Genomic DNA, 134862 nt, shown 5'->3' on the forward strand with positions numbered 1-134862 from the left:
TAACTAGTGGAAGGACACAAAGATGTGTAAATAAAGTTTTAAGATTCCTTCTCCAGTGTTGGGGAGGAAATTTTTTCCTTAATCTTTCAAAGGTTCTTCTGGCTGTCCTAAGAATTAAATTGACATGAGACAAATTAATAGGAGAAAACCTAATTTAATTTTGTATTTACAGGAACCCCACGTCCATGAGCAGTTCAAAGACAGGTAAATGAGGTCTATAGGCCCTCCTGGGCTAAGGTATGGGATAGGGGCATTGGGCTTTCAAGGGGAGGAGGGCAAGTCATAGGGCAATAAGAAGAAGGGCAGATGTTTGGCAATTAGATGTTTGCCCCACCCCACAGAAGAGTGAGTCAGATAAAGTTTTTCTCTGGCAATAACTCTTACCCTAGGAGAGATCCTCAATTTAGATTCTTCTAGGTAGTTAAGGAAGGTGTAAAAATATCTCTTGAGCCCACAGGGTCTCAGCTGCCTTTAGCTTGAAATAGACCACATATCAAAGTGGCACATTTTGAGAAGACTTGTTCGGAACCCCTTCACTGGTAGGTGTTTGTTGTTTCCAGCACCTCCAAATAATTCTCTGTTTCTCAGCACATACCGACTGGGTGTCCTACCATTTAACTTAACTCTGACTGGAAATAGTGGCAGCTCCCACTGCTCAGTAAAGGCTCCGTCCTATAAAACTGCATACCTACCCCCCTCACTTCAGATGCCAATTGCAGGTCCAGATTGTTACCTGTGCTTCTTACCAACTGGTTATAGATTAGACGTTCCCATGACCCCTCCTCGGATTCTATTAATTTACTAGAGGCTCAGAGAAACATTTTACTTACTAGCTTACTGGTTTATTATAAAAGGATATAACTCAGGAATAGCCGGATGGAGGAGATGCATGGGGGCAAGGTATGGGGAAAGGGTGCAGAGCATCCATGCTCTCTCCAAGGGTGCCACTCTCCCAAATCTTCATGTGTTCACCAACCCTGAAGCTCTCAGAACCCCAAAACCCCTTAGGGGTTTTGAAGAACTCTCAGCAAAGTGGCATGATTGATAAAATCATTGGCCATGGTTGATTAAACCAATCTCCGGCCCCTCTCCCCTCCTGGAAGGCAGGGGACGGGGCTGAAATTTCCAACCCTTAAATCACACGGTTGGTTCCCCTGGCAACAAATCCCTCTCCTTTGGTTACTTAGGAGCTTTCCAAAAGTAACATCATTGAGGTTAGATGGACACCTTTATGGTTAGAAAGACACCTTTATGGCTCTCATCATTTGGGGAATGCCAAGGGTTTTAGGAGCTTTGTGCCAGGAAAGGGAGGAAGATCAAGTATATATTTCTTATTATAAATTACAACGCCACATCCCCTCAGTATCTCATTATTCCCAGCCCCTTGGGGCAGCCATGGTTAACACACTGCTACATTTGCTTCCGTGTCTTTCTTCATTACAGCAGGATTCTTTAAAACATTTTTTGAAAATAGTATAAGCTTTCAAGCATACATAAAAATACAGCGAATAGTGTAATAAATCCCCATGTACCCATCATCCAGCTTCAGCAATTATCAACACATGGAGAATATTATTTATGTCTGTCATTTTTTTTCTAGAGTTTTTTTTTTTTTGAAGCTAATCTGAGGCATCCTGCCAGTTAACCCATAAATACTTCATTAATTATATACCTTTTTTTTTTTTTTACATTATCACTATGTCATTGTGACACGTAACAAAATCAAGAGTAACGCCCCAGAAAGCAGGCCACCAAATGGAGGTTGCGCACCTCATGCTCCCCACCCCCTACCACTGTCTGGAGGCATGTGGGCTGTTTCAGTTGTGCACTGTGCAGACTGAGTTGTGCTGACACCTCATAAGTGACCCAGAGCCCCCTCGCACCCCAGTAGCCTGCAGCTGGCCTTCTGCCCGGAGCTCCCTTACCCGGGTTGCTGCAGGGTCCTGAAGATCAGTGGTTCTTCAACGCCGACGCTGGGCACTGCCAGACTTTCTCATATGGTGGCTGCAGAGGGAAAGAGGACTGCTTCTGGGGTGGGCAGGCGTGCATCCACACCTGCATTGGTGGGAAAGAGCCCAAAACAGGTGGGTGAGGTGGGGGGCAAGGCAGGGAGGGGAAGGGGCAGGGAAGAGGTGGGGTCCAGGAGCCCGGTGCCCCTCACCACTTCCTGAGGAGAGAGTGGCCGTAGTGTCTTGTGAAAACACACACTGAGCACACTCTCCAGGGACCGGCTCCACAGAACGTCCCCGCTAGTGGTGGCCCCGAGATAATCCGAGCCAGCCCCCCTGCACCCCCTTTTCAGATGGAAACACTGAGGCAGCCTCCCTGCTGAGTGGTCTGTCGTGCTCCTGAGCAGCCACCACGGAGGCTTGGTAAGCTCCCTTTCTTCTTGCCGGCCATCCCAATAGTGGGGAGGATCCAGGGTGCTCATTCCTGGGACGGTCCAGGACCTGTCAGGGCCTAAGCTATGTGGGTCAGGGACTTCAGTGATGACAGCCAACACATTCTTTTCTCCCGAACTCCCCTGAGATGCTGAAGTTGGAGGAAGCCTCAGCCGGGCTGGGCTGTGGCTGCCTCCTGAAATATCTCAGCCTCCTCAACCCTACCCTCCCTAGCACAGCCCTGCCTCCTTCCTTCTCCGCATGGGCCTACTTGGTTTAGCCCTGTCTCTGCCTTACCCAGTAGACCCCAAAACCACAGGAGCAGGAACTAAGCACCTTTGTTCTTTCCCACCGCTTTATCCTTAGCACTTAGCGTGGTTCCCAGCACGAAGGAGACGGTCCATACATATCTGTGGAATGAACGAATCAATGCGTGAGCACATCTCCTCGCTAGCAGAGTGAGCCTAGGGGGAGAGGTTGGAAGCCAGGACTCCTCCCCGACCTCATCCTCACTGCATCCTCACCTTCATCCCCCAATATCACTGGGCTTTGAGGGTAGACGGCGGTAGAATTCTGGCACCCAGTTCCGAGCATCGTGGCGGCAGGAGTGCTTTCACCAAAGAAGCCCCTTTCTCCCCTCAGTGATGCTGTACATTTTCCGGTCTAGGACTTCAAACTCTTTGGCCTTGAGTTTAAATAAATTCGTTTTCCCATTAAGCTAACCTGAGTGGATTCTGTTGTGGGCAGCTAAGAACCTTCGCTGATACAGTCTGCCACAGTGGTGGTACGTCACATTCTCCTGCAGACCTGTGGCGTCTCTTCTTTTCCTGCCTTCAGACTGGGCCGAACCAGTAAGGGAAGCGAAGCCATCAGAGGGTCATCTACCTCTTCGCGACTACCCCAAGCCACACAAAACCCCTGGGTGACTTTAAGGCTCCTTTCCATTCAGACTTTTGTTCTTTAGCTTTTGGGGCCAGGTCAGTTGTGTGGGCAGGCTGTTGTGGGCTCGGAGGGAGAAAAGAAGGAGTATGGGGCTCAATTGTCCACTTGTCCAAGGAACCCCTTTCCTATAGATGTGTGTGCATGCAGGGGAGGGCTCTTGCAACATGAGCAATTACCCATCTGGGGAGCACTTTCCATGTATGGGCTCTGTGCTTAGCATGTGATTTAATCACCCTAAGGATCCTGTGGGGGAGGAAACGGGGGCTTGGTAATGTCTCGTAGCTGGCAAATTCATTTCCTGGGGCCACTGTAACAAAATACTACAAACTCGGTGGTTTAAGCAACAGCTATTTATTCTATCACAGTTCTGGAGGTCAGAAACCTGAGACCAGGGTGTCTGCAGGGCCATGATCCCCCTGAAAGCACTGAGAAGGATCTGCTTCGGGCCTCTCTCCTAGTTCATGGAAGTTCGTTGGCTTGGGGCAGCAAAAATCCAATCTCCTCATGGCATTCCTTCCATATTCTGATTTCCCCTTTTTATAGGACACCAGTCATAGGGAAGGCCCATCCTAATGACCTTATCTTCACTCTGATCTCTGTAAAGACCCTATCTCCAAATAAGGCCCCATTCTGAGGTATTTGGGATAAGGACTTCAACATACTCTTCTTGAGGGGGACACAATTCAACCCATAATAGCAAAGAAATGGCAAAATGTGGACCTGATCGACCTCAGCCTTTGTCCTTTGGATGGAGGAAGACTGCAGAAGGTGAGAGCCCAGCCTCTCCAGCCAGGCTGCAAGGGTCCAAATGCCTGAGTCTGTCTGCATTTGGGGCTCTTAAGAAGCAGAGGCAAGTAGCTTATTACGTAAGATGGAGGCAGGTGAGAAAGGGAAGGAGAGGCAGGCAATAAACATTGAGTTCTCAAGCCCACTACCTCTGTTCGTGACTGGTGTTTAATCACATGGGGATTCAGGGAAGTGGGTAGAACACTGTCCCTGCAGTTACCTCCCCCAAGAGGAGACGGAAAAGTGTTTACACACCAACTCCCTGTTATTCATTGGCTGAGGACTTCTGGCTTGTTCTGTTCACAGGCTTTCCTTGCGTGGCTTCCAAGAAAGCCCTCAGGCAAAGACGTGCAGGTAGTGGCTGTTGGAAGTCAGCCAGCAGCACTGAACGTGGCAGCTCCCAGAGGTAAGGGTAGGGCACATATCTTGTGCCACGCTGTTTATGTGGCTTTGAACAAGTTATTTAACCTCTCTGTTCCTATCTTCTTCCTACGTGGGGTTGTTGTGAGGATAAATGACTTCATCCATGCTGATCCCTTAGACCAGAGAGCCTGGCATATAATTAGTGCAATTGAAACATTTGCTAGGATTATAATTGACTAAATTGTACTGTCCTTTTCTGGAGAAGGAGAGACTCAGACACTACTCTTTAGAATACTCCCTTTTTCTCTTTGAACCAATAAGTCTCTCCCTCGCCCCTGCCCGGGCTTGCCACATTGGTCTTGACTCTACTCCCGAGAAACCCACCCACCGACAATTATACACAGACTGGGAGATGGCCATCAAGAAAGTCCTCCCATCTCCCATCAAGTGTCTTTTAGGTTCTTGTGCAACATTTTGCTAAGTCCCCTCTATCAGCTTTCAGATTCTTGGGACTTCAAGTGGGAGGAATCCCTCTTTTTCAGTTCCCTGCAATTTATGCAGAGGCTGCTAGAATGCCACCTCACCGTGTTGGGGGAGAGAGGTTCATGTAAGAACAGGATGGTCGGTAGGGTAAGAGCTTTCGAACCACCCTCCTGACTTGCTTCCCCTAGTTAGGCAAGAGAGTGGCAATCAGATAATGTGAAAATATGGACAACTGAAAGAAGATCTCGAGGGGGGCAGGGAGGAGGTGGGGTGTAAGCTCATGGAGATATTTCTCAGGATGTACCACTCTTCGGTTCATCATTAAACCTTCCCAGCTGCAAGGCCTTGTGGGACTTCTTCAAAATCCAGGGGGTGCTCAGCCAAAGGGAGGCGCCCTAGCCAGAGTTCCCAGCTCTTGCAAGCAGATGCCCTTGACAGTGCTTTCTGGGAAGACGTGAGCTGAAGCGGCTTCGGGAGAGCAGTCTAACTGTCTCACTACAGATGAGGAAAGTGAGCCATAGAGTGTTCACATAGCAGGGATTGTTAAACAGAAGAGAGACATAGACAGAACTGGTTCTGTCCCACATTACCTTGTAGTCTTGGGCAAATTTCTCAACCTTTCCAAGTTTCACTTTCCTTATTTCTAAAACAAGGGTAATGAGAATATCTTTGGATGTCTCCATCCAAAGATCACTAGAAACATTCCTGTTTCTGCTGGAACGAGTTGGGTTTATTACTCGTTGCGGCAAGGGAGAGCGCACACACACATCTCGTGAAGAGGATGTTAGAAAGGACTTACGGGATTTGGGCTTATGTCAGGTGATTTGGGGACAGGTTCAAGGAAGCTGGCTCTGCTCTGGATCGGATGTTGTCAGGAAGTGGGGTGGTTCTCTGTCTGGGTATCTTAACCCCAACAATAAGAAGGGACTGCTAGGTAGAGGTTACAGCCATGGTTGGTAAAGAAGGAACCGTCCTCCAGATTGGCTAGGATAGGGGATGCTTGCTTATTTTCGTGGCTTGTGCAGCGCTCACTCTTTGCTCAACCAAGATCACAGAGGGCCTTGTTTTTGTCTTGGTCCACCACAGGCACAGAAGGGCCTTGTCTGATGCTGATGTTCTGTGAAATTGTTTGTGTTCAGCAGGAGAACATCAAAGGTCAGCTGTGAGTGCCAGGTCAGCTCTCAGAAGTAAGCCAGGGGCTGCTTTGTTCTGTCTTGTATCAATCTCATAGAATTATGGGGAGGATTAAAATGATATGACGTTTGTCAAATGCTTTGTACAAGTGGCTGGCAGAGTACGAGAGCTCTGATAACAGCAATAATTAATACTGCTATTAATAAATGCATTCTTTAATTGCTAATTTAAAACTGTGTAATAAAAAACAGATTTGATACTAACGAGGAGTAGCTCTGGATGTTGCTGTGTGATCTTGGGCAAGTTGCTTCACCTCTCTGAGCCACAGTTACTTTCTTTGTCAAACAGGGTGGTGGTGTCTGCTTTCAGACATTCATGAGTTTGGTTATTTTTTTTTTTAAATAAAAACAAATTTTAACGTTTATTAATTTTTTCAGAGAGAGAGAGAGCACGAGCAGGGGAGGGGCAGAGAGAGGGAGACACAGAATCTGAAGCAGGTTCTAGGCTCTGAGTTTTCAGCACAGAGCCTGGCTCCAGGGGCTTGAATTCATGAGCCGTGAGATCATGACCTGAGCCAAAGTGGAACGCTTAACCGACTGAGCCACCCAGGCGCCCGGCAAGTTTGGTTATTTTTCAGGACTATGATGATTATGGTGCTGAAGTGCTCTGAACAGCACACACCAAAACAACTTACCCAAAAGCACATATGTGTTTAGTTTCTTTGGTTCTTGACTGCTTTTTAAATGTGCCATTGGTGGCATTTAAGGAACAAATAAACTTTTTTTTTTTCGTAGTGTCACCTCCCGGAAGTCTGCCCTTGGAAAGTCCCTCCAGTGCCCAAGGAATGTCACAATCTCTCTTCCAAATGGGTCCCAGGCTTCCTCAGGGGTAACTGAAGCCCTCTTGCTTCAGTGATAGGCCTCACCCAGGTCCATTCTCGCGCTCACCCCACCTTGCCTTTAATTTGACTTTCCGGGTCTCTCAAAAGTGTGAGCAGGAGGTGGAAGATACCTCTGATTTTCTTTGGGATCAAGGACACCTCATCTTCAGCGGGTAGGAACCTCTCTTTGAGGAAAGCTCTGCCTGCCCCCTGGTGGCAACAGGAGGAAGTGCCACCCCTCCCCTGTGACAGGGAAGATTTAGCTCTTTTGGTATCTGCTTTAAAAAAAAAATGTGTTTTTTTGTAGAGAAAGTGAGTTCATAAATCATAAATTAGTAGGAATAATTAATATACAATACTTGTGCATCTGCATGCAGGACAATCTCTACTCTCACGGTCTTCACCTTCCCGTGAGACATTGAACAAGTGATTAACAATGAATGTGGTGACCATTTGCGAAGGGGAAGGGCAAGGTGTGACGGAAAAGTTAGCAAGGGACCTGGTCAAGTGTGGAGGCCGTAGTGGTGGATGGGAGAGATTCCCTGGGGACGTGAACTTGCAGCTGAGACCCAAGGGGTGGGCAAGAGTTACTTGGAGGAAGGTGTGTGTGTTGGGGGAGAGTGTTCTAAGCAGATGGGAAAGCAAGAGGCGGCTTGCAGAAGAGAAGACACTGTGAGAATAAGTGGGAGGCCAGGATGAGGTGGTAATGGGAGTAAAAGTAGGGACCCAACGAGTCTTGCAAAACAAACTAAGAGTTTGGGGCTTTATCCAAAGGCCAGAGAAAGAGCCTGGGCATCTCAGAACCTGTTGGCTGGATGGGAGGAAGGGTGGGACCTGTGGTGTGGGGGCATGACAGTTGTCTAGACAGCAGAGGAGAGTGGCCTGCACTCAGCAGAGAGCAATGGCCTGGGGAGGAGATGGTGAGAAGTACAGTCAACAGGCTTTACTGATGGATTTCTCACAGGGGAGGTTAGGAAAAGGAAGAATCAAGGACAAGAGTCTGCTTTCTGGGAGAATGGGGAAGCAGGTCTTTGGGGGAAGGATGTGAGTTCAGTCTTGTAAATGTTGAGTCCATGGTGCCTGTAGAGCATTGAGGCGAAGATGTTGAGCTGACGCTGATTCAGCCATTCACTCGTTCAGCAAATGTTTATTAGGGAGAGTATATGTGGTGATTGAAAGCCAAGACCAGACTCCATGGCCTCAAACTCTGGCTCTGCCAACTCACTAGCTGTGCGAGCAAATAAACCACTTCACTTCTCTGTCATCGTCTGACTCACCTGCAAAGCAGGACGGGTAGTAAGATTACCTACCTCTTTGGTTCTTAGTGAGGACCCAGGGAGTTAATTCATGTAAAGACGTCAGTGTCTGCACTCAGGAAGGACTCAATAACCGTGTCCTAACTGAGTGCCCACTGTGTGTGCCAGGCACTGTTCTAGGCTCTGGGTCATAGCCATGGAGCTGACCTTCTAGGTGGGGCTGGGGGATGGTACACAAGTAAATGATAATGAGCACGATATGTTTCAGATAGTGATAGCTGCTAGGAAGAAAGGGACACAGAGTACAGGGCCAAGAGGGCTACATTAGTCCAGGTGGTTCTGGATGGAGTGAGGGAGTAACCATGTGAGTATTGGGGGGATGCGGGTGGAAGAAGGAATGCAAAGATCCAGGATGGTCGAAGAACACAAAGGCCTGCATAGAGAAAATACAGAAGTAGGCAGGGGCTCGCCCACAGGCTGTGGCACCACGTTAGATTGTGATTCCAGGTGTGGTGGGCAACCACTGAAGGGCTTGGAGCATGGGAGTATCATGGCCTGATTTAATTTTTTCCAAGTCACCCACTGGCCACCAGGAAGAGAATATAATGCACCAAGAATGGAGAGAGGTCCGGGTTAGAGGTGAATATTGGAGATTCTTCTAGATGGAAGACGGTGTAACAGGGGCCGACGATACGGCCTGGGGACTGAGTTGAACAACAGCAACAACAGGGAGAAGGCAGCCCTGTTCTTGCCTTGTCAGGTGACCCTGGAGACGGGTCTATTTACTTTGGAGGGTGGTGCTAGGTGCCCCCATGAAATAACATGAAGAACAACCACCATGAAAATATGCTGTACATGTCTGCTCCTTCCTTAGACGATTCTGTGAAGCCTTCCACACTGATTCCTGGACTAGTGGCTGTGTATGTAGGCTGCCCTCAGGACCTGTGTGGTGCTGCCTGACCTCGAGATGCCAATTCCTTCTTAGTTCTCTCCTCTATGAAGTGGGTGTGATAAAACCTGCCCTGCCCACCGCCCAGGAATACATGGAGGATATGATTAGATAAACCCTGGGGAAAGATGTCGAGGGGAGGAAGGGAGGGTTTCTTTCTTCCTCTCTTTCTACTTCACATCATGGATGTTGCAAAGGCAAACAATTTTTAGGTGTCGTGACCTAGTGCGGAGTGTGTGCACAGAGTATCTTGGTCCAGAACTTGAGGCTGTCTGAGTGTGACGGAAACATTGGAGCCCGAGGGGATGAAGCAGAGCCAGCTATAAAGAGCCCAGGGCACCTACATGGCATTTTGACAAGAGCTATTGCTCACATGTTGACACTATCTTGGTTGCTTTGCAAAAAACTATCCCTTAATCCATGTTGACCTTATGAGGCTAGAACTATTATCTTCACCTTAAAATGAAGGAACTGAGGCCCAGAGAGGTTAAAGAACTTGCCCAAGGTCACAGAGCGAGGAAGTGGTAGATCTGGACTTCAAACCAGATCTTCTTGACTCCAAATGGCCGGCTCTTAACTATTCTCAAGGGATGGGGAGTAGATGGCCATTTGCCGATGATGAGCCTACTTGCTGGGTGTCTCTTCTTCACTTCTGCTGCAGAATGATTTCTGTGGGTTAACTTCAGTAACTGAAAGAGAGCCTATTCTAATTCTACATAGTTCACTGACAAGGCCAATAGGATTATAAAAAACCCTACCAACATTTTTCACCTGCTCAGTTACCTATTGGCATGGTAAACAATCCTAAAGCTAGTGTAAAATAACAATCATTTTACTACGTTCACGGATTCCATGGGTCAGGATTTTGGACAGGGCACAGCGGGAATGGTGTCTCTGTTCCATAATGCTTCGGGCCTCAGCTGGGAAAACTCAAACAGCTGGAGGTGACTCCATACTGGGGCTGGAATCATCTGGTAGAGGCTTCTTCACTCGTGTGTCTGGGCTCAGATTACAGTAAGGCTGGGCTAGCTGGGATGGTGACCCAGAGTGCTTACACGTGGTCTCTCCATGTGCCTTAGGGTTCCTTACAACATGGCAGCCTCAGGATAGTCAGACCTCCTCCACGGCAGCTCAGAGCTCCATGAGCTAGTATTCCGATAGAAACTTCCAGGAGAAAAAGTAGAAACTGCATGACATTTTATGACCTAGCCCCAGAAGTCCATAGTATCACTTCTATTAGACTATTGACTGAAGCAATCACAAGCCTGCCAAGATTCAAGGGAAGGGGACATAGACCCTCACTTCTCAAAACAAGGAGTTACAAGGAGTGTCAAAAATGTTGCAGTCGTGTCTAAACATTGCCACGTTACTCTTAGTCTCGAGGTAGGAATATTTCATGGTTCTCCAACATGCTTCCATTTGGGATGCCCATGACATGCATGACAATTATGTGGATCTCCATCCTTTCTGTCCCAGGAGGGCCCAGAAAGAGCAATAGATTGATTGTTTATGCCTCCCCCAAATTCATATGTTGGCAGTCTGATCCCAGTGTGATGAAATTGGAGGTTGGGCTTTTGGGGGGTAACTTGGTCATGACGGTGGGAGCTTTCATGAACGGGATTAGTGCCCTTCTAAGGAGAGGCCAGAGAGCTAGCTAGCTCTTTCTACCACACGAGGCTAGAATGAGAAGTTGGCGGTCTACAACCTGGAAGAGTGTCCTCACCAGAACCTGGTTGTGCTGGTGTCCTGATCTTGGGCTTCCAGCCTCCAGAACAGTGAGAAATAAATTTTTTTGCTTGTGGTACTTTGTGATAGCAGCTTGGAGGGGCTCAGACAAATAACGGGCATCCCAGCAGATGAATCGGTCACCACACAGCACCTCTCTGTGGCTTTATCTTCCTTTAGGGTGACAAGTCTAATAAATCAGCCCTGTGTTCTGGATGTTCTGGATGGACTGACCACCACCAAGTGATCCAGGATCCTTTGTCTAGTATAAGGAACCATTACCGCTGATACTTGGCTCAGTCGACTGCAAACAAAACAAAACAAAACAAAACAAAATGGACAAAAAACCTCACACTGTATCTCCAGTTTCCACAGCTGCCCTCTGACAATCCATTTGTTGAGAGCAGCTGGAGTGATTTTCCTGAATTATAAATCAGATGATCTCATCCCCCTACCTCCTAGCTGAAGCCAGCCCATGACTTCCCATTGTGCTGAGAAGACATCCCGGATCACAGGGCCCTGCACAATTTTGTCTCTGCTCCAGCTACACGGGTTTTCTTACTGCTCTTGGCATTCATCAGGCATGTTCCCGCCTTAGGGCTTTTGGATTTACTTTAGACTTTTTTTTTTAAACAATGGAATTTTATCTTGTTGAAAAACTCAAGTTTACAATCCCTCAGGAAATGGTGAACAAACACTTCGTTTCTTATCCCATGACTCTTTTAAAAATCGTTGGTAGATAAATATCCATGAACTGATGAAGGGTAAGGCGGACCGATGAACGGCTCTGGTGTTCACACTCCCTGCACGTGACTCACTCCACAAGGGTGAAAACAGCACTGGTGAGAAGTGATATGGCCCAATATGGGCATTGGATCGCATGCGAATCATTCAGATCAAGCCGGTGATAAACACTCATGTTTTGCTCATCCTGGGCAGCCAACTATACGTGTTTTACTGAAGAAGTATTTTGAGAGAGTCCTTATTTCAGTTACATTGTGAAGCACAACGATAAACATGGCTTGAACCGTTCCATTTAACCATCATTTGTAAAGAACAACTATATAACATTCTGCATTAGATCTGAGGTGTGATGAATATCAGTCTAGACCGAAAGTACCCCAGCTGCCGATTTCCACCATTTCTGAAAAGATCTAGATGTGTGAAAAAGGACTGTCCCCCACTCAAAGAGGACTGTGTCAGGAATTTAAGCTTTTTTTTCCTTTCTGTTCATAGTGCCCATTCGAGGGAGGAAAAGAAAATTTCACACTGTCCCTTCTTGCCAAATCCAGACCCATCGGCTATTGATTTTTTGTCTCCAAGAGATAGCTACTGTCTTCTTGCCTCGTTGTCACTGGGCTTGGCTTTCTGCCTGCCTGTCTGGGACGGACAGGTGCCTGGTTCTTTCTTTTGGCTCTCATTGGGACTGACTCTGGATTTCAGAAAGGTAATACTCTCTGCATTCTCCTTGGAGACGCTTCTGACGCTAAAGGGGGGGCTATTCAACATTGCCAGAAATATTTAAAATGACAACTATGTTCTCAAAGGGAAAGAAGCAAGGTGAGGAGATTGGAGCTGGAAGAGGCAGATCAACTTACGACGGCATTTAAGTTACGAACCAGTTCTTTGAGGAGTTGAAAGCAATTTTCCACATTTTACAAATTTTACAAAACTGGAAATACAGGTCTGAAGGCAATTTAGGGTTCCCCTTTTCCTTTCCCAATCCCTGAACTTGCCCCATTTGTCTTGAATTTACAGCTTGTAAGTTACAGGCTTTAGAAAACCAAAGTCCTTAGAAAAACTTGCATTCTTTCTCCGTCCCTTAAAATGACACATCTTATCATGTTTTTTGAAATGTGAACACAGCTCACAATCACTGAAGACTGGAGGAAAAGAAAGGGAGGGGAGGGGAAGAGGCCTTTTTAAAACAGGAACTGCTAAAAGGTGTCTTGTGCCCAAATTCTCCTATATATATCTCTTTAAGAAGAATTTTAGGGACAAGTACAAATTTTAAAAATCTTCTTCACAAATATTAGTAACTACAAGGACTTTAAATCAGTGTGTTCATGTGCATGTTGTACATGTGAGATACTGTTCTACTTTGGGACGGTATTGCTAAAATTAATTTGTAAAAGAGCCCTATTTAGTATGTTCGAAAGTAAGCACTTGTAAGGATTGGACGTTCTAAAACTCTCAGAAAAATAGAAACTAACCCCTATTTTTTTTTTTTTTTCAAGTTCACCTGATCTGGGAAAACATTTTGATTGTTTGTTAAGTTAAAGTAGACATGGCTCAGGGCTCCTGGGTGGTTCAGTTGGTTGGGCAACCAACTTCAGCTCAGGTCATGATCTCACGGTTCGTGGGTTCAAGCCCCATGTCGGGCTCTGGCTGACAGCTCAGAGCCTGGAGCCTGCTTCAGATTCTGTGTCTCCCTCTCTCTGCCCCTCCCCTGCTCATGCTTTACGTCTCTCTGTCTCTCAATAATAAATAAACATTAAAAAATTAAAAAATAAAATAAAATAAAATAGACATGGCTTAAGCCTGGCTGGCTCAGTCAGGGGAGCATATAGACTCTTGATCTTGGGGTTGTGAGTTCGAGCCCCATGTTAGATGTAGAGATTACTAAAAAAGAATAAAGTTAAAAAATAGACATGTCTTCAGAGTCATCAGCATCAAAATTAAAACTTTTATTCTGCCTGGGTTTACTTAAGTTAAATAAGTTGATATGATCTCTGTTACCAAAAAAAAAAAAAAAATTTTTTTTTAATAGCTTGGGAAAATGACGGACTTTGATGTCTTATAAAGTTTCTATGGGTAATCTAAGCACAACTGTTAGTAACAAGTATGTAGGGGTAAATCAAATAAAACAATTTTTAAGTAAACTTTAAATAATCTCCCAAATCTTTTTGGTAACCTAACACCTTCAAGTTTTGCTGAGTTAGGTTAAGTGATAAGTTAAGTTAAATTCACTAAATATCTAGATCATTTCCAAATAAGATTAAATGCTCCAACATTAATTACTGAACCTAAGTTTATCTACTTTTGGCTTCCTTATTACAGGGAAACTAAAGATAAACTTGGGTCTGTTAGTAAACATGTTTTGTGCTTTATTAAAAGACTATATGGGGCACCTGGGTGGCTCAGTAGGTTGAGCGTCTGACTCTCGACTTCAGTTCAGGTCATGATCTCACGGTTTGTGAGATTGAGCCCCACATCAGGCTCTGTGCTAACAGCATGGAGACTGCTTGGGATTCTCTCTCTCTCTTCTCTCTCTCTCTCTGCTTCTCCCCTGTGCACACTTTCTCTCTCTCTTGCAAAATAAATAAATAAACTTAAAAATAAAATAAGACTATACTATGAAAAAGTACATGTCTAAAAATTATGAAATGTATTCATCAATTTGCCAATCTTGAGAATGCTGGTATACAGGTCACAGATGCTTACTTATTAGCTTTCACTAGAAATGAAAGTTTCTAAGAGTTAAAAATTCTAATAAGGGAAACAGCTCTCTATGCAAGAAAGTAAGATGTGTGTTTTTGGTAAAAAAGAAAGTATGAGGAATAGAAATTCATTTTTGTTGAGGAAAAAGAAAGTAATTTTGTCCTGAAGTGAGGCTCTTATTTAAAAAGAGAAAGCTGAAGACAACATCTGGATGTGAAAAAAGAAAGTTGTAGAAGTTTCATGAAAAAAAAAATCATTGGGAAGGAATTGTATGTATGGTCAGAACTGAGGAAGATTGGAATGAATAAGGTGGGGGTTTTCAGGGTTTTGTTTGGCTGGTTTTTTTTGTTTTTTGTGTGTTTTTTTACATTACTTACTGGTAAATTGCTTATTTGTATCCTTTGCACAATTTATTTTGGAATGACCTGAGTTTTAATATCAAAAGTAATTTGGTGCAACATTAGAATTTGGTTTTCTCTCTGTTAAAAGGCCAGTGTTTTTTGTTTTTGGTTGTTTTTTTTCAGACTTGTGGTCTGCGTAAGTCTTTTCGACCTCAAACATTCCAGAAGATTTGCTAAACTCATTAGGCTTACTTGTCGTGTTCAATTGCTTGGGGAGCTTTGTCCGATAAGAAGTGACACTAAGTTTTCTTTACGTTGTATTTGTAAGATTGTGGCACCTCCATTCTGCTTCTATAGTGATGGTCCCTCATTGCCAGACCTTTGCCATCCTGATGTCCTGGTAACATGGCAATAGTCAGCAACCCAAGCAGAGAAATTGAGGTGGGGAAACAATGGCTGTAAAATTAAGCAGACAGACAGGGCTATGGGAAAACCCAGACAACTGCTTGGTTCTTCCTAGCTTTCTGACAAACTTCTTTTTTTGGTGTTTGCATTCCTTCACCCATCAGAGGCCCTTTAAGATGACTCAAATTATAAATGGACGTTGGTGCAGAGACTTACCAGCAATGTCTGACTTGTCGGGTCCATAATCCTGGAAAAACTCTCTTTGTCTCCAGAGACCTCAGACCTCCTTCTTCCAAACACTTTGAATACCTACAGCTGGATTTCTTTTTAACTGCTGCCAAGTATGGGTTACCGATGCGTTTTTGTCATTGTTTGTATGTGTTCTGGATGGGTTGAAACTTTTCCCTCTTGCAAGGCTGATGCCCTCACTGTGTAGGGAGAAAACTGTTAAAAATGTGTTTCCCACTTGGGATATACCTTCTATAATCTCCAGTGATTGGAGCACCTACTTCATTGGACAAATCATACAACCCTTAATGAAAATCTTGCAGAGTTCTTGGAATCCCATCAGTGTATAACCTTCTGCCAATCCCTTGTCTCATGCTAGTGTGCCCAGCTGCTGTAAACTTCTAAAGTCTTATGCTCAAGCCTATCATCAACAGGTTAAGGGAGACTTCCCAGATCCCAATGCAAAGGAAATTGCTGGTCACATTCTAAAGCCTGGTAACTGGGTATTTTAGAAATGTCATCAGAGGAAGACAGCCCTCGAGCCCTGTTGGAAAAGACCCTACCAAGTGTTCCTGATGACTAACACTATTGCAAAACTAGAAGGCATTGACCCTTGAGTCCACATTACACAGCTAAATGAGGCTCCACCTGTCACCTGATCCTGTGCAGACACTGGAGATCTCCAAACCAGGTTGGCAGAGGAAGAGAAGTAACTGACTTCTAGGTAGACTACTTCCTCCCAAGATGACTGATCGACTTCATACTTTAATTAAACGCGACACTCTTTCTCCTTCTTTTCCTTTCCTTTGCTCTGGCATTGGCCTGGAAAGTAATGCCCTCATCTGTATCTCCCAGGTCACTGCTAAGGGGATTAGCACCTAGTTTTTATCTCAGGATAGCAGAAAATCTAACTGTGCTCCTAGTGTTTCATAAGCAAAATAAGACATTCCCTAAATTTACATCATGAGTTACAAGGACCTACCAAGAGGCTTTCATGATTCAGGACTCACTCCTTTTGGCAGGTTCCTACCTCCCTGGTTAAGGATAAATGTAAATGAGGCTGTGATCAAGAACGTATTAATTCTTGAAATTGTTGCAAAATCTGCTGCTAAAGCAACAGCTGCCCAATGAAGATCCCTTAGACTCTCTGGCCAAAGTTGTTCTTGATAATAAAATAGCCCTTGATTATGTTTTATCTTAACCAGGGGATGTCTGCTGTGGCCGACACCACCTGCTATACCTGGATTAACACTACTGGGGAAGTTGAAATTCAATTACATAAGATCACTTAGTAAGCTACTTGGCTTGAAAGAGCGATTCCTTCAGTGGGGTCTTTCTTTCAGTTATTTAATTTTGATTGGCTTGAGTCTTGGGGACCACGGCTTCGAAGGGCAGACCAAATATTGGGAATTATCCCGTTTATAGTAATCATAATCATACTCTCTCAAAAGCTTTTAAATGTGTGTTCATAGCCACTAACCACCAAGCAAATGACCTCTCTGAGACTGAAATGTCAAAAAAGGAACAAAGATGACCAATTGAAAGCATGTGAACCTGAAGTCATAACCTGTGACTATCATAGCGATCGACCAAAACCATCATGACCTGTGAATGCCACCCAAGGGATCAGCAGAAGCTGCAAGAACTATAGAGTAGCCGAGAGTAGAGCTAATGCCTTAAATTTTGAGCCCATCTCTCAGTTAAGCTGAGATTCTGGTCAAAAGGGAGTAATTTTAAAAAGAAAACCACAGGCCCCAAATGGCTTCACCTAGGTTCAGGCCCCAAGTCAGTAAACCAAGACTTAACACCCAACCTGACTGCAGTCTCAACCCCCTAGAAATGTAACTTTTCACTAGTCAACATGGGAATTTCCTGCTCAGCCCTAGGAAACTGACCATTCACCCCTTCTATTTCTCTTAGGAGGGTGACCCTTGCCCAAGACAATAAATAGATACTTTGTTAATGATTTCCTTTTTTCTGCTCCTTCTTTACCTTTAAAAACCTTTCCTTTTCTGTAGCCCCCTTTGGAGCTCCCCTCTACTTGCTGGATGGAATGCTGCCCCATTCATGAATCAATTAGCAAAGCTAATTAGGTCTTTAAAATTTACTCCATTTAACTTGTGTTATTTAACACCAGGAAGTGGCCAATCCCTGACTCAGACCCAAATGTATTGGTTCTAAAGCCTCTGCCCTTATTTCCTTTTATGGAGAAGGGAAATATATATATGCATGTTCTTAGCACAGAGCCTAGGATCACAAAAGTGAAACATCTTTTCATGCTGTCGGCCATTGGCAGAGGAAACTCTTCTCCATCTTCTGGCCTACCCAACCCCCCTCAGCTTCAGACTAAGTGGCATTCCTGCAAGAAGCCGGAGCCAACCAGTAGGGAAGGTGGGGCGGGGTTGGGAGGTGGGGGGTGTAAAGGCAGGGGAGGAGCATGGCTGGGCAGTTTCCCTGCCTGGGTAGCTGTGTAAGAAAGAAGCTGTGCCCAAGGCTGAATACAGCCCAGTAGCCAACTGGGTCCAAAGGCTTTTAGCCTTTTGTATGCCCTAGACTGAGTTTCAGGAGTGTGCCTAGTGCTGTCCCCCACCTGGCTCCTGCCTCATTGCTGCTGACTGTTCTCCCACCTCAGTAAACAGCCCTGGCCCCTTGCAACCATGGCACATCTCTCTTCCCCAGGACGGGCATGGGAAGTTGGGGGAGGGATTCTCGACCTCTTTTAGCAGGAGCCATCTGTGGGGACAGTGGCCTGATATATTCATGTCACCAAAGCCCTACTCACCGGTCATCCCAATGGTCGGTGCCCCAGATACCCTCTAGCCTCCAGCAGCAAAGACCTCCTGGGGCTTACAGAACCTCAGATTGTTGGTTCAGGAAGGGTCTTGTCTAATGCCCTGGGTAACCCTAACCTTTGCCAGCCTGGATTCTAAAGCTTGGGTATATACTTACCAGGCTCGTTGGTTACAGGAGACACCATTTATCAAGCTCTCACACTCGCTGATCTACAACGTGCTGTGTGTCCAGGCTGGAGTTCCTATGTCAATCAAGTGGACCCAGCCCTCAGTGAGTACACAGCGGGTCCATGGCAGTAACATTACATTCATGTTCTCCCTGAATTCTTATACGGTCACCATCTTTGTGGATGACAGAGTGGAAGCTCAGAACAGGGAGGTGATTCATTCAAGTTTCCTCAGCTGGGACATAATGAAGATGAAATCATACCCAGACCCCACCACCGCGCAGTCAACGCCAGATGGCTCTTTCCATTTCTCTGCACCAACTGTCTTGCCCGATATGTGTCACGTGGTAGGCACCTGGTGAATATTTATGATGGAATGGGAAAAAACACAAGGGCTTGAAGGGAAGGAGATGTGGGTCCAGAACCTTGTCTCTAGAGCTTTGCATGGGACCTTGAGGGAAAGGTCGAAATCTCTGACTGGCATATACAGCTGATGATAATGGTAATTCTCGATTCATAGCTCTGCTGGGAAGATGGATGAGACTCCATGAGACCATGAGTACTGAGCCTGGCACACAGTCAGCCCTGACAGAGTGTTGGTGTGGAAAAGAGATGGAGAAAAGAAAGAAAGAAAGAAAGAAAGAAAGAAAGAAAGAAAGAGAAAAGAACAGACAGGACAAGACAAGGTGAGGGAGAGAGAAACATGTCCAAAATGGTTTGAGGCTCTTAAAAGGGGTTTCACCTTCATGGGCCTCAGTTTCTGTGCCAAATGGGTTCATTTATTTAAAACAAGTGCTTTTTCCGTAGCCCCTACCGTGTGCTCTGTATCACTACACTAGCCCTCCATCACTAACCCTTCAACCCTTCAACACGCTGATCTAGCTGCCCCAAATCTAACCACTTAATCCCCAGGCTGTACAGCTTTTTCCCGTGGGCCCTGCCCTTCCCTCTCCAGGCATTACAGGGAGACTCAGGAGTCAGGGGCCCGGCCCTCGCCACCGCAGCCGGGTGCTCAGGCCCCAGGGGGTAGGAGGGAAGGGAGGAGCGGGACAAGGGTCTGGCCGCTGCTGGTCTATAGCTGCGCCAGGCCTGGAAGCTAATCAGGTTCCTGGTTCCCACCGGGGCCAAGAGCGACATCTGATCCTGGGGGATTGTGAAACGGAGTGAGGTGGCAGCCCGCCCGCGGTGGCCGCTGAGCCCTCTCCCCCCCGCCGGCGTCGCCCCACCCCTGCCCCACTCCTCCCCGCGCGCTTCGTTAAATCCCCGCATCCGGGCGGCGGCTCACACCAGCACCCCGCCCGGCGCAGCACCATGCCTGTCTGCCGCCCCGGCCTTCACGCCGTCCCCCTCCTCCTCGGCCTGCTGCTGCTCGGCCTCTCCCCTGTCCCAGGTGAGCCGGGCGGGGGAACCCCGGCGCCCAGAGGGGCCGCTCCCGGAGCGCCAGGACAGGCCCGGGGCTAGCTGCACGTAGCCTCTCTGAGAGCTGGAGGAATGGGGATTCCTGGGGGCGGAAGTGGGGACGCCCATGAAGACCAAAATTTGAGGATTCCCTGGTGCCTGAAGGTGGTGACCCTTGGAGCTGAAGGTGTGGGGTCCAATGTGCTGGAGGTGGGGGAGACCAACGAAGACTGAAATTTGGGGCAGAGGCTCTGTGCTGAAGGTGGAGACTTAGTGGCGGGTGGGGGGACCCTCTGCCGACACATCGGAAGCTTCTAGATGCTCAGCTGTGCGGGGGGGGGGGGGCGAGGATTGAGGGCTCTGAGGACAAGGGTTAGGTAAACCCTGTACTCACAAGTGTCGGGGACCCCGGGCCTGGAGGTGGGGCCCTCTGAAGGCTGTAAGGGGGGCGCCTAGGGCCAGAGACTTAATTCCTAGGAGCTGACGATCTGGGGCCCCAGGTGGGCGTCTTCCGGGACTAGGTCTCCTGGCCCCACTGACCGTCGGCCTCCCAGGCAGAGAAGCGGAGAAAACGGGCGTGTGCCCCCAGCTGCAGGCGGACCAGAACTGTACGCAGGAGTGCCAATCGGACGCCCAATGCGCCGACAACCTCAAGTGCTGCCAGGCCGGCTGCGCCACCATCTGCCACCTGCCCGACGGTAACCCCGGGGCGCCCCGAGCGGGGCGGGGAAGGGCGCTGTGCGCTGGAGGAGGCAGAGCGCCGGGATCGGGGCAGGGGGACGCTCCCGCCGCACCCAGGGACCCCTGCAGAGTGGAGACGGATGGAACCCGATCCGCCGTGCGCTCCCTCTCGGGGCCCCGGGCCGGGAGGGGGGTGGGGGGGGGGACAAAGGCGTCGCTGAAGCGCAGCGGGGGAGCGGGGGGAAGGGAGGTCCCCCACCCCTGGCCGGATTCCATTCCCCGGTGCGTGACGGATTTCCGGGCAAGCACAGGCTGGAAGGTGTTTCCGGAGGTCAGGGCACCCGGTTCGCAGTTTCCTCCGCGGCTGGTTGGAGCCGCAGGGAAGCCCGGGGCAGGCGAGTGGGCTGGGTCCCAACACCTGGGGCGCTCAGGCCTCTCGGAGTCCCTCCCCTGGGGCGTCCCCCAGCTCTGGCGGAAGGACTTGGAGCGCCTGGCCTGGCAAGACTCCCCTGGCTTCCCCTGTCCAGACGGAAAGACACCTTACAGAATTAGCGGAGCGCCGAGCCCATCTTAAAGATGTGGTTGTGAGCGTCAGAGAAAGGCTGTTGCCCAGGCCGCACCGTCACTCCGTAGCTCTGCAAGAGTCATAGCGAAGTTCAACTTTTGCCCCTTCTTGGAAGGCTGGTTTGAAGGAAGTTGGGACTCCTCCCAGAGCACCCCTTCCCCCTTCCTCCTCTTTAACACAATCTCTTCCACTGTAAGGAGAGAGAGGGAACTATGTGAAGACGTGGGGGGTCCACAAAAGGTCCTTGCTAGAGCTTACCCTCCCACCAGGCTATGGGGACGGTCATCAGAGCAGGGAATGGGCTTAGACAAGGTGGAATCCAAGCTTCTCACTTCTCAGAGGGAAAACTGAGGGCTAGAAGCAGGGATATGACCTGGGGTACCCAGGTATTGTGATTACTGGTCTTTATCCAGGATACAGCCCTTGTATCTTCATGCTCTGTTATTTCTCCCAAGATACCAGTAGTGGCTGGGACTGTTTATAATTAGAGACCTCAGATTTATGAGCAAGGAAGCGGAGAGGTGGAGGGACGACTGGCCCATCAGCTGGCTGATCAGCTGCCCATCAGCAGCTCCCGGGTCTGGAGGCCTCTAACCTGGAGCACAGAGAGGAGGACCAGCAGGAGATGTGGAGCTTGAGAGAGAGGAAGCACGAGGCAGACACACAGACAGACAGACGAGAGAGGTCCTTGGGGACAGAAGGAGTGCCTGACTGTTAGGTGCCGTCTTCTCTGGTCCCTTGTCTCAGATGGACAGACTGAGGCAGGAAGAGGGACGGAGCCAGATGGCTTCCTCGACTAGGATCTTAGTTCTGCCATCTGCTAGTCATGTGATCCTGAGAAAGTCGCTTTACCTCTCCAAGCCTCTGCTTTCTCTTCGGCAAACTGGGGATAATAATCCCAAACCCTGTAGGATTAACATGAGGGCTAAATGAAATAACACACTGAAGATGTGTTTGTGGAGAATAGACACTCTATACACAGTGGCGCGATTTGTCGGTAACCCTTTCCCGACTCCCTTTTGTCCCAGAGAAGCCCAGTATCCAGATCTCCTGCCCTTTGCAAGGGAATGGATTTCTTTGTGCTAGGAAATCAGCCACTCCTGTCCTCCGCAAACTAATCAGCCACTTCTGTGCCTGTGTTTGACTTTTGGCTGGGCTTGCTCCTGGGGCTTCTGGGAATTGAGCCCAGCTCCCTTCTCCTTGACCCAGGAAGTTGAGCATAGGGTGAGTGTGTGTGTGTGTGTGTGTGTGTGTGTGTGTGTGTGTGTGTGTGTAAATGGGTGGTGACAGGCTGGGCTCAGGTGTTGGTTTTGCTTCTTACCAGCGGTGTGGTGTTGGTGGCACCTGTCTGTGCCTCACTTTCCTGGTCTGAGATAGGAGCAGGGTTAGAAACAGCCCCGACAGAGGAAATACTTGATGTGAGGATTAGAGGAGGTAATGGATCTACACCAAGAACACTGTAAGCAGCACTTCTCTGCGGTGTTGTCTGTGAGTGAGCCATGGATGAGTGAGTGTATGGGGGGGGGGGCATGGAGTGAGTGAAGAGACCGTGGGTGTGCAAACCCTCACATGTGCACAGCTTACGAAGCAGCAGGGTGTCTGGTGCGCAGACTCTGAAGCCCGATTCCTGGGTTTCCAGTCCTGCCTCCATGGGTGGCGTAATAGACAAATTACTTAACCTCTTGGTGCCTCAGTTTCCTCATCTGTAACATGAGGAAATATTAACAGTACCTCTCCCTCTTGTAGAATTATTGTGGGGATTAGAGGGGTTAATATATGTCGAGTGCAGAGAATAATGGTAGCACCCGGAGGCACAGCGGCTCTGGGACATTTCTGCTCTCCACGTTAGGCCGCAGAGATAGGAAAAGGCAGACCTGGGCCTCGACCTGACGTCCTGTGATTTCAAAATCGAGGATGGAGGGAGCAAGAGGAGGAGAGGTCTGCAGACGGTCTTGCTAGGCGACTCTGGGATCAACTCAGACAGGCGGGCAGCTCTACTGTTTGTGACACGGGGGCGGGGTGGGGGGGGTGCCGGGAGGAGTGTTCATCTCCCGGCATCCCCTCTGCCCACTTCCCGTTGCTCCTTTTTCTCCCCAGAAAAGCAAGGTTCCTGCCCCCACGTGAACACTGACTTCCCCCAGCTCGGCCTCTGCCAGGACCAGTGCAAGGTGGACAGCCAGTGTCCTGGCCTGTTGAAATGCTGCTACAATGGTTGCGGGAAGGTGTCCTGCATCACTCCCGTCTTCTGAGGTAGGTGGGGGGGGGGGGGGGTGGGAAGGAAGTGCACCGAAGCCTATGGGTAAAGATGGTTGAAAAGGAGGACCTGGCGAACACAGCTCTGTTCATGTCTGTCCATTTACTTGCTTTCATCCAGTCAGCAAGTATCTGTTATCTGTCACGTGCCATGCACGGCTCTGGGTACTGAGGGCGGCCCATGAGCGAGCAAATCAGACAAAAACTCTGACGGGTTTTATGTGCTAATGGGCAACAAAGAAAAATAAATAAGGAAGTAGATTCTGTAGAATGTTCGAGGGAGAAAAGTACCCCGGAGAAAAAAACGAAACAGAAGGGGAGTAGGGGTGGGGCAGGGTGGGCAGGAAGTGGGGTTGCCGTTTTTTTTTTTTTTCCCCCACAGGAATGCTCAGGGAAGGTCCTACCCAGAAGGCAGCCCTTGAACAAAGACTTGCCAGAACTTGAGGGGGGGAGCGTGAGGATATCTGGGGGGAGTGTCACAGGCAAGGGGCAGCAGGTGCAAAAGCAGGAGCATCCCTGGTGTTTCATGAAAAGCCAGGAGGCTGGGTGAGAGCGAGGAGGGCACAGGAAGAGGAAGGTCGGCCAGGGGTAAGTGGAGCATGTCTTAGGGGCCTGATAGGTCATTACAGGACTTTAGTCTTGACCCAGAGATGTGGCCGCCATGGAAATGGACGTGCTCCGACTCAGATTTGGAAATGATTGTTCCGACTGCCGGGTGGAGAAGAGGCTGTAGAGGGGCAGTGGCAGAAGCAGGAGACCAGCTAGGAGGCTCCTGCGAGAGTCAGCTGGGAGGTGATAGACCAGGGGAGGCAGGTGGCTATGTTTGGGACGTATGTGAAGGCAGAGGGGACAGCTGATGAATTGGGCTGTGAGGGAAAGAGATTTCTTCTGTTGCCTTAGCATGCACTTAGAAAGTCAGCAGTTGGGGGAGCAGCTGTGCCCTGGGAGAGAGGACAGTGGACAGTGTCAGGAGCAGGTGGGGAGGTGAGAGGCTCTTTGCATGTGGCCAGTGGGAGGCCAAAGGCTGATCCTTAGTTTCGCCCAAAGCGTGGCTTTTCAGGACACACACGGCAGACATCAGATGTATATTTGAAGTGTGAGGGGCACTTGCTCTGTAGCAGGCCGGGGCCACATCTGGCCACCTCTGGTGGCTCTGCCCATGTAAGGAAAGGATTGTGGAGCCTCTCTTCCTCTAGTAACAACTAAAAATAAAACAATATCAAGTCCTAGAGTAAGTGTGAGGAAGTAAATACAAGACCCCAAGCTCGTGTTTGGTTGGCCCTTGGGGACGTCGGGCACTGTGACCAGGTCTCTGTGCCAGGTGCTGGGGCAGAAGGTGTCCACTGCTCTTCGTCACAGGGCTTGCAGCCCCGTGGCTGAGGCAGACGGATGGACGGACACTCCGAGAGCCTGTCATCAGTGCTGCACTGAGGGAAGGGTTGAGCGCTGGGGGAACAGGAGAAAGCCTCATGGGGTGGGAGGTGGCGTGGTGGTGGGAGGGAGCAGGCTTGGCAGAGGGATGATCCTGGCCAGTCCTCAGGGACGACTGGAAGGTCGGTTGTGGGGTGAGGTGCAGGGGGAGCAAGAACCTGGAAGTGCCCTTTGGTTGACATATCAGTATTGATGGTGGGGCTGCCTTGATAAGCCCTCACCCCGGGGGATTGACAGGTCACTGGTGGGGCCCGGTATTGCCCAGGTGAGAGGACTGAGGCTACAGAGAGGGGAGGGTGTGCCCGAGGCCCTGTGGGTGCTATTTCAAGGTGTCCCTTCAGTGCCTGGGAGGGAACCACGGTCTCCAGGGACCCAGAGCTCTCCAGTGATGCCAGTCATCTCCTGCCTCCCTGACTGCCAGTAGGTGGCTGGACTTGGTGGCCAGGAAGACCCGGGTGTGGATTTCACTTCACTAGCCTTTTTACCTCCCGGGGCTGCAATTATTTTGCTTGTAAAATGAGATCAATAAGATCTCCTTGACCAGCGAATCCCAGCTTAACCCAAGGAATGGAGACATTCTAACTTCCTGGTGGCAGAAGGGCTTTGAGGGAGATAAATGATGGCTGTCCCTCAGGAAGGCCCCAGCGGTCAATTGGGCCACGGTTACCCAGGTATGTCCCGGGCAGGTGTGAAGCAGAAGAGGTGAGTCCAGGACCTGCAGAGAAGTGCAGGCAGAGCCCCAGGGCCTCAGGAAGGTGAGGCTTTGCTGTGCGTGTGTGTTGCAAGGGGGGAGTCGGGGGGGTTTTGGTCCAGAATTTAAGCTGTCTTCTTGACTAGTATTTTGCGTATTGCTGTTGATGTATTATTATGGTTTTCTTCCTCCAGCTCTAGCCACCACCACCCGAGGAGTGGGGGAGTGGAAGTTTCTGCCCGGCCCTGCCTGGCTCCAGCCCAGCTGGGCTCCCCTCTTTCTGGCTTCTGCACTCCCTCCAGAGCTGAGCACAGCTTCTGTCTTTTCCAACCAATAAAGTGACCGTTTCCAGCACTGGGAGAAGGGCCATGGCCTCCATTCTTAACCTTTCTGTCCCTGTCTCTCCTGACTCTGGATTGATGGGGGGTGGGGTGGGGTGGGGTGGGGGAGGGGGTGGTGGCGACCAAGTCATCCTGGCATGAAGTCCAGGGAGGGATCAACTCTGAGACAGTGAACATACACTCAGGGCTTGGCTCGTGTACTACTCGTATAATAGCGTTTTCTTTGGGGAGGTTGGTGGTTGTGCTTTCGGCGGGAGGGACGTGGAAGAGAGAACAGGCTCAGAGATGGGATGGAACGCTTCCAAAGTCACTCCCATTCATTGCCGGGGCCTGCAACACTTCTCTGTGCCCCGGACCCAGGGCTGGGAGACTTGTTTGCGAGATCTCCTGGAGCCACAAAACAACCCTCGATGTAGCTGATGACAGTCCCGTGTTCTAGCCCAGGAGTCTAGCAAGTGACTTGCTTGCGGCCACATGGACAGAAGTTGGCAAAACTGGGGTCCTTTGATTGGTCCTTTGATTGTTTTTCATTATCTGTTTGTTTGTTTATTTATTTATTTATTTATTTATTTTAATGTTTATTTATTTTGAGAGGGGGGAGGGGCAGAGAGGAGAGGGAGAGAATCCCAAGCAGGCTCCATGCCGCCAGCGCAGAGCCTGACATTGGGCTTGAACTCACGAAACGTGAGATCACGATCTGAGCCGAAATCAAGAGTCAGATGCCTAACTGACTGAGCCACCCAGGCGCCCCTTAACTGGTTTTTTAAATCAAACCATTATTTCGTACAAGTAATGCAGTCACATGGACCAAAATCCAAAAGGTGAAAACGACAACAACAAAAAGGGTCTTTCACCCTTGACCTCCTCCCCCTGCCCCGTGCCCTACGGAGGCACCAATTCTACCAGTTTCTTCTGTGTTCTTTCAGAGACCTAGCCCTGTCTCAGTCCTCACCCTCTATACCCCTTTTCTTTCCCTCTCTCTCTCTCTTTCCCTGTTTTCCCCACCATCCCTTTCTCTTTTCTCTCTCTTCCCCTTGCTCTCTCTCTGCCCCTTTCTGTTTCCTCATTGACTTTTTTTTTTTCTGTTCTCCCTCCATGCCCCTCTCTCTTTATCCCCTTCTCTCAATGTTCCTCTGCCCACCCCAGGACAGCTTTTATCTCCTTCTCTGCTCTACCCACCATTGGATGTGAGAGGTCAGGGCAGCTTGAGGGCAATGGTCTGGAGACAGAAGATCTTGGTGGTTTGGTGTTTGGCCAGTCTTATCCTTCTCATCCTCTTGTGAGTCCCTGCCCCAGGCCATGAACCAGGAAAGACCCAGGGCTTCTCCATCCACCCTGTTAGGGATGCAAGGTGAACATGGACCTGTGGGTGCTCAGTGCATAAGGCTGTCCCTTGGCGATAGATGGCAGTGTAGCCTTCTCTTTTCTGATTTCTGTCCCTGCCCAGGCTTGAGTCGCCTGAGCCCTTGCGGGCAGCAGCAAAGGCATCCAGAGATGGGCTCAGTAGAAGCCCCATGATGGGACCAAATGTGTGGCTGCCACCCCCGCCACTCTCTCCTCACTTTCCCCAGGTTTGTACGGGGAGAGAGCCCTAGGCAGGGTCCCGTCTAACCCAGGGATGGCAGAGGTATGCCTTTTGTATGCATGCCATCTTCCCCTCCGGCACCCACTCTGCAAACCTGCATCGCTCATGCTCCTCCTTTCCCTAACCCAGGGCTCCAGGCAGCTGCTACCAGCTCCCCACTGACCAGGGCCAGCGGGCAAATTTGCTGCTCCCAATTTAACTCAAATGAAGTGCCACCAACAGCATATCAGACCTGGTGGCTGAAATTTTACTGCATGAGAAGGCTGCCCGGGGCCACCCTGAGTTGGGGTCTGAGGGAGATGGACCCTCAGGGCCTCCACCAGAAACTTAAGTGGGGGTGGGACTTTTTTAAGGGGGTCCCGGCCCACGGGCCTCCTGGGGAAGATGAGGTGGGGAGAACCAGGGTTCCTGGAGTTACCAAGGATCCCAGTGATGAACAGGAAGAACTCTGCTGGAAAAAGAGGGTTAAGGGGTAGAGTGGGTCACGTGAGAAAATGGGTGGGTTTGGAGGAGCCCCCAGCCTAGGACATTCCTCTGATCAACTTTTGCTGCCGAGTGGCTGCTGCAGGCCAGGGACTCTGAGGGTCTTTGGTTGAGGGGTGTGAAGAGGAAAGAAGGGGGGACTGCTCTGAACTGGCCCCTTCCTCCCCTCTTCCAGGTCTCGATGAGCTATTTATTATGTAGCCAGACCACAGCCATGCTTAGTTTTGGCTGGGGGGTGGGGGGGGTGGGCACGGGGTGGTGGTGGCTCCCAGGGCCAGGAGTCCTGATAAATTGCTGGCTCCAGATGGGACTGTCACTCTCGTGGAACCTCCCAGAACCCCTCAGTCCTGTTGACCCCCCCCCCCCCCCAGAGTTCAGGGCAGAGTTTCTTCCCGCCTTTACTTTCTCTTACTTCCAACAGCAAACTGCTTTGCTGATGCCTCTGCGCCCCATCTCCAGTCCCAAGGGCTGTTCTGTGGAACAAGCATCTGCGGAAACAAGCATCCGTTCGGCAGGAAAGTGCAGGCTTCGGGTTGGATGGATGATAGGAGGTTATACACAAAAAACTGAAGTTCTAAAAACAGGCCAGTAGAGGATAGCCCTGACTGAGGAACAACATAAGCAGAGGCATTTGCTCACCCAGGAAATATTTATTGAGTGCCTACTATGTATAGATGGTGGGAGGTTGGTACCAAGGAGGTTGTGTGCGTGTGTGTGTGTATCTGTGTCTGTGTGTACGTGTGTGTGCATGTGTATGTGTGTTCATGTGTGTGTGCGTGAATGAACTCATGTTTACCATGTATATCATGTCAAGTGATAACTCAAAGATGGGTAACCCCATGGTGAACCCCAAGGTGGGGGTTGAGGTGGGTGTGGTTTCTTTGCAGAGGGTGTTCAGGGAAGGTCTTTCATTAAACATCATTCAAGTACTGAGTTGAGTGAAGGAGGGTATGAGCCATGTGACAGTCCATGGGAAGAGCGGTCCAGACCCAGGAAACTTCCAGGACTAAGGACCTGAAGTCAGAGTGTGCTCTGAGTGTTTGAGGATGGTCCAGGAGGCTAACGTGGTTGGAGTAAATGAGGGGTCAGGGGCACGAGGGGAGATGAGCTCAGGGAGATAGCGCGGGCACAGATTATGGAAGGCGCTGTGGTCACTGCAAAGACTTTGCCTTTTATTCTAGGGAATTTAGGAGCCACGGGAGGGGTCTGAGCAGAGATGTGCCCTGATCTGACTTGTGTTTGAAACGATCTTTCAGGTTGTTACGTTAAGAATAGACTCTAGAGGGCGATGTGGGAGCAGGGAGAGAGCGTTACACTACCGCCACAGGGCAGGGAAGAAATGCCTTTTCGTTCCTGCGTCTTCATCTAGTGTCTTGAGTTCCCCCCACCCCCGCACCCCCCCCCCCCCCCCCCCCCGCTCCGTGCAACTGCCGACCGATGCTTCAACAGCTGGGGATGTACCAACTGTGCTGTCTTCTGTGGCTGCTGCCTGGATCCCTTTGCCTTCTGCAGGTGGATGCATCTTGGGGAAACTAACTCGTGAAATAATCATATTGCAAACACAACAAATACCCACCTCCTGCCCCAGCTGATAATTCTACCACAGAGTCATGGCAAAAGTGAGAGGGTGAGGAAGCTTAAGAACAGAATGACAGCTGACAGAATGCCAACCCTCCGTTCAGTGCCACAGCGTGTTGGTGAGGGTCTTGGTTTGCTCAGCTCTGAAAGGTGGTACTTAGGCGAACTGCTGCGACCCCCTTAGCCACAGAGCAACTTGGCATTGGTAGGTCCTGCCTGCAGAGAGAAGAGGTCCTAAACTCAGAAGTCTCTGTATTTCCCCCGCAGCAGAGACATCAACCCCCAGGCCCAGCCAGACCAGACCTATTGGGGTGAGCTCATTACACACAAAGATGGGACCCCTTGAGCTGCTCTGTCCCCAGTGTTTGTGCCCCTCATACCTTAAACACCCCTCTGGAAATTGTTCATCAGATGAGCAATCCAAAGCCTGCGGTTTCTTATGGGTTAGGGTTAGTTTTAGTTTCTTCTTTAACTTCTTGGTTAGCCCATTCATTCTTTAGTAGGATGTTCTATAATCTCCAAGTATTTGTTACCTTGCCAAATTTCTTCTTGTGGTTGTTTTCGAGTTCCACAGCATTGTGGTCTGAAAATATGCACGGTATGATCTCAATCTTTTTGTACTTACTTAGGGCTGATTTGTGTCCCAGTATGTGGTGTATTCTGGAGAACGTTCCATGTGCATTGGAGAAGAATGTATATTCCGCTGCTTTAGGATGAAATGTTCTGAATGTATCTGTTAAGTCCATCTGGTCCAGTGTGTCATTCAAAGCCATTGTTTCCTTGTTGATTTTTTCATTAGATGATCTGTCCTTTGCTGTGAATGGGGTGTTGAAGTCTTCTACTATGATGGTATTACTATCAATGAGTTTCTTTATGTTTGTGATTAATTGCTTTATATTACATATTTGGGTGCTTCCACATTTGGCACATAAATGTTTACAATTGTTAGGTCTTCTTGGTGGATAGACCCCTTGATTATGATATAATGCCCTTCTGCATCTCTTGATACAGTCTTTATTTTAAAGTCTAGATTGTCTGATATAAGTATGGCTACTCTGGCTTTTGTTTGTTGACCATTAGCATGATAGATGGATTTCCATCCCCTCATTTTCAATCTGAAGGTGTCTTTAGGTCTAAAGTGGGTCTCTTGTAAATAGCATATAGATGGATCCTGTTTTCTTATCCATTCTGTTACCCTATGTCTTTTGATTGGAGCATTGAGTCCATTGACGTTTAGCGTGAGTACTGAAAGATATGAATTTATTGCCGTTATGATGCTTGTAGAGTTGGAATTTCTGGTGGTGTCCTCTGGTCTTTTCTAATCTTTGTTGCTTTTGGCATTTATTTATTTATTTATTTATTTATTTATTTTTATCTTTTCTCACCTCAGAGAGTCCCCCTTAACATTTCTTACAGGGCTGGTTTAGTGGTCACAAACTCCTTTAATTTTTGTTTGTCTGGGAAACTTTTTATCTCTCCTTCTATTTTGAATGACAGCCTTGCTGGATAAAGAATTCTTGACTGCATATTTTTCTGATTCGGCACGTTGAATATATCCTGCCACTGCTTTCTGGCCTGCCAAGTTTCTGTGGATAGGTCTGCTGCAGACCTGATCTGTCTTCCCTTGTAGGTTAGGGACTTTTTTTCCCTTGCTGCTTTCATGATTCTTTCCTTGCCTGAGTATTTTGTGAGTTTGATTATGATATGCCTTGTTGATGGTCAGTTTTTGTTGAATCTAATGGGGGTCCTCTGTGCTTCCTGGATTTTGATGTATGTGTCTTTCCTCAGTTTAGGAAATTTTTCCACTATGATTTGCTCACATAACCCTTCTATCCCTATTTCTCTCTCTTCCTCTTCTGGGACCCTATGATTCTGATGTTCTTCCTTTTTAATGAGTCACTGATTTCTCTAATTCTTAAATCGTGCTCTTTTGCCTTAGTCTCCCTCTTTTTTTCTGCCTCATTATTCTCCATAAGTTTGTCCTCTATGTTACTGATTCTCTGCTCTGCCTCATCCATCCTTGCCACCGCGGCACCCATCCGTGATTGCAGCTCAGTTATAGCATTTTTTATTTCATCCTGACTAGCTTTTACTTCTTTTATCTCCACAGAAAGGGATTCTAGTCTATTTTCGACTCCAGCTAGTATTCTTATTATCGTGATTCTAAATTCTGGTTCAGACATCTTGCTTGTATCTGCGTTGGTTAAGTCCCTGGCTGTCGTTTTTCTGTGCTCTTTCTTTTGGGGTGAATTCCTTCGTTTTGTCATTTTGAAGGGAGAAAAGGAATTAATGAGGTAGAAAAAATGAAATTAAAAAAATTAAAATTAAAAATTAAACACACACATACACACACAAAAATCAAATAGATGATGCTAGATCCTAGGTGTGTTTTGGTCTGGGTGTTGAAAGTGGTTTGACAGATTAGAGAAAAAAAAGGGGGGGGGGAAGGAAAAAAAGGAAATTGTTTGAGAATTTTAAAAAATGGATATACTGAAGTAGTCTAAAATGAGATGATGGGGTAAAATAGAATTTGAAAAAATATACACAAAAATAAAGAATATAGTAGAAAAAAAATTAAAGAAAAATATTTTTAATAAAAATTAAAAATAAATATGAATTTTTGCTTTTTCTGTATTTAAGAAAAAAGAAAAGAAACAAAAAAGAGAAAAGATAAAAAAAGAAAAAAAAGAAAAAGAAGAAATCGTTTGAAAATTTGAAAAAGTGAATACACTGTACTAGACTAAAATAAAATGATGGAAGTAAAATAGAATTTGAAAAAAATCTACATAAAAGCAAAACTATAGTTAAAAAATTAAATAAAAATATTTCAAATAGAAATTGAAAGTAAAAATGAAGTTTTTCTCTTTCTGCATTCAAGAAAAAGAAAAGAAACAAAAAAGAGAAAAAAGAAAAAGAAAGGAAAAAAAGGAAATTGTTTGAAAATTTGAAAAGGTGAATACAATGAAGTAGACTAAAATAAAATGATGGAAGTAAAATAGAATTTGAAAAAATTTACATAAAAGCAAAAATATAGTAAAAAATTAAATAAAAATATTTTAAATAGAAATTGAAAGTAAAAATGAATTTTTTCTCTTTCTGCATTCAAGAAAAAGAAACGAAAAAGAGAAAAAAAGAAAAAGAAAGAAAAAAGGAAATTGTTTGAAAATTTGAAAAGGTGAGTACAATGAAGTAGACTAAAATAGTGATGGAAGTAAAATAGGATTTGAAAAAATTTGCACAAAAGTAAAAAATATAGTAATAAAAATTAAAGAAAAATATTCTAATAAAAGTTGAAAATAAAAATGAATTTTTTCTCTTTCTGTATTCAAGAAAGAGAAGTGTAAAAGAGAAAAAGAAAAAAAAAAAGAAAGAAATTGAATAGATGGACCTGCTAACAGATTGAAGTAGGACTGAAATTGCTTCGTTTTCCCCTAGAAGTCAGTCTATGTAGCGCTTTTTAGTCCATAAACTAAGCCGGCAGTGAGACTTGTGTTCTTGAAGAGCGAAGTTGGCCCAGTTGGGCGGGGCTCAGTGTAACAGCTCCGCTCTCCACTAGATGGTGCTGCTAGCCTACTGGGGTGGATTGTTGCCGCGCTTGGAGGTGCGTATGCGCATGCGTGGAAGTGGTGAAATGGCGCCACCCAGCAATTTCTGTTCTCCCGGATCAGCAATCGCGCACCCGTCCTCTGTCTCCAGCTCTCATCCACTCCCCGCTTTTTCACTGTCCGTGACCAGGCCCCAGGCAGTACCTCTCTCCCGAGTTTTGTCTCAGATGCAGCTGTTTTCTCTGGTCCCTTACTTCTGAAGAACTGCGGCTTTCACCCGTTCTGCCCCTCTGTGGGAGGGACTTACCGAGCAATGGCCGAATGAGCAATGGCCGAATGTCGGCTGCACCCAGGAATGCTTGCTGGACCCTGCTGCTGCCGGTGCCCCGAGACTGCGGCCAGGTGCCAGCCCGGCCCAGAAAAAGTTCGCAAGACAGTGTAGCAGCAGCGTTTCAGGGATTATGGAAAATCACAACACAAATCTGGCACCAGGCTTCACCCTTAACGACCTTGCCCCAGCACCAGAGAATGTGGCTGCCTTCCGGGGTCTGCTGGGACCAAGTGGCTTCAACGGTCTCTACCAAATGTCCTTCCAGCCGTGGAACCACTTTTCCCCGTGTGGCCCGAGAACCTCCCGGACCCGACTCTCTTCCTGGGAATTCGCCCTTCCCACCAGAACACCGCCAGGTATCGAGCTGTGGAGTTGCAGCCTTTGCGCTCCCCTTGTTTACAGTCTTAATGGAATTTAAACCCTCTCCTTTCTCCCTTTTTTAGTTTAGTCCCTGCGGCTGTTTCTAATTTTCCACTTTCTCTCCAGCTGCTTTTGGGGAGGGGTGCTTTGCTTTTCCCATAGTCTCTCCCCACCCCCTGACTGCCCCCAGTCTCTGTCCTCTCTCTGCCTGCAAAAGAGGCTCCCTGCCCACCGCCGGCTTCTCTCTCCCCAATTTCACCTCTCCATGCCGTGTACCTGCTGAATTCTGTGGTTCAGGTTGTGCAGATTGTTGTGTTAATCCGCCAATCAGTTTTCTAGGTGTGTAGGATGGTTTAGTGTTGGTCTGGCTGTATTTCAGGAACACGAGACACACAAAAAACTTCCATGCTGTTCTGCCATCTTGGCTCCTCTCCTGGAAGATAATATTTTGACATTGAATTTTTAATGTTCTCCCTTAGAGTTTTGTATGTTTGACTTTTCTATAAAATGTAGGCATTACTTTTATAATGATTTATTATAATAAGATTTTTTTATTTTTCTTATTTTTTAAAATTTACATCCAAGTTAGTTAGCATATAGTGCAACAATGATTTCAGGAGTAGATTCCTTAGTGCCCCTGACCCATTTAGCCCTTCCCCCCTCCCACAACCCCTCCAATTACCCTCAGTTTGTTCTCCATATTTATGAGTCTCTTCTGTTTTGTCCCCCTCCCTGTTTTTATATTATTTTTATTTCCCTTCCCTGTGTTCATCTGTTTTGTCTCTTAAAGTCCTCATATGAGTGAAGTCATAGGATTTTTGTCTTTCTCTGACTAATTTACTTAGCATAATACCCTCCAGTTCCATCCATGTAATTGCAAATGGCAAGATTTCATTCTTTTTGATTGCCGAGCAATATTCCATTGTATATATATACCACATCTTCTTTATCCATTCATCCATCGATGGACATTTGGGCTCTTTCCATACTTTGGCTACTGTTGATAGTGCTGCTGTAAACATTATAAGAGTTTTTAAAGGGAATCTTACTGGCTGCTCAAAAATCTTGGAAGCTACTGCTAACTGTCCTCATTTCCAGTAATCTTGGATAGAGTGCATTTCATCTCCCTCAGTTCCATTTGCAGATTTTAAGATTCAGCAAAGAAGCATTCTGAAAGTCCAGAAAGGAGCATTCTGCTACAAGTAGGTCTGACTTGGCTAAGCCCCTCACCTTCAAATTTTGACTCCTATCTCCCCCTTCTTCATCTCATCTTGCTTGCCACCAACCCCATTCCGGACTTGAATACCCCTCACCCTATTCTACTTGTTCTTTTCTCTATAGCACATTTACCATCTATTATGTGTATTATGTATTGTCTGTTTCTCTCCCACTGAAATAGGAATTCCACAAAGGCAGGGTCTTTGTTTTGCTCATTGCTTTAGCCTCAGCACCTAGGACAGTGCCTGGCATAGTGTACACATATATTTGATGAACATATATTTGATGAAGTGAATTGAATTGACTCCCTATCCTATAAGTTAAGAAATGGACTCTCTCTGTGATGCTGGATCCCTGCCCTATTCCCAGGCTATTCTTTTTTTTTTTTTTTTTTTTTTGCCTCAAGTTCGCTGACATACAGTGTAGTCTTGGCTTCGGGAGTAGATTCCAGTGATTCGTCACTTACATATAACACCCAGTGCTCATCCCAACACATGCCCTCTAATGCCCATCACTCATTTTCCCCAACCCCCTTCTGAGGCTATTCTTGAAGCTCTAACATTCCATACCAACTTTGTCCTAATGCTGATGGAGGTTCTTGGCAGAGGGTGAGAAGCAGGAGGAATGGGAGAGAGACCTGGAGCTGCAAGCTGCCACCCAGCCTGTGGCCCTACCTGGCATTTTAAGGGGAAAGGGGACCAAATGGGAGTAGCCTAGCTCCATGTTCAGCTAATTTACCCCTAACTTCTGCTATTTACAAGGTTGGGCCACCCCTAGAACATAGTGTCCAGCCAAAGCACAGCTCTGCCTTTCTCCTTAGGCCTTATCTGATCCGATTTTATCTAAGGTCACTTTACTACACTTCAGGGTGGAAGCCCCTTTAACAACAATAAAACAACTGCTACCATTTGTTGAGTGCCTTATCTTTCCAGGGACCATATAGAATACTTTTCACACGTTACCTCTCTTTTTTTTTTTTAATTTTTTTTTTCAACATTTTTAATTTATTTTTGGGACAGAGAGAGACAGAGCATGAACGGGGGAGGGGCAGAGAGAGAGGGAGACACAGAATCGGAAACAGGCTCCAGGCTCCGAGCCATCAGCCCAGAGCCTGACGCGGGGCTCGAACTCACGGACCGCGAGATCGTGACCTGGCTGAAGTCGGACGCTTAACCGACTGCGCCACCCAGGCGCCCCAACACGTTACCTCTCTTGAATCAACATAGGATTCCCACAAAGCTTAAAACCCATCTTATACACAAGGAGAGGTTAAACTACTTTGTTGTCACATGGATAGCAGGTTTCACAGTCAGGACTGGGACCCTGGCCTGTCCAGCTCCAATGTTCTTGTATCATTCATTCAACAGACACCTATTGAGCTCCCATAATGTGCCAGGCATAGTCTTAGGTGCTCTCTCCCTTCCCTCTGGGGATGTCAAGGAATTGTTGGAACAACACATACATTGTCCAGAGGTCAGAAACAATCACTTACTTGGAGAAGATGCAGACTCAGTATATCTAAACAGAAATATCAAAAGCACAGTGTGCAAAGAGGGCCCAACTTTGGGTTAGAGAATCATTTGTCTAACCACATGTCCAATCACCAGAGTCCAGCACATTCCCCACCCAACTCCTTTCCTGGATCCTCCAGAGATTTGATTTTTCACAAGACAAAGCTGGCATGCTTTAGTGGGATTTAATGAGCCTTGGATTTGAAGTCTGAGGTTGTGCTTTTGAGTCCAGAGGCTCTTGAACTTGGGCAAACTATTTAACCTCTCTGACCCTCAGTTTTCTCACATATAAATTGAAGTGGATTATGCTGGTTTGGCTTGCTTCCCAGAATCTGGCACAAGTGTTCAATGAACATGCAAATGTAATTGCATCATTCATTGTAAGTGCACACAAAGGCACATGCCATTTGCAGGTGTGTGTGTGGGGTCATGAAGCTTTCTGGAAATGAGGTGCTAACCAGATCAGGACCATGCTTGGTCCCTAAAGACAAGTGTTACACATTTTTCTTATCACTAGTAGCTCTTCCTTCTCTTGAAACGCGCTGAAGCTATGATACTCATCCTTTGGACACTGCTTCTCCCAACTGTAGTTTACAAAATGGTTGGTAAACTCCCTCCACCTGATGATTTTCACTGCTTCCTCTACCTTTATTTCCTATTTATCTCCTCTTCAGAGGAGACGCATATCTACATATCAACATCTCTGGGATTCATCTTCTTTTGTACTTTGGTGGTTCGCCAGCATTCTTCCTGGGATCTCTTTCCTTCGCTCTCTCAGGTGGTTAAATCAGTTCATCAGAAACCAAAATAATGGCAGAAGGAGGCGCCCAGGGAGTGCACAGACTGGCATTCGCCATTCAGGCAGAGGAAAGGCAGGATTGCTCCTTTGTGAGAACTTACGAGGGTGCTCCCGCTTCTAGAGTAGCTGGCCTAGAAGTAAGAATTGGTCTTTTAACATACTATATAGAAGAGCAGTTTTCATCTGGGGAGGGGCAATTCTGCTCCCTCCAGGGACACTTGGCGATGTCTAGAGACTTTTGATTGACACAACTCCGGGGTGGGAAGGGACCTACTGGTAAAGGCCAGGCATGCTACTAAACATCATCCAATGTACAGAACAGCCCTACCACACAGAATTGTCTGTGCCCCAATATCAGTACTGCCAAGGTTAGGAAACTTGCAGAAGAATTATGGACGTAAGTACTTTTTAAATTAAAAAACATTTCTAACATTAGCAGCATGATAAGAATTGCATGCAGTGAGGGCAGTACTTGACAAGGTGTACCTGTAATTTTTTTTGCTGTACAGCCTTTGTGGGTGGGTGTGGGAGGCACTGGACTTTGAAAACCAGGCACACTGTACCTGCTTGTCCTGGGGGATCTTTGACCATGACTCAGTGACTTGGCCCTTTCTCAGGTGATTGGGTGCAGGTTTACTGTGATTCCAGAAGATGGAGGGCAAGTTTAAGATTTATTAAGTGCACATTAGAGAAGCTGGCAGGTTCTTGCTGGTTATCCACCTCTTATCAAAGGACTCTTACTAACCCCACATCAACGATATGTGCATGTATGCATATGTGTATGTCTGTATGTGTGTAAATAATTAATTAAATCGCTTTTGACTGAGACCCATTTGATTTGGGTGGTATGGGGATAGGGGAAGTAAACTGGATGGAATTTTAGAAGAATGAAGTTTCCCCATTTATATTCTAACCTCCATATAACCTTTCTCTTATCTAGAAAGGAAAGGAGACTAACAACACTTGAGCACTAACTATATGTCAGGGAGATTTCTACCTTGTCTTATCACATTCTCATAAAAAGTCCTTGGAATAGATTTTATTGCCATACTCATTTTATAGAACAGGGGAACCAAGGCTTAGAGAGAAGACATGCTTGTACATATAATGAATACATTTATCATAAGCATGCACATACCAAATGAGTTGATTTCTATTTTTACCTTATTTATGTCCCAAATAAATGTCCAGAGGGCAAAAATAAGGTTAATCACTTTTAGAGTCAATTTATATCTTAAGAAATCCAAGAGGAAGATTTAGGAGACAATGACAGTTATATGGACTCTGTTGATCCTTCCCGATATGTTATCCCCACGGAGTGCAACTCATTTGGTGAGAGGAAGACGTAGAACAAGGGCTTGGAGCCTCAGGTCTTCCTGGGAGGTGTGTGGTCTACAGTATGTTTTACTGAATCCTCTGTGGCTCTGCACAGATCCACCCTTCTCCCATCAGTACCACCACTAATATGTTTTTGAACATCACTGGAGGTGGGAAGGATGAGATCCTCAGGTGAGTCTACGGGGGAGATCCTTTCTTTGTCTTTCCCAGTGGTTCAGGTGTGGTAACTGGGGCCCAGAGAAGAGACTGATTGGCTCATTATTGCACAGAAAATAAGGGCTGGGGTCAGCTTTAAAGAAGAGTTCCTCAAGCCCAAAACTTTTCTACTGTTTATGGAACTAGTCTAGCTTTACCCTGTTATTTTGGAGAGAATGTTCTCTCTGTCTCTCACCCAAGCTCCAATTCTTTCTGATAATTAGATCCTTCCAATGAGAAAGTAAGATAGTAAATGACCTCGGTGTTGCACACTTCTGGACATCCATGTTCTAAAGGGCACCTCTTCCAAGGTAAAATGTAACTCAGAGGAATATGGGGTCCACAGCATATGATGACAAGCTTCAGGAACCAATAATGGGGAAGGACTCCATTGGATGCATCACATAAGGGTGACAAACTCTCTGGCAATAAAAAAGGTCTCTTGTGCTCATTCAGACTTTTAGGCTCAAAGTCCCCTTCAGGTACCATCTTCCACCGTATCCATCAGCATTTCTTTTTTTTTTAAATAGTTTTTTTTTTTTTTTTCAACGTTTTTTATTTATTTTTGGGACAGAGAGAGACAGAGCGTGAACGGGGGAAGGGCAGAGAGAGAGGGAGACACAGAATCGGAAACAGGCTCCAGGCTCCGAGCCATCAGCCCAGAGCCTGACGCGGGGCTCGAACTCACGGACCGCGAGATCGTGACCTGGCTGAAGTCGGACGCTTAACCGACTGCGCCACCCAGGCGCCCCTCCATCAGCATTTCTAATTGCAAATGCAACTCTGGTTATTTTGAGCAGGAAGGAAATTTATTTTTAAAAAATTTGGGTAGTTCACAGGATCACCATCAGGACTGGAAAATAAGACTAGGAGAATGGCTGGGAACAAGGAAGGCTGCAAAGTTGAAGCCACAGTGAACAGAACACTGGGCACTTGTACTGTCTTGCCCCATCAATGCCATCACCATCATCCCTGCCAGTACTGTTCCCAGAAAAAGGATGAGGCTGTCTGTTGTCACTGTTGCCATCAGAATGAATTCTCCATTGGCCTTGCTTCCTTGCCTACTGGCTCCTAGTTCAGTGTCTGCTCAATGTGGGAGTGTCTGATTGGCTGAGCCCACGATAAGTACCTACTTCGTAGCTGCAAGAGAGGCTTCGAGGGAGAGTGTCTATGCTAGTAACTACCTACTGTCTCTCAGCTGTAAGCCCATCCTTTCACACTCTTCTCTGTGATGCAGCCAGTGGGACTGTGAAAACTGAGTTTTCCCTCATTCTTTTGCCAGTTGCGTCTAGTTATACTCTGCGTGGGAGACACATAGAAGAAACTGAGGGGAAAAAGTAAAATGAGGGGAGATGAGGCAACAGAAAGAGACATCAAAGAATCAATCACAATTGAAAATAGAACTACCCTAAGAACCAGCCATTGTACTACTAGGTATCTATCCAAAGGATGCAAAGATGCAGACCTGAAGGGGCATATGCATTCCAATGTTTATAGCAGTGCTATCCACAAGAGCCACATTATGGAAAGAACCCAAATGTCCATTGACTGATGAATGGATACAAAAGAAGTGGTATGTATACACACAATAGAATACTACTCAGCGATCAAAAATAATGAAATCTTGCCATTTGCAATGACGTGGATGGAACTGGAGTGTATTATGCTAAATGAAATAAGCCAATCAGAGAAACAGTTATCATGTGATTTCACTCATATGTGGAATTTGAGAAACTCAGCAGATGAGTATAGGGGAAGGGAAGGAAAAATAAGATAAAAATAGAGATAAGGCAAACCATAAGAGACTCAAATACAGAGAATAAAGTGAGGGTTTCTGGGGTGGGGGCCTGGATTAAATGGGTGATGGGCATTAAAGAGGGCACTTTTGGGGATGAGCACTGGGTGTCATATGTAGGAGATGAATCACTGGGTTCTACTCCTGAAGTCACGAGTACACTGTATGTTAGCTAACTTGAAAATAAATTTTTTAAACAAACAAGCAAACAAATAAATTTTACCTGGTTTAAAAAAAGAAAGAAAGAAATGAGGGGAAATGGGATTTTTCTTCCTGTTTCTGGCTCCAGTCAGCATGTCTCCAACAGCAAAAAACAGTTACACCTCCAGCTTCTGGATCCTTTTGGCAGTTTTCAAGCCACATGTATTGCACCTCCCCAGACACACCAGCACCAGCTGGATGCACCTCCCAACCCAGTGGGCCCAGCACTATCTGAGCCAGGTTCCCCTCAGAAGTCTGAACGCCAGTCACAAGTGCATTTTAGAAGACTGAGTCCCAGCCACACAGCCCCCATCTCTCTGTCCTGCCAGAGGCGTGAGCTCCAGCTGTGCCTGGGCCCCGTTTATGAGCGCCTAGGTCTGAGATTCCCAAATAATTTATTCTCTCAAATCTTGGAGTCATGGACGCACTCCCTACCACTGCCAGTGCTCATATAACCAATTCTCAGCATTAAATCCTCTCTGTTTGAGGTACTGAGTATAGTTTCTGTGACCTTTACTGAACCTTGACTGATAATAGGGAGTCTAGCTCTTTCAACTTTTATAGTGGAATTCTGGTTTTACCTCATATCAAGACTCCCTGTAGGGACTTCTTCAACTGTAGGAATGGGATTAAGATGTAGGAATGGCTGACAAAGAGCCATTATACACATCCTGATTTCCAACTAGGCCGTAAAATCTGGCAACACCTTGTCACTCTTCAAACCTGGATTTTAACTTCAGCTTTGCTATTGATTTGCTGTGAGGTCTTGGACAAGTCTATTTCCTACTAGAAGCTTCCATTTGTACACGTGTAAAAATAAAAAGGAAAGTTATTGGGGCTGAGGAACTCAACATTTCCTGAGTTTCCAAATCATCTCCAGCTTCCTCTGGGCATCTCTGGCTCTGGAGACAGCTTCCAAGAGAGAATAAAGAGAGGGAAGATAAGGGGTCCTGGGTCTGCATGAGAAACACTCGAAGATTCTATTTTGAGGTGTCCTCTGGGTTCTAATGGGCAGAGTAATGAGAAAATAGTTGATAACAAAAAAAAAAAAACACAGCATCTTCCACTGAGGACCTTGTAAGGTAGAGTGTTCCCTCCACTCAGCCCCTGAGGGCTTTGAGTTCATTCCTGAGGACAGCAGGTGAGAAGACACTGTCAACTGCAAAGCACACTCTGGCCATTTCCAAGGGCTGCTCTGGTCCATGGACCTTCTAGGGCAGAATTATTTTGTTCCAGTCATTCATGTATGTAAACGTAATCAAGAACTGAGAGGTACTAATGGGATGGACAAACTTCAGGTCCTTATCAGATTTGGCTGGGTACCTGAACAGCCATAGTTCTTCAAATTGAGAAGTACTCTTTGACATTATTAATCCATCACCCTCGACTCATGGACAGGAAACTGAGGTCCTGAGAGGAGCATCCCTCCACCCTACCCTGTCTCAACCAGGTCATACCTTCAACCAGGGGCAAAGTTGGGATTTGTATTTGGATATTTTTATTCCAAGATAAGTGTTCTTCCCACAGGATGTTGACCAGTGATGACTTGAAAATTTGGTCTGAGGGGCGCCTGGGTGGCGCAGTCGGTTAAGCGTCCGACTTCAGCCAGGTCACGATCTCGCGGTCCGTGAGTTCGAGCCCCGCGTCAGGCTCTGGGCTGATGGCTCGGAGCCTGGAGCCTGTTTCCGATTCTGTGTCTCCCTCTCTCTCTGCCCCTCCCCTGTTCATGCTCTGTCTCTCTCTGTCCCAAAAAAAAAAAAAAAAACAAAAAACAAAAACGTTGAAAAAAAAAAATTTAAAAAAAAAAAAAGAAAATTTGGTCTGAATCATAAAGATGTACAAAGACGGGTTTCCCAGGAAAGGAGACTAACTCTCACAGATGTGTGCAGGCAAGGGCCACGTAAATGTGGGAGATGCCACACACAGGAGCCATTTGGCTAGATGGTCACTCTGCAAAACTGCCAGATTAGCAGGGCTTTGGGGGTCTTCCAGACAATCTTTCCCCAATGCTCCCACTTTTAATGATTCTAACATTCATCTAATGATTTTAATATTTTCTCCTGATCTCCTTCTGTAAAAGGAGCAAGCACCAAGATACTTCTTAAGCCTTTTTCCCGCCCCCTATCAGTGGATTGGCCCTTAACTATCATCTAATCCACAAATTCTGAAACTTTAAAATCACTTGGCACTACTTGTTAAAAATGCATATTTATGGTGTCTTGAGGACCCAATTTTTATTTTGTTGTTATTGTTGTTGTTTAGTTTTTATTTCATAATCATAAAGTTAACTCTGCAATCCAGCTAGACTTGGAGGAGAGTAAGGAAAATACGAAACCCATAGAACTGCAACAAAAGAAAAAAAAGCTTATAGGATATTTCAAGAAGATGGGGGTGAGGGGATGCTCTCCTGATCTAAAGAAGGAATGGTCTGGTAGTTAAGATAAAACACAAGTCAAATTTATTAGATTTGTCCACAGTCAGCAACAGTGACCTTCTTGCTGTTTGTGCCATTCCTGGGCCTAAAGCGCCCCATGGCTTTCACAATATTCATGCCTTCTTTCACCTTGCCAAAGATCACATGCTTGCCATCTAACCACTCAGTCTTGGCAGTGCAGATGGAAAACTGGGTATTGTTTGTGTTGGGTCCAGCATTTGCCACGGATGAGATGCCAGGACCTGTGTGCTTCAGGATGAAATTCTAACCATCAGATTTCTCCCCTTATAGACAGACTAGCTGCCAGTGCCATTATGGCATGTGAAGTAAAGTCTCCACCCTGGCCAATAGTCCCAAAATAATCCAGTGAAAGAAGAAAACTTTATCACCTATTTTTTTCCTCCCCAGTGTTCAGAGCACAAAAGTTCTCTGCTATCTTTGGTACTGTGTCTGCAAACAGCTGGAAGGAGATGTGGCCCAAAGGGTTGCATCCCACCTTGATATCGAAGAACACGGTGGGGTCAATTGTGGCTGGATGGTGTCTGCAAGGCCTGAAGGACATGTATTTTAGACAGCTCCTGCCCACCCCAAATGACCTAATGTAAGTGTTTGTCAATAGCATTTTCAGAAATACCCAACAGTTTAACCAGCCCTTTTTAAAGAGGGTGAAACTGAGCGAAGTGGAGAGGAAAGGAATTACTGAACAGTAAGTGGACCCCAGACTTTCATTAGAGCTTCTTGATTCAAGTTGTACAAAACAATGCACTTACTCAAAAGATACATCCAGGTTTTGGTGTGCGGTGGTGGCCAAACCTCCTGCTGTGGGGCTCAATCCTCAAGCCTGGCACCTTCTTATCTTGCCCAGTCCTTTGGGGACCCCTGTCATTCTTCCCCATGCCTTTTCTCTCTCCCATCCCTCCCCTCCTTATCCTTCCTCCTCCTTCTACTTCCTTTCCATATGTTCCTGTTATCTACCTATTGCAGCGAACGAAATTTCCCAAAACATTTTCTATTTCTCACTATTTTGTGGGTGGGTACTTTGGGAGGGAATCAGCCCAGTGGTGCTCTCCTAGGATGTTCACCTGGTTGCAGCCAGATATCTGCTGGGACCACAATCACCTGAAGCTCTGCTTGGTGGAAGCTCATTCATGTGGCTGGGACGTGACACTGATTCTCAGGTAGAGCTTTTCTGGGGCTTTCTTTTGGCCAGAGTGTATGATTGGGCCTCCCCGGCATGGTTGTCTCAGAGTAGCTGAACCTCTTACATGGAAGCTGCTTCACACACACCCCCAACAAGCATCCAGAGAGGATCGAGAGCACTTTTCCTGGCCTATCCTTGGAAGTCACACAGCATCATCTGGCTTTACTCTCCTGGTCAAAACAGTCCCAGCATTTGCCTGGACTCAAAGGGACAGGATGTGGACTCTACCTCTAGACTGAAGTATGTGAAAGAATTGTGAGTCCCTGCTTTCAAACTGTGTCTTTCCCTCCTTCACCCCTCCTCTCTTCCTCCTTCCTCTGCATCTTTCCTTTGCTTTCCCTAAGTCTTCCTCTCATGCCTCTCCCCAGTTACCTTCTATTTGTAGTGACTGTGCTGGACTCTGGAAGTGTATCCTTTATTGAAAGCTCAGGGAACAAGTCTATGAGCCTTTTTGGAGATGGATCTACCATGAAGTTGATGGAGCTCAAGGCTCAGGATCCCTCATCTGAGCAAACCTACTTCCATTCCTAAGCATCTTATGACAATTTTCCCAGGGCCACAGGGTCACCAGAGTTCCCATTTTGCAGGATTTCCATACTCCTCTCTCTTTCTTTTGGTGTTCCTGGAGGACCCAATGACTTCTTGTTCTCCGAACACTGCACAGGAGTAGATGTGAATTATTCATTCTCACAGATACCAGACCTCACAGAAAACTTTATTAGGGAAACTGGTGGCTTCCAAAGGATACATGGGGGCCCCGAGAGTTGAAGAGATAGGATCTCACACTGAGAAAGGGCCAAAGGGTAAAGGGCATTATGTTTGGAAAGAAGCTGAGCTGGAGGAAAGAGAGTAAGCAAATGCGGGGGTTCGGTTTTGGAGCAGCCAATGTCTTGGCAGCTGAGGAAGCCAATAAGAAGCATCAGTCAGGCACACATGGAGAGAGCCCTGGATTACAACCAAGTTCTGGAGGTTGTTCTACTTCTCTTTATCCTGCCCAGGGAGTTGGTGACTCTGCAAGATAACAGAATAGAAAAGGATGAGATGCTTGGGCCATACTCACCTTAGGAACCAAATCCTAGAGTTAATGGAAAGAAGGAGATGGGGTCATATTTATATCTTTGCACAGGAAGAGAAAACAGAAGTGGAGTGATTTTGGGGGCTCATAGGGTGATCATGTGCTCCGTCTTTTCCTGTCAAGACCCAGTTTAAGGCTGTTATCCCAATGTAGTAACGAATGGCATCCCCTTTCACTGTCAAATTTCTCTGTTTGGTCAATAAAGCATGTGGTTGTCCTAGCTATAATCACCTTAAAAAGGAAAATGAAGAGGACGGGTGATGGTGCATGGTGGCCAGCCCTGGGCTCTGGGCTGGTTCACTGGGCCTCCTTCTGACATGGTCTTGGGCACTCCACCACTTGTGCTGCCACTTTCTGCACCCCGTTTCCATCTCCTACTTGCCAACTTCCCTTTGACTACTGCTTCTATTCCCACCTTCTCTTTCCCAAAACGTCCTCTATTTACCCTTTGCAAGGTGCATTCTTATCTCATGATTGGACTGATTCTGTCAGCTCCAGGCCCGCCAACTTCCTGGAATGGACCAGTTAACACCCAGACCTCCCACGGGTGCAAGTGAGCTTGGGAGATGGGACCCCTGGGACTTACACATATCTGGGCAGAAGGACCTGCAGACAGCTTCAGACTGGAAGTTGTTGTTGTTTCCAGCACAACCACCGTAGGTGAATTTGGAGCAACTTTTGGTTTCCTTGTTGTACCACCAGCGTGGAATGACGGCCAGGCAGAGGCCAACTTCCTTGGGCAAACTGCATACGTCTGCAGGGAGATTGCAGAGCAGTACTCTTTGGGTTCTGCCTTGCTAGAGAATATTCCAGGCTTGTGGATAGGCTTGGAACAATGTAAGGCATGATATTTTTAGAGCTACATGAACATGCTAAAAAATATTATGCTGCTCTACTCTTCCATGCTTTTGCACATGCCTGGAGTGTCCATCCCTCTTCTGCTTACTAGGTGCAATCTTATTCAGTCCTCAAAACCATCCCTAGACATCAAACTCTTTGATGTCTTTCCTGGCCCTATTCCTCACTCTTTGCTTTTCTTTATTGCTTTTTTTAAATTTAAATTTTTGCTCTTCTTGTTTTCAATCTTGCACACATATTGATCACTTCTGTGTAATTATTTGTTCATATTTTCTGAGTCCTCCATCAGAATGTGAGGTTTGCACCTTATGTTATTTTGGTACACCAGTTCCTAGCAGATAATTTGGCACTGAGAGGATGCTTTAGGAATATATATCTTGCACTTCAAGAAATACTTATTGAGTAACCATTTTGTTCACAATACTACAAAGTACAAATAGAGTTCTTTAGAACCTCATAGCCTAAAGCATAACAACAACAGTATTTATTAAAGTTCTTAGCACTTGACACATATTAACCTATGACCTTATGAGGTAGGTCCTCTTATGGTCCTCATTTTGCAGATGAGGAAACTGAGGCTCATAGAGGCTAAGTAACTTCCCTAAGGAAGATGACATAGGGATTTGAACATAAATACTCTATTGCTTGTGGGATCAAGACAAGATCCCTTACTCTGGCTGGCAAAAACCAACGTTGTCAGAGTCTTGCCTACCTAGCCTGGCTTTACCATCCTCATATTTCTCTCTCTTATCATGGGCACGCTTGCTCTCTGGTCTCTAGACTTTCTAGACTTGAGCAGGCTATCTCCTCACACAGGACCTTCGCACATACTATTACCTGTGCCTGAAAGCTGTTCCCTCCAATTTTTGCCTACTTACAACCCATCTTTCTGATCTTATATCTTGGATCTTTTCCCACGAAAACCTTCTTGCTTCCCTGGATTATATTGAGTAAGCAGAGACCATCATGGGTGTAAGAGGCACCAGGAAATACTTGTTGAAAGAAAGAATGAATGAATGAATAGTCCTTGATGGTCCTCTTTAGAGCTCAATCATATGGGCACAGCAGAAAGAGAGTAGGAGGTCAAAAATGGTTAGGGAAGGCATCCTGGATTTATACAGACAAAGAGGCCTGGAAAGATACTTGTTTCTTAGAGCTATCATATCTCCTGATGCCATGTTGGCATTTGATAGGACCTCCGTGGTTCCTTGACATCTCAGAGGATCGCGGAAGAATAGCCAAGAGACCATGTGGTCTAATGCCTATATCTTTCTTACACATGGGGAGACTAAGGCCCATAAAGGAAAATCTCTGTTACTCACACCACATACCTAAATAGGGGAGAAAAGAAATAAACTCCATCCCAGTCCAGCACTGCTAGGATTTGTGTCAGGCAGAAGATGCATCCAGACTCTTGGTCAGAGACCAGCCATCATTCAAGGGGAGGGGTCCAGCAATGCCAGTGCTGATGGGCAGAGAGTGCGGGTCAGGAGTGAGGGCACTGGATAGTTCAGGGAGTTTGTGTGTTACCTTCATCTGGGTCTACACATTTCTTTGCACAGTTAAATTTGCAACACTTCATCTTCCCCGAACAACGTTTTTTCCTCCCACAGTGGTCGATTTCTTTGAAACTGCATGGTGGTTTGTTTTCGGGACACTTCTCTGAGGGAGAAAACAAGGGAAGAAGGGAGGCCAGAACCCTCCAATGCCAGGCCCAGAGCACCACTGCAGAGTTAGAGAAGCCTTTTTTCACTTCATCGTCCCCAGAAGGTAGTGACCTTTAGATGGCACAGGATTTTCACACCACTGTCCCCACTCCCAACCCGATAACGACTCACCATGTAGTACCTACACCCAGCCCTACCCCCAGCCCCACCACTCATAGGATGCTCTCCACTAGGACTACTCTGGTCACTTGGCTTTCTTGTATTTGGATGTTCCCTGGGTGGGGGCAAGAGTGCTGTAGCTCCTCCAGGTGACTGAGATCTCCATTTGTGGAGTCAAGTGGCTGGACTTTGAATTCTGTGCAACCCTTAGTATGACAGGCATCATCTCTGGACCTTGCCTCTTTCATCTGCCTATAGAGTTGGTTTGAGGATTAGGCGACAAATCTTGTAAGCCATCGTCAAGCTGCCTGGGGCGTAATAATGATAACTAATATTAACGAGATGCTTACTGTGCCCTTGTCCTTTTCTCCTTAATTCTCATGACACCTCTGTGGGTGAGTCCTATCAATATCCATATTTTATAAACAGAGGAATCTGCAGCACAGGCAGGTTATGTGAACCTTTCCAAGGTCACACACAGCTACCGAGGAGAGGAACCAGGATTTGAACCTGCAATGAATGTATGGCTTCACTGCTGAGTGCTCAGTGTATTTTAGCTGCTACTTAAGGGATCTTCATACTTCCGCATTTCAAGGGACTTCCAGAGACCATTCTTTACTCCAAAAGCAAGGACCTTCTGGGGGTGTGGGTATGGGGAGACTTTTGGGGCTGCAACTGGGAGATTTAAAGGTGCTAAGGGTGGTGCTGGGCGGGGGGGATCTTTCTTATAGGAAAGGTCCATAAGGTTCCAGCACCGTTTTAGTCCATCTTATGGCCCCCTGGTCTAGAAGGAATCCCTCTCATAATGACAGTGGGGAGTCCGTTGCTACAGACTCAGGTCCCTGTGCTCGTGGAATGCATCTGACCAGGAGTTTGGGGTCTGAGAAAAGGACTGAGAATATCTCCCATTTCTCCTGCCCAGGGTCCCAGGCTGAAGGTGGAAGTGTTCCTCCTCTGTAGAATTCTTTGTTTCTCCCTCCCAGAAACTTCTGTTTTTCCACCGGGAGGGCTAGTCCCTGATACTTACTGCCAAGCAACCCCTCAACCAGCTCAGGCTCCTGAACTCTCCCCAGGAGGATGAATAGTGCCAGGACTGGCACAAGTCCCAAGGGCCCCATTTTAAGAGCTACTGGCCTGGCTGCTGGCACGAAAATTAGGAACTGCTCCGCAGTAGCTCCTGCTTCTGATCTTTGGCTGTCCTGGCACAGGAGCCACACTTCCTGTGCCGGGGAACGCCAAGTCCCCGAGGCCACTGGTGGGAGTAGCTGGCACCCACAGCACCAACCCTGGGGGAAGGAGCTCTTGAAAAGCAGCTCCTACTCCTCAGCTCGCTGCGGCTCTCTGGCTCTCTGGTCAACCAGGAAGAGAGGCAAAGCCTGTCTGGGACTTCTAGACTCCCTTGGAGAAAGGGAAGTTCAATTCCAGCATCTTCCATTTTCCAGTGGAGTTTAGAGATCAAGAATATTCCAGTTTTCTTTCCAGTCTTACCCTTCTCCTGACATGTCTATTTGTCTCCTTATTTTTCTCACACTTTATTTTTCTTCTTTCTTTTTTTTTAAATTTTCCTTACATTTATTTATTTATTTTTGAGAGACAGAGACAGAGCGCAAGTGGGGGATGGGCAGAAAGAGAAGGAGACACAGAATCTGAAGCAGGCTCCAGGTTGTCAGCACAGAGCCCGACGCAGGGCTCGAACTCACAAACCACGAGATCATGACCCAAGCCGAAGCTGGACACTCAACCAACTGAGCCAGGCGCTCCTATTTTTCTTCTTTCTGTGCTTCCTCCTTTTGCTATGTGCCTGCCTTTTTCTCTTTTCCTGTGAGTCTTCTTCCGGGTCTCTTTCTCCCTGCCCTTCATTTCCCTTCTGTCCTTCTCCTTTTTCTTCTTTTTGGGCCATCCCTTTTCTTTAACCATCGTCAAAAAGTAAAGGTATTACCATGTGTAGCATGTGGGGAAGGAGACAGGTTTATCTCAGGTTGGACCAAATCTTCAGAAAGTATTTGTCAAGATCATGCTGCTTTGAGAGCAGGAGAGGTTGCCAGCACTAACAGAAAGCCTCTATTATTGGGTGCAGTTTGGAATGGTTGATGCAGGAGGGAAATAATAACTATCAGTTATGACATCAGAACCAGCAGCTATGGGGCATGAAGATTCTTCCATTGGGTTCTCCAACTTAAGGTTGGAAGGTTTAATAAGGCATGTTCTTGGCTCGCCTCTGATTTCACCTGTAGCTACAGGAGACAGACCTGGTGCACATTTTTGTTTTTCCTAACCCACTTTTAGAAAAATTGAGGTGGGATTCACATCAGATAAGATTAACCATTTTTAAGAGGACAGACCAGTGGCTTTTTAGTACCTTCACAATGTTCTGTAACCACCACCGTTGTTAGTTCCAAAATATTTTTATCACTCCAAAAGAAGCCACCTTGCTGCCTCAATTGGAAGAGCATGTGACTCTTGATCTCGGGGTTGTGAGTTCAAGCCCCACGTCAGGTGTAAAGATTACTTAAATAAATAAAACTTAAAAAACGAAAGCAAAAACAAAAGAAAACCTTATACCTACTAGCAGTTGCTATTTCCCCCCAGCCCAATCCCATCCCTGGCAACCACTAACATACTTTCTATTGCTATGGATCTACCTATTCTGGGTACTTCATAAAAATGGATTCATACTGTAGGTGACCTTTTGTGTATGACTTTTTTTTGCTTAGAGTAACGTTTTCGGTTTTTGTGGCATATGTTAGTGTTTTGCTCCTTTTGTGGCCGAATGACACCCAGTGCTTAGAGACAGCTTCCAACTTCAAGTGTCAGAGCCTCTACTTCTGTGCTATGGGTTTTCTCTGGCTCCCTGACATCTTGCTAAGCTTGCATGTGGAACAGTCTGGAAGAGCAAGGGCTTTAATACCCCCAGGCATCCAGGAAGGAATGGGAATCAATGACTAAATGACTCAACTGCCCCGTCACTGGAGATGAATGCAGACATTTGGACACATGTTTTACAGCATTCCTTAGAAGGCCCCTGGGAGAATAAGCTGCAGTTTCCCCCGACGGTAACCAGCTTATAGTCGACTCCTCTCTTGCCTGTATCATTTACCCGATCCCCACCTTGTGTGTCTTGAGAGATCTCCCAAGTAAACTGCTTTCACGCATGTCCTTGTCCCAGGATTAGTTTCTGGGGGATCCAAACTAAGGCAATGCCCAAAGACCTTTGTCTTAAAAGGGTCTTACAATTTTTTGAAGAAACAGAGGAGGACAATGTCCCTGCAGCTCTCAGCTCTCGAGAGCTGACTGTTTCCCCTCCCTTTCATTGTGTCACAAGAGGCCTCAGTGACCCTTTATTCTCTGCAAAGTGTAATGTACCAACAGATGTGAATTATTCAGCTTCAGAGGCACAAGACTACACAAAGTACTTTATTGGGGTAAATTGGGAGCTATGCAGGGGGCTCTAGACATTGGACATAAAGAAAAGAAGCACAGAGATGGGTCAAAACAGAATGATACCATGTTTAAGAGTCTGAGATAGAGGAAGGCGAATGCAGATCCTGGGGCTCCGTAAGGGGAAGAGCTGAGGTCTTGGAATGTGAGAGTAGAACAGTGGAAACCAGCATGGACCATTGGTCAGGCACACAGACAGAGCCTTGGATCATGAGCCAAATCCTGGTGGTTGTTCAGGTACATCCTTAATGCAATGAGGATTATAAGCCTGGAGAGAATGTAGGACAGGATCAGTTAAGCACTTGGGCTCAGCTTATCTTCAGAACAAGTCTTGAAGTTATGCTCGTATATCTTTGCACAGCAGATTAAAACAAAGTGGGTTTGCTTTGGGGAGCTATGGCTTCCTCCTTAAAAGCGGAATTGGATGTGGTTGGGAGCAGATTGCTGGCAATCCAGCACTAATCTGGACGTCTTGTGACCTCTCTGAAGTTGGTCTCTGGGATTTCATCATGTCTGCATCCTCCTTCCATCCCTCATACTTGCCAGCTTTGATTCATGACCATGTCCCTTCCCAAACTCAATTCCCAGAAAGCTGCTATCCAACCCTCTGCCAGGTGCATACTTACCCCCCAAGTGGAGCTGGCTCTGCCAGCACTGGTCTGCCAAGGACGTAGCCAACCCTGAACAAAGCAACCAACACCCAGACCTTTCAGCGTGGTCCTAATGAGGTTGGGAAGCCCCAGGGACTCACGTTTTTTGGAGCACATGTTCTGGCACATGTCTTTGGTTTGGAAGTTGTTATTGTTTCCTTTGCAGCCACCATAGATGAACCTGGAGCAGGTACCCTTTTCCTTGTCATACCACCAACGATGAAAAAAGGCCATGCAGGGGCCAGTTTCTTTGGGCATATCACATATGTCTGTAGGGAGACCCCAGAGTTGAGAAATAAGAGTGCCCACCCCTCAAAAAAGGAGCTGTTATTGTTACCCCTGGACACCACCAGAGATGAAACTGAGCAGGCTCCTTTCACCTTTTCACACCTCAGGAGCCCAGACCCATTGGTATATTGTGCACATTGTAGGGAGACCCCAGAGTGAAGCTGTTTGGGTGTCTGCATCCCCGGAGAACATCGGTCTCTCCCATTCCTTCTGGTCACTGTCCCTGTTATCTTCCTGAGAGTGAGGAGACTAATTTGAAGGCTCTGCTCCCAAATCAGTGTGTGTATTGACCTCCCACATTACCTGTCTTGTCCTTGACTTCCTCTTCTGTACAATGGGAATGCAAAATCTCACCCTGCTTGTGGCACAGAGCCATCCTGAGGTACAAGTGAGACTGCCTTCATGGCACTCGAGGTTGTGAACTCCTTGATTATATCTGAATGTGCAGCTTCTAGCAGTGCCTGGCATAGAGTAGCTGCTCAGTAAATACATCCTGAATGGATTAAAGATATGGAAGTGCCTTGGAAATGGCAAATTATAAACCACATACTCTGCCCCCTAAACCATGCCAGGAAGAGAGAATATGGGATCATGAGTAAAGGGGAAGTCCACTCAGGGAAGCCAGGGACTAGTATTTTAGATGGTCCAGCACCTTTCTTCCCTCAGTTAGCTTCAGTCCTGTTATGGGTTGGATTGTGTCTCTCCCTACTCACCCCGCCCCCATTTGTATGTTGAATCTTAATCCTCAGGATTTCAGAATGTGACCCTATTTGGAAATAGAGTTGTGGCAAATGTAATTAGTTCAGATGAGTTATACTGGAGTAGGATGCATCCCTAATCCAACAGGGCTGGTTTCTTTATAGAAAGGGGAAATTTGGACACACACACACACACACACAGATAGAGAGAGAGAGAGAAAGAGAGAGAGAGAGAGAGAGATGTGAAGCTGAAGGCAGAAGTCTACAAGCCCAGGATTGCCAAATATTGCCAGCAAACCATCAGGAATTAGAGGAAAAGCATGGAACAGATTCTCCCCCTCACAACCTGAGAAAGAACTTGCTTTGCCAACACTTGACCTTGGACTTGTAGCCTGTAGAACTGTGAGACAATATATTGTTGTTTAAGCCACGCAGTGTGTGGTCCTTTGTTGCTGCAGCCCTAGAAAATGAATGTAGATCTGAACTCAACTCTGAGTTCCATGAGGGAAAACTTCCCATAGCTGAACAGGCAAGTCCTGCTGATTTTTATCCTCCTCTTAGCTCACCTCTCTGCCACTCTCTTTAAGTCTTGGTGTCTCATGCCTGGACTGTTGGGATAGCCTGGAACTGATCTTCCTGGCCCTGTCTCTGGCCCTTCTAATCAGTCCTTCATTCTGCCTGCCAGAGGGAAGCACCTACTGGACCTGAAACAAAGCTGATCATGTCATTCCACAGCTAGGACCTTTACTTCATGGCAAAGTCTTCCACTGACCCACAAGCCTTTTGTAGTCTGGATCCCGCTTGTGGGTCTGCACCACCACCTGACACCACAGTACCATTTGAGGTACATGCTCCTGCAGCCTTCAACACCCCATGCTATCCCACACCTCCACACCTTTCGCTTTCATTTCCTCTGTCCACCCCGATGTTGTTCATTAGCGACAGTCCCACTCTCCCTTCAAAACCTTCCTCAGACATCAGCTCCTCTGTGATGTCACTGACTCCGGTCTAAACCCCACACCCCCATAGCTTCCTGGACCGACCCTTCATTGTTCCACCATGCTTCTGAATCTCTTGTGCATGGTTGTCAATGGATTCCCTCCTCAGTCTTCTCCATGAGGTCATGAGCTTCCAAGGGAGCAGAGATTGTGTCTGATTTCATCTTGGAGCCCCATTCCTAGCAGGTGGTCTGGCATAGAATAGGATCTTGCAGAACGTTGAGGGTAAAACAAAATGCACCCTGACCTGAACCGAATAAGCCATTCATTGAGCACCTACTATGTGCAAGATGCTTTTTAAAATAAATATTTATTTTTGAGAGAGAGAGAGACAGACAGAAAGTGCCAACATGAGCAGGGGAAGGGCAGAGAAAGAAGGAGACAGAGAATCCTAAGCAGGCTCCACACCATCAGCACAGAACCCCATGTGGGGCTCGAACTCACAAACCTCGAGATCATGACCTGAGCTGAAACCAAGAGTGTGACACTCAACTCACTGAGCCACTCATGTGCCCATCAAGATGCTTTAAGAGACAAAAGGCATGGCCTCTGCTTTTTAGGAACTCCCTAAACAAATAACTTAAGCTAATATGTGTCACTTGGCTAAATTGTGTCCAGGAATTGCTCTAAGCACTTCCTGTGCATCATCTTGTTTGGTCCTCCAAATAGTCTTTAACATTGGTTCTTTTCTTATCTGGGGAAAGTGAGGAACAACAGGGGAAAGTTGTTAATTTGCCCAGGCTGGTGACAGACTAAGACTTGAACTCAGAAAACCTAGATTCAAAAACACTCACCTTTATTTTATTTTATTTTATTTTTTAATGGCATGCTTTTATTTATTTATTTATTTTCAATATATGAAATTTATTGTCAAATTTGTTTCCATACAACACCCAGTGCTCATCCCAAAAGGTGCCCTCCTCAATACCCATCACCTACCCTCCCCTCCCTCCCACCCCCCATCAACCCTCGGTTCTCAGTTTTTAAGAGTCTCTTATGCTTTGGCTCTCTCCCACTTTAACCTCTTTTTTTTTTTTTTTTCCTTCCCCTCCCCCATGGGTTTCTGTTAAGTTTCTCAGGATCCACATAAGAGTGAAAACATGTGGTATCTGTCTTTCTCTGTATGACTTATTTCACTTAGCATCACACTCTCCAGTTCCATCCACGTTGCTACAAAGGGCCATATTTCGTTCTTTCTCATTGCCATGTAGTACTCCATTGTGTATATAAACCACAATTTCTTTATCCATTCATCAGTTGAAAACACTCACCTTTAGGCAAAGGAACAACTCACCATCCTCTTGCCCACTCTGCCCCATTGTCCATTGTCAAGTCCTGCTTACTTTACTGCCTAGACATCTTTCAAACACAGCCCACTCTTCTCCATCCCCTCAGCTACCTCTCTGGTCCAAGCTACCATATCCTCTTTTCCTGAAATCCTTCTGTTTCTCCTCTGTTAGTGATAAAACCCTGATCGCATCACTGTCCACCTCAGTGGATTTTCATTGCTCTTGGGATCAAAGTGAGATGCTAGCCCACCAGACCCTATCTCACCAGATCCTTTCCCTCATGCTGTGCTCATACACACTCTTGCTGTCTGGCCTCTCTAAGCCCCACCATTGAGCCTTTGTGCATGTTATTCCCTGTGCCTTGAAATCCCTCCCATCCACTCTTTGCCTAAATTTCCTACCCATCCTTCGGAACTCAACTTCAGGTTTGCTTTCTCAGGGAAGGCTTCCTTACCTCCCTGACCACACGAGTCAAATCCCATTATGACTCTCAGAGACACTCAATACATATTTGTTAAATAAATGAGTAAAGAATCTTTGATAGTCTTTTTGGAGCCCAAGAAGATGGGCATGGAGTTAAGATTGCAGGAACAAAGGAAAAACCCTCTGGTCTGCAGTAGTCAAGGGATGTTTCCTGGTGCTAAATTGAACTTAGAGAAGCAGACAGACAGCCCCTCAGCAACAAAAAGCTGGTAAATACCAATAGCTTACTTATCACTTGCAGCAACAATGTGCCAACAATGGCCACATGGAGACTAAGAAAATCATGAGTTAGAAATAAACAAAAAAAGAAAACCATAAGAGTGAAAGCAGCCAAGAGACTATCTGCTTCAATCCTACACTCACATTCTGTTTGGGGAAATCAAAGACCAGATTGGATGAAGATACTACCTAATGTCACACATAATATTAGGGGCAGTGATGGATGTAAATTACAGGTCTCCCCGTCCAGCAATCTTGCTGAAAGACCAGCCCTTAGTAAAGCAGGGATGATGCTACACAGGTGGACAGAAGGTGAGGGTGTGGGCAGAGGGGCTGGTTATTCTGAGGCTCCTAGTATTACCTTGGTTGAGGTCTAAACACTTTTTTCCACAGCTGAAGATGCAACACTTCTTGTTGTCCAGACATTGTCTGTCCTTCGTACATTCATCCCTTTCTTTGAATTCACATTTCTCTTGGATTCTGGGGCATCTCCCTAAAGGAAAGGACAGTTTTACAACCATGAATCTTAGAGGGCACAGTGTCCACTCTTCTCCCAACCCAAGGCAACTCTGTAAAGTCAGGGATGTTTGCTTTCTCTTTGCTCATCCACAGGAGTCCTTTTCCTTAGGGTGCTCTCATGTATTTCCAAGCACTGCCTACACTGACTTCCCTTCTGACCGCTCTCTACCTTCTTACCCCATCCCTAGTTCCACCCCTTAGCCCCATCCCCTCTAATGCAGGATTTCTCAAACTTGCCACTCTTTATGATCATTATTGATGGGAGGAGGAGGGCTGTCCTGTGCACGGTAGGGTGTTCAGCGTCTCGGGCCCCTATCCACCAGAAGCCAATAGCACTCTCCAGTTTAACAATCAAAAATATCTGCAGATATTGCAAATGTCCCCTGGAAGGCAAAATCGCCCATTGAAATCCACTGGTCTAAATTAATCTGGTCATTTTGGCCTGGTTGAGGAGTCAGTGTTTTGGAGTTCCTCCCAGGGGCGCTATTGCACAATGATTAATAACACTCACCCTGGCGTCAGAGAGTTGGGTTTTTAAATTCTACATCTTGGTTTACCACTCACCTCTCTGAACCTTGGTTTCTTCACTTGTAAACTTGTTTTAGCCTTACAAAGTTGTTGAGGAGGAAATGAGACAAAGTGCGTAAAGTTACAATCATAGGAACTGATGCATAGCAATGTTAACTAACGCTTATCCACTGTTTACCATACGCCAAGGACTTTTCTGTGCATTTTAAATGCTATCTCAGGGCGCTTGGGTGTTAAGTGTCCAACTTTTGATTTCAGCTTAGGTCATGATCTCACAGTTGGTGAGTTCGAGCCCTGCATCGGGCTCTGTTCTGACAGTGCAGAGTCTGCTTGGGATTCTGTCTTTCCCTCTCTCTCTGTCCCTCCCCTACTCCTGTTCACACTTTCTCTCTCAAAAATAAACTTAAAAAAAAATTTAAATGCTATCTCCCATAATCCTCCTAATACCTCTAAGAGGTCAGTTCTACTGACATCCACATTTTGTGCAGGAGGAGACTGAAGCACATGGAATCTAACTAACTTGCCCTAGTTTATGGCTACTGAACAGTGAAACCAGAGTTTGGACCCACCATGTCTGACTCCAGATCTCTCTAACTCCCTACTTTCTGACTGTTGACTAAATGGTAACCAATTGTCATTATTACTCTATAGTCATGGAGGATTACTGTCTTCAGTTCAAAGAAACTTCTGGATACTGTCTTTTATCCCAAAGGTAGGGAACCCCTGGGGATGCAGGAATACTTCATAAGACTACATTTGAAAGAATCAGGAGTTGATAGAGATAATATCCTGAGAAAGGGGGCTATTTTTTGTGGGGTAAGGGGAAGATCCCCTAGACTTCCCAGATTCTTAAAGCCCCTCCCATAAATGCAAGATCCTGTGACTCTTCCTTCCACCCCCAATTGACCCTCCACTTCAAAGGGGCTGAAATTGGGGGTTGCCTCAGGTCCAGATTCTTGCATTCAGAGAGGGCATTTCCATAAAGGGGGAAGTTGGAAGAAATATTCCAAATACCTCCCAACCTTGGACCAGGGCTAACATGGTGGGAAGCAACTCAAGTCTTAGCACCTGTTCCTTGTTTCATTCTCCCAGCACCCTCCCTCTCTTCAGCGCGAAGGCTGAGGCCCCACTACTTACTGGGAAAGATCCAGTCACCGAAACCCTGGACATTCACTAGAAAGGCGGATAAGACCAGGATGCTCAAAAGTCTAGAAGACGCCATTCTGAAGAAGAGCTGGCCTGTTCAGTGGCTCCAGAATATGAAAATGTCTGGCCAGCCTATTTCTTCAGTAGTCAGTATCTTGGATGTGAGAACTGGAGTCAAGCCAGACACCTCTTATCCTGCCGGGAACGCCAAGTTCCTGAGATCGTCAATGTGGCCAGCTGGTATCTACAGCCCACAGCTCTGGGGAAGAGTCTTTTCTTGGATGGTTCATGATGCTCAACAGCCTGGGCTAGGCTAGGCCCTCTGGTCCACCGTGGGGTGTGGGCAAAGCTTATCTCACTTTCCATGTGAACTTAGGAGTACATGCCACCATCAGGGGTCTTGATAACTTTGAGAGTTATGGAATGTCCTCATTCTCCATTCACTTTCCACTTTATCTGCACACTAACTGCTATGCCCCTTTTGTTTATCTCTGACAATGTATCTCTATGGATGTCTTGGTATCTCTTTGTTTAGATGTGCTTCTCTGTGCTGGTGTCTGCCTTACTCTCTTTTTCTGTGGGCTTCTCATGGTCTCTGTGTCTCTTTCTCCCTCTCCCACCATTTCATCCAACCTTCTCCCTTTTCTCTTTGGGTAGTTCATATTCTTTGACAAAGGCCAAAGAGTAAATATGTTACCACAGAGTGGAGTGTGAGGGAGGAGGAGCCTGTCAGCAGAGTTTTCAGATACTGTTTGTCAAGGTCATATTGCTTTGAGAGCAGTGGAGAATGTCAGCAGGGCTTCTAGTGAGTGTCCTCCATCCATCTTGTTGTCTGAGGAGGAACTGTAAAATGGGGAGGCCTGCCTGAGAGACCACACCCCAGTTGAAGTGCATAGACAGTAGAGTTGCTGGCTTCTGACTGGACTGGTGAAAGGGCCCTGGAGAGAGTGCTGGAGAATTTGGCAGCATTCCTACATGGACTCCACGATGCCTGCCAGCCAGCCAGTCAGTCCCGGTAGAGGGAGAGACTCTCCTTAGAGAGTAAATGTTGTCTGTAGGGTCCCTGTTTCTTTCTTCAACTAGCTGTTGCACTTTGGGTCAAGTTGTTCTCCATTTGTCCTACATGATGGGCAGAAGCCAGACAAAGCCAGCTGTATCATCAGTGAGTGACTATATGGTCACAGAATTTAGGATCACAGACAGAGCCCCCTGTGGGAATCTGTGGTGTGTGTCTCAGCCTATTGACAGTGATATTCTCAGCTAGGAAGGCCCGAGACACTCTTGGGGGCATATTTACTCAAAGTGAGGCCCACAGACATTCCCTTGACAGACATGCCTCCACCACCACGGGGAAGCATTGTGGTTGGACCAGCCTTTGTGGTTCTTATTGTTATCACAGGACTTACCTCTGCCACACCATCAGGGAACTTCAGAGCACACAATTTATTATTACTCACAAGCCCTGGAGGGTATATGGCATGCCAGAAGGCCACACAGAAGGTTGTGGACAAAGAGAAGGGTAGGAAGTGTGGACCTGGGACTCTCTGCCTTTATTAGGGTCCAAGGGTGGAATGTCTAGGGTTTCATGGATTCACTTTTTATTGGCGAATTTAAAGCATATAAAAGTGGGAATCAGGGTGTGGGGAGGGAGAAGCAGGGTCACTCGGGTGGTCTGTTATCTGGGATCCTCGAGGCCTTTCCAAAGGGGGAACTTCATGGGTGAGGACAGCCTGGTTCCTTATCTAGCTGTGTTGTTAATATCTGTGTTATACAGCTGGCGCTGCCTTTATTCGATATGGATGTCTTCGAAATGGATGCCTCAGCACTCAAAAGCTTAGTGTCAGGCACTTACATTAAAATAAAAAAGCTGCATATCAGGCACTTATACCACACAGTCCAATCCCATCAGTTTCTGGATCCCACTGAACCCCACAAAGGGAGCAGGGAATCGAATTTCTAACGAACCACCAAGATGTCTTGAGCAGTGCTGTCCCTCCCCTCTTATTCTATGTCCCTCCCATACTCAGGCCAGGAGAGAATACAAAGCTGAACCACCTGGTGCAAGGACTCTGAGGGCACACGTCCATTTCTTCATCTTAGAGGGGTCATAAGGCCCAGAGGAGTGCAGATTATGACTCCATGTCACCGAGTGAGTGTCTGAGATAAAGGTAAAAGGGAAAGGAGTATCTGAGTTCTTGTCAGAGGTCACTGTGGAACCTTCTGATATTGGTGTGAATATAATATCTTACTATGGAGTTGCAGGTAGGGAGGAATAGTGCACACAAAGGGGATGAAGGTGATGTCCATAGTGGGGACAGAAGCTAGGGACCCACAGAGACTGTAAATGTCCAAATGGTTCCCAGTGCCCCAGGGAAGGCTGAATTCTTCTCTAAATTTTCTTGAAAGTAAATGAAAACTCAGAATTTCTAGTTGTTCTATCAATTCTGCCTTGCCTAATTTCAAGTCCCACCCAAGGGTCTCACTTTTCAAGCAGATGAGATGAAATTTATGTCTTGGGGGCCTAGGATGAGTGACCTCTTTTGCCCCTTCCCTTACTCAATTTCTTGAAGAAGGCTGAGTAAGGATCCATGTGGATCTTTGCCCTCCTTCCCTTATCTCCTCTCACCGATGGTCAGTCATGGTGCCCTCCCTCTACCTCAGCCACACTTCTATTCTAGCACCAATCTGCTGGTCAGAATGAGGGACTCCAAGGGGTACCAAGGTAGATGGCCTCTACCTGGAGATTTCTGCTTGTTAATTAGGCCAAGACGTTGATCAAGCTTCCTGTGCTTGGCTTTCTGTGTTGTTTTCTGTGCCTCTAAGTGTGTTACTGAGTTTCGTGTTTGTTTCCTCAAATAAACCCTGAGCTCCATTGAACAGGTCTGTGTCTAGGACCTAGTGTTTAGAACATTAATAGGGCCAGAATAAACACTCGGTGCAAACTACTGGATGAGTAAGGTAGCTATGTGGACAGATGGATGGCTCATAGTATGATGAATGGGAATATAGTTGGAAGAATACAAAGGATGGGTGAGGGTATCATGGATATTTGGGTGCATGAATGCCTGAACATGGCTGGGGGGATGAATGGCTGGGTGAATAAATGGATTGGATTGAACATAAGGATGGATAGGTTAGTAATGGGACAAACGGGTAATTGATGGAAACTCTGAATGGCAGGTAAATGAGTGAATTGTTAGGTGGATGGAGGGGAGATGGGTGTAGAAATGATGGAGACCTATGTTGACAGGTATGAGAGAATGTGTTTGTATGAAAGATGAGTAAAGGCTAGATATAAAACAGGCAGCTGGATATGTAGAAAGAAGGTGGGTGAGAAGGGTAAGTGGGTGGATATATGAGTGAGAGAATGGGTGGAAAGATCAATAAGTTTAAAGGTATTTCAATGCAAGCTAGGTGAGCGGATAGATAGGTGGTAAATGCTTTGAATGATTGGTGGATAGTGTGGGTGGGGTGGAAACATGAGTATATTGAAGAAAACATTATACAAAGTTAAAGACAAAGAATTATGTACAAAATCAGTTATACTACTTTAAGGTAATACATTTGAAAATAGAGAGAAAATGGATCAATTTTAGCAATGTATAAAAGGCCGAAATTTACAGAGGAGGAGGTAGAGAGCCTATATACACTGTAAGGTAAAGTACAAGAAAAAAATTAGTAAAAATAGGGTTGCCCAGGTGGCTCAGTTGGTTCAACACCTGACTCTTGATTTTGGTTCAGGTCATGATCTCACATTTTGTGGGATCAAGCCCTGTGTTGGGCTCCAGGCTGAGTGTGGAGCCTGCTAGGGATTCTCCCTCTCTCTCTCTTCCTCTCTCTCTCTCTGACTTTCCCCTGCTCGTGCTCGCTCTCTCTCTCAAAATAAAGAAATGAACATTAAAAATTTATAAAAAATTATTTCAAATATACCACTATAGAAGAAACCTTACCTAGTTGCTTTTGGAGCTCAATTTTGTGTAGCCCTAAAAAATAGAGAATATTATTAAAATATTATTATGGAAATTTTTATTTAAAATATTACAGACCATAGGTGGTGCCTGGCTGCTCAGTAGGTAGAGTGTGCAACTCTTGATTTCAGGGTCATGAATTCATGCCCTACATGTTGGGCATATATATTACTTAAAAGAAAATAAAAATAAATCGAGATATTAAAATATTACAAATCATAGGAAAAATAAGTAACCTCCCAATTAGTTTTCCATGCTAGTTTGTTGAAAGTAATATGATTCCAATAGCAAAACATACAAAAGTAATAGGCCTATTTTTCTCTTGATTGTTGATGTGAAATTTCTGAATAAACTATTTGCTTAAAGTACCTTCGGTGTATTAATAGAAGTATACCCTCAATATGATTAAGGTCAGTGTGGAATGCAAGGATGGTTCAACATATGGAAATTTAATAATATAAGTTCTTATACTAACAAATTAGAAGAGAAAATTATTACATGATTAGATGCTTAAAGTGTATTTGATAAAATTCCACAGTAATATCCAATAACAATAGTAAATGTATAAAAAGAAAACCATCCAAGTGCAGTAAAATCTATTTATCCCAAAGCCCACAACAAATGACATTTCATACTGCAGGAGACACTGATTTTAAGATAAAGAACCAGACAGGGATAAATGTCATTACCTTTATTTTCAACATTATTTCAGAGTCTCTACATGATACAAAAAGACAAGAAAACAAAGTCATGACATTGGGAAACAAGAGAGTCAAATTACTCATCATTTTCAGATATGATTATATATAAAATATAAGTAAACTCATTAAATATTGTTATACTTCTTTTTTTTCCCAACAACAATTTTTAAAATTATCTCAAACGCTTTGTTTTAATCAAGAATATCTTCTTAGAACCTGTCGTGTTTTTTTCCATTTCATTGCTTCTAAATATACTATTGTTTTTGCTTCACAAATGATATTTCTGAATCCATTCTTCATATTTTAATCCAACCTCATTTATTTATTTGTTTTTATTTTTTATTTAAGTCCAAGTTAGTTAACATGTAGTCTAATAATGATTTCATGAATAGAATTTAGTGATTCATCACTCACATGTAACACCCAGAGCTCATCCCAGCAAGTGCTCTCCTTAGAGTCCATCACCCATTTAGCCCATCCGCCTACCCAACATCCCTCCAGCAACCCTCAGTTTGTTTTCTGTATTTAAGAGTCTCTTATGGTTTGTTTCCCCTCTCTTTTTTTTAATTTTATTTTTGCTTCCCTTCCTCTATGTTCATCCCTTTTGTTTCTTAAATTCCACATATGAGTGAAATCATATGATATCTTTTTCTGACTTATTTCACTTAGATTTAATGCACTCTAGTTCTATCACATTGTTGCAAATGGCAAGATTTCATTCTTTTTGATCACCAAGTAATATTACAGTGTGTGTGTGTGTGTGTGTGTGTACACACACCACTTGTATGTGTATCTATGTATACCACATCTTCTTTATCCATTCATCAGTTGGTGGACATTTGGGCTCTTTTCATAATTTGGCTATTGTTGATAGTGCTGCTATAAACATTAGGGTGCATGTGCTCCTTAGAATCAGCACTTTTGTATCCTTTGGATAAATACCTAGCAGTGCAATTGTTAGGCTGTAGGGTAGTTCTATTTTCAACTTTTTGAGGAACCCCCATATTATTTTCCAGAGTGGCTGCACCAGTTTGCATTCCCGTCAGCAGTGCAAAAGAGTTCCCCTTTCTTAACATTCTCACCAACATTGGTTGTTTTCTGAGTTGTTAATGTTAGCCATTCTGACTGGTGTGAGGTGGCATCTCATTGTGGTTTTGATTTGTATTTCTCTGGTGATGAGTGATGTTGAGCATCTTTTCATGTGTCTGTTAGCCATTTGAATGTCTTCTTAAAACATTTTTTAACGTTGATTTATTTTTGAGAGAGACAGAGACAGAATGCAAGTGGGTTAGGGGCAGAGAGAGAGGGAGACACAGAAGCAGAAGCAGGCTCCAGGCTCTGAGCTGTCAGCACAGAGCCTGACGCGGGACTCGAACTCAAGAGCTGTGAGATCATAACCTGAGCCGAAGTCGGACGCTCAACCGACCAAGCCACCCAAGCGCCCCTGAATGTCTTGTTTGGAAAAGTGTCTACTCATGTCTTCTGCCCATGTCTTAACTGGATTATTTGTTTTTTTGGGGGGAGGGGTGTTGAGTTTGGTAATTTCTTTATAGATTTTGGATACTAACCCTTTACCTGATATGTCTTTTGCAAATAGCTTCTCCCATTCTGTCAGTTGCCTTATAGTTTTGCTGATTGTTTCCTTCACTGTGCAGAAGCTTTTTATCTTGATGAGGCACCAATAGTTCATTTTTGCTTTTGTTTCCCTTGCCTCTGAAGACATTTCAAGTAAGAAGTTGCTGTGGCTGAGGTCAAAGAATTTGCTGCCTGTGTTCTCCTCTAGGATTTTGATGGTTTCCTGTCTTAAATTTAGGTCTTTCATCCATTTGAGTTTATTTTTGTGTATGGTATAAGAAAGTGGTCCAGGTTCATTCTTCTGCACGTCTGTCCAGTTGTCCCAACACCATTTGCTGAAGAGACTTTTTTCCATTGGATATCCTTTCCTGTTTTGTCAAAGATTAGTTGGCCAGATATTTGTGGGTCCATTTCTGGATGCAAAAATTCCCAACAAGATATTACCAAACCATGTCCAATAATACATTAAAAGAATTATTCACCACAATAAAGTGGGATTTATTCCTGGGATTCAGGGCTGGTGCAGTATCCACAAATCAATCAATGTGATACATCACATTAATAAAAGAAAGGATAAGGACTACATGATCCTCTCAATAGATACAGAAAAAGCATTTGACAAGATAGAGCATCCTTTCTTGATAAAAACCCTCAAGAAAGTAGGGATAGAAGGAACATACATCAAGATCATAAAGGCCATAAATGAAAGACCCACAGCTAATATCACCCTCAATGGGGGGAAAGGGAGAGCTTTCCCCTAAGATCAGGAACATGACGAGGATGTCCATTCCCACCACTGTTATTCAACATAGTGTTGGAAGTCCTAGCCTCAGCAATCAAACAACAAAAAGAAACAAAAGGCATCCAAATTAGCAAGGAGGAAGTCAAACCTTCATTTTTCACAGACAACATGATACTCTACATGGAAAACCCAAAAGACTCCACCAAAAAACTTCTAGAACTGATTATATGAATTCAGCAAAGTTGTAGGATATAAAATCAACACACAAAAATCAGTTGCATTTATATACACCAATAATGAAGCAGCAGAAAGAGAAATCTAGGAATCAATCCCATTTACAGTTGCACCAAAACCCATAAAATACCTAGGAATAAACCTAAGAGGTAAAAGATCTATACATGAAAAACTAGAAAGCTTATGAAAGAAATTGAAGATGCAAAATAAATAGGAAAACATTCCATGCTCTTGAGTTGGAAGAACAGATATTATTAAATTGTCAATACTACCCAAAGCAATCAACATATTCAATGCAATCTCTATCAAAATAACATCAGCATTCTTCACAGAGGTAGAACAAACAATTCTAAAATTTGTACGGAACAAGAAAAGACCCCAAATATCCAAAGTATTATTGAAGAAAACCAAAGCTGGAGGCATCGCAGTTCCAGACTTCAAGCTGTATTACAAAGCTGTAATCATCAAGACAGTATGGTACTGGCACAAAAACAGACACATAGGTCAATGGAATAAAATATTGTTATACTTCTTAAGACAGCTTGGCAAGGTTTCCACTTACTATTCATTTTTGAGGTTCCAGGCACTTCAGTCCACAATGTGAACAGCACTTCTGTGACACTGGGCAATCATTATCCTGAAGGCACTTGGGTCTATCAAATGTGGAACACACCACAGGCTTGTGTGGGCAGAAACCTGATTTGGCTTTATGGGATAAAATAAGACACTTGATCTTGAAATACTTGATTATAGTTTCAGACAAAGTTGGGAGATTTGGGGAACCCTAAACAGGGCTTTCTTCTGATGAAGTCTCTTACCCTTCCCCCTAGAGTAACAATAGATTGTACAAGGCAGAGTATCAACTTTCTATGGCTAATAATTTGAGGAGTATCAAAAAGGCTTGACATCTCTGAGTTACAAAATCTGATAGGATTCCTGCTGGCCCTCAAAGAGCTAATGGATTTATTTGGGTTATCTGATCCCAGATTACCAGAGATAAAAGGAATATGGGAGAGCACCCAGAGCTTCCTTTTTAAATATAAACTTTACAAATTGAGGATCATGTAGGGAAAATGAGTTGTCTACGGCCATAATGAAAATGAGTAGAAGAGTTGAAGTCAGTTGAAACGACTTGGATTTCTTCCACCATACTGTGCTGTACCTCAAAAGGCTAACAATCTCTGGGACAAGACTATACTAACTCAGCACTACATGAAGGAGTGAGACCTAACCTCAGAAACTACAGAGTTCACTTCTGCCCCAACAACATTTTTCTGCCAATCATTACTCCAGCATACCTACAGGATGTGGATATGCTCTACGTGCTCTGAAGTTCTGTGCAGACATAAGGGCTTATTAGGAATGTACCTAATGGTTATCATTTTTTTTTGTACAAATAAGTGGGTATTGTCACCTGTCAGCCATTGAAGATGAGACTTAGAATAAATAAGTTCTCATGGGGAAAAATAGGAAGTGATACTATGCATGATTGTCTTTGAAGCCTAGCAAATAATTTTCCTGAGATCAGCACGACAACACAAGAGCAGTTATTGGGCATTAAAAAAGGAAAAGTTCCCAAGAGACGCCTAAGGTCAACTGAAGGGGTGTCTCCTATTCCATGGGACAACATGACATCCTTAGCATATGCCCCGGAGACTTTGGGAGGTATACCCCCAGTCCTCACCTGTCCAGGCCATGGCACAAACAAAGCCACACATGGATTCACAACATTTGTCCCTTTGGGGGCAATCGATGTCACTCTTACACAGAGATGAACATTCCATACGGTTCTTGAAAGGGAAGAGTGGGCAATGTCCTTTCTTGACTAAAACAAGAGCAGATGTGAGTTCTCTCAAACCCCAGCCCATCTCACTGTTTTAAACAGCTTTCCCTTCCCCTCCAAACTAGTATCTCTTTCTGTCACTTGGTTCACTCTACCCTGATGACCTCTGGTAGGCTGTGAAGGAATGTAATGCCTCACCATCTCATAGGATGTAGTAGAAAGAGAGTAAGGCTGGGTGTTTGAAGCCCCAGGTGAGAAGATGACTCCCCAGACCAGGGTGGCAGCTGTTGATGTGGTAAGAAGTGGTCAGATTCTGGATCTATTTTCAAGGTAGATCTAAAATGATTTCCTAATGCAATGGATGTGGATTGAGAAAGCGCAATGCTGATTCATCAAGAGTTACTTAGAAGTTTGTGTTGTTTTGTTTTGTTTTTTCAACCAAGCTGGAGAGAAGTATGGAAAGAGCAGGTTTGAGATGGGAGAGCAAAGATGAGTGGTTCTCAAACAAATGAAGTGTGAGATGTTTTTGAGATCCTGATGGAGGAGAAGACAAGGCAGTTGGAGTTTGGGAGTCAGATTCAGGCTGGAGATACAACTGTGTGAGTCACTAGGGTAGAGATGGTATTGAAATGAATTCTTTAGAATTTTGTTCATGTTTTCTGTTGTCCTTATCTGATTGCAAATTCTATGAGGGTAGGAGGTGCTTCCTTTCTCCTTCCCCTCCACCTTCTTCTTCTCTTTCCTTCTCTTTCTACCTCTTCTTCCTCTTCCTGTTCTCCTTCTCCTCCCTCTTCCTCTTCTTCCTCCTACTGCTTATCTTCCTCCTCCTCCTCTTTCTTCTCTTTCTCCTTCTTCTTCTTCTCCTCCTTCTCCCCTTTTTCCTCCTCCTCCTCGTCCTTCTTCTTCTTCCTCAGGTCAGATTCTAACAGACCATGGTGTGTTTGACTCTCAAAACTATTGTTAGGTTCTTTCTGAGGTCTAAACATAAATTTCCCCCAAACCAGCTCAAACCAATTTCCCTGGCCTCTTCTTCTGGTTTCTGAGAGAGAGCCAAGGTCTAGTTTATAGTGCCATAATTCCTTACAGCCTCCCACAAAGGGTCAGGCCACAAGGTTGCCTTGGCCATTCAGGCTCACTAGGCCTATAGAATTAAAATTTCAGATCTACCCCTGACCCACTGTGAATCCTTGGGCAACTAAATTTACCTCTCTGTTTTCTTGTCTGTAAAATGGAGGTGATGGTATACATTTCAGCCTGCATTGCAGAATCTGAGGTCAAAGTTCTAGTGCTGCTTTGTAAAGTCACACAGTGCTGTGCATTTTGAACATCAACGGCCACCACCTCAATTATTACCATTTAGCAAACCGGCACTATTGAACAGCCATCATGTCAAATATTTGTGTCCTGATCACATATAATCATACCAACAACTCAGCAATGACTTTTGTTATTCCAGTATTATGGGGGAGGGAACTGAAACTCAAACAGGTGAAGAAATTTGCAGTAAGTGGGAAAAGGGGGATTTTTATCTACATCATTTGTCACTTAAGCTCTGTAAGACATTGTCTCCCAACATTAATGCTAATGGTCATTATAGTAAGGAATTAATCCACAGCCCTCACCTTCACTCCACCCTATTCTTCACCTACTCCGTGCTCTATCCCTACTTCTTGGGAAACCAGAGCTGACCTGCTTATGTTTCATTTTTGAGTAAGTACTTAGGTAACACTCAACAGGTATGTGCACTATCTGTTTCCTGGCACAACAACTCCATCAGGTCAATATTATCATGACCCCCCCCCCCATTTTGTAGACAAGAAAACTGAAGCTCATGGAAATAGGAAACTGACCCAAGACCACCTGTTCAGTGAATGATTGAGCTAAGAGTTGAACAAAACATTTTAACCTTAAAGCCTGAGCATATGAATATTCTGATGTACTATTTCCAGTTACACTAGGCCCTCAGATGGCCAGGCATATAAGTCTTACCAATTAATGTGCAAGCCATTATGCAGTGTTCCTTGCTGATGAAGTTGTTAGCATTCCCATAGCAGCCTCCATAGGTAAAGGGTTTGCAGAGGTGATGTTTATTGTCAAAATACCAGTGCATGATATTACTGTTACAGTTTCCTTGCTCTGAGGGTAGCATGCAGGGTTCTGAGGGCAGGAAACAAAGAGGGAAGAACATAAAGGGTAGCAAAAACAAAGAAGGGTTCAGGCCCTCACCTTTGTGCAGTTCTTGGTATTAGATCCAAGTGATTAGGAGACCATCATCAATAAAATTTCTAGCCTAGCTCTACTACAAATACTCTATGTTGCATTGAATCTCTGAGCATCATTCACACCTTTCAAAAGACATAGTGAAAAGCATATGAGGTGCTTTGGAGCTGATCTTTCTTCTCTACTGCCTGAGCTTTGGGAGGACAAGACTTGTTCAATGACTCTATCCAAAGTGCCTAACAAAGTGCCTGGCACATAGATAGAATGAAACATCAAGAAGGAAAAAAAAAAAAACCAATCTCTCATGTTTGGAAATTGATCAGAGCTCACAGCTGAGCCATGGTGTGCCCCTGTCAGATATTAACCAGCTCACCAGACAGCTACATCAAACAAGGTCACTCTGGGACCATGATAAAGGGAGACCAAAAACAGTAATTGTGAAAGCCACAGAATACCCAACATCTATGAGTGATTTATGTTTCTCTACATTATGGCTTTATCCTCAGTCTAGCCTCCCTTCTCTGTAGATAAGATAACATGAGATAATCATAAAATTGCCCCACTTTCTGACAACACCCCATATAGACCAAATCCACCCCTGCAAATTACTCAGTCAAAGCCTCAATCCCATAGTAGATTCTTTCCAACAGCTTCTTACTGAGATCTCTCAGGTTGTCTATGGTGAACATTCTCCCTCACTGCAATGAGTAGTAAATCCAACTTGTTCAAATACATATGTGTTCCTGGTGGTCTTTGGCCAAAGGACACTAACAGTAGATATTTTTTGAGTGAATAAATGGATATCTATATCTATAATGCACAATTTCCTCTTATGAGATGCTCTATACTTTGAGTTACCAGAAAACCTCTTTGAAGGCCAAAGAGTCCAAAAATAAGACCAGCATCTAAGCTGACTGGGGTTTACATTTACCACAGTGGCAACAATAGCCTCTTGACACATAGGAAGCATACGACAAGTATTAGTTATTTGTGAATGCTTGAATGTTGAACCAAGAAGACTAACATCAATATTATCCAGTTGCCATCCACCATGCTTAGACTCATTGTTTGTACTTGAGGGTTGGAATATAATTAGAAAAAGAGAAAATCATGAGCCCTGGCCTCTTTGTCCTACCATTCAAGGGAATCATTCAGCAAGTTCTAGACGGGGCAGGAAGTAAGACACCTCAAAAGGCACCTGTGCCCTCAGCCCTGGTGCCACTACCTTGGAGTGGATCCATGCACTTCTTCCCACAGGCAAATGAGCAGCACTTCATCTGTTCCGCGCAGTGCCCATCAGTTTGGCACCAATCTGGAACTTTAGTTTCACAGGTGATCCTCTCATGGGGGCACACTCCTGGTTTCTCTGCAAGAGAACAGTGTCCACATTGACATCCCTTGAGAGTTTCAGCTCTCCCCCCCGCCATGGCAAAGGGGAATAGTGACATTCTCTCAGCCCTCTCCTCTACCTTCCATCCTCAGTGCTTGCTTTGCTTATCTTATGGGCTGGGTCTGCCTCTCACCACTTGTAGCTCATTCAGATTGATCTGAATCAGGAAACTGTGTTTCCTGGAAGAAGGAAAGGGAAGGGAAGCATCTCAGATTCTACAGCAGGGAGTTAAATAGGGACCAGGAGCCTTACCTTAAGTTTGGGAACTCCTCTCTCCTCTTAAAGCTTAATATTTTAATGTCTAATCCCTCTGCCTCCAGTATCTCAGTTGACAGGGAAATTAGTGAGGAGTGGTGTAAATATCATGGAAATAGGAATATTGTGGTCGCGATACCCGATTTGGGCCCCCGACTCCTTGTGAGCTCGAGAACAACCTGAGTTCCACTATGTAACTTCACAGTTATCTTTAAAGTGGGCAGGAATGGTGCAGCGAGAGGAGCACTATAAGACAGACCTGGCGTGGGAGCCTGACTCCAACACGACTAGCTAAGTTATCTTGGAGAAAAAAGTCTTCCTTCTGAGTCCTAAGCTTTCCACCTATAAAATGAGAATTTCAATCTCTTCCTTACAGTCTGCTTATAAGCATTAAGGAAGATGATGTCTGTAATGCACTCATCACAGTACCTGGCACGTGGGAACAGCGTGGCAGATATGGGATTGCTTCCTCCCTCTGTAGGGTTAAACATGGCTGCCTCATATCCGTCCCGGTAGGAGGCAGCATCTTAAAGTCGCACCCCCCCAGATTCCCATCCTCTGGTTATTGAATTAAACATGAATTTAGGTACTGCTGTGGAGAAATTTCATAGATGGGAGCAAAGTCCCAAGTTAATTGACCTTAAAATACAGAGATTATCTGAGTGGGCCAGACCGAAGCTGTCGAGTCCTTTAAAAAGGAGGGGTTTTCCCCTGATTAACAGAGAAGAGGTAAGAGAGATTCGAAGGGTGAGAGGAATCCAACAGGCTATTAGTAGCTTTGAGGATGGAAGAAGCTAATTGCCCTGGACTAAGGGTGGCCTCTGGAAGCGACCTCAGTAGTGCAAATGCTACAGCTAGTAAGCATGAACGAGGACCCTGGGTCCCAGATGGAAACTGCAGCTCTGGCTGACACCTGGATGTCAGCCTGGTGACAGCCTGAACAGAGACAGAACCTGAGCCAGACGCAACACACCAGACTTCTGAACTACAGGTAGTGTGTTACACAGCCAGAGACAAATGTCTCCTCACTAGTGTTGACTTTACCCAGGCCCACCTCTCTCCTGCATCTGGGGGCATTTAAACCTTTTTTGGGTTCTACACTTTAGCTCCTTCCCCCTCGGTCAGCTTCAGCTCCCACTTAGAATCCTCCTCCCTCCCAGCCAGCCTTCTCCAGCCACTTAGCTTGTCCATGTGGTCTCCCCTGAAGCACACAAACTGGGGATTCCTCTGCAGCTACTGGGAATTCTCCCCAAAGTTTGGGTCTTGTTCTCTGCTGTCATTACTTGACACATACTTCCCACAGACCACATCCATTCCCACGATGCTATCTGTGGTTCCTATGCCTCCCTCCTGACCTATCCCCACTTCCCAGCTAAGACACATATCCAAGCACCTGGCAACATACACCTGGGCATCTCATAAGACCTCTTTTCCCACATGTACAAAACTGAACTAGCATCTCCCTATGCCTTAGCAGTGCCTCCTTCTCTCTGCTCCCATCTTTATATTGGCATCAATATGCCCCCAGGCTATCGAGAGAACGCTGAGATTCACTCCTCCCTCTCTGTCACCCCAGCATCCTGTCAGACATGGACTCGGGTCAGTTCCTCCTCCTAATCTCTCTCCAAGTCCCATGGCTTCCCCTCTTGGCCACCACTTCCAAGAGAGCTCCCGACCTCCACCCATGTCTCTCTTCCACTTGTGCCACCTCCTCCTCACTGTCCTCTCACCTCAGGTCCTCCCCAGTGTCTGATTCACCTCCAAAAAATTAACTTGGAAAAGATACAAATGAGGCAAAGTTAAGGAAATAATTTGGGGGCTCCAGTCAGGGAAGGATTCAAAGGTTCCAGGGTGGGTGAGCAGGGCTAGTCCTCTGAAGCCACAGTAGAAGTTCCTTCATCCGACGTGAGTCCTTGCCTGCTGTCTGACCCTCAGTCCCAGGAAGGCCTCCTGAAGAAGGGGCAGCCGTAGCTTCCCTCGACCCACCTTTGACTCTTTTCATTGGCGATGAAGATGTCTCCTCCAAAAAGAGAGAGAGAAGCAGCAGGAGCACTACATTCCTTGGGGAGAAGGTGGAACTGTGGACAGGAAGGTGCCTGTGTGGGGTGACAAGAGGCGGGGGATTAGGCACAAGCCAGACGGAGATACAGAGGGTGTGCTGAGAGCCATGCAGATGGTCCACACTTCCCTCAGTTCACAGATGAGGAAATCAAGATACACGGTGGGGAAGGGGGTTGTCCGAGGTCACGTGGAGAGTACGGCAGGCCCTTCAAGCCCAGGACCCTCCTGTTGGCCCCACACTCTGTCCCGGCACTGGGCCATGTCCCACCGGGACCCTCGCCCATTGTGTCACTCCTACATGAGAGGTCACATATCAGTGATCACAGGGATTTGTCTGGAACAGTTGCAGGGCTGGTCTGCCCACTGTCATCCCCAGGGCAACCCCAGACACGAGAGAACACCTTTTTCTTGCTCCACTGATGGCAAGACACTGATGGTAGGAGACTTTCAGGAGGGCCTGAGATGTCCCATTGGGTCCAGGAGCAAGAAAGTCCCAGATGACCGAGGGTTAACCAAAGGATCCCTCATTTCCTTTCTGTTGTTATCCAAGCCTAGCTTCTGATACTCCTAGAGCACCTCATGAATAGACGACCCTCCCCCACTCACTCAATCCCATTTCCATATGTCTCTTCCTGGTCCTTATGTACTGTTTCATTTTGTGATGTGAAGAACTGAGAAGGCCATACAGTGTTACCTCTCAAACTAAGATGCGTTTTGAGGGGCACTTGTCTGGCTTAGTTGGCTGGGCATCTGACTCTTGATTTTGGCTCAGGTCCTGATTTCACTGTTTGTGAGATTGGTCCCCCGCTGTCTGCGGAGAGTATCCTGCTTGGGATTCTCCCTCTCCCCGCCTTTCTGCCCCTCCCCCACTCGTGGGTGCTCACTCTTTCTCTCTCTCTGTCTCTCTGAAAATAAATAAACTTAAACACATTAATATAATAAATACATAAATGCAATTTGAAAACAGCAAGAGAGGAGGGAGGCAGACAGGAAGAGAAAGAGAGACAGAGAACGTCATTATGCCCAGAATGCACCTATATTATTGGTGGAACTTCAGACCTTGCCAGGAGTCCTTTTCAGATCTCCTGAACCATGTTACGTGGCTGCCTAAGAGGAAAGACTTGTAGCAATTTATCGTTTCCCACCCCTGCCACCAGAATTCTAATCCTGTATCCTCTCTGAATGTTACAGCAATGCCTGGACTGTTCGGAATGGCAATTATGGCCCCAAACTCAGTGACAACTGGTTTTTGGTCCTGGCTTGGTAACTTACAGGTGTAGCTGTATGCGGATCCTCAGTTTCCTCATCGAGGAAATGGAAATGATACACCTACCTGGCAGCTTTGTTGTCACTGTGAGAGTTAGATGAGATTGTGTGAGATTCCTCCTGAGTGGTATGGAGTGGTCAAAAGCAGTGCTGGAGGTTGGACCCGAGTTCACACTGTGGATCCCCCACTTGCCAGCTATGTGGCCTTGGCTCAGCCACTGAACCTCACTGAGCCTCAGTTTTACTTTTCTTTCTTTCTTTCTTTCTTTCTTTCTTTCTTTCTTTCTTTCTTTCTTTCTTTCTTTCTTTCTTTATTGATTTTATTTTTAAGTCTCACCCAATGCTGGGCTTGAACTCACAAGCCTGAAATCAAGAGTCGCTCATTCTGCTGACCAAACCAGCCATGCGCCCCCAAGCCTTGGTTTTCTTTAAAGGAAATAGTAACACAACTACTTCTTACACATTAGAACAAATTGAAGTATGTGGAAAGCATGGTGACTGGCATATAGTGCTTAATATATTTTAGTCAATAAAAAAATAATTCACTGAATGAAAAAAAAAGTTATTACCTTTTCAGCTTTTGAGTGTCCTGTAACACTGTGTATATCATTGCTTTTATTCCCCCAAAAGATTAGCCAAGGCCCTCGGGTGCCTTAAATTCTCGTAATCAAATCACCCTTTTGGTGTGAAGTCTTACACCTGTTAACCCAGTCTTCGGAATTCATTGGTTAGATTAGCCTGTAGTCAGTTAGTAGGAATCAGAGCTCCCGGGGGGGGGGGGGGGGGGGGGCAGGGCGAGATGCAGACCAAAGGTTGCCAAATATAATACAGCACGTCCGGTTAGAATTTTTCATAGAAGTATATCCCATGAAATACAAGGACCATCGTTATACTAAAAATTATTTGGTGTTTATCATTCAAATTTAGTTGGTCAGCTTATATTGTTATTTGCTAAATCTGGCAACTTTATTTTTTTTTAATTTTTTTTTTAGTTTATTTATTTTTGAGACAGAGAGAGACAGAGCATGAATGGGGGAGGATCAGAGAGAGAGGGAGACACAGAATCTGAAACAGGCTCCAGGCTCTGGCTGTCAGCACAGAGCCCGACGCGGGGCTCGAACTCACGGACCGTGAGACCATTACCTGGGCCCAAGTCAGACGTTTAACCAACCGAGCCACCCAGGCGCCCCTAAATCTGGCAACTTTAAAACAGTGGATTCATTTTGATTTGAGGAGGATCTGTTTGGGCAAGAGACTACAAAACATGGGTCCTATGGGGAATGAGCAAATGCGTGTGGGGGACTTGCCCAGTGGCCCTAGGCAGCGGGACAGACGTGGGAGGCATGGGCACTAGGGTGCTGTAGCAACAGCAACGAACCAGGAACGAAGAGACTTTGAAGCCATGCCATTTGGGGCTCCTCCTATGTCAGTCTACCCATGTGAAAATGACGAGATTCGACTCAGTCAGTCCTGATCATGCTGGCGCACACGTACCCCTGAGGGCACAGGAAGGTTTTCCAGAGGGTACACAGGCACGGACAGATTTAAGGACATGATGTCCTGCTTCTCAAATTCCGCATTTACTTCTTCCTGAAGTTGGTCTGCCTGAGGAAGAGCCTGCAGTCTGCCTTTCTCCTTCTCTGTCTCGCACAAAGCCCCGTGCTGCTTCCAAAAAAGGAGGGGTAGGGACCATACTTCTTACCTATCTCTTGCATGTGTCCAAAGTGTAAAAACTGAGTTACAAACAAAGGAACACTTTGAGAGTGCATTTTCCTGAGGACGCTTCCCAAAGAGCAAAGCAAAAATGTGTGGGTAGGAAATACTAAGAGGTTGGTCAGTACCCTGTTTCACTCAGGTGACAAAGTCATAGTAAGTCGTTGTGCCTTTAGCTCCCTCTTCTAGAGTTAGAAATCCCAAGAGTGATGGCACATATCCACAGGGATGTGTATGAAAACATTAATTTCAATTGAAAAATGAAGTCAGCTGTATTGTGGGAGAAAGTGGCCTGATTTGGCCGATTGAGGACTGACTTTGCCAATTAGTTGATTTGTTTAACATTTTCCATAAATAGAGTTAAATCTGTTGGCATAAATTTTTTTTTAATGCTTATTTGTTTATTTTAAGAGACAGAGAGAGAGAGTGAGAGAGAGAGAGGGCCAGGGGTGGGGTGCAGAGAGAGGAGACAGAGAGAATCCCAGACAGGCTCTGCACTTATAGCTTGGAGCCTGACGTGGGACTCAATCCCACGAGACCATGGCCTGAGAGAGAATCAAGAGTGGGATGCTTAACTGAGCCACTAGCTGCTTCCCCCAACTTTAAAATGTATTTAAAGCATGCAATAAGATAAAAGCATTTTATAAAATATATATTATGGAAGGTCTATGGAAGCTAGTAGTATTCAAACTTTCCAGTGCTTACAGTGTATCAGATTAAACAATATGTCTACATAAAAGAGTAACAAGTCTAATTAATAATATTATTGATCATTTGGTAAATACTGGTAAAGCCTTTTTGGTAAACTTTCCAGAAATGGAGAAAGTCACGTGTGATTTGTGATCAGTATCCTAATTCCTAGGAAACAAATTCTTTTCAAGTATAAGGTTTCCAGTTCTATGCCTTGTAAACATAGAAAGGGGATTTAAGTAAGCTTATATGAATATTTAGATTAGATCATTAAAAATAGTTTTTTATTATAGAATATTACATGATTGGGGGGCAATGATCTGGAAGTTACAAGAACCACGTGACATACCTATAACAAAACTCCTTTTGTTCCCATGCACTTACATATCACCAAGAGATGCATTACCTATAGAATTTTGTTTATCAATAAAATTTTGCCAATCGATAATTTCAATGTATTTACTTATATGGTCACTATTATAATGTTATCGAAGTAACAAATGGAATGAAAAATCAGTCTGTAAGAAAACATTTTATTCCTAGAGTCTTATGGTCCCAGGAATTGAAAACTTTACATTTTAATCTATATACATGTGTTTATGGCATAGCAGTATGAAAAGGTCGTGATTAAAAGGCTTTTGAGCATAAGATTATATTACATTAGATTGTGAGTCTGTGGGGCAATAAGAATGGAAATACGAGTTCTACGAGAAGGAGAAGTGTTTTGAAATGTCCAACTCTTAAAGAAATGCTTTCCATATTTTTTTCCTCTTTGTTTTTTAAATTTTTAAAATTTTATTTTTTTAAATTTACATCCAAATTAGTTATCATATAGTACAACAATGATTTCAGGAGATTTTATATATATATACATATATATATATATATATGTATATATATATATATTTGATATGAAATTTATTGTCAAATTGGTTTCCATACAACACCCAGTGCTCATCCCAACAGTTGCCCTCCTCAATACCCGTCACCCACTTTCCCCTCCCTCCCACCCCCCATCAACCCTCAGTTTATTCTCAGTTTTTGAGAGTCTCTTATAGTTTGGCTCCCTCTCTCTCTAGCTTTTATTTCCCTTCCCCTCCCCCATATATATATATTTTTTTTAATTTTTTAATGTTTTATTTATTTTTGAGACAGGGAGAGACAGAGCATGAACAGGGGAGGGTCAGAGAGAGGGAGACATAGAATCCGAAACAGGCTCCAGGCTCTGAGCTGTCAGCACAGAGCCCGACGCGGGGCTCAAACCCATGGATCGGGAGATCATGACCTGAGCCGAAGTCGGCCGCTTAACCGACTGAGCCACCCAGGCGCCCCTCCCCCATATACTTTTTAAGTGGATGATTGTGGGTATCAAATTAGGATGGTATTTTGGCTCCAAAGGATTTGTTTTAAAAGTTATGCTGCGGGGCGCCTGGGTGGCTCAGTCGGTTAAGCGTCTGACTTCGGCTCAGGTCACGATCTCGCGGTCCGTGAGTTCGAGCCCCGCGTCAGGCTCTGGGCTGATGGCTCAGAGCCTGGAGCCTGCTTCTGATTCTGTGTCTCCCTCTCTCTCTGCCCCTCCCCCGTTCATGCTCTGTCTCTCTCTGTCTCAAAAATAAATAAACATTAACAAAAATTAAAATAAAATAAAATAAAAGTTATGTTGCAGTGTTTAAAATATTAACGTTCACAACATGTTTTCATAATGCATTTGAGATTCCCTCATGTTGTTGTGTGTTGTCTGGACCTTCTTGTTGCTGAGTTATGTTTCATCACATGGAGGCACCATGGGTTGTTTATCCATTCACTAGTTAACGCACACTTGGGTTGTTTCGAGTTAGTGGTGATTATGAATTAACTCCCTACAAACAGTTTCATACAGGTTTTTGTATGAGCATAAATTGCCATGTCTCTTGGGAAAGTACCAGGGAGTAGGATTGTTAGGTTGTGTGATAAGTATATGTTTACAAGAAGCCACCAAAATGCTTTGCAAAGTGTCTGTGCCATCTTGCATCTCCACTAGTGGTGCAGGAGATCTCCGCTTGCCTCACTTACTTGCTAGCATCTAAGATCGCAGATGTTGTATTTTAGTCGTTCTAATACATGTGTAGTGGTGCAATTGTGAGAAATTTTAAGAGATTAAGGCAATTTGCTTGAATTTCTGGGACCATAAGATTCTAAGTCACTTAAAACGATGGTGGGGATATTTTCCCTATTTCCCAGCTGTCCCTTTGACAACGTTCCAAACCCAGTGGGCTCCTCCTTTCTTGAGCCTGGGTAGTCAGAAGCTTCCCCAGAACCCCATCGTCGAACCTACCTCTTTGCCCAGCTTCCCCACATGGCAGAGGTTGCTCTTTGCAGTGAATGGAGGAGCGTTTTGCAACTGAAAGGTCCACAGGTGGTCAGGAGCTAGGGGAACAGTTGAATTTCCAGGTTACCATTTTCAGAAACTACAGGTAAGGCCTCACTATGATTCTATCACATCCCATAACCCCCTACTGCTCCCCCCACTCCCAACCCATGCCGGGAGTACACCAGCCTCAGGTCCCACTTCCATGGCCGAGAGCTCCTTCCTCACATCTTCCCCCTCTCAATGGCACGGCACGTCTCCTGCTTGGCTACTCAACCAACAATGTGCCTTTTGCCTCAGTCACTTGGCAGACCTTGAGGCGGACAATTAGCTCCATGGATCTCCTTCATACACCCTGTCCCACGCTTGGGCACAGTAAGCAGATGCTTCCTCCCAAGATGTGATCTTCTACATAACTCCTATCCAGTGATCTACATTCTGATACTGAATCTCGCTAAGTGTGGCATGCAGAGCACTGCCTATCTCCACAGTGTGTTGTTTAAATATCTTAAATCTTTGGAATTTTTTGTCTCTTTGACTGTCAATAATTCGGAACGGTGTGTGGAGGGCTCTCACTACAAAGATTTCTCAATTTATGTCTGCAATTGCATCGGTGTTTGTTTAATAGATCTTGATTCTATTGATTTAGGTAAATGCAAACATTCCTGGTGAATGGAATCTTTTATCGTTATACAGTGACTCCTCCTCTATCCTGAGAATAAACTCGTCTTACGGTTCTGTATTTCCTGATATCGATCTAACTATACCATCTCTTTTTTTTGTTTGCATTTGCCTCGACTTTTCCCCCTCAGTTTGCTTCAACCTTTCCATGCACTTGTGTTTCATTTTTGAAACAGTGTAAATCTACATTTAAAAAATCTACATTTAAAAATCTACAATCTTTACCTATTAATTGATATTTATGGGATTTAATGACATGTGGGTTCATTTCTACAATCTTATTTTGAGTTTTCTATTATCTATCCTTATTATTTGCAGATTCTGTATTTGCAAATTGGTTTTGTGTGTTTGTCAAACAACTCAATAACAAGAAAACAAATAACCTGATTAATAAATGAACAAAGGACTTGAGTGGACTTTTCTCAAAAGAAAACATACAAATTACCAACCATATATGAAAAGATGTCAACACCACTAATCATCAGGGAAGTAAACACCAAAACTACAATGAGATATCACCTCGTGTCTTCTTAGAATGCCTATCATCCAAAAGTCATAAGATAACAAGTGTTGGCAAGGATGTGGAGAATGAGGAGTCTTGTGTGTGTTCGGTGGAAATTTAAATTGGTGCAGCCACTGTGGAAAACAGTCTGGAGGTTCCTCAAAAAAATAAGAAACAAAACTACTATATGATCAAGCAATCCCACTTCTGGGTATACTATATCCAAAGGAAATGAAAGCAATACTGAAGAGATATCTGCACCCCCATGTTCACTGTACCATTATTCACAATAGCCAAGATATGGAAACCATCTAAGTGTCCATGGATAGATGATTGGATGAAGAAAATGTGATATACATGAATATGATTCAGCCTTAAAAAAAAATCCTGCCATTTGCAACAACATGGATGAATCTGGAGGATATTATGCTAAGTGAAAGAAGCCAGACACAGAAAGGCAACTACTGCAAGACTTCAAAAAGTGGAACTCATAGTAGCAGAGAGTAGAATAGTGGTTGCCAGAGACTAGGGGATGTCTAAGGGGACAAGCCTTCTGTTGAAAGATGGGTAAGTTCTGGGGATCCAATGGATAGCATGGTGACTATAATTAATAATACTGTGTTGTGTACTTGAAATTTTCTAAGGGAGTAGGCCTTAAGTGTTCTCACCACACATAAAAAGGGGGGGGGACTATTTGAGGTGATAAGTATGCTAACTAGCTTGATTATGTTGATCATTTCACAATATGTACCTATATCAAAATTTATTATACCCACCTTCAATATACACAATTTTTACACATCAGTGTACCTCAATAAAAGCTTACAGATCTTTTTTTAAATACAAAGAAGGTTCCAAAGGGTATTCAGAACTAGATTAATTGCTTTAAGCCAGCATGTTGAAAAAATTTTTTTAAATGTTTGTTTGTTTTTGAGAGAGAGAGACAGAGTATGAGCAAGGGAGGGGCAGAGAGAGAGAGGGAGACACAGAATACGAAGCAGGCTCCAGGTACTGAGCTGTCAACACAGAGCCCAACACGGGCCTTGAACTCACAAACTGTGAGATCATGACCTGAGCTGAAGTCAGACACTTAACCAACTGAGTCACCCAAGCACCCCTAAAAATTTATTTCTACTCTCTCTATGCTTCTGGTGCTACTCTTGAGTAATCCTCGGTGAATCAAACAATTTCTTTCTTTTTGCTTTTTACTTCAGGTATATGTTGTGTTTCTAGATATTCTACTTGGTACTTTTTCAATATTCTGGTGATTTTTTTTTTTTTTTTTTTAGATTTTATTTTTAAGTAATCTCTACACCCGACATGGGGCTTGAACTCACAACCTCAAGATCAAGAGTCATACTTTCTACCAACTGAGCCAGCCAGGTGCCTCTTAAATTCTTCTGCTTCCTAGTCCCTAACAAAATCTCTAGTAGTGATGGGCAGCAGCTGGAATAAGATTGGAAGGAGCCAAAACTCTGAGAGAAGTGAAATCTTCCTCCGTTGGGTCAGCTGTAATTCTTTTTTTTATTTTTTATTTTTTCACGTTTATTCATTTTTGAGAGACAGAGCACAAGTGGTGGTGGGGTAGAGAGAGGGGGAGACACAGAATCTGAAGCAGGCTCCAGGTTCTGAGCTGTCAACACAGAGCCCGATGCAGGGCTTGAACCCAAGAGCGATGATATCATGACCTAAGCCAAAGTTGGACCCTTCACTGACCGAGCCATCCAGGGGGTCAACTGTAATTCTAAGAGAGTCGGTGGACCCCTGTTGTCCTTGTTTCTCTTTTCTCTCTTTGGTTTGTTCTCCGCCACTTGGCTCTGGATATGGAGCTGAAGTTGCGGAAGGGCCTGGCAATGCAGGGTAAACAAAGCCTAAGTTGTTTGGAGACTTGGGGAAACAGAAGGCACTGGGGAGATCACCAAGGGAAGGAGTTGAGAAAGCAATGGGTTATTCCTGGGTTCACCTCCAAGCTGTGCATGCTGACATGCATCGAGAAATGAACTAACAGATACACCATGACCTAGGTCCCAGACTAGTCACTTGGTGGTGCATATGCAAGGAGGCACCAAATGAACTGCAAACAGAGGCTTTGAAAAGCTAAACTGACATTGGAACACAACCCACCCAAGACAGATTGAACTTTTCAGCCTGAACCTAATCATTTAAACTACTTTTCAAAACACAGTATCAACCTTCTCCATTCGGTGTAAGCAAGACCTAGAGTCTTGTAAGTTTCATAGTGTCCAGGATATAATCCAAAATTATGTAGCCTATGAAGGAAAAGGAAAACATCAACTCCTATGGCAAAATATCAACCTATGGCAAAAAGCTACCAACAGACTTCAGTTTTGAGATGAAATACATGTTGGAATTATCTTTCAAAGTTGTTAAAGCAACTATTATAACAATTCTTTTTTTTTAATATTTATTTTTGTGAGAGAGAGAGAGACAGAGAGACAGAGTGTGAGCTGGGGAGGGGCAGAGAGAAGGAGACACAGAACCTGAAGCAGGCTCCAGGCTGTGAGCTGTTAACACAGAGCCTGACACAGGGCTCGAACTCACAAACTGTGAGGTCATGACCTGAGCCGGAGTTGGATGCTTAACCAACTGAGCACCCAGGTGCCCATATAACAATTCTGAAGCAAGTTATCATGAACACCCTTGAAACTGATGGAAAAATAGAATGTCTTGGCAAAGAAACAGAAGACATAAAGAAGAAGGAAAAGGAAATTTGGTAAGAACATAACAACTGAAATTAAACACTCACTGGATTGGCTTGCTATCAGAATGCACATGACAGAAAGAGGAGCGGTGACCTTGAAGACTGACCCATGGAAATTATCTAATTTGAACAACAGCAACAAAAAATATACTTAAAAAAGATACACAGAGCCTCAGGGACAATAACCAAAGTCCTGACATCTGTCACAGTCATGGAAAGAGAAGAGAACGGTACAAGGCTGAAAAAACATTTGAGGAAATAATGACTTGAAATTTCCAAGGATGTTGGAAGACACAAGCCTATAGACTCAAAAAGCTTGTGATGAACATGTAAGATTGACTCAGCAGCTTGTAAGTATGCACTACACTATTATTGACTATAATCAACATGCTGTACATTAGAGCAGGTCACTGTTTGCCACAATCAATGCCACTGTGTGGCTGCTACTGTTTTTATTTCCTGTTAGTAGTTGTCTCTATATGTTTCAGCTTAGTTGGTCTGTGTGGGGTGAAACAGAAGCCCACCCTTTGTGTGATACCCCAGAAAGCTGGTGGGGCACTGACCCACCCTGCTCTCTCCTTCCATGGTGAGGGGACTTTAATGGGAGACTTCCCTTTGGCATGGAGCATGCAGGGATGGGATGATGCAGGCGAATGTAGCTGCCCTTTCTTCTCTTCGTATGCAATTATTCTCAGGTGTATGTTCCATTTTGCTGAAGTTTCTATGTGGACTCCAGAGCTTGCCCAATTACACCTGTGTAATTGTTGATCTTTGTTGTGGGACAGAGGCTGGGGTTTCATATGTTGTCATTTGGTGAACATCCCTCTGTATGCATATGTTTTGAAATGTCATATTTTCATTTTTGGTTCAAAATATTTTCTATTTTCTATCATGATTTCATTTTGACCCACGATCCCTCAGAATTGCTTTGCTTAATTTTTAATCATATGTAAAATCTTTCTAGCCCTTTTAGTTTATTTATTTCTAGCTTAATTCCACCGTGGTCAGTTTGATTTCAATTTCTTGACATTTGTTGAGAATTAAAAAAAAAAAATGTTCCATTTGCTCTTGTTAAGAATGTATGTTCCACAGTAATTCTGAATTCTTTTTGATAGACATTAGTCACTTATTATTTGTGTTGTTCAAATCTTTTAGATCGTTACTGGGTTTGCTGTATTTTGTTTTGTTTTTTCTTCCTATTCTATAAGTTACTGGGAAGTATGTTCAAATTGTCTCTTGGTCCATAATGCTTCTGGCAATGGCAGACCAGTTTACTTGGGACCTTGAGATCCTTCCAGGAAAGCAAAATACCATTCCTTGAGGATTGTCCAGCAACATTTTGGATACAAATCACCTCCCGCTTCTGCTTTCAGAGTAGGTTAGCTCTGGGCTTTGAAGTGAGACACCCACAAGCAAAAGCTCATCATGTTCCTTAAAGCACCTGCAGGTTAAGAGTGTCCTATTGCTTGGTGGTTCCAGAGTTTTTCTCAACCCCTTTTTTATGCTAATTTCTTAGCAGGAAACAGTTCACTGGTTTTGTCCTAAGGCAATCACCCCCTGCTAGTCCAGAAGAAAACTACAGACCTGTCCTCCTTCATCCATCTCAGCTAATACTCTTTCTGCAAAGCACCCCTCCCAACCCTATTCCCTACTAGAACCCCTATTTAAGTATATCTCTGGCCCTTAACTTGTATGTATTTCAGGAAATTGGCACAGGGGCTTTTAGACAATGAAGTCTACATATCTATTTGTAATAACCTGCTGAGTGGACTATGGTAGTTTCAGCCACCTGTCTGTGCCTGTTCGTTTTCCTTTGTTAATTTTAGCAAACAATACTTGTGCTCTGCAGGTTTTATGGGTATAACAACAGGGACCCAAAAGGAAGAGTTGGCAAATTAGAATATGCGAGGGTCATAGAGCTTAATACCAAATTGATAACCCAACCTTGTCTGCAACTTCATCTGTTGGTGTTGGGATAGTAGAAGGTAGGATATCAGCCTTTTATTTCCTTCAAGTTCTCATTCTTTTTCCCCCAGTCTGTATTTAATTCCATCATGGAGGAAAACTAACTTTCCTTCTGAGCTATCCCAATTCCTCTCTATCCCTCAAGGACCAAGCATCTCTTCTTCCAGAAAAATGATACCATGACACGGACATGTAGCAACCCCTCTATATTTATAACTTAAGGCACTGTCTCATTCATCCCTTCTTGCCTTTTCCCATCCTGGTTTCTGTTTGCTTGGATCATAAGACTTAACCCTTCTTTGGACTATCTGCCAAAAGATAGAGTTAGCCACACCTGCACTCATGAGGAGTGGCCCTTGCCACAGCCTGAGCACAGTGTAGGCTCTATAACCCTCTAAAGCTTGCCTATTCTTTCTAGGAGTATTTATATTTGAGAAAATTCCTCCAGATTCCAAGTGACTGAGTAAATAATGATAACAAAAGAGGCATTGTCTGAGAGGACAGCTTGGAGAGGTCAATGGCATTTCTTTCCAATTGTAGACCATGGGTGCTGCCACCTTTAAGGAAGATTGTACTTCCCTGGATTAGTTAAAAGGGAGGCCACTTGTGGGAACCTGCTAGAATCACAGGCCAGAAATAAGAAAAGGAAGGCTGCACCAAGGTATGGGGAACCCAGAGAGATGGTGTTTCCTGTAACCATAAGAACATCCCACACATAAGCAGTTTTCCCCAGGTATGTTAGTCAGTGAACCAAGAGAGTCCAGGAGTCTTGGCTAAGAAGAACAAACTTCCAAACGTTGAGAAATCAGGGAAATGCACTGGGAGACACGGTTTGGGGGCTTAGGGAAAGGTGGAGACAGTGAATGGTCCTGGGATTATAGAAGAAGAGACAGAGCTTCTGAATTACTTCCACAGTTTATTTGTCAAGGAATTGAGATTGATAATATAATGGTTCAGGGAAGAGGGCTGTCAGGTAGGAGAAATTGCCCTGGGACCCCTCTTCCTCCCTCCCCCTCCTTTCCAGCTGGGACAAGATGATGGTCCCACTGGACATCAAGTAGTATTATTCTGATGCCCCGTATCCATTTATTAACCAGTCAGGGTGGTGGTCATGGAAAAAGCAAACGCTGGCGTGGTGGTGGTGGTGACGGGTGTATAGTCCTCAGTGTCAGCCTCTGGAAGAGAGAATGGGTAGGTATTCAGTGGCCACACAGTCTGGTGAAAAACATTTCTTTAAGTATAACAGATCCTCCCAAACTCTGGTGGTAGGCATATTTTCTGTGATTTAGGATATTCACACACCACGCTTCTCTCAAGATGTTTTTTGTTTGCTTGTTTGCTTTAAACAAGCCTCATGCTCAGCACAGAGCCCTATGTGGGTCTTGAACTCACGACCCTGAGATCAAGACCTGAGATGAGATTAAAAGTTAGATGTTTAAACAAATGAGCTACCCAGGCACACTATAGATGTTTTAAGCCCAATGAGTAAAGACACATAAATGTCAGACCTATGGGGTTTGGATAAATCAGGTGGGCCTGCAAGTGACTTGGAATGGAGGGAGGACAGGGATTTGGGATGGGAGGAAGGTGGGGGGGTACCTCAAGTTGGACTGGGTACCAGGACTAGGAAGACATATTCTGTCTGTCCCCTCAGTAGGGAGTCCACGGTCTTAAAAACCAAATGGCAAGAGAGGGGTGCTTCTGAGGTCCTACCATGTTTTCTGACGTTCATGCAGATAGGACCACAGAGAGAATAGCAGCAGCATTCGTAGCCCGCACCGCATTGCCAGGCATACTTGCACCTTCTGCCGCACCCGTAGTTACTGGGAAGCCTCGGGCAGTGTCTCAGTTTCAGTTCTACTACAACTGAGAAGGAACACATGAGCAGTGGCTCCAAGAAGACCACTTTTTCTCACTATTATCCACCCCTTTAAAGCCACAGGACTCACTCCATTGGTTTTTCTTCTTCTTCTCTGTGTCTAGGGATCTGGGTGGGCTTTTTTGTTCCTGGAGTCAAAATCCAGCTCCCACCCCTAACAAATCCAGCAGCCATAAAATCACCTGCATGCAACTTAACATCACAGGACCTGAGTCCTGCAACCCAATTCCCAGAACAAAGAGTCCCAAGAGATCCTCTTGTCTCTTGCCCTCATTTACAGGGTAGGGGGAATGGATCACAGAGAAGAGGAAGAACTGTCTTGTACTTTTCCCTGTCTCATTGAGACAGCCCTCCAAACCTAGCTGCTCCCCAGAAACCTCTGCCACCAGTTATGGACCCACAACTCCCCCCTCAATTCTGCTGATTTCAATTTTTTACCCCAGTGATTCCAAACTTCTCTTGGTCAAGCACACATTTAACTTCTCCTCTACATGCCCAATGGTCTAAAATACCCAATGCCCTTGACAAAGGGCATATTTCAAGAAATAATTAGTACCCCATTCCCAATTTGGTGCTCATGCTTGGAACTCCTAACTGGAGTCATAAACTCCTAGTGGCTCAGCCTAAGCACCTTCCACCTGGGTTTTGAAACCTGTGGAGGTTTCCACTGCTAAGATCCTCTTTTAAAAAAAATGCCACGTAGCCACCACTGTCCCCACAACACACATAAAAACATCATTACTTGTAACATCAGGAGACCCTCAAACTTGAGAAGTGCACATTCAACTTTCCTCGTATCCTGGCTTTAAAAAGGAACCAATGCTTTTATAGATGCCAGCCAGTCCCTTTGTTCCTTTTGTTTTATACCCCTTCTTCGTTTTGAAGCTCAACCAGAATACCTACCTGAATAAGGAGACTGAGTCTCAGATTTTTCTCTCAGTGTTCCTGCCACTGACATGATGATCACCACACAATACAGTGTGAACATCTGGAGAAAAACCCCTTCACGATGTGAACTCGGGATGTCTGAGTGTGAGCCTGGCAGGAGACCCAGGATTTCACCAGGTCCTGCTGGGGGTAGCGAAGGGCTTTGGGGTGTGGAGTGGAAAACACGTGACTGGTCTCTCACTGCCCCCTCTGGTTCTGCCTCCTCTCCTCCACGCACCACTCCTTGGCTGGGCGGGTGTCTCCTGAGCTACTTGCCTTCTCCTTATGCTTTCTCCTCCTCTCATTGCAGAAATGAATTCTTCATAGCATTATCATTTATTTTAAAATTTGAAAAACAGTGCAAAGTACAAAGGAAGTATTAAGATATGATCAGCTATCTATTAGCTAGATAGATAATAGTCATCTAGCTTATCATGACAGATAGCTTTAGAGTTTATCTCTTAATAAAACAAATCATACATATTTCTTGTATTAGTATTTCACTGCATTTTAAAAGCCATTTAAACTGTGTGGCAATGAGAAAGAATGAAATCTGGCCTTTTGTAGCAACGTGGATGGAACTGGAGAGTGTTATGCTAAGTGAAATAAGTCATACAGAGAAAGACAGATATCATATGTTTTCACTCTTATGTGGATCCTGAGAAACTTAACAGAAGACCATGGGGGAGGGGAAGGAAAAAAAAAAGAGGTTAGAGAGGGAGGGAGCAAAACATAAGAGACTCTTAAAAATTGAGAACAAACTGAGGGTTGATGGGGGGTGGGAGGGAGGGGAGGGTGGGTGATGGGCACTGAGGAGGGCACCTGTTGGGATGAGCACTGGGGTGTTGTATGGAAACCAATTTGACAATAAATTTCATATTTAAAAAATAAATAAATAAAAGGACTGGGGAAAAAAAAGCCATTTAAGAACATAAGCACATGGAAATGCCTTGGAGGCTCAGTTGGTTAAGCGTCCCACTCATGATTTCAGCTCAGGTCATGATCTCAGGGTTGTGAGATTGAGCTGGGAGTCAGTCCCCACCCTGGGCATGGAGCCACTTAATATCATCTCTCTCTCCCTCCCCCTCCCCCTCCCCCACCCCCCTCCATAAAAATTACAACAAAAACAAATCAGTAAATATTAGTAAAAAAATTTTTTTAATCTCCAGACTTATAAATTGATCACAAAATTTGAAGTGGAACAACTTTTCCTAAGCCGGAATTTCCCGAATATTTCCTGTCTTTCATAAGAATTAGGTCCTAATGATACCAGCATATTTCCTATTTAAAGCATAATTAATTTACAATTTTTGTAGATGCACTAACTTTCTATCACTCGATTCCATTACAGTGATTTTGGGGAGTGAGAGCAGCAAGATGGCTGAATAAGAGCCCCCTGCTTGAATCCTCCCTCTACGACAATTTGGCATCCACCCACACACAAAAGTACCCCTGTGGAAGCTTCAGGATCCAGCTCCTTGCACCAGGGGACCTGGGAGGAATATCCCCCACGCGTTGGGTCATAGGCCATAGGTAACTCAGTCTTGTTACCGGGGACTCTGAAGTGGCCTGTGGACTGGCTGTATTCCCTCCTCAGCCACAGTCCAGGAGCCAGGGGAGAAGCCTCATTTAGACCATCACCCACACATGACAAGCTTTGTGGAAATCCAGGCGTGAAACAGAGATGTCCCATCACACTGTTGGAGAGAAAAAGCAATCCAAGTGTGGACACATTGGAGAGGTTACAAGTCACAGTTTGACTTTACCTGCACCACATCCATCCAGATTTAAAAAAAAATCCTCTAAGGGATTGTGCCTGCAAGAACGTTGAAATGTCCTCCGTGAACCCAGGCAAGAGGAAGTATATACAGTCCCTGCGGCACACTTCTGCTTGTTCCACGCTCACATTATTTACACATATTGTGCATTATCGACTCATCTTCCGCACATTACTAAGTGAAGACATCTTCTACACAAATTAAACCTTATGAATGAGGTTGGCATGAGCCAAGGGGGACTGGAAAAGCCCACCGTATTAGGAGAAAAGTTGCTAAGTGTTCAGCACTTGAGGATGGTGAGCACATAAGAGACCACATGATTCTTCTGTGCACAAGAAAATAAATTATGAAAGCTTTGTAGGCTCTAGAAAGCTAGGTGAGTCACCGGAGCATGGCATGATATTTTTGAATGCTGCCAAAATGGCTTCAGTTCTCTTTTGGGTTCTTTGGCTAAACCAGCTCTATTTACATTCCTCACCCAGCCCCGCCCAAATTCTCAGGAATCCATACAAATCCGCCAGGCAGTTTGGATTTATCTTTTCTAATGAATTAAGATACTTACTAGTTAAGCCATGGCTTTCCAGCTTTCAATTTCTTGAAAATGCTTATTCCCCATTTCCTCTCCTATTCTCTTCAACCTTGCATATTAGGGTGAGTTTTTTCTTTTATGTCATTCTAGTGAGGTTTTAAGTGTAAGCAGAGAGAAAAAGGATAAAGGTCCCTCTAAATATGCCTACGTCTTAGTTCCAAGAACCGGAACTAGCTGACCTGGAGCGGTGAAGGGGCTTTGCAAATGAGATGAAGGGTAGTGACCTTGAGATGGGGAGGCTGGTGGGTCCAGTGTGACCATGAGTGGATGAAAGCACGGATGTTTCCTGACTGCAGTGGGCTAGAGACCCACAGAACGAGGTGAGACGCGAAGCATGAGGACCCAGTTGGCCTTTGCTGGCTCTGCAGATGGAAGAACGCGGCCCACGCCACGGAATGTGAGTGGCCTCTAGAGGCTGAAAACAGCCCTCAGCTGACAGCTGGCAAGGGAATGGAGACCTCAGGCTCATAACTTCAAGGACCTGAATTCTGCCGACAATCTGAACGAACGCAGACATGGGTCCTTCCGTCTAGGGAGGAAATGCAAAAAGGAGCACTGCCCTGCTGACATCTCGATTGTCATTGGAAGAGACCCGTGGGGCACTTGCGACCTACAGAGCTGTAAGGTAATGATTTGTGTGGTTTAAGCCCCTAAATTCGTGATGACTTATTACAGCAGCAACGGGAAACAGATATTCATATTCAAATACCCTGTTTAACTGGCAGGCCCAATTTTGTGTTGGGATATCCAGCCTATCTGGATGTTTCTGTTTCTATCCTAACCCACTCCTCCAGCGCTCACCTTGCCCTCCAAGTGTTTATACGTTCGCAGTGAACGAGAGCCCTTCTTACATATTTACCTTTATTCCTAATTCTGAGGTTGTGGAATGAACTCCACACTCGTGAGAGCCAAAGCAGAAGCTTTGTCATCCCAAACACAAGACAAACTCGGAGAAACAACTTTTCTCTCTCAATGACCAGTAATGGCTTTCAAAATACTCCAGCCCTCAGATTCCTGAGCATGACTCTGTACTTGCTGGTTAATTTTGTGACCTCTTTTCCCTGGGGAAGCAAACCTCACCTGCATGTTCTGGTTTCATGGTCAAAGGGCTTGATGGAAAAACAAGGAACTGCAGAGGAAGAAAAATTGCGACTTGGTTAATATTTTTTAAAATGCTGCACCACAGCACCATTTTATTATTAAGGCCACAAAGTCTTTCCTTGTCCAGTTTTGAGCAATACAGCATTCCATTTTCCTCTAGTTTGGCTATGGTTCAAATGTTCTTACTTGGATTTGACATTTGAAGTAACTGTCTGAATTTTATTCTTGGGGGAGGGGGGTGTTTCATATCTTGCTTAGTCCTTGTGGGTCGTGAGGTGATCTTGGAAGTGGAAACTTCATGTCAAGGACAATGGAGCAAAGAGGTGAAGCGGCCTGGATCTTCTATGGTTTGTGGTGTCCCTACACTGGTTCGGGACACCTAATCCTCAGTCTTCCACATGAACAAATATTGACCCGTCCTACTTTAAGCTGCTATTTTCTTTGTTGTTGCTGTCATCACGCATTCGAAATGAATCCGAACTGAAACACCAGCCGAAGTGCATATTAATGGAGAATGGTGGCTTAAGAAGTCTCTATCTTTTTTATTTCTCACGTGCTCTCTCAGGAAGCCTGGTGAGTGGTATGTTACCAAAATGAGGTCGTTAAGAAAGAGGGAGGGGTCGGATCTAGGAACTGGGTGCTCTGATCTTGGAGGAACTGAAGTGCCACCGTGCTGGTGAAGAGAAGTCCCCAGTGCTGCTGTGTATGGCCCTGGAGCACAGCATGCTGGTGCAGAGGCTGAAGACTTTCGGAGTTTCCACGGAGGAAAAGCTGCTACTTCCAGGAGGCTTAGGACGAGTGGCTTCAGCCGCGGGTGCATTCTTTGGCTCTACCCTTGTACCGCCCGATGTGCTCCCATTCTGTCCCAAGTAGAAAGAGGAAAAGGTGACAAAAAGTATACAGTTCTGGTATTCTGACTGTCAAGGAGCTAACTGTCCCTCTTAAAAGGATTTCCTTTTTGGAATGCCCCAGATGAACTGAATGAAATCCCTTCCAGTAGTCAAAGGGAGGAAAATAGGAGATGAAAGCCAAAGCTCCAAATGTAAGCAACTGCTCGCCTGGGGCAACACATCTTCTCTCCCTTCCGCCTCTCCACGACTCAGGATTGCATTAAGCAATCTCTTGCAAAAAGGTAACTTCTATTCAGTTTTCAGAGCTTCACCTGTGTCTGCTGTTTCTTAAAAAGAACCAGTTTAAAATAATGAATATGCCATAGAGGCAGATCTTTCAGTTGGCAAAAATTTCTCCCCTTCATAAGAGACATTTACACGCATGAGGGAAGTCTCCATTTGTAAGCCTGTCCTCCTCTCTGGATGTGGAAGAGAAGGATGACTTTCAGCCCCTAGAAAGTCTTTATCAAGGGAGCCTGCAGCAGAAATCTGCATAACGACCATGCCTTTGTCCACTGTGTCTTTCCTGGTGACTTCCCATAACGGGCCTTCCCTTTCCTTTCCACATCTTTTGTCTTCAGCTGAAGATGTCATTGGAGGAGATGGCTTGGGCCACTTGGGGCCCTAAGTTTTCCTGGTCTCTCCCAGGTATACTGGAGGTATACATGTTGGGAAACTTCAGTTTGTTTTTCTCCTGCTAATCTGTCTTTGATTGCAGTGGCAGGGGGGGTTGTGGGGGGTCTCAGACAAGAACCCAGAAGGGGAGAGGAAAAGGCACTTTTTCTCCCTATACTATCCTGGATACCCAAGAGGACAATACCTTCTTCCTTCCCTCATCCTTCTGTTGGGTGTCCCTAACCTCTTGTTTTTCATGACTTCTTTTGTCCTGAAGGAATAACCACTTTGACTCAATCGAGCTCCAGGTCACCCTTATCCCTGAACGTCAAGACGAAGCCCCACTCCTGAAGGATGTTTGCCTGAGCCGCTGAGTCCTTGTGCCTTTTCCTTACTCTGAGCTCTAAGGCACTAACCAGTGTTCTGTTAGGCCTTAATCCTTGCTGGCCTCGGTCTTTGCTGTATCACATCGTGGAACCTTTCCTTGGGCTCCACCGCTGATAAGTGTGATCTGCTGACTCAGCCCCTCTAAATGAATATATACTGTCCTCTGGATCAGGAAGAGGCACAGATATGAATACATCCTAGGGACTTTATAATCCCCTCATCCAAGGGAAGTTATATCTCTAAACGATCTTCAAGGGGAGCTTGGATGGCTCAGTCGTTTAAGCGTCCGACTCTTGATTTGGCTCAGGTCATGAGTTTGTGGTTCGTGAGATCGAGCCCTGCCTTGGGCTCTTTGCTGGCAATGGGGAGCCTGCTTGGAATTGTCTCTCTCTCTCTCTCTCTCTCTCTGTCCCTCTCCGACCCTGAAATAAATAAATAAACATTAAAATGGTCTTCAAGATACTAATGGCAGAATATAATATGACATATATTATATTCGAATTTAATCTAAGGGAACACTATGGGCCGGAAGCCTGCCTGGCATTACCAGACATGTCAGGATATGACTCATATTACCCACGTAAAACTACCATGCAGACACAACAGGCAGGAATAAGAGGATGTAAGGAGGCAGAAGGAGGGACGATTCTGGAAGCTGAGTGCCCACCTTGAGGGCAGGACCACCTTCTCTAATGAGAGGAGCCACCAGCTTTCCAGGGGGCGCTTGTTCCATTTTGCAGTGATGTGGAGGCCAAGGTCTTGGGTCTTGCTTGAGGAGTTTGGCTTTGCCTAAGTAGACAGGTCGGAGACCACCCTGTGTTCACCAACTCCTGCTTTCTGTTCTCCTTGGGCATACAGCGAGACTATATTTCCCAGTCTCCTTTGCAAATAAGGGACCGCATGACCACATTATGGCAAATAGCATGTGGATGGAGCAGAGCTCCACTTCTAGGCCTGGCTCTTAAAAACCTTCTGCAGGAGCTTCCACGTAACCTTCTCCCATCTGTTGGCTGGATGCAGAGGAGGCTCTGCGAGATGATGGAGCTATAGATAGAAAGATGTATGGTGCTTGAATCATGCATGGCATGGGGGTGTTTGCCAACCACCCGCAGTGAAATCTATTGTGAATGAGAATAAGCTTTGTGTTTACTGACATTTTTCTAAATCTCTGCATTGTTGCTACAGCCGTGAGTCTACTGAATAAGTGGGAAGGCAGACTAACTGGGTTGTCTATAACCCGTCGTGGGGTGGGAAGAACAGTTCGATCACTGTGAAGAGACAAATGGAACCACAGGAATGGAGTAAAACACACTGCAGAGCCCTCGGGTTGGTTGTCAGTTTATTTGGCTGAGACTTGAACCTTCTCAGGACAGAGAGATCAAGGGGAGAATAGAATGGTCCTCAGCCAGGGCAAGGGAATAACTCAACAGGTAGCCAGGCAGCACTCTTCTTAGACTACATAGGCGTCCTCTAGCCCACATCAGTGGTGGGGCAGCTAGAGCCTAGAGGTTTAGCATGGATTTAAAGGGTTCTCTGGAAGAGAAAAGTCAGGTGGTTAAAAGTCAGGGAACACCCATCCCCAAACTTAACAACACCCCTGGCCCCGGTTAATGGGAAAAGGAATTTGTTCTGTAATTCAGGGGTTACCCACTTTTAAGCAATTTCTCCCAAGAAGTTTGCCAATTCATCACACAGGTGGAGGCTGGGCCTCGTGGGCCTGCCTGAGACAAGGGGCCCACACAGAGGCCAGACTAAGGAGTCCATAATCGGGGCCTTGGACAAAGGAGGGATGAATAACTGATGGGCGACCTTTTGGGGGAACTGAATGAGAAGGGAGAAAAGTGGAGCCCCCCATGTTTGTGTCTTGATTTATTTTGCCCTGAATGTCAGCCTAGGTACAGAGATAGTAGGGCATCGACTTATGCTGCCTGTTTCTTTGTCCGGGACTTGGGTGACTTCTGTTCCAGGTCCCACCTTCTGAACGAGGGTGACCAGTAGTGAGGAAGCATATCTAGGCCCGACCTTGCCACCCCAAACAACTCACTCATTGTCCAAGCAGATGTTTCCACAGAAGGTCCAGCAGCATGTATGATTGGGAGATAAACACTCATGTAATTTAGTGCACCTCTTCTCACAGTACTGTAACAGAGGCTGTATCCAGCACTGCTCGACCACTGTTCTTCCAACTGAAACTGAGACGATAGATGTTGGCAGATCCATCCACCCACAACTTAGAGAAGAAACCCTTCTCAAGCTTAACTATCCCCAAGCTCTGGAACCTGAGCTTGAAGTCACAAACAAAACATTTCTCTGCGTTTTAAGAAAATCCTTTTCTTGAGTTCTAGTTGTGTCTGTTCACAGGAGACCATTCTTGCATGCCATGCCTTCCCTCTCTCCCCACATCCCTACAGCACTGCAGGTATTCGGGTCCTCCCCAAGCTCCCTAAAGATAGGACCCAGGACAACCTCATCATCTAATGGCACCACTTCACCAAGTCTATTCTCATGGGACTGTTGGATTTCAGGGCCTGCAATATACTGTAGCTCCAATTTCCACACTCAGTTTGCAGAATGGAAAACTGAGCTGGGGGAGAATAGGCACTTATATTTCCCCTTGTCTATTTGCTTCCTTGCTGGTACCACCTAAGCACTCAGCCTCTCCCCAGATTCCCAGTATCTTTCCCTGGCCCACAACCCTCCTTTTATTATCCCCATTTTATCCTCTGACCCCAAACTTAGACTCTAAGAATCCCTTATTAGTTTTTTCCAGTTTTCATATTCCAAGGAAATAATATTGCCCTTTTGGTATTCATCAAAGGCACAGATTCCGAAAAGAAGGGCTCAGAGGGAAGCTCTGTGTTGGTGCTTCCCCTACCTAAGGTAGTCTACCTTTGTCAAATATCATTTCCCACAAGCTTATGGAATGGACTTATGGACTGAACTATGTTCCCTTTCCATATACCCATGATTGTTGCTTTCAGAGATGAGAGGGGGAGCATGGAGGGGCACTTGATTGGCAACATCCAACCAAAATCTTTCTTGGGTGTCTCAGCTCTAAGGAGGGTTGGGATCCGGGAAAGGTGGTCCCTGAATCAGCTACACCAGACATCCCGGGCCTGGGCAGAGACCCCTCCTCCCTTGCCATACCACCTACAAAATGTCTTGTTCCTGAGGCCTCCCAGCACAGGCAGAGGCATCACAACCCCATAGATGATCACGTTGAGTAGGAGAACCCAGGGCTTCATGGTAGTAGTCTCTATGCGTGTTTGGGTTAAGTTCTGGTCTTCTCCCAATGCTGCCAGAGGTACAACAGGAATTAAGGAGAGTAGGATCAGAAAGAGAGAGAACATGCTTATGAATATTGGGTTATTCTTTCTCCTACTTTCCCTTTACACCCTCTGTCACCCAACAACATATCAAACTAGCCATTGGCTTCCCAAGGCTACTTCCCCATCTCACATTACAGCCACTTCCTTTGCAAAATTTTTTTGTTTAAAAGTGCATTGCGAGAAAGAATGAAGTCTGGCCATTTGTAGCAACATGGATGGAACTAGAGGGCATTATGCTAAGTGAAATGAGTCAGGCAGAGAAAGACAGATACTATATGTTTTCACTCATATGTGGATCCTGAGAAACTTAACAGAAGACCATGGGGAAGGAAGGGGAAGGGGGAAAAAAAGTTACAGAGAGGGAGGGAGGCAAACTATAAGAGGCTCTTAAGTACTGAGAACAAACTGAGGGTTGTTGGGGGGTAGGGGAAAGGGCAAAGTGGGTGATGGGCATTGAGGAGGGCACCTGTTGGGATGATCACTGGGCATTGTATGGAAACCAATTCAACAATAAATTATATTTAATAAAAAATAAAAATGCATTGCATTTTCTGATTAAAAATCGATAAATCTTCAGTTTGTATAACTAGTCAAACAACAAAAAATATAAGAAGGAAATAGATAGGCATTCGTAATTGCACCACCCAGAGATAACCAGTGTATGTGTATCCTTTTTGTTGCCCTCAATATTTTTATGAACCTGGATAATAGAACCTGCCAAGTGTCCTGAATATTTTTTTTTTTTTTTACTTAAGAACATATGTAATAGGATAATATAATGGAAGTGTTAGTCTAGACGCTACGACAGAGTGCCAGAGTGAACCCAAAATGAATTACGAGAGATGGGTTACTCAGTAGGACTTGAGAAATTTGACAGCCAAGAACGGGTCAGGGACCTCTTAAACTTTGATCTAATCAGATGACCCAAAGTTAAAGGAGTTGTAGAGAGGCCTTCAACGATTTTATTGGTACAAAGCTCTGCTCGGGAAGCAGGGAAGCTGTCTTCTAATTCCAAGTTGAGAGAAAAGGCTTTGTGGATACTACTCATAGAGCTTACTGTGTGTCCCAGAAGTTTGTAGGGATACCATAGATCTGAGTCATGATTGAAGGCTCTAACGGGTGAGGGATCTGGCCAGAATGGCCTTTAGTAGCAGAGAAGAGGGCTGCAGTTGGGGCACATCTAAATTGTAAATGGCCAGATAGTGTTTTGTGTCTGCAGCGAACCCTTGGAATCTCCCACGAAAAGGCGCCAGCAGCACAAAGCCAGCTTAGGATAGCATCTACTGTGTGAGAGCTGTCCTACTTCCTCCTGTTGGTTCTCCCTGCCTCTACTCTCTAGGAAGCAGAAATGTTTTTTAGCCAGATGGGGGTGACAGAACAGAATCACAAAGAGCCCAAGATGGAGATACCGATCACACCCTTTTCCACAACTAGAGCTTCTGAGGGAGGAGCGAGTCCACAGTTCTCAACAATTGGTGGAGTTGTGGTTCGTTACGTGGACCTGCACATTTAACTATTAGGTTGAGATGTTTTGTGACTGAGCAGTCACACAAAAGGTGGGGCTCCTGCCTTCATTTTCCAGGAGGAGAAAAGAAACAACTAGCCGTTCTGAATGAATAATACACACAAGGGAGACAAAATAATATGATCACATCACACAAGTCATGCCAACAAGCCAACCATAAATATCATGATCAATCCCCCAGAGATGGTTAAGGAAATTGTTAAGGAAAAAAGAGTGAAGCAGAAGATGAGATAGCCTGCTGACAACTGGCAGCTGAGGGGTGGGGGGAAGATAATTACCGGTCAATTTTCCCAGCGCTCTACTGTTCTGCCCCCTTTAACCTTTATCTTCTGCTTTACCATCCTGGAACCAGAAAGGAAGGAAAACAAAAGAGCCCAAGGAAAGATCAAAATTGTAATGTTATGATTGCATCGTCACAGGTAATGATTGTCCTTGTTCCTGAAAGTCTTTATATTTGCTCAGAAGTTTTCAACCAAGCAGAAGAGACTCCTCTGCACTGTCCAGTGTGGTGGCCCTTCCCATATGTGACTATTTTAAGTCAACTTAAAATTCAGCTTCCAGTCCTTTCAAGCATTCCATAGCCACACGTAGCTAGTGGCTATTATATTGGGCAGCTCAAACATCAAACATTTCTATCATCACATAAAATGCTACTGAAAAACACTGCTCTAGACGAATCGACCAAAATGCCTCTGCTCAAAAGCAAGTGTAAGTCATAGAGATCATTTAAAAGGTGCAAAATGCTTCCAAGGGGCCTTTGAAAACTTACTCTCCTTTCAGAATAAGTGAAATAGAAGCTGGAAAAATGCAAGTTTTAGGCATGTGAATGTTTGGCACGCTGACTTTGAGCAGGTTGGATTTAGGAGACCTGAAGGGAAGAGGAGAGAAGGAGATTGTGGGGAGAAACAAAGGAGAGCAGCTTTACATGTAAAAGATCAGATGCTGGGGGGACTTCCACTCTTAGGTGCTTACATCTGCGCTCCCACATTCTCCGTTCAGAAACCGTGTCCCTGCCAGCCTGCCTCAGCACGGCTTGATGAAGGAAAGCTGCCAAGTGAAGGCATGGGGGCTCATTTACCATGGGGCGGTGTTTACCAGAGGATACAACCGAACTGGTGAAGCTCCAGGGCGAAGGCAAACTGTCTTCGGGCACGATAGCTTTCCAGAAATCCTATAAACCACTCACGTTGTTTGCACAAGCAAGCCAGCTCAAGGTGGCAGGGCGTCCGATTCCTGAGCCTGGCTCAGACCGTGTCTGTGGTCCTCTGAGGGCATCGGCACACGGCAAGAGAGACACGCAATGCCGACGCTCCGTCCTCCACTTACAGGTGGGGATCTGAGGTAGGAGGTAGCTGGGGGAAGGTGGGCACGCACTGGGGTACACCTGGGTTCCTGGAAACTGCCTTTTGCACAAAGAAGGAGGAAGGCTGGTGCACAGCAAATCCAAAGCCACGGGTTCCATGCAGCTATTTATTTGTATCTAAAAATATCACTCTCCGCCCAAGTTTTCCAGAACTTTGAGATCTGTTCGTTGACAAGGCCTTGCTCTTAGTCCAGTTTTCTGCGTTCCTTACTTGCCCTTAAAGGGTGTTGAGGATCCTGGGGGTGTCCCATCCCCTTCTTCGCACACCTCAGGTGCCCTAACTGAGCCAGAGAAGAGAAATAGAATCACGCCCAGGCTCGGCACTGCTCACATAGAGAATTCTGGGCGACTCTTTGGGCATCTTCTGAGACAGAGTGTAGGGTGATGACGAGGCCCCTGGGCATCACAAAGACCCAGAACTACTGCTCCCCTCAGAATTCAGGGTCCTCGGCTTTCCAGATAATGTTTAAGAGGAGAAAGTGTTCGATTTAGTTAGAGTCAGCGATACGGGGGTCTCGTGTCACGTCTGCCCCTTTTATTTGTGTGACCTCAGACAGGTATGCCACCTCTCTCTCAATGTTCTTATTTGAACACCAGAGACAACAATCCCCATCTCACAGAAATGGTGTCGACACCACCTGGGCCGGGAACTCCTCCAAGAAGCCACAAGTAAAATGTCACGCCTCAGGACCCTTACCCCCACCTACCTCTGAAGGTGTCTGAGGTGAGTGTGTGCGGTAACTGGCTGAAAGCTCTTTTATGTGGCCACTTCCACCCGGGGAGCGGGAGGGGAGGTAGTGGCTTGGAATGGGGGCAGAGGAGCAGAAAAACAAAGTTCAAAGGCCTGGAACTTAATGGTGATTGGGTCGTGGCGGATCTGTAAGTTCTACCCAGGAACTACACGGTGGCCGTATCACAGACTCTTTCCTTTGATATTCTCCCATTCCAAAGTATCGGATTTTCTTTGATGTGAGCAGCACCTCCTGTAAGCTGGGAGGAACGCTGTGCACCCGAGTCAGCTCTGGCCACCTAAGCAGACCCAAGTCTAGACTCTTTCTGTGGCGCCTCCGATTCTACCCAAAGGTGGGGAGTGAAGGGCGGTTTGTACAACTATTTGCCTTGGACTTGCTTTGTGCTAATAAGGTCCCACCCTCCTCTGTATTGATTCTCTTTTGCTATTTCGGGCATCACACTGTCTCCCACCAAATGCCCTGGGGGTCGTATGTGGACACAAAGAGACTGTCTAGGAAGGACTTTAGGGAAGACAGATGACTACCCAGCAAATGAGGGAAGGGAAGTGACGGAATCTATCACGAATCTTGGCAGTTTGTGAGGTGAGGGGTGGGCGGATCTGCTCACCAAGTATCAGAGAGGAGCAGTGTATTGGGCACTCGCACCCATGCCTTGGAGCTGATTAGACAAAAGAGAAGAGTCAGGTGGGCAGGGGCCAGGGCTCCCGAGGAGCAGACCTCCTGCTTGCGAACTCTGTCTCCAGGAATATTTCCTACACTGTCTGGAGACACCCATATGCAAGTGATGTGCCCCAGGATGCGTCGGGTGCATCGAGCAGTGGGACTTGGCTGAGGAGGGTGGACTGTATAGAGACAAAAGGCAGGATTTGGGGACCTGGGTACAAATGTGTGGGAGCAAACCGAAGGGAACTTTGGGGGGGACCGCAAATGGTGCCAAACCTAAAGCTACTGCATTATGGATTCCCAAGTCCTTGCTTTCTATGGTAGGAAAACGATGTTCTGTACAGGGCAATCACAGCCCTGCCCTGCGTCTGGCCCGGATGTTAGGGGCCCTTCGGGGTCTGTTTGAGGAGCACCGTCGCTGAGAGGGCCAAGGAGCTTCCTCCCAGGATTCTTGCCACTCTTGGTTCCGGATCATGCGGATGGGTATGCAAAAAAGCTGTGTAGAATTTAGGAAAACAGCAGGCTCTGGCTGTCACTGTCCGTATACTTTATACACACAGGCACACACATGCACACGCACACACACACACAGTGTATATGCACACACATATATAAACACACACATTTTTACACACATATATAAACACCCCTCATATACATACACACATGCACACACAGACGTACAAACACACATGTTTACACACACCCATATGGACACAGATGTATGTATAGGTTATTATGTATGTGTACATATTATTATACGATTATATATACACATACGCACACATATATTACACCTGTATATAATACTTGCCCATGTATTTCTGATCCATGGTGTGCCTATGTGTTCTTCCACAGCTGCAAGGTTGTGTTGTTGGTGCCTGCTCTCATAGTCTCCGTTCCCGAGCTCTCCATATATCCTAGAAATCGATTACTCCACATGCGTTTGTATTTTCAAATGGATATATAATTGACATATAACATTATGTTAGTTTCAGGTATACAGAGTAATGATTCAAAATTGGTGTAGTGAAATGATCATCACAATAAATCTAGCTAACAGTCGTCACCACACTACTACACATGTGGTTTCCTTGTGATGAGAGCTTTTAAGATCTAGTCTCTTAGGAACTTTTCAATACTGCTACACGGTATTGTTAACCACGGTCACCATGCTGCACAGTACATCCCCAGGACTTACTCATTTCATAACTGGAAGCTTGTGCCTTTTGAACACATTTTGTTCACACCCTACCTTCCACCTCTGACAACCACCGAATTGTTCTTCGCACGCGTGAGTTTGGGCTGTCTTTGTTTTCTACTCACATAGAAGTGAGATCATACAGCGTTTGCATTTTGAAAGGGATCCAATCTCCAAAGAAAAAAATGGCTGCTCGTGGAAATGTAAGCATCACTTAGGAATTCTTTTTGGATAGGAATCCTTTTTGGATAGTTGGCCTCAGGGTAAAGGGTGAGGGTTGAGTGTCTTGGGCTAAAACTATCCCACCCAGGAAATGCTGAAAGACGACGCAGTTTGTGGAGATCTTCCCACAGCCACTAGGATGAACAAGTAGAGAAGAGGAGGCGGGTGAGAAAGGAAAGGCTGAGGGACTCCCCCTAAGGGAGTAGGTCGTGGAGCCTATCGACAGGAAGAAATAAGTTGAAGGACAAGGTAGAGTAATTGACCCTCAACCTCATAGGATGAGAAAAGGTCCCTGGAGCAGACTTCACCTCCTCCCTCCAGAAAACCAGAACAAATTCCCCCACACTGTCTGTTCTTTAAGAGTAGACATAGTTCATTTGAATGGCTGTTTTGGGGTTCCTGTACGTCTACTCCTGGCTATGCCTCCAATCCACGTGGAGTCAGCGGATCTGCTTGCATAAGCACGAGAGTCCCGCTGACTCCTGGACCAAAAGGTTTTTCTTCTAAGAGTCCAGTTCCAGGGCTGGGTCTTAATACCCAGTATAAACTAAGAGGTAAGAGACTTCTTTTGGTCCTTTTTGTGCGGGGCTTGCTATGTGTGGTTGGGAGGGGAGAATGGAGAGAAGACCAGTGTTACATTGAGCACTTGCTGTGTGCCAGGTAGTATGAAGGTGCTTATAGATGCCATTTTATCTCATCCTCACAGCGGAGGTGCCAAGAAATAATGAGTAAACAAAGTCTATAAAGGTCATAGGATAGTCCCAGTATTACAAAGCTGGCAAATATTGGAATCAGGATTCCACTCCTCATCTGCTTTAGCACAAGCACAAAACCTAAGGACATTCGTCTGCTACTCAATTTTTTATAGCCAATAGAGGGCTGATTCCCCACAACATCTCCTGATTTATGCCGTGGTGCCTTTCAAAGTTTGAGGAGATTGACAGTCAACCTCTGTTCAGTTCAACATGATGCAAACGTGTTTAATTACAAATCTCATTCTCCTTCTCTCTGTTTGTGTCTCCAAGTATGTGTGTGTCTATACAGGTAAACATGTATATATGTGTGCATTGATTTATTTATACTTGAAATAACTTAACTCTTACACCCATAAATTCTACCTCTCTTATATTAGTCTAAAAACTAAAAGGTTTATGGTTGAAAATGCCCAACATAATATTGTCTAGATAATCAGTAATTAGAACAAGGCAAATGCTTGACAATAGATAAGTTTTTAAAATTTTTCAATGTTTATTTATTTTTGAGAGAAAGACACAGAGCAGGAACAAGGAAGGGGCAGAGAGAGGGAGACACAGAATCCAAAGCAGGATCCAGGCTTTGAGCTGTCAGCGCAGAGCCTGACCTGGGGCTCGAACCCACAAAACTGTAAGTTCATGACCTACACTGAAGTCGGACACTTAACCAACTGAGCCACTCAGGCACCCTGACAATAGATATTTATTTTAAGTTAGACGTGTGTAATTATGGAAAACCACACTGGGGAATATTTTCCTGATTAGATGAGGGCGGGACCAGATGGGTAACAAAAGGTCAGTTGTTCTAAATGTGAGAAAACGATAGATACTTTATGTTAAATATGCAAAAAATAGAATGGTAATGCAAACAGGCACAGGTTAATTCTCTGCAGTTAGATTATGACAATTCTTAAAAATTATACCTTCTTCCCTCTTTCTGTGAATCATCTTATCATTAGAAAGTAGGAAATATTGTTTGCAAAGGAGAGAGTAAATCATGTAAGAGGAGGAGTCATCTGAAGAGTCTAAGCCCCAGAGAACAGGCCATGGTAAGGGCAGGCAAAGAGGAGGAGGGTAAAGCCTCCTTGTTTGGCCAGTGGAAGCAGGGAGGAGCCCAGGACAAGCGCCCAGAGACTCCCAAACTGAGAGCTCTCCACTCCGGCCTGAGTCATGCCAACCCAGGCTCTCCCGCCCATCCTGCTCCTCTCTGTGTTGCTGCTGCTGCTACAGGCCCAGGGAGGGCACCGTACACTGAACAGGATGCAGAGTAGGTGATGGACTAAGGGGGTGGGGAGGGAAGGGGGCCAGGAGGGGCTGTGTCCCGTCTGGGGAGGACCTGGAAATTGGAACCTTAAATCACACCCTACTCTGACCACAGCACTATGAAGATTCTGGGTCTTTCCAAACGATAGCCCTCTGGCCCCTTTACCCAGCACCGGGAACACTGATGGGGGTGGAGGGGGAAACTTTGTCTTTCGATTCTCCATTCGAAGTACCCAGACACAAATGGTACACAGAGCAGTGTACCCCCATCAGGGCTGAGAATCGCTTGGGGACACCGAACCACTATTCTTGGATTTCTGCCCATATGTGACCTGCAAGCATCCAGAGATATTGATGGGGGTGGGTACAGAATGAAAGGGCCCTGGGAAAATAAGCTTTGGGGTGTCCAGGGTCAAGTCGAAGTTCTCATCAGAGGGACCAGGATGATGGCAGCGGAAGGGAAACAGTGCAAGTGGTATTTTCTGGGAAGGGGCAGGGGTCCTGGACACAGTGACAGGCACAGGAGAGAGGGGGGAAGGTGACAGGTCATCTTCCTCTCTGGACCCTGCAAATCCTGGGGAGTGAGTGGCTCTGCGGGATGTCTCAGACTTTGCTGAGTTTCTTATAGTGTAGACTCTGTGGGGGTGACTTCACCAAGACCATGACTAACTTGGGAGACAGGTTCCTGGCTGCAGAGAAAGGAGAGGGCCCAGGAAGGCCAGACATTGAGATCTGTTGGCTAGACTGGAGGGATATAGGATTTAAGATACTACCAATCACCAGGATTGGGTGTAAAGGGCAGAAAGTGAGTGCCTTGAAAAGTCCAAGAGCTTCATAAACGGGACCTGGGTACTGGGGTCTTTGGGGAGGCTTTAAGCTTGAGACACATGATCTCTAGGGGTCTGGTTCCACTGACTCTGCTCCTGCTCTGTTTCAGAAATAGAGCAGTTCAATGAAGTCAAGGTTTGTGAAAAGCACACCAACATATATATGTGCAGACGTCCATGTGAATATCACCAAGATTGTCAAGCAAATAACATATGCTGTTCAACCTTCTGTGGGAATATCTGCATGACACTCTAGGGAGTGGGTGAGGGGGATGGGCTGTGCACCCTGCTCCCCTAACCCTCTAGGCGGACCAACACCAGGCCCGCAGATCCCTGGCACCAGGATGTCAAGAGGAATGCACCCTCCCTCCTGTCTGAACCGCTTGTTCCTGTCAAATAAACCAGCACAAATGTTCACAGACCTGCCTGTTTTACTCCCTGTGCCTGTAAGCATTGAGGACCCAGTGCAGACCCTTTCTCTGAGTCCGGGACTCTGATCTCTCTCCCCTTGTCATGCTTCTCTATTTTCTCTCCCATCGGCCCCTGCTCCCCTGCAGGCCCCTGAGGCCCAGCCTCATTGTTGATCTGCTCACTGACACAGTCCTGCCAGGGAGAAACTGCTCATTTATGGTATCTCCCAGTGCTAACCAGAACACTCCTCAGCCTGGAGTCAGAAGGGCCGAGTTAAAAATGAGGTAGATGGGGCTACACTCTGAGGCACAGAGTAGGAGACCCCAAGGGGGCCGCCTCTTAAATTTAATCTACCTCCATTCTGTTCTCCCCATTCTGCTCCCTTAGGGGGAGTCCCTCAGCCTTTCCTTTCTCACCCGCCTCCTCTTCTCTACTTGTTCATCCTAGTGGCTGTGGGAAGATCTCCACAAACTGTGTCCTCTTTCAACATTTCCTGGGTGGGATAGTTTTAGCCCAAGACACTCAACCCCTACCCTTTACCCTGAGGCCAACTATCCAAAAAGGATTCCTATCCAAAAAGAATTCCTAAGTGATGCTTACATTTCCACGAGCAGCCATTTTTTTCTTTGGAGATTGGATCCCTTTCAAAATGCAAACGCTGTATGATCTCACTTCTATGTGAGTAGGCTATAGGGACATGGAGAAAGAGGGAAGTCATGGGATGCCAGAATGGCTTCCTGTGAAAAGACACAGAATTCAAGAAAAGGATTTTCTTAAAATACATAGAAATATTTTGTTTGTGACTTTGAGCTCAGGTTCCAGATTTTGGGTTTGTTATGCTTGAGAAGATGCCTATATAGTCTAAGAAGAGTGCTGCCTGGCTCTCTGTTGGGGTTTCACTTGCCCTGACTGAGGACTCATGTTCTCCCCTTGACCTCCCCACCCTGAGAAGGCTCGAGTCCTTGACAAATAAACTGATAACCAACCTGAGGACTCTGCCTTGTTTTATACTCCACTCCTGTGGTTCAATTTCTCTCTTTACAACGATCAACAGTTGTCCCCTCCCACCATGGGTACTAACATATGTAAGTAGACTCATGACTCTAGCAAAATGCAGAGATTTTTTTAAAATATCAGTAAACACAGCAAAGGTTTATTCTCATTCACAATAAATTTCACTGAATGTCGTAGGTGAACAACCCCCATGCCATGCCTGATTCAAGCTCCCTGCATCCATCTATCTGTAATTCCCTCTGTTCCATCTCTGTTACATGCCTGGACTTCCACAAAACTCTGTCATCTGCGGTGATTGTCTATGAGGGTTCTCTGATGGCTGCTGGATTGTGGCTGAGGGAGAAAACAGTCAGTTCACAGGCCACTTCAGAGTCTCTGATCTCAGAGACTGAGATCTCTAGGTCTATGACCCACACATGGGGGAGACTCCTTCTGGGTTCATTGGTGTATGGAGTTGGATCCCGCAGCTTCCACAGAGGTACTTCTGTCTGTGGGTGGATGCCAAATTGTTGTAGGGGGACGATTCAAGCAGGGGTGTCTTATTCAGCCATCTTGCTGATGCTACTCCCTAAAAATACCTTAATGGAATTGAGGGATAGAAAGTTAGTGTATCTCCAAAAATTGCAAGTTAAGTATGCTTTAAAAATGAAATGGGCTGGTATCATTTAGGAGTTAATTCTTGAGAAACACAGGAAAAGTAGGGGAAATTCAGGCTTACTAAAAGTTCTTCCACTTCAAATTTTGTGATCAATTTTTAAAAGTCTTTGTTGTATGGAAGCCAATTTGACTGTAAATATTATTAAATAAATAAATAGTCTTGGGTGATTTTTAAATTTTACTTTACTTACATTTTGATATTCTTTAATGGCTCTTAAAATGTAGCAAAATACTTTTACAATAAATATATATATATATATATTTCTTATTGGATATCATTTCTAAAGCTATCTTTCATGAAAAGCAAATGACACTATTACCTATCTAGCTAATGGATATCTAATCGTATCTTATTATTTTTCTTGTACTTTTCTGTTTTTCAAATTTCTAAAATAAGAAATGATAAACTTATGAAGAATTCATTTCTGCAATGAGAGGAGGAGAAAGCATAAGGAGAAGGCAAGTAGCTCAGGAGACACCTGCCCAGCCAAGGAGTGGTGCGTGGAGGAGAGGAGGCAGAACCAGAGGGGGCAGTGAGAGACCAGTCACGTGATTTCCACACCCCAAAGCCCTTCGCTACCCCCAGCAGGACCTGGTGAAATCCTGGGTCTCCTGCCAGGCTCACACTCAGACATCCCGAGTTCACATCATGAAGGGGTTGTTTCTCCAGCTGCTGATACTCTACGGCCTGGTGATCTCGCCAGTGGCAGGAAGTCTTAAAGACAAAACTAAGACTACAACTAAGCCTCCAAAAGACAGTAGGTATTCTGGTTGAGCTTCAAAATGAAGAAGGGGTTGAAAGCAGAAGAAACAGGGACTGACTGACATATATGAAAGCATTGGTTCCTTTTATAAGCCGGGATGCTGAGGAAAGTTGAATGTGCACTTCTCAAGTTTGAGGGTCTCTACTGTTTCATGTAATGATGTTTTTATGTGTGTTGCCGGGACTGTGGTGGCTACATGGTGTTTTGTTGAGGAGGACCTTAGCGGTGGAAAGCTCCACAGGGTATAAAGCATGTATGGAGGGTGCCAAGATTGAGCCACCACGAGTTTGTGTCCTCCAGTTGGGAGTTCCAAGGGCGAGTACCACATTGGGAAAAGGGTACTAAGTATTTCTTGAAATATGTCCTTTGCTTGGGGAATTGGATATTTTGGAACACTGGGCATGGGGAGGATTAAGAGAAGTTTGGAGTCCTTGGGTAAAAGACTTGAAATCAGCACAATTGAGGAGAGAGTTGTGGTTTCATATCTGGTAGCAAAAGTTTCTGAGGAACAGCTAGGTTTGGAGGGCTGTCTCACCCAGACACAAAGAGTACAAGACAGTTCTCTTTTCTCTGTAATCCATTCTCCCAACCCTGTAAAATGAGAGCAGGTGGCAAGAGGATCTCTTGGGTCTCTTTGTTCTGAGAATTGGGTTTCAGGACTCAGGTCCTGTGATGTTAAATTCCATGGAGGTGCGCTCACAACTGCTGGGTTTGTTAGGGGGTGGGAGATGGATTTTGACTCTAGGGATGGAAAAGGCTACCAGATCGCTGTACAGGTAGAAGAGGAAGAGAAACCAATGGAATGGGTCCTGGGGCCTTACAGGGGCTGATAATAGTGAGAAAAAGTCTTCTTCTTGGAGTCATTGCTAATGTGTTCCTTCTCAGTTAAACCAACACTGAAACTATCAATATGCATGGAAGTTCCCACCTACTCTGGTTGCCAACGAAATTGTGAATATTACTCAGAGTGTGGTTTCCGCTATGAATGCTGCTATTCCGGTTATGGAAAAATCTACATGAAAATTCCAAACACTGATAGGATCTAACAAGCACCCCTCTCTCGCCATTCAGTTGTCAAAAACTATGCACCCCCTAACTGAAGGGATGGACAGAAGGAGAATATGCCTCCCTCGTCCTGTTAACCAGTCCACCTGGGGACCCCCACTTTTTTATCACACCCCAAACCCCAGTTCTTTTCTTGCAGACTTACCTAATTTAGCCAAACCTCAGAAGGTCTGACATTTATGTGTCTTTGCTCACTGGACTTAAAACATCGGAGAGAAGCCTTGTGTGGGCATCTCCTAAGTCACAGAAAATATTCTTGCCCCCAGGGTTTGGGAAGATGTTACACTTAGAGAATGTATTTCGCCAGACTGTGTGACCACTGACTACCCTCCCCTTCTCTCTTCCAGAGATCAGCACTGCGAACTATGCACCCAACCCTTGGCCGGAAGTTACTATATATCCCATAACCATCCCTGAAAGCCAGGAACAGACACCAGAGGGCCATCAGAATAATACTGCCTGATGTCCAGTGGGACCTTCTTCTTGTTGCAACTGGAAAGCAGGGAGAGGGTGGAGGAGGGTGGGTCCCAGGACAATGTCTCTCCTACTTGACAGCACTCTTCCCTGAACCATTATATCATCAGCCTCAATTCCTTGACAAATAAACTATGGCAGTAACCCAGAACCTCTGTCTCTTGCTCTTTCGTCCAAGGACAATTCACTACCTCCACCTTTAACCTAAGTCCCCACTCCCTGCCTCCCAGGCATTTCCCACCTTCACAATTTTCAGAAGCTTGTTCTCCTTAGCCAAGACGACTGAACTCTCTTGGTTCATTGATTAACATCCCTGCGGAAAACTGCTTATGTGTGGGATGTTCTTTTGGCTACAGGAAACACTGTCTCTCTGGGTTCCCCATACCTTGGTGCAGCCTTTCTTTCCTTATTTCAGGCCAGTGCTTCTAGAAGGGTCCTACAAGTGGCCTCCCTTTTAACTAATCCAAGGAAGTATAATCTTCCTTAAAGGTGACCATGCCCATGGTTTACAATTGAAAGGAAATGCCATCGGCCTCTCCAAGCTGTTCTCTCTGACCTCATTTGTTACCATTATTTACTCAATCACTTGGAACGTGGAGGAATTTTTTCAAATGTAAATACTCGTAGAGAGCCTACACTGTGCTCAAACTGTGGCAAGGGCCACTCCTCATGAGTGCAGGTGTGACCAACTCTATCTGTTGGCATATAGCCCAAGGAAGGGTTAAGTCTTAGGACCAAGGAAGCAGAAACCAGGTGGGGCAGGCAAGAAGGGATGAGTGGGGCATATAGTCAGTGCCTTAAGGTATAAATACCCTGAGGTTGTTACATGTCCAGGTCATGATATCAGGTTTCCTGGAAGAGGAGATGCTTGGTCCTACCTTGAGAGATAGAAAAGAATTGGGGTAGCTCAGAAGGAAAGTTAGTTTTCCTCCATGACAGGGTTAAATATGGACTTGGGGGGAAAGGAAGGGAACTTGAAGGAAATGAAAGGTTGATACCCTATCCTCCTCCTGCTCCCAAAACCAACAGGTGAAGTTGCAGACAAGGTTGGATTATGGATTTGGTATTAAGCTCTATGACCCTCGCATATTCAAACTGCCAAATTTTCCTTTTGGGTCCCTATTGTTATACCCATAAAACCTGCAAAGCACAAGTATTGTTTGATAAAATTAACAGAGGAAAACAAACAGACACAGACAGGTGGCTGAAACTACTCAGTCTGCTCTGAAGGTTGATGACAAACAGATACGTAGACTTCAGTGTCCCAATGCCCCTGTACTCAAGTTTCCTGAAATATATACAAGTTAAGGGCCAGAGATGTGCTTAAATAGGAGTTCTAGTGGGGAATAGGGTTTGGAGAGGTACTTTGCAGAAAGACTATTAGCTGAGATGGGTTAAGGAGGACAGGTCTGTAGTGTTCTCCTGGATTAGCAAGGGATGATTGCCTTAAGACAAAACCAATGAACTCTTTCATGCTAAGCAATTAGCAAAAGGGAGCATTTGAAAAAACTCTGGGGCCTCCAGGCAGAGAGGACACTCTTAACCCTCAGGTGCATTACGGAACACACTGAGTCTTCACACTCTGGTGGCTGACTTCAAAGGCCAGAGTTAACCCACACTGAAAGCAGAAGTGGGAGGTGATTAGTATCTAAATGTTTGGTGAGGAGACACCCAAGGGATCTCATTTTGATTTCTTGGAAAAACTGTTCCCAAGGTAATGGGCCTGCCATTTCCAGAAGCATTATGGACCAAAAGACAATTTGAACATGCTTCCCAGTAGCTGATAGGAAGATACTACAAACCAAGGTACAACAAACCCAGTAGCACAAGTTTGAACAACGCAAGTAAGAAGTCTATCGAAAAGAATTCAGAAATACTGTGGAACATACATTCTTTACAAGAGCAAATGAAACATTTAAAAAAAGGAAAACTGAGGCTTGGGGCGCATGGCTGGCTCAGTCGATAGAGCCTGCAACTCCTTATTTCCGGCAAGTGAGTTCAAACCCCGTGTTGGCTGTAGAGATTACTTAAAAATAAAATCTTAAAAAAAAAAAAGAAAGAAAGAAAGAAAGGAAAACTGAGGCTCAGTGAGGTTCAGTGGCTGAGCCAAGGCCACATAGCTGGCAAGTGGGGGATCCACAGTGTGAACTCGGGTCCAACCTCAAGCACTGCTTTTGACCACTCCATACCACTCAGGAGGAATCTCACACAATCTCATCTAATTCTTACAGTGACAACAAGGCTGCCAGGTAGGTGTATCATTTCCATTTCCTCGATGAGGAAACTGAGGATCCGCATACAGCTACACTTGTAAGTTACCAAGCCAGGACCAAAAACCAGTTGTCACTGAGTTTGGGGCCATAATTGCCATTACGAACAGTCCAGGCATTGCTGTAACATTCAGAGAGGATACAGGATTAGAATTCCGGTGGCGGGGGTGGGAAACGATAAGTTGCTACAAGTCTTTCCTCTTAGGCAGCCACGTAACATGGTTCAGGAGATCTGGAAAGGACTCCTGGCAAGGTCTGAATTTCCACCAATAATATAGGTACATTCTGGGCATAATGACGTTCTCTGTCTCTCTCTTTCTCTTCCTGTCTGCCTCCCTCCTCTCTTGCTGTTTTCAAGTTGCATTTATGTATTTATTAATTTAATTTCTTTAAGTTTATTTATTTATTTTCAGAGAGACAGAGAGAGAGAAAGAGTGAGCACCCACGAGTGGGGGAGGGGCAGAGAGGCGGGGAGAGGGAGAATCCCAAGCAGGATACTCTCCGCAGACAGCGGGGGACCAATCTCACAAACAGTGAAATCAGGACCTGAGCCAAAATCAAGAGTCAGATGCCCAGCCAACTAAGCCAGACAAGTGCCCCTCAAAACGCATCTTAGTTTGAGAGGTAACACTGTATGGCCTTCTCAGTTCTTCACATCACAAAATGAAACAGTACATAAGGACCAGGAAGAGACATATGGAAATGGGATTGAGTGAGGGGGGGGGGGGGTCGTCTATTCATAAGGTGCTCTAGGAGTATCAGAAGCTAGGCTTGGATAACAACAGAAAGGAAATGAGGGATCCTTTGGTTAACCCTCGGTCATCTGGGACTTTCTTGCTCCTGGACCCAATGGGACATCTCAGGCCCTCCTGAAAGTCTCCTACCATCAGTGTCTTGCCATCAGTGGAGCAAGAAAAAGGTGTTCTCTCGTGTCTGGGGTTGCCCTGGGGATGACAGTGGGCAGACCAGCCCTGCAACTGTTCCAGACAAATCCCTGTGATCACTGATATGTGACCTCTCATGTAGGAGTGACACAATGGGCGAGGGTCCCGGTGGGACATGGCCCAGTGCCGGGACAGAGTGTGGGGCCAACAGGAGGGTCCTGGGCTTGAAGGGCCTGCCGTACTCTCCACGTGACCTCGGACAACCCCCTTCCCCACCGTGTATCTTGATTTCCTCATCTGTGAACTGAGGGAAGTGTGGACCATCTGCATGGCTCTCAGCACACCCTCTGTATCTCCGTCTGGCTTGTGCCTAATCCCCTGCCTCTTGTCACCCCACACAGGCACCTTCCTGTCCACAGTTCCACCTTCTCCCCAAGGAATGTAGTGCTCCTGCTGCTTCTCTCTCTCTCTTTGGAGGAGACATCTTCATCGCCAATGAAAAGAGTCAAAGGTGGGTCGAGGGAAGCTACGGCTGCCCCTTCTTCAGGAGGCCTTCCTGGGACTGAGAGTCAGACAGCAGGCAAGGACTCATGTCGGATGAAGGAACTTCTGTGGCTTCAGAGGACTAGCTTTGCTCACCCACCCTCCCCTGCTCCCCTAAATTACTCCTAGAGCACCTAATAAACTGACAACCCTCCCCCACTCACTCAATCCCATTTCCATATGTCTCTTCCTGGTCCTTATGTACTGTTTCATTTTGTGATGTGAAGAACTGAGAAGGCCATACAGTGTTACCTCTCAAACTAAGATGCGTTTTGAGGGGCACTTGTCTGGCTTAGTTGGCTGGGCATCTGACTCTTGATTTTGGCTCAGGTCCTGATTTCACTGTTTGTGAGATTGGTCCCCCGCTGTCTGCGGAGAGTATCCTGCTTGGGATTCTCCCTCTCCCCGCCTCTCTGCCCCTCCCCCACTCGTGGGTGCTCACTCTTTCTCTCTCTCTGTCTCTCTGAAAATAAATAAACTTAAACAAATTAAATTAATAAATACACAAATGCAATTTGAAAACAACAAGAGAGGAGGGAGGCAGACAGGAAGAGAAAGAGAGAGAGAACGTCATTATGCCCAGAATGCACTTATATTATTGGTGGAACTTCAGACATTGCCAGGAGTCTTTTCCAGATCTCCTGAACCATATTACGTGGCTACCTAAGAGGAAAGACTTGTAGCAATTTATCGTTTCCCACCCCCGCCACCAGAATTCTTTTTTTTGTTTTTTTTTTAAACGTTTATTTATTTTTGAGACAGAGAGAGGCAGAGCATGAACGGGGGAGGGGCTGAGAGAGAGGGAGACACAGAATCGGAAGCAGGTTCCAGGCTCTGAGCCGTCAGCCCAGAGCCCGACGCGGGGCTCGAACTCACGGACCGCGAGATCGTGACCTGAGTTGAAGTCGGACGCTTAACCGACTGAGCCACCCAGGCGCCCCCAGAATTCTAATCCTGTATCCTCTCTGAATGTTACAGCCAATGCCTGGACTGTTCGGAATGGCAATTATGGCCCCAAACTCAGTGACAACTGGTTTTTGGTCCTGGCTTGGTAACTTACAAGTGTAGCTGTATGCGGATCCTCACTTTCCTCATCGAGGAAATGGAAATGATACACCTACCTGGCAGCTTTGTTGTCACTGTGAGAGTTAGATGAGATTGTGTGAGATTCCTCCTGAGTGGTATGGAGTGGTCAAAAGCAGTGCTGGAGGTTGGACCCGAGTTCACATTGTGGATCCTCCACTTGCCAGCTATGTGGCCTTGGCTCAGCCACTGAACCTCACTGAGCCTCAGTTTTACCTCTTTCTTTCTTTCTTTCTTTCTTTCTTTCTTTCTTTCTTTCTTTTTCTTTCTTTCTCTCTTTCTCTTTCTTTCTCTCTCTCTCTCTCTCTCTCTCTCTCTCTTTCTTTCTTTCTTTCTTTATTGATTTTATTTTTAAGTCTCACCCAATGCTGGGCTTGAACTCACAAGCCTGAAATCAAGAGTCGCTCATTCTGCTGACCAAACCAGCCATGCGCCCCCAAGCCTTGGTTTTCTTTAAAGGAAATAGTAACACAACTACTTCTTACACATTAGAACAAATTGAAGTATGTGGAAAGCATGGTGACTGGCATATAGTGCTTAATATATTTTAGTCAATAAAAAAATAATTCACTGAATGAAAAAAAAAGTTATTACCTTTTCAGCTTTTGAGTGTCCTGTAACACTGTGTATATCATTGCTTTTATTCCCCCAAAAGATTAGCCAAGGCCCTCGGGTGCCTTAAATTCTCGTAATCAAATCACCCTTTTGGTGTGAAGTCTTACACCTGTTAACCCAGTCTTGGGAATTCATTGGTTAGATTAGCCTGTAGTCAGTTAGTAGGAATCAGAGCATCCCGGGGATGGGGGGGGTGGGGGGGGGCGTGCAGGGCGAGATGCAGACCAAAGGTTGCCAAATATAATACAGCACGTCCGGTTAGAATTTTTCATTGAAGTATATCCCATGAAATACAAGGACCATCTTTATACTAAAAATTATTTGGTGTTTATCATTCAAATTTAGTTGGTCAGCTTATATTGTTATTTGCTAAATCTGGCAACTTTATTTTTTTTTTAATTTTTTTTTTAAGTTTACTTATTTTTGAGACAGAGAGAGACAGAGCATGAATGGGGGAGGATCAGAGAGAGAGGGAGACACAGAATCTGAAACAGGCTCCAGGCTCTGGCTGTCAGCACAGAGCCCAATGCGGGGCTCGAACTCTCTGTCTCTCTGAAAATAAATAAACTTAAAGAAATTAAATTAATAAATACATAAATGCAATTTGAAAACAGCAAGAGAGGAGGGAGGCAGACAGGAAGAGAGAAAGAGAGAGACAGAGAACGTCATTATGCCCAGAATGCACCTATATTATTGGTGGAACTTCAGACCTTGCCAGGAGTCCTTTTCAGATCTCCTGAACCATATTATGTGGCTGCCTAAGAGGCCCGACGCGGGGCTCGAACTCACGGACCGTGAGACCATTACCTGGGCCCAAGTCAGCCGCTTAACCAACTGAGCCACCCAGGCGCCCCTAAATCTGGCAACTTTAAAACAGTGGATTCATTTTGATTTGAGGAGGATCTGTTTGGGCAAGAGACTACAAAACATGGGTCCTATGGGGAATGAGCAAATGCGTGTGGGGGACTTGCCCAGTGGCCCTAGGCAGCGGGACAGACGTGGGAGGCATGGGCACTAGGGTGCTGTAGCAACAGCAACGAACCAGGAACGAAGAGACTTTGAAGCCATGCCATTTGGGGCTCCTCCTATGTCAGTCTACCCATGTGAAAATGACGAGATTCGACTCAGTCAGTCCTGATCATGCTGGCGCACACGTACCCCTGAGGGCACAGGAAGGTTTTCCAGAGGGTACACAGGCACGGACAGATTTAAGGACATGATGTCCTGCTTCTCAAATTCCGCATTTACTTCTTCCTGAAGTTGGTCTGCCTGAGGAAGAGCCTGCAGTCTGCCTTTCTCCTTCTCTGTCTCGCACAAAGCCCCGTGCTGCTTCCAAAAAAGGAGGGGTAGGGACCATACTTCTTACCTATCTCTTGCATGTGTCCAAAGTGTAAAAACTGACTTACAAACAAAGGAACACTCTGAGAGTGCATTTTCCTGAGGACGCTTCCCAAAGAGCAAAGCAAAAATGTGTGGGTAGGAAATACTAAGAGGTTGGTCAGTACCCTGTTTCACTCAGGTGACAAAGTCATAGTAAGTCGTTGTGCCTTTAGCTCCCTCTTCTAGAGTTAGAAATCCCAAGAGTGATGGCACATATCCACAGGGATGTGTATGAAAACATTAATTTCAATTGAAAAATGAAGTCAGCTGTATTGTGGGAGAAAGTGGCCTGATTTGGCCGATTGAGGACTGACTTTGCCAATTAGTTGATTTGTTTAACATTTTCCATAAATAAAGTGAGTTAAATCTGTTGGCATAAATTTTTTTTTAATGCTTATTTGTTTATTTTAAGAGACAGAGAGAGAGAGTGAGAGAGAGAGAGGGCCAGGGGTGGGGTGCAGAGAGAGGAGACAGAGAGAATCCCAGACAGGCTCTGCACTTATAGCTTGGAGCCTGACGTGGGACTCAATCCCACGAGACCATGGCCTGAGAGAGAATCAAGAGTGGGATGCTTAACTGAGCCACTAGCTGCTTCCCCCAACTTTAAAATGTATTTAAAGCATGCAATAAGATAAAAGCATTTTATAAAATATATATTATGGAAGGTCTATGGAAGCTAGTAGTATTCAAACTTTCCAGTGCTTACAGTGTATCAGATTAAACAATATGTCTACATAAAAGAGTAACAAGTCTAATTAATAACATTATTGATCATTTGGTAAATACTGGTAAAGCCTTTTTGGTAAACTTTCCAGAAATGGAGAAAGTCACGTGTGATTTGTGATCAGTATCCTAATTCCTAGGAAACAAATTCTTTTCAAGTATAAGGTTTCCAGTTCTATGCCTTGTAAACATAGAAAGGGGATTTAAGTAAGCTTATATGAATATTTAGATTAGATCATTAAAAATAGTTTTTTATTATAGAATATTACATGATTGGGGGGCAATGATCTGGAAGTTTGAAGAACCACGTGACATACCTATAACAAAACTCCTTTTGTTCCCATGCACTTACATATCACCAAGAGATGCATTACCTATAGAATTTTGTTTATCAATAAAATTTTGCCAATCGATAATTTCAATGTATTTACTTATATGGTCACTATTATAATGTTATCGAAGTAACAAATGGAATGAAAAATCAGTCTGTAAGAAAACATTTTATTCCTAGAGTCTTATGGTCCCAGGAATTGAAAACTTTACATTTTAATCTATATACATGTGTTTATGGCATAGCAGTATGAAAAGGTCGTGATTAAAAGGCTTTTGAGCATAAGATTATATTACATTAGATTGTGAGTCTGTGGGGCAATAAGAATGGAAATACGAGTTCTACGAGAAGGAGAAGTGTTTTGAAATGTCCAACTCTTAAAGAAATGCTTTCCATATTTTTTTCCTCTTTGTTTTTTAAATTTTTAAAATTTTATTTTTTTAAATTTACATCCAAATTAGTTATCATATAGTACAACAATGATTTCAGGAGATTTTATACATATATATATATATATATATATATTTGATATGAAATTTATTGTCAAATTGGTTTCCATACAACACCCAGTGCTCATCTCATCAGTTGCCCTCCTCAATACCCGTCACCCACTTTCCCCTCCCTCCCACCCCCCATCAACCCTCAGTTTATTCTCAGTTTTTGAGAGTCTCTTATAGTTTGGCTCCCTCTCTCTCTAGCTTTTATTTCCCTTCCCCTCCCCCATATATATATATTTTTTTAATTTTCTAATGTTTTATTTATTTTTGAGACAGGGAGAGACAGAGCATGAACAGGGGAGGGTCAGAGAGAGGGAGACATAGAATCCGAAACAGGCTCCAGGCTCTGAGCTGTCAGCACAGAGCCCGACGCGGGGCTCGAACCCATGGATCGGGAGATCATGACCTGAGCCGAAGTCGGCCGCTTAACCGACTGAGCCACCCAGGCGCCCCTCCCCCATATACTTTTTAAGTGGATGATTGTGGGTATCAAATTAGGATGGTATTTTGGCTCCAAAGGATTTGTTTTAAAAGTTATGCTGCGGGGCGCCTGGGTGGTTCAGTCGGTTAAGCGGCCGACTTCAGCTCAGGTCACGATCTCGCGGTCCGTGAGTTCGAGCCCCGCGTCGGGCTCTGTGCTGACTGCTCAGAGCCTGGAGCCTGCTTCCGATTCTGTGTCTCCCTCTCTCTCTGCCCCTCCCCCGTTCATGCTCTGTCTCTCTCTGTCTCAAAAATAAATAAACATTAACAAAAATTAAAATAAAATAAAAGTTATGTTGCAGTGTTTAAAATATTAACGTTCACAACATGTTTTCATAATGCATTTGAGATTCCCTCATGTTGCTGTGTGTTGTCTGGACCTTCTTGTTGCTGAGTTATGTTTCATCGTATGGAGGCACCACAGGTTGTTTATCCATTCACTAGTTAGCCCGCACTTGGGTTGTTTCGAGTTAGTGGTGATTATGAATTAACTCCCTACAAACAGTTTCATACAGGTTTTTGTATGAGCATAAATTGCAATGTCTCTTGGGAAAGTACCAGGGAGTAGGATTGTTAGGTTGTGTGATAAGTATATGTTTACAAGAAGCCACCAAAATGCTTTGCAAAGTGTCTGTGCCATCTTGCATCTCCTCTAGTGGTGCAGGAGAGCTCCGCTTGCCTCACTTACTTGCTAGCATTTAAGATCGCAGATGTTGTATTTTAGTCGTTCTAATACATGCGTAGTGGTGCAATTGTGAGAAATTTTAAGAGATTAAGGCAATTTGCTTGAATTTCTGGGACCATAAGATTCTAAGTCACTTAAAACGATGGTGGGGATATTTTCCCTATTTCCCAGCTGTCCCTTTGACAACGTTCCAAACCCAGTGGGCTCCTCCTTTCTTGAGCCTGGGTAGTCAGAAGCTTCCCCAGAACCCCATCGTCGAACCTACCTCTTTGCCCAGCTTCCCCACATGGCAGAGGTTGCTCTTTGCAGTGAATGGAGGAGCGTTTTGCAACTGAAAGGTCCACAGGTGGTCAGCAGCTAGGGGAACAGTTGAATTTCCAGGTTACCATTTTCAGAAACTACAGGTAAGGCCTCACTATGATTCTATCACATCCCATAACCCCCTACTGCTCCCCCCACTCCCAACCCATGCCGGGAGTACACCAGCCTCAGGTCCCACTTCCATGGCCGAGAGCTCCTTCCTCACATCTTCCTCCTCTCAATGGCACGGCACATCTCCTGCTTGGCTACTCAACCAGCAATGTGCCTTTTGCCTCAGTCACTTGGCAGACCTTGAGGAGGACAATTAGCTCCATGGATCTCCTTCATACACCCTGTCCCACGCTTGGGCACAGTAAGCAGATGCTTCCTCCCAAGATGTGATCTTCTACATGACTCCTATCCAGTGATCTACATTCCGATACTGAATCTCGCTAAGTGTGGCATGCAGAGCACTGCCTATCTCCACAGTGTGTTGTTTAAATATCTTAAATCTTTGGAATTTTTTGTCTCTTTGACTGTCAATAATTCGGAACGGTGTGTGGAGGGCTCTCACTACAAAGATTTCTCAATTTATGTCTGTAATTGCATCAGTGTTTGTTTAATAGATCTTGATTCTATTGATTTAGGTAAATGCAAACATTCCTGGTGAATGGAATCTTTTATCGTTATACAGTGACTCCTCCTCTATCCTGAGAATAAACTCGTCTTATGGTTCTGTATTTCCTGATATCGATCTAACTATACCATCTCTTTTTTTTGTTTGCATTTGCCTTGACTTTTCCCCCTCAGTTTGCTTCAACCTTTCCATGCACTTGTGTTTCATTTTTCAAATCGTGTAAATCTACAAAAAAAAAAAAAAAAAAAAAAACAGGTCTGCCAGTCTTTATTAATTGACATTTATGGCCTAATTACATATGTGGGTTCATTTCTACAATCTTATTTTGAGTTATCTATAATCTATGCTTATTTTTTGCAGATATTTGCAGTATTTGCGAATTCATTTTGTGTGTTTGTCAAACAACTCAATAACAAGAAAAAGAATAACCCAATCAATAAATGGACAAAGGACTTGAAAGGACATTTCTCAAAAGAAAACATACAAATGGCCAATTGGTATATGAAAAGATGCTCAACAACACTAATCATCAGGGAAATGAAAACTACAATGAGATATCACCTCATATCTTCTTAGAATGCCTATCATCCAACATTCATAAGAAAACAAGTATTGGCAAGGATGTGGAGAAAAGAGGATTCTAGTGCATGTTTGGTGAGAATTTAAACTGATGCATCCACTGTGGAAAACAGTCTGGAGGTTCCTCAAAAATCAGAAGCAGAACTACCATATGATCCAGCAATCCCACTTCTGGGGATATCATATCCAAAGGAAATGAAAGCACGATCTTGAGATATCTGCACCCTCATATTCATTGTAACATTATTCACAAAAGCCAACACACGGAAACTGTCTAAGTATCCATGGATGGATGAATGGATAAAGAAAATATGATATACATGAATATGATTCAGCCTTAAAAAAAATCCTGCCATTTGCAACAACATGGATGAATCTGGAGGATATTATGCTAAGTGAAAGAAACCAGACACAGAAAGGCAAATCCTACACGATCTCACTTACATGTGGAATCTCAAAAAGTTGAACTCATAGAAACAAGAGAGTAGAATAGTGGTTTCCAGGCATCAGGGGGTGTATGAAAGGGAAGATGCTGGTCAAAGGAGACAAGCCTTCAGTTAAAAGATGGGTAAGCTCTGGGGATCCAAAGGATAGCATCGTGACTGTAATTAATAATACTGTGTCTAGGAGAGTAGACCTTAAGTGTTCTCACCACACATAAAAAAAAGAGGTGATTATTTGAAGTGATGAATATGCAAACTAGCTTGATTTTGGTGATCATTTCACAATATGTACCTATATCAAAATTTATGATACCTACCTTTAATATACCCAATTTTTATTGGTCAATCTACCTCAAAAACCTGGACAGAATTTTTTTAAGTTTATTTATTTATTTTGAGAGAGAGCAAGTGGGGGAGGAGCAGAGAGAGAGGGAGAGAGAGAATCTTAAGCAGACTCCATACCCGGTGCAGAGTCAACGTGGGGCTCCCTCTCATAACCCTGAGATCATGACCTGAGCCCGTATCAAGAGTCCGATGCTTAACTGATTGAGCCACTCAGGTCCCCCTGACAGAATTTTTTAAAAATAAAAAGAAGGGGCGTGCCTGGGTGGCTCAGTCAGTTAAGCGTCTGACTTCAGCTCAGGTTATGATCTCATGGTTCATGGGTTCAAGCCCCACATCGGGCTCTGTGCTGATAGCTCAGAGCCTGGAGCCTGCTTCGGATTCTGTTTCTCCCTCCCCTGCTCATGCTCTGTTTCTCTCTGTCTCTCAAAAATAAATACAAAAAAACTTTAAAAAAAATAAAAATAAAAAGAAGGTTCCACTGGGTATTCAGAACTGTTTAATTGTTTTAAGCCAGCATGTTGAAAATTTATTTCTACTCTCTTTATGCTTTTTTTGCTGCTCTTGAGTAATCCTCAGTGATTCAAACAATTTCTTTCTTTTTGCTTTTTATTTCAATTATATATTTTATTTCTAGATATTCTACTTGGTACTTTTTCAATACTCTGGTGATTTTTTTAAAAGATTTTATTTTTAAGTAATCTCTAGCCCCCAACATGGGGGTTGAACTCACAACCCCAAGATCAAGAGTCACGCTGTCTACCAATTGAGCCAGCCAGGTGTCCCTTAATTCTTGTTCTGCTTCCTAGTCCTTAACAAAATCTATAGTAGTGATGGGCAGCAGGTGGAATAGGATTGGAAGGAGAGAAAACTCAGAGAGGGGAACTCTTTCTCTGTTGGGTCAGCTGTCATTCTAAGAGAGTGGGTGAACCCCTGGTGGGTTGCCCCTGTTTCTCTTTTCTCTCTTTGTTCTCTGCCACTTGGCTCTGGATATGGATATAGTTGCAGAAGGGCCTGGCAATTCAGGGTAAACAAAGCCTAAGCTGTTTGGAACCTTGGAGAAACAAAAGGCACTGGGGAGATCACCAAGGGAAAAACTTGAGAAAGCAAACACATACAGTTGTTTATGTATTCCTGGGTTCACCTCTAAGCTGTGCATACTGACATACTTTGAGAAATGAATTCACAGATACACCACCACCTAGGTCCCAGACTAACCACTTGGTGGTGCATATCCAGGGAGGCAATAAATGAACTACAAACAAAGCTTTGAAAAGCTGAACTGACATTGAATACAACCCACTCAAGACAGGTTAAGCTCTTCAGCCTGAACCTAATCATTTCAACTACTTTTCAAAACACAATATCAACCTTCTCCATTTGGTGTAAGTAAGACTCAGTCTTATAATTTTCAGAATGTCCAAGATATAATCCAAAATTATGTAGCCTATGAAGGAAAGGGAAAATATCAACTCCTGTGGCAAAAAAAAAAAAAACAAAAAAAAAAAAAAACCTACCAACAGACTCTAGTTTTGAGATGAAATAAATGTTGGAATTATCTTTCAAAGATGTTAAAGCAGCTATTATAACAATTCTGAAGCAAGTAATCATGGTTTCTATCCATTGAAACTGATGGAAAAATAGAACGTCTTGGGAAGGAAACAGAAAACATAAAGAAGAAGGAAAAGGAAACTTAATAAAAACATAATAATTAAGATTAAACACTCACTGGATGGTGGGTGGGCTTAATATCAGAATGCACATGACAGAGAGGAGCAGTGACCTTGAAGACTGACCCATGGAAACTATCCAATTTTAATAACAAAAAAATATACTAAAAAAAGATACACAGAGCCTCAGGGACAATAACCAAAGTCCTGACATCTGTCACAGTCATGGAAGGAGAAGAGAACAGTACAAGGCTGAAAAAACATTTGAGGAAATAATGACTGAAAATTTCCAAGTATGTTGGAAGACACAAGCCTATAGACTCAAAAAGCTTGTGATGAACATGTAAGATTGACTCTCTCAGCAACTTGCAAGTATGCACTACACTATTATTATCTATAGTCAACATGCTGTACATAGGTCCCCAGCACCTGTCAGTGAAGACCTGTGGTGGGGGTGGGACCAGGAATGTGCAGCTGCACAGCTAGAGGGCCATCTGTAGATGAGTGCTGTGGTACAGGCCAGTGACCGAAGACAGGGCCTGATCCAGGACCACAAGCAGCTGCAGGGGCCATGGGGGTGAGCATGCCCTCCTGGACTTCACAGTTTCCCCCAGCCATGTGCATTACATGGTGGCCTGTGACAGCTGGAAAGGCCAGCCCCAAGTATGCACCCTTTGGTGGGAGTCAGCCATGGGGGTCTAGACTGGCATCTTGCAATTGCACAGCTGCAGAGGTCTGGATCAGCTACCAGTGCAGTTACTGGACTCCAGGTGGGCAGGCGGTAAGGAGTTGGGAGAGACTCAGGTGGTTAATGACAGTGGATGCAAATAATCGTGTGGCAAAAGCTAGTGAAATCCGCAGGAGTCTATGGTGGCCATGCTGGCCATTGGTTTCTTCAGTGGAAAATCTGCTGGGTTTGTTTGCAGGGCAGGTCACTATTTACCACAATCACTGCCACTGTGTGGCTGCTACTGCTTTTCATCCCTGTTCCTAGCTGTCTCTAAACGTCTCAGCTTTGCTGGTCTGTGTGGGGTGAAACTGAAGCCCGACGTTTGTGTGATACCCCAGAAGGCTAGGGGTGGGGGCAGTGACTCACTCTGCTTTCTCCTTCTGTGGTGAGGGGAGCTTTAATGGGAGACTTCCCCTTGGTATGGAGCAAGGCCAGCTGGGGGATGGGATGACATAGGCGAATGTAGCTGTCCTTCCGTCTCTTCGTACGCAATTACTCTCAGTTGTATATTCCCTGTTTTGCTGAAGTTTCTACGTGGACTCCAGAGCTTTCCCAGAACTATTTTTGTTCCTGGATTCTTGTGTAATTGTTGATCTTTGTTGGAGGACAGAGGCTGGGGTCTCATATGTTGTCATTTGGTGGACATCCCTCTGTATGCATATGTTTTGAGATGTCATATTTTCATTTTTGGTTTGAAATATTTTCTATTTCTATCATGATTTCATTTTGGCTCTTGACTCCTTTTAATTGCTTTGCTTAATTTTTAATCATATGGAAATTTTTTCTAGCCATTTTACATTACTTATTTTTATTTGCTTCTACCATGATCAGTTTGATTTCAATTTCCTGACATTTGTTGAGACTTTTTAAAAAATGTTCCATTTGCTCTTGTATATTCTGAATTCTTTTTGAGAGAAGTTAGTCCCTTATTATTTGTGTTGTTCAAATCAAACAACATAATTTAGGTAATTACTGGGTTTGTTTTATTTTGTTTTGTTTTTTCTTCCTATTATATAAGTTCCTAGGAAGTATGTTCAAATTGCCTGTTGGTCCATAATTCTTCTGGCATTGCCAGTCTAGTTTACTCGGGACCAATCCTTCCAGGAGAGCAAAAGAAATCCCTTGTGGGTTACCCAGCCCCATGGCTGGATACAAATAACCTCCCACTTCTGCTTTCAGTGTGGATTAACTGTGGCCTTTGAAGTGAGACACCCAAGTATAAAAGCTCAGTGTGTTCCTTAAGCACCTGTGGCTTAGAGTGTCCTCTCCACCTGGTGTCCCCAGAGTTTCTCTCAATTGCCTTTTTTTGCTAATTGCTTAGCATGAAACAGTTCATTTGTTTTGTCCTAAGGCAATCACCCCCTGCTAGTCCAACACTACAGACCTGTCCTCCTTAACCCATCTCAGCTAATACTCTTTCTGCAAAGCATCCCTCCCATCCCTATTCCCCACTAGAACCCCTGTTTAAGCACATCTCTGGCCCTTAACTTGTATATATTTCAGGAAACTTGAGTACAGGGGCATTGGGACACTGAAGTCTACGTATCTGTTTGTCATCAACCTTCAGAGCAGACTGAGTAGTTTCAGCCACCTGTCTGTGTCTGTTTGTTTTCCTCTGTTAATTTTATCAAACAATACTTGTGCTCTGCAGGTTTTATGGGTATAACAACAGGGACCCAAAAGGAAAAGTTGGCAATTTGAATATGCGAGGGTCATAGAGCTTAATACCAAATCCATAATCCAACCTTGTCTGCAACTTCACCTGTTGGTTTTGGGGGCAGGAGGAGGATAGGGTTTCAACCTTTCATTTCCCTCAAGTTCCCTTCCTTTCCCCCCAAGTCCATATTTAACCCTGTCATGGAGGAAAACTAACTTTCCTTCTGAGTTACCCCAACTCCTCTCTATCCCTCAAGGTAGGACCAAGCATCTCTTCTTCCAGGAAAACTGATATCATGACCCAGACATGTAAAAACTCCTCTGGATTTATTATACCTTAAGGCACTGACTATATGCCCCACTCATCCCTTCTTGCATACCCCACCTGGTTTCTGCTTGTTTGGATCATAAGGCTTAACCCTTCATTGGGCTATATGCCAATAGAGAGTTGGTCACACCTACACTCATGAGGAGTAGCCCTTGCCACAAACCTGAACACATTGTAAGCTCTCTATAACCTCTAAAGGTTGCCTATTCTTTCTAGGAGTATTTACATTTGAAAAAAATTTTCCAGATTCCAAGTGACTGTGTAAATAATGGTAATAAATGAGGCATCATCTGAGAGGACAGTTTGGAGAGGCCAAAGGCATTTCTTTCCAATTGTAGACCATGGGTGCTGCCACTTTTAAGGAAGATTGTTAAAAGGGAGGCCACTTGTGGGAACCTGCTAGAATCACAGGCCTGAAATAAGGAAAGAAATGGGGCCCTAGGTGGCTCAGTCAGTTGAGCGTCTGACTTCAGCCCAGGTCATGATCTCACAGCTCATGAGTTCGAACCCCACGTCGGGCTCTGGTGCTGACAGCTCAGAGCCTGGAGCCTGCTTCTTATTCTGTGTTTCCCTCTCTCTCTGCCCCTAACCCACTCACATTCTGTCTCTGTCTCTCTCAAAAATAAATAAACATTAAAAAAAAAAAAAACAAAAAAGGAAAGAAAGGCTGCACCAAGGTATGGGGAACCCAGAGGGATGATGTTTCCTGTAGCCATAAGAATCTCCCACACATAGCAGCCTTCTTCAGGGATGTTGGTCAATGAACCAAGAGAGTCCAAGACTCTTGGCTAAGGAGAATAAGCTTCTGGATGTTGAGAAGGCAGGGAAATCCACTGGGAGGCAGGGGTTTGGGGCTTAGGGAAAACGTGAGGGCAGCGAATGGTCCTGGGATTATAGAAGAGACAGAGGTTCTGGGTTACTGCCACAGTTTATTTGTCAAGGAATTGAGGATACAATGGTTCAGGGAAGAGGGTTGTCAAGTAGGAAAGACATTGTCCTGGGACCCCTTCTCTTTTCTCCTCTCATTTTCCAGCTGGGACAAGACAATGGTCCCACTGGACTTCAGCTAGTATTATTCTGATGCCCCTCTGGTGTCTGTCCCACAGCTCTTAGTGGTGGTTATGGGATGTCATGTAAGCACTTCCCTAGGGCTGGGTGTATAGTTCTCAGTGCCAGTCTCTGGAAGAGAGAAGGGGTAGGTAGTCAGTGGCTACATGGTGTAGTGAAATACATTTCTCTAAGTGCAACACCCTCCCAAACCCAGGAGGCAGGAATATTTTCTGTGGCTTAGAAGATGCCCACACAAGGTTTTTCTCCGATGTTTTAAGTCCAGTGAGCAAAGACACATAAATGACAGACCTCCTGAAGTTTGGATAAATCAGGTAGGCCTGCAAGTGGAGAATGGGGGTTTGGGCTGGGATGAAGAAATGGGGGTCTCAATGTTGGTTTGGGCACTGGGACTAGGGAGGCATAGTCTCCTTCTGTCTGTCCCCTCACAATTAGGGGGTCCATAGTCTTTGAAAACTGAATGGCAAAAGAGTGGTGCTTTTAAGATCCTACCAGGTTCTGGGTTTTTCATGCAGGTATTTCCACAGATAGAAATGCAACATTCATAGCCTATATCACAATTTGAGTTAAGCTGGCATTTTCTTCAGCATTTGTAGGCATTAGGAATCCAAGTGGCATTTTCTCAGATTTGCCTTTACCATAACTGAGAAGGAACACATGAGCAATGACTCCAAGAAGAAGACATTTTCCCATTACTATCAGCCCCTTTAAGGCCCCAGGACCCATTCCATTGGTTTCTCTTCTCCCTGTCCAGGCATCTGGTGGCCTTTTCCATTCCTCGAGTCAAAATCCAGCTCCTATCCCTTAACGAATCCAGCAGCCATGAAGTCACCTCCATGGAACTTAACATCACAGGAACAGAGTCCTGAAACCCAATTCTCAGAACAAAGAGACCCAAGAGATCCTCTTGCCACCTGCTCTCATTTTACAGGGTTGGGAGAATGGATTACAGAGAAAAAAAAGAACTGTCTTGTACTTTTTGTGTCTGGGTGAGACAGCCCTCCAAACCTAGCTGTTCCCCAGAAACCTTTGCCATCAGTTATGGATATACAATTTTCCACTTTATTGCTGATTTGAATTCTTTACCCCAAGAATTCCAAATTTCTCTTCAATAAGCATGTGTTTTATTTCTGCACCCCACGCCCAATGTTCTAAAATACTCAATTCCCTAAGCAAAGGGCATATTTCAAGAAATAGTTAGTACCCTTTTCCCAATGTGGTAGTCACCCTTGGAACTCCTAACTGGAGGACACAAACTCCTGGTGACTCAGTCTAAGCACCTTCCACGTGGGTTTTGAACCCTGTGGAGGTTTCCACTGCTAAGCTCCTTTTTTTAAAAATGCCATGTAGCCACCACAGTCCCCACGACACACATAAAAACATCATTACATGAAACATCTGGAGACCCTCAAACTTAAGAAGTGCACATTCAACTTTCCCTAGTATCCTGGCTTATAAAAGGAACTAATGCCTTCATATATGTCAGTCAGTCCCTATTTCTTCTGCTTTCAACCCCTTCTTCATTTTGAAGCTCAACCAGAATACCTACTGTCTTTTGGAGGCTTAGTTGTAGTCTTAGTTTTGTCTTTAAGACTTCCTGCCACTGGCGAGATCACCAGGCCGTAGAGTATCAGCAGCTGGAGAAACAACCCCTTCATGATGTGAACTCGGGATGTCTGAGTGTGAGCCTGGCAGGAGACCCAGGATTTCACCAGATCCTGCTGGGGGTAGCGAAGGGCTTTGGGGTGTGGAAATCACGTGACTGGTCTCTCACTGCCCCATCTGGTTCTGCCTCCTCTCCTCCACGCACCACTCCTTGGCTGGGCAGGTGTCTCCTGAGCTACTTGCCTTCTCCTTATGCTTTCTATTCCTCTCATTGCAGAAATGAATTCTTCAAAAGTTTATCATTTCTTATTTTAGAAATTTGTAAAACACAGAAAAGTACAACAAAAATAATAAGATACGATAAGCTATCCATTAGCTAGTCAGATAATAGGGTCATTTGCCTTTCATGAAAGGTAACTTTAGAATTGATGTGTCAATTAAAAAAAAATAGGTATTTATTGTAAAAGTATTTTGCTGTATTTTAAGAGCCATTAAAGAATATCAAATGTGGGGCGCCTGGGTGGCTCAGTCAGTTAAGCGTCCGACTTCAGCCCGGGTCACGATCTCGCGGTCCGTGAGCTCGAGCCCCGCGTCGGGCTCTGGGCTGATGGCTCAGAGCCTGGAGCCTGCTTCCGATTCTGTGTCTCCCTCTCTCTCTGCCCCTCTCCGTTCATGCTCTGTCTCTCTCTGTCTCAAAAATAAATAAACATTAAAAAAAAATAAAAAAAAAAAAAGAATATCAAATGTAAGGAAAGTAAAATTTAAAAATCATTAGTGACTTTTAAAAACAATTTTTTTTAATGCTTATTTTTGAGAGACAGTGAGAGATGGGGAGGGGCAGAGAGAGAGAGGAAGACACAGAATCTGAAGCAGGCTCCAGGCTCAGAGCTGTCAGCACAGAGCCCAAGGCAGGGCCCAAACCCACAAGCTGTGAGATCATGACCTGAGCCGAAGTCGAACACCCAACCGACTGAGCCACCCAGGCGCCCCAAAGATCACCAGAGACTTTTAAAAATTGATCACAAACTTTGAAGTGGAACAATTTTTTCTAAGCCTGAATTTCCCCTACTTTTTCTGTGTTTCTCAAGAATTAGCTCCTAAATGATAACAGCACATTTCATTTTTAAAGCATACTTAATTTACAACTTTTGGAGATACACTAACTTTCTATCCCTCAATTCCATTAAGGTATTTTTAGGGAGTAGCATCAGCAAGATGGCTGAATAAGACACCCCTGCTTGAATCGTCCCCCTACAACAATTTGGCATCCACCCACAGACAGAAGTACCTCTGTGGAAGCTGTGGGATCAAGCTCTGTACATGAAGGGAGGTGAAGGAGTCTCACCCATAGGTTGGGTCATAGGCATAGAGACCTCGGTCTTGGCATGAGACCCTGAAGTGGCCTGTGAACTGGCACTCTCCCCTCTTGGCCACAGTCCAGGAGCCAGGGAGAACCCTTATTTAGACAATCACCCACATATGACAAGCTTTGTGGAAGTCCGGACGTGTAACAGAGATGTTCCATCACACTGTTGGGAAAAAAACAATCCAAGTGTGGACACATTGGAGAGGTTACAAGTCACAGTTTGACTTTACCTGCATCATATCTATCCAGATTTTTAAAACAAATCCTCTAAGGAATTGTGCCTGCAAAAATGTTTAAGTTCTCCGTGAACCCAGGCAAGAGGAAGTATATATAGTCCCTGCAGCACACTTCAGCTTGTTCCACGCTCACATTATTTACACATATTGTGCATTATCCATTCATCTTCCGCACATTACTAAGTGAAGACATCTTCTACACAAATTAAACCTTATGAATGAGGTTGGCATGAGCCAAGGGGGACTGGAAAAGCCCACCGTATTAGGAGAAAAGTTGCTAAGTGTTCAGCACTTGAGGATGGTGAACACATAAAAGACCACATGATTCCTCTGCGCACAGGAAAATGAATTATGAAAGTTTCGTAGGCTCTAGAAAGCTGTGGTGAGTCACCAGAGCATGGCATGATATTTTTTAATGCTAGTAAAATACATACGTAGATTGCTAAGCACAATCACTATGCGGGGGGAGTCAAGCACCGGGTTGATACAGCAAATTGTGATGGATAGCCTCAAATATCTCAAGAAGAAGGCAGTGGACAAAGGAGGTAGTTCTGTGAAGAAGGTGAATTTCAAAGAGTCGAGAAGAGTTTCAAGAGATTTGAGAAGAGTGAAAGACTGCTTAATTTACGTACAGAAGATAAAGACAATGTATAAAGGCAAGTTCTGACTGTTCTGGTTTTCCAACAACCTTTTTTTCAACCACATCCACATCCCCACCTTCAGACACTTGATGGCTTCAGTTCTCAGACATTTTGTGATTCTTTGGCTAAATCAGCTGGGTTTGCATTCCTCACCCAGCCCCTGCCCTAAACTCCTATGAATCTGGACATATCCCCCAGGGAATCTGGGTTTGGTTTTTGGTTTTGGTGTTGGGTTTGGGTTTTGGTTTTGGTTTCAGGAGTAGATTTTAGTGATTCATCACTTATATAAAACACCCAGTGCTCATCACAACCAGTGCTCTCCTGATGGATAAAGCAGATGTGGGGGACAGATGATAGATAGATAGATAGATAATTACTCAGCCACCAAAAAGAATAAAATCTTGCAACAATGTAGATGAAACTAGAATGTATTATGCTAACCAAAATATGTCAATCAGAGAAGGACAAATACCATATGATTTCTCTTATATGTGAAATTGAAGAAACAAAACAGATGAACATATGGGGAGGGATGGTTTATGTTTTCTAATGAAGTAAGATACTTACTAGTTAGCCATTGCTTTCCAGCTTTTAATTCCTTGAAAATGCTCATTTACCATTTCCTCACCTCTTAAGGTGGGGTTTTTTTTTTTTCTTCTTCATCATTTTAGTGAGGTTTTAAGTGCAAGCAGAGGTAAACAGGATAAAGGCCCATCTAAAGATGCTCATGTCTTAGTCCCTGGAAACTGGGACTACCTGACCTGGCATGGTGAAGAGCAGGGACCTTGAGATGGGAGGCAGATGGGACGGGTATAACCATGAGCCCTTGAAAGCAGGCATGTTTCCTGACTGCAGTGAGTCAGAGGCCTGCAGAAGAAGGTGAGACCTGAAGCATGAGGACCCAGTTGGCCTTTGTTGGCTCTGCAGATAGAGGAACACAGCCCATGCCAAGGAATGTGAGTGGCCTCTAGAAGCTGAAAACAGCCCTCAGCTGACAGCAGACAAGGGAATGGAGACCTCAGTCTCATAACATCAAGGACCTGAATTCTGCCCACAATCTAAATGAACACAGGGGGTCTGGGTGGCTCAGTCGGTTGAGCGTCCGACTTCAGCTCAGGTCATGATCTCACGGTTAACAAGTTCGAGCCCCTTGTGGGGCTCTGTGCTGACGGCTCTGAGCCTGGAGCCTGCCTCGGATTCTGTGTCTCCCTCTCTCTCTGCCCCTCCCCCACTCATGCTCTGTCTCTCTCTGTCTCAAAAATAAATAAACATTTTAAAAAATTAAATAAATAAATGAACACAGACATGGGTCCTTCCATCTAGAGAGGAAATGCACAAGGAGCGCAGCCCTGCTGACACTCTGATTGCAATCAGAAGAGACCTGTGTGGGACTTGCGACCTACAGAGCTGTAAGGTAATAATTTGCGTGGTTTAAGCTCCTAAATTTGTGGTGACTTGTTACAGCAGCCATAGGAAACAAATATTCATATTCAAATACCCTGTTTACCTGGTGGACCTGTTTTTGTGTTGGGATTTCCAACCTATCTGGATGTTTCTGTTTCTATCCTAACCCAGTCTTCTGGTGTCCACCTTTCTCTCCAAGTGCTTATACCTTCCCAGTGGACAAGATCTATTCTTACGTTATTTAGCTTTTTCCCGAATTCTGAGGTTATGGAATGACTCCACACTCGTGATAGCCAAAGCTGAGCCTTTGTTATTTCAAACACAAGACAAACATAGAGAAACAACTTTTCTCTCTCAATGACCAGTAATGGCTTTCAAAACTATTTGTGACCTCAGATCCATGAACATGACTATCCTCACTGGTTTATTTTGTGATCCCTTTTCCCTGGGGAAACAAACCTCAGCTTCATGTCCTAGTTTCATGGTCAAAGGCCTTGATGGAAAAATAAGGAATTGCAAAGTAGAAAAAACAGTATCTAGATTAATATTTTTTTAAAATGGTGCCCCATGGGGGTGCTTGGGTGGCTCGTCAGTTAAGCCTCCAACTTCAGCTCAGGTCATGATCTCATGATTTGTGGGTTTGAGCCCCGTGTCAGGCTCTGTGCTGACAGCTCAGAGCCTAGAGCCTGCTTCGGATTCTGTGTCTCCCCCCTTCTCTACCCCACCCCTACTTGCACTCTGTTTCTCTCTCTCTTTCTCAAAGATAAATAAACGTTAAAAAAAATTGTAAATGCTGCACCACAAAACCATATTTATTATTAAGTCCACAGAGTCTTTCCTCATCCAGTTTTGAGTAATACGGGTGATATTTCATATCTCGGTTAGTCCTGGTAGGTCATGAGGTGATCTTGGAAACGGAAACTTCACGCCAAGGACAATGGAGCAAAGAGGCAAAGCAGCCTGGATCTTCCATCGTTTTGTGGTGTCTCCACACTTGTTTGGGACACCTAAATCCTGAATATTCCATGCGAACAAATATTGACCTATCTTATTTAAGCCACTATTTTCTTTGTTGTTGTAGTCATCGTGTACTCAAAACTAATCTGAACTGAAATACCAACCGAAGTATATGGTAATGTAGAATGGAGGCTTAAAAGTCTCTATTTTACTTCTTTCTCACATGCTCTCTCAGGAAGCTCCTGTGCAGTGTATGTTACCAAAACGAGGTCCTCAAGAAAAAGGGAGAGGAGGGATCTAGGAAATGGGCTCCTAATCCGGGAGGAATTGAAGTGCCTCCATGATGGTGAAGTGAAGTCCCCGGTGCTGCTGTGTATGGCCCTGGAGACCAGACAAGCTGGTGCAGAGGCTGAGGAATTCTGGAGCCCCCTCAGAGGAAAAGCAACTACTTACAGGATGACTAGGACGTACTATCTACAGCTGGGCATGCATTCTTTGGCTCTACTCTCCTACTACATGGGCACTCAAGTAGAAAGAGAAGGAGGAGACAAAAAGTATACAGTTCTGATATTCGGACTGCCAAGGAACTGTCTCCCTTAAAGTTATTTCCTTTTTTGGAATACTCCAGATGAACTGAACAAAATTCCTTCAGATGTTCAAAGGGAGGGAAATAGAAGGTGTATGGAAATAAGAAAGTCAAAACTCCAAATTGAAGCAACACATCTTCTCTCCCTTCCATCTCTCAATGGCCCGGGATTACATTAAACAATCTCTTACAAAATGGTAACTTCTATTCAGTTTTCAGGGTTTCACCTGTGTCTGCTAGTTCTTAAAAATAACCAGCGTAAAATAACCAATATGCCATAGAGGCAGATCCTGGGTTGGCAAAGTTTGCTCCCCCTCATAAGAAACATTTACACGTATGAGGAAAGTCTCCATTTGTGTCCTCCTCTCTGTTAAGTGGAAAAGAAGGGTGACTTTCAACCCCTAGAAACTCTTTATCAATGGAGCCTGTAGCAGAAATCTGCATAACAACCATACCTTTGTTCTTAGTGCCTTTCCTGGTGACTTCCCATAACTGGTCTTCCCCTTCCTTTCCACATCTTTTGTCTTCAGCTGAAGCAGGTTTTGAGGAGATCATTTGGGCCACTTGGGGAAGTTACTCAGTTTTCCTGGTCTCTCCCATGTACATTGGAGGTATACATGTTAGGAAAATTCAGTTTGTTTTTCTCCTGCTAATCTGTCTTTTACTGCAGGGGGGGGTTTCAAACAAGAACCCAGAAGGGTAGAGGAAAAATTGCTTTCCTCCCCTGTAATATCCTGGATATCCAAGAGGAAAATGCTTTCCTTCCCTGATCCTTCCTTTGAGGGTCCCTAACCTTTTGTTCTTCTCTACCTCTTTTGTCATGAAGGAATAACCACCCTCACTCAATCCAGTTCCAGTTCCAAGTCCTTCTTATCCCTAAGGGTCAAAACAAAGCCCAGCCCTGAGCCCCTGAGTCTTTGTGCTTTGGATAACTCTGAGCTCTAAGGCACTATAATTAAAGTAGAAAATAATTGTTTGCAAGGGAGGGGTTTAGTCATGTGAGAGGAGGACTTGTCTGCAGAAGCCCAAGTCCCAGAGAACAGGCCATGGTCAGGTACAGGCATAGGGGATGGGGGAAAAGGCCCCTTGAGCGGCCAGTGGAAGCAGGAAGGGCCCAGGATAACCACCCAGCTCTCCAGAGAAGCCTGTGGCAGACTGAGAACTCTCCTCTCTGGCCAGAGTCATGCCAACCCAGGCTCTGCTGCCCATCCTTCTCCTCTCTGTGCTGCTGCTAGAGGCCCAGGGAGGGCACCGTAAACTGAACAGGATGCAGAATAGGTGATGGACTAAGGGGGTGGGGAGGGAAGGGAGCCAGGAGGGGCTGTGTCCCTTCTGAGG

The 134862-nt window shown here is 45.0% G+C and overlaps 5 protein-coding genes, 2 long non-coding RNA genes and 1 pseudogene across 9 annotated transcripts; 4 read left to right on the plus strand and 4 right to left on the minus strand.

The window, feature by feature from the left end:
* The first annotated feature begins 4406 nt into the window (after positions 1-4406).
* On the plus strand, positions 4407-7241 carry LOC132688066 (uncharacterized). The gene is made up of 3 exons (XR_009614400.3): positions 4407-4515; positions 6042-6142; positions 6884-7241. It is a non-coding gene; the product is annotated as an uncharacterized LOC132688066 (long non-coding RNA).
* Positions 7242-19531: 12290 nt separating this feature from the next.
* On the plus strand, positions 19532-25646 carry WFDC2 (WAP four-disulfide core domain 2). Of its 3 annotated transcripts, none has more exons than XM_060619183.2 (4): positions 19532-19663; positions 20226-20369; positions 23015-23167; positions 25487-25646. In XM_060619183.2, the coding sequence occupies exons 1-3, from the start codon at positions 19585-19587 to the stop codon at positions 23164-23166; spliced, it is 375 nt and encodes a 124-aa protein (XP_060475166.1). In that variant the 5' UTR covers positions 19532-19584; the 3' UTR covers position 23167; positions 25487-25646. The 3 variants fall into 3 exon arrangements, with proteins under 3 accessions (XP_060475166.1, XP_060475164.1, XP_060475158.1); XM_060619181.3 differs by having other exon boundaries at positions 19537-19663; positions 20193-20369; XM_060619175.3 differs by having other exon boundaries at positions 19538-19663; positions 20172-20369.
* Positions 25647-32581: 6935 nt separating this feature from the next.
* LOC132669427 (uncharacterized) lies at positions 32582-109636 on the plus strand. Its single transcript, XR_009606104.3, has 2 exons — positions 32582-33511; positions 109359-109636. It is a non-coding gene; the product is annotated as an uncharacterized LOC132669427 (long non-coding RNA).
* LOC144615797 (peptidyl-prolyl cis-trans isomerase A pseudogene) lies at positions 42976-43568 on the minus strand (annotated as a pseudogene).
* On the minus strand, positions 51352-58500 carry EPPIN (epididymal peptidase inhibitor). Its single transcript, XM_081795356.1, has 4 exons — positions 58214-58500; positions 56391-56522; positions 52156-52323; positions 51352-51672 (listed from the first exon to the last, which is right to left on the minus strand). Exons 1-4 carry the CDS (start codon positions 58296-58298, stop codon positions 51665-51667), a joined length of 393 nt encoding a protein of 130 aa, XP_081651482.1. The 5' UTR covers positions 58299-58500; the 3' UTR covers positions 51352-51664.
* Positions 65933-74458, minus strand: WFDC8 (WAP four-disulfide core domain 8). Its single transcript, XM_078443791.2, has 6 exons — positions 74424-74458; positions 73077-73273; positions 70671-70811; positions 69215-69382; positions 67127-67267; positions 65933-66147 (listed from the first exon to the last, which is right to left on the minus strand). The coding sequence occupies exons 1-6, from the start codon at positions 74456-74458 to the stop codon at positions 66008-66010; spliced, it is 822 nt and encodes a 273-aa protein (XP_078299917.2). The 3' UTR covers positions 65933-66007.
* Positions 94891-96448, minus strand: WFDC9 (WAP four-disulfide core domain 9). Its single transcript, XM_081795117.1, has 3 exons — positions 96358-96448; positions 95248-95395; positions 94891-94924 (listed from the first exon to the last, which is right to left on the minus strand). The coding sequence occupies exons 1-3, from the start codon at positions 96446-96448 to the stop codon at positions 94891-94893; spliced, it is 273 nt and encodes a 90-aa protein (XP_081651243.1).
* WFDC10A (WAP four-disulfide core domain 10A) lies at positions 104181-105356 on the plus strand. The gene is made up of 2 exons (XM_081795120.1): positions 104181-104277; positions 105211-105356. Exons 1-2 carry the CDS (start codon positions 104181-104183, stop codon positions 105354-105356), a joined length of 243 nt encoding a protein of 80 aa, XP_081651246.1.
* Positions 109637-134862: the final 25226 nt, after the last annotated feature.

The sequence above is a fragment of the Panthera onca genome, chromosome A3 (genome assembly GCF_046562875.1).
Source record: "Panthera onca isolate mPanOnc1 chromosome A3, mPanOnc1 haplotype 2, whole genome shotgun sequence".
NCBI lineage: Eukaryota > Metazoa > Chordata > Mammalia > Carnivora > Felidae > Panthera > Panthera onca.

Excerpts from the sequence above, each read along its gene's own strand:
- WFDC2 (XM_060619175.3), top strand. The coding sequence starts at position 19,585 with ATGCCTGTCTGCCGCCCCGGCCTTCACGCCGTCCCCCTCCTCCTCGGC. Across the intron at positions 19,664-20,171 it reads CGGCCTCTCCCCTGTCCCAG|GTGGGCGTCTTCCGGGACTA; the intron begins GTGAGCCGGGCG and ends CTGGGGCCCCAG. Across the intron at positions 20,370-23,014 it reads CATCTGCCACCTGCCCGACG|AAAAGCAAGGTTCCTGCCCC; the intron begins GTAACCCCGGGG and ends TTTTCTCCCCAG.
- EPPIN (XM_081795356.1), bottom strand. The coding sequence starts at position 58,298 with ATGGCGTCTTCTAGACTTTTGAGCATCCTGGTCTTATCCGCCTTTCTA. Across the intron at positions 56,523-58,213 it reads CGGTGACTGGATCTTTCCCA|GGAGATGCCCCAGAATCCAA; the intron begins GTAAGTAGTGGG and ends CCTTTCCTTTAG. Across the intron at positions 52,324-56,390 it reads GTGTTTAGACCTCAACCAAG|ACATATGTGATATGCCCAAA; the intron begins GTAATACTAGGA and ends GTCTCCCTACAG.
- WFDC8 (XM_078443791.2), bottom strand. The coding sequence starts at position 74,458 with ATGAGGAAACTGAGGATCCGCATACAGCTACACCT. Across the intron at positions 67,268-69,214 it reads AATGGCTTGCACATTAATTG|TCAAGAAAGGACATTGCCCA; the intron begins GTAAGACTTATA and ends CTCTTGTTTTAG. Across the intron at positions 66,148-67,126 it reads TTGTGCCATGGCCTGGACAG|CCAAATCAGGTTTCTGCCCA; the intron begins GTGAGGACTGGG and ends TATCCCATAAAG.
- WFDC9 (XM_081795117.1), bottom strand. The coding sequence starts at position 96,448 with ATGAAGCCCTGGGTTCTCCTACTCAACGTGATCATCTATGGGGTTGTG. Across the intron at positions 95,396-96,357 it reads CCTCAGGAACAAGACATTTT|TTTCAGTTGGAAGAACAGTG; the intron begins GTAGGTGGTATG and ends CTATCGTCTCAG. Across the intron at positions 94,925-95,247 it reads AACATCTGCTTGGACAATGA|GCAGGCCCACGAGGCCCAGC; the intron begins GTGAGTTGTTTG and ends CCCTTGTCTCAG.
- WFDC10A (XM_081795120.1), top strand. The coding sequence starts at position 104,181 with ATGCCAACCCAGGCTCTCCCGCCCATCCTGCTCCTCTCTGTGTTGCTG. Across the intron at positions 104,278-105,210 it reads TACACTGAACAGGATGCAGA|AAATAGAGCAGTTCAATGAA; the intron begins GTAGGTGATGGA and ends GCTCTGTTTCAG.